The sequence below is a fragment of the Neofelis nebulosa genome, chromosome X (genome assembly GCF_028018385.1).
Source record: "Neofelis nebulosa isolate mNeoNeb1 chromosome X, mNeoNeb1.pri, whole genome shotgun sequence".
NCBI classification, from domain to species: domain Eukaryota; kingdom Metazoa; phylum Chordata; class Mammalia; order Carnivora; family Felidae; genus Neofelis; species Neofelis nebulosa.
The window spans coordinates 94,504,161-94,648,339 of record NC_080800.1 but is presented as its reverse complement, the minus strand read 5'-3'; the positions used below and the strand labels follow the sequence as shown (position 1 = coordinate 94,648,339).

General features: G+C 39.3%; 2 protein-coding genes and 1 non-coding gene across 5 annotated transcripts; 2 read left to right on the top strand and 1 right to left on the bottom strand.

Annotated features, from left to right (window-relative positions):
• Positions 1–42,015: 42,015 nt before the first annotated feature.
• LRCH2 (leucine rich repeats and calponin homology domain containing 2) lies at positions 42,016–143,366 on the top strand. Of its 3 annotated transcripts, XM_058712500.1 has the most exons (21): positions 42,019–42,425; positions 74,080–74,224; positions 77,945–78,071; positions 82,907–83,012; positions 83,096–83,232; positions 87,645–87,778; positions 95,301–95,388; positions 95,697–95,808; positions 96,254–96,351; positions 96,449–96,507; positions 98,322–98,429; positions 104,352–104,417; positions 111,971–112,019; positions 112,098–112,214; positions 119,936–119,980; positions 122,243–122,293; positions 124,710–124,767; positions 125,531–125,643; positions 125,828–125,965; positions 126,112–126,189; positions 140,585–143,366. In XM_058712500.1, the coding sequence occupies exons 1-21, from the start codon at positions 42,074–42,076 to the stop codon at positions 140,702–140,704; spliced, it is 2,301 nt and encodes a 766-aa protein (XP_058568483.1). In that variant the 5' UTR covers positions 42,019–42,073; the 3' UTR covers positions 140,705–143,366. The 3 variants fall into 3 exon arrangements, with proteins under 3 accessions (XP_058568486.1, XP_058568483.1, XP_058568485.1); XM_058712503.1 differs by lacking the exon at positions 98,322–98,429 and having other exon boundaries at positions 42,016–42,425; XM_058712502.1 differs by lacking the exon at positions 122,243–122,293 and having other exon boundaries at positions 42,021–42,425.
• LOC131501955 (protein SET-like) lies at positions 92,012–94,267 on the bottom strand. Its single transcript, XM_058712504.1, has 2 exons — positions 93,189–94,267; positions 92,012–92,988 (listed from the first exon to the last, which is right to left on the bottom strand). The coding sequence occupies exons 1-2, from the start codon at positions 94,078–94,080 to the stop codon at positions 92,960–92,962; spliced, it is 921 nt and encodes a 306-aa protein (XP_058568487.1). The 5' UTR covers positions 94,081–94,267; the 3' UTR covers positions 92,012–92,959.
• LOC131503335 (small nucleolar RNA SNORA35) lies at positions 122,619–122,747 on the top strand. Its single transcript, XR_009257425.1, has one exon. It is a non-coding gene; the product is annotated as a small nucleolar RNA SNORA35 (small nucleolar RNA).
• Positions 143,367–144,179: the final 813 nt, after the last annotated feature.

Here is a 144,179-nt window from a genome sequence, read left to right as displayed (position 1 = left end):
TGACTCCTGGGTGGCCTCCACACATGATATGTCAGAGCTTCCTGGTGTCAAAGCAACTGGAGGTGTCCCCCAAACAAAATTGCTATGATCACTGACCAGCCACTGAGGGCCCCCGAGAAGGCATGCTAGAGACCCGCCGCTTCCCCATTGCATCCTGGGCTACAAATGGGTGCCTGGCATGTGGTCCGAAATACCGTGCCTTGAAAGCCATGCCATAAAAGTGCTGTAAAAGTCCATACCTTAGTTTACTTTGTCTTGAGGAGCATGCCATGAAGGTCATGCCTTAGTTTCCTTGAAGGCTGTGCCATTTTTACCCATGGAAAGCACTAGAAAACTTTTATAAAGGGTATTCCCCAATTCTGTAGTTTCAGTAGTAGGAAGAGGACATTGACAGAAAACAGTAAAGATAGAAATTCATCATGATCTAAGTGACATTCTAACACATGTAGTCTTCACAGCCAACTTCCATAGGAAATGGTCCCCAGCTGAGTTTTAATTCAATCAGGTACTGGTTTTGGCCTGCTCCCAGTGGAAATTTCTCCGCCAGAGGTGGCTAGACTAGGGATGTGGAGGGGATCACATTAGACCAACGAGGAGGAAACTGCACACAGGAGTCTTAAGATTGGCAGCTTTCGTGGTGATTTAGGTGGCTGTCCGGTGCCCAAGACAGACAACTTGGTATAGGGACAGGAATAAAGAGAAGGCATTGAGTTTCTGGGTCTTACTACCATTCCCACGAGGGTACTAACTTCCAGCCAAAAGGCCGGCTTTCTCCTCCCCGTCGAGTAGCCACGGGGGAGAGGACTGCAGTCTGAGCAATTGACATGAAAGTGTTCCGATAGGACCATCCTCCTCGTAAAGCCCCTGAAATGAGAGTGAAGGAAGAAAAGAGAAAGTACTCACCAGGTTTGCATTGGCTCAGAGTCCACACGAAAAGACTCAAAGCCCCACCTAAGGGCACCAAAATGATGCGGTTCTTGAGCAAACAGCTAAGAAAGAATTCTTGAGACGTCTTTGGTACAAAAAGGTGATTTGATCAAAGCACGGGAACAGGACCCCTGGGCAGAAAGAGCTGCCCTGGGGTTGTGAGGAGTGACTGATTATATACTTTTAAGTTAGTTGGGGTGAGGGAGAGCGGAAGTCTCTAAGGAATTTGAAAACAAGGCTTTAAGGACCTTGAGGTGCTCGCTACTGTTAAGATAAGGTTACTTTTTGTCTTTAATAAAACAAAAACATTGAGGAAGTAAGGCAGCCATGAGTTCCTTGAGCAAGGTCACACTGCATGTTTCAGGGTGTCCGTCAGTGGGCTGCAAGCTGAAAGGAAATTTAATTTCAGTCGCATTTCTCTTGCCTTTGTTTCCCTCATCAGCGTTGACACCGGCAACCTCTCGCGTGTCAAATATCCTGCGCGTGGGACACTGCCCAGGAGTCGGGGGGATTTTTGGTAATGGAACTTCTGTCTTCAGTTCCCAAGGACTCTCCCAAGGACTTGGCCTTTGGGATGCCTTTTGACCCACTGGAAACAGTTCGGATTGCAAAATTTGACAGGACTGATCTTCTGTAACACTGCATGGCCGTCGTAGGGTCGTCAGTTGGAACTCTCCTGAAGGAAACCGGGCAAATGGACGGAGGTACCCTAGGTTCAGGTCTCCATGGCTCTAAATCACGACCCGGACCTAAGGGCTTCTTGCAGAATGTGTTTGGCCAGTAAACCTCCTCCTGATCTATTGGCTGATAATGGTCTAAATAGGCCTCCTCCAAAGAAACCCAGGTTGCTGGAGGAAACAAAGGCCATCCCTGACGAAGGGGACGAGATCTCTGACTCCCGCTGTTCTCCCACTCGGGCCCAGGTTACTCTAGTCGTATGTGGGGGCTTCTCCCTTATCCATTTCCCGGGCCAATGGCTATAATTGGAGCCAACTGTGGTTAGTCTACCTTGGGACAGAGCCTTTAAGGAGTAATGCCAAGCAGCCGCCAAAACTCCTTTTGTTTGGCGGAAACGCCCCGTCCTCTCTGGCCTGATATGGACAGCATATTTCCACGTTGGTAAGGAAAAAACCCAAACATGGCATCTGCTCATCTGTCTGAACTGACAAAGCTTAGAACCAGGAGCTCTCTTTCTCTGCCATCTGGTGGCACCTCACCCCTTCTGCCTCCTCCTGTGTCTGCATCATCTTGGGTGCAGCCTGTTTAACTGGTTCCTATGCCACCCCAGGTGCCTCTGGCACCATTGGCTCCTCCTCCTCCCCTTGCTGTGGAGGAGTGAAGAGCACCCCCCACCTTGGACGATCCATTTCAGATTTCCCTAGCAGTGTCCCAGGTAAAAACTGACAATGGACAACAAATGGATTGACTTTTAAGTGGATGCAGGTGGAATATATTCAGCGTTAAAATTAATTTAAGCTTTTGGCTTAATTAAAAAATAGAGTCATCAGGGCACCTGGGTGGTTCAGTCAGTTGAGCATCCAACTTCAGCTCAGGTCACGATCTCATGGTTCACGCGTTCGAGCCCCCATATCGGGCTCTCTGCTGTCAGTGTGGAGCCCACTTTGGATCCTTTGTCTCCCTCTCTCTCTGCCCCTCCCCTGCTCTTGCATGGTCTCTCTCTCTCTCAAAAATAAATAAGCATTTAAAAGCTAGAGTTATCAGCATTAAATATGAAACTTTTTATTCTCTCTAGGTTTACTGAAGGTCAAATAAGCTCATGTTATTTCTGTTGCTATGTGTCAGCAAAAAGATGACTTAAAATTGTTAAGTCTGTCTCAAAGTTTTCATGGGTAATTTTTAAGGTAGTCTTCAAAGTCTCTGATAACTTGAAACTTTAAAGTTTTGCTTAGATGATAAATTGGATTGAATTCATTGGACATCTAGGACTTTTGCAAGTGAGATAAAATACCAAAATGTTGATTGCTAAACATAAGGTTTATCTGCTTTTGACTTCTTACTGAAAGAAACTAATGATATTTGGGTCTGTGGGAAAGCATGCTTTGTGCTTAAATATATCCATTAATTTGCCATCCAAAGAATTCTGGTGTCACCATTCACAATTGGTTACTACTTAGTTTTCACTGGAGACTGATGTTCCTAAGAGTTCAAAATGCTGCTAAATGTAACTAAGACCGATGGAAATAAGGGAAGCAACTTTATTTATTTATTTATTTATTTATTTATTTATTTTTTAACGTTTATTTATTTTTGAGACAGAGAGAGACAGAGCATGAACAGGGGAGGAGCAGAGAGAGAGGGAGACACAGAACCCTAAACAGGCTCCAGGCTCTGAGCTGTCAGCACAGAGCCCGACGCGGGGCTCGAACCCACGGACCGTGAGATCATGACCTGAGCCGAAGTCGGACGCTTAACCAACCAAGCCACCCAGCGCCCCAAGGGAAGCAACTTTAAATTAAAAAGCTGTACGAGGTTGATAAAGGGAAATCTTTGGAAAGGAATTTCATGTGTGGCCAGGACAGACTAAGGTTAAAATAAATGAATTTTAAAAGTATACTGATATAAGATTGAAATTCTGCTTTCTGTTCAGAAGACAAAAATTTTTTTGTTGGTTTATACTTGATAAGAAATTATAAACAACGTTTTTTTTTTTTTCTTTTGTCTGCCCAGAACATCAAAGTTTCTAGTTTCATCTTTATCACGTCTTTGATTACTTGGTTAAAACTTCTCAATGTTAAAGGAGCTAAGTTTTGTTAGCAGCTATATAAACCCTACATATTTGCCTTGGGAATCTCTTATTGCCACCTTGGTTCAATAAATAATTAGGTTTTGTAATGATCTGTAATCTTATTTAGGCAGGTGCTTTATAACTTTCTGAGGCTTTTCAACAAACTTCCCAAGATTTAAATTGTAAATGAAGTCTTTTTTGACCAATTAGGCTTTTTTATTTGGTATGTTTGCTCTGAAAGCACTGTCAAACAAATAACGATAAACCTTAGGTTGTATTGCTTGGGTAAATGTTATAACTGTTCAAATATAAATATGCAATTCCTGAAGTTTCAATACGTTTTGGTAAATAAGGTCATCACTTAACATTCTGATTATTAAAGTATTACGTGTGACAGAAATAATCGAATTTCTTTGTCAATTGCATCATAATGAAATCTCCCATCAGATTGTTAACAATGTCCATCTCTGAGATTTTTGTCATGTATAGTTAATTGTTCTGATGCTCTTACAAAACGTGTTTCATCTTCAAGGAGATTTATCAAAAGGACTTTTAGAACAAATACAGGTACTTGACTTCTTTAAGATCATAAAATTAGAATGCATAAAAATTTCTACAACTAACTACAAGCTGCATTCAAACTGAACAAGAACTAGTAATATGGGACTAAGTAAATTAAGGAAGAAGATCATAGTGTTTGTGACTTTTGTTTGAAACATTGCTGGTTCTCTAATGTTTACTCTTCCAGATTTTTTTTTTACGTTTATTTCTTATTTATTTTTGAAAAAGATACAGAGAGCAAGTTGGGGGGGGGGGCAGAGAGAGAAGGAAACAGAATCCCAAACAAGCTCCATACTGTCAACGCAGAGCCCAATGTGGGGCTCAAACTCACAAACCTGAGATCATGACGTTTGATCTCTGGCCGAAATCAAGAGCCAGAGGCTTAACCAACTGAGCCACCCAGGGGCCCCTCTTCTTCCAGATTAAGGAAATTTTCTCTTAAGATACCTATGACTTACAGAAATAAGATAAAGTATTCCTCTGTGAAGAAATTGAAGTGTTTAACTTTTCTCTCTACCTGAACCCTCTGAAATTCACTACCTCTTGTTGAGTGTTCTTTCTTTTGTGGCAATCATGGGCATTTGCATAAATTCATTAAGAATCTGTTCTCCTTGTAACAGGACACCATTGGAAATACTGGTTATTTTACCAAGGCTTTGACTGGAATGTCCTATTTGAGAGACACGCATCGACAGATATGACTAGACAGCTTTAAGGAACTAAGATTGACTTCAGGAAACATGGAGCCATAAAGCCCCTTGGAAATGGTTGGCCTGTTACCTTGATTACAGAGTTCCTAGTAGCTTTACCAGATTAGTAAAGAATGTCACTTCCTGGCAGGTGCAGGAACCTTAGGATGTTTGGGGACCTCAAGAAGAGGAATACACCCAAATCTACAGGTATTACAGGCATGTTGGATGGTAAGTATTATAAAAGTTCCAGCAAAGCAAATTTTAGGAGACTTCTAAAATTAATCACAATTATTGCTAAGCTTATGTAAATAATTAGGCTAAGTTTGTTAAAATCGTTTTACAAATGAATTAGTCTTTGGCTATCTCTGGAAATGAGGCTTATTACAGAGAGGAAAATCATGTTTCAATAATGCATCTTTGTAGATAAAGACAATAGTGCTTTGTTAAATTATTCACTTGCGGCCGGGTTAATTCATAAATCTCTAAATGAATATGCAAACCATATCCTCCCTAAACCCGATCTGGCAGTTACTAAAAACCTACCCCATATAAACCCAGGAGACCTGGTTTATTTAAAGAATTGAAAGCCTAACACAGGGCGCCTGGATGGTTCAGTCGGTTAAGCGTCCTACTTCAGCTCAGGTTGGGATCTCACGGTTCGTGGGCTGGAGCCCCGCTTCGGGCTCTGTGCTGGCAGCTCAGAGCCTGGAGCCCACTTCGGATTCTGTGTCTCCCTCTCTCCCTCTGCCCCCTCGCTGCTTGTGTTCTGTCTCTCTTTGTGTCAAAAATAGAATAAAACATTTTTTTAAAAATTAAAAAAAATAAAAAGAAGGAAAGTCTAATACAGTAGGGGACTTATCTCCAAAATGGAAAGGCCCCTACCGCATCATACCGTGTACTCCCACTGCAGTAAAATTAGAACGACGTTCCTCATGGACTCATATATCAAGAATCAAACCTGTACCTTCCTCGCAGGAATCTAACATGCCAGCTGACGTGCCGTATTATTCCTGTGAACCTGTGGAAGATCTCAAGTTTCTCTTCAAACGGCAATAAAGGGCTGGAGGAAAGTTTTAGTTAAGTATCAAAGGTCTTTGTCCTCGGGCTTCTTTTCCTTCGTCTTTTCTTGTATGTCTCCCTGCCTGGTGCCAATAGTCCTTCCCTGCCATAACTTCTGGCTGATAGATGATCTTTTCTACTCAAGGAGGTTCATATATGTTGGGTTGGCTGTCTCTGCCTTTGATAGCTCCTATATATGTATGGTTTGCCAACTGACCAACGTTGACCCATTCATAGGTAGGGACATCTCCACGCCCCTGCAAACTGAAAGATTTAAGGGTCAAAACTGCTCAGGGGGAAATTATGTGGGTAACAAATGCAGAGGGAAATGGTAGATCAAATTAAGTTTCTTTACAACGTGCAGCCCATTGATAAATACTTGAGGCTGGCAGACTAGAACATTCCTCCAGGACCTCCCCACCGTCTAAATGTTAATGCTCTGCTGGAGGGAAACACAACTTTAGCTTGACAATAGCTAGGCCTCCGGTATCCTGGGACTCTTCTTTAACTTATGAAAATCTCACTGGAAACTTCCCCTGGACTTTACCTTATGTAATCAGTATCTCCTCACAAGCCCAGGGCAGCTCTTCCTGCCCATGGGTCCTGTCCCTGTGCTTTAATAAAACCACCTTTGTGCACTGAAGGTGTCTCAAGAATTCTTCCTTGGCCATTGGCTCCCAACCCCAACATTTCCACATCAGTAACCATCACATTTGCCATTTTAGTATTTTTAATGGTGTTTTGTGTTTGTAAAAGAAGTGACATTTTGGTAAAAAAAAAAAAAAAAAAAAAAAAGTTTAAATTAATCTTCCACAAAATGGAGCCATTCTGAATATTATTAATTGCATTACAAAATAATGTAATTACGCACTACAAAGTGAAGGCAAGTTTAAGAAATTATGTCTTTTAGGTGCGTTTGGATAATGCGAGTCTGCAATTCTTTCCTGGCCTAAATCGTTGTTTTTTATTTTCAACGTTTTTTATTTATTTTTGGGACAGAGAGAGACAAAGCATGAACGGGGCAGGGGCAGAGAGAGAGGGAGACACAGAATCTGAAACAGGCTCCAGGCTCCGAGCCATCAGCCCAGAGCCTGACGCGGGGCTCGAACTCACGGACCGCGAGATCGTGACCTGGCTGAAGTCGGACGCTTAACCGACTGCGCCACCCAGGCGCCCCAAATCGTTGTTTTTTAAACTCATTTTCTTCTGGATCTTTCTTTTGCTCTATACCAAGTAGGCCCAGCTCCAAAATAGAAATAATAATTCTTAAAAAGGATAGAATTTTAGGGGCGCCTGGGTGGCTCAGTTGGTTACGCTTCCGACTTCGGCTCGGGTCAAGATCTCGAGGTTCATGAGTTCGAGCCCCACATTGGAATCTCTGCTCTCAGTGTATAAACCACTACGGGGGCGCCTGGGTGGCGCAGTCGGTTAAGCGTCCGACTTCAGCCAGGTCACGATCTCGCGGTCCGTGAGTTCGAGCCCCGCGTCAGGCTCTGGGCCGATGGCTCGGAGCCTGGAGCCTGTTTCCGATTCTGTGTCTCCCTCTCTCTCTGCCCCTCCCCCGTTCATGCTGTGTCTCTCTCTGTCCAAAAATAAAAAACGTTGAAAAAAAAAAAAATTAAAAAATTAAAAATAAAAAAAAATAAACCACTACGGATCCTGTCTCCCTTTCTCTCTGTCCCTCCTCCTCTCTCTCTCTCTCTCTCAGAAACAAATAAACATTTACCAAAAAAAAAAAAAAAAAAAAAAAAAAAAAAAAAAGGATAGAAGTGGAGAAGAGCCCTGAGTAGAGTCCAGTCCAACCATGTGAGTTTAGAGGTAAAGACACTTAACTCCAGCGAGGTTAGCTTTTTGTCTCACACAACACAGGTAGGAATTGGCAGAGGAAAACTTAAAGAATTAGTTTTCTGAGTCACATTACCTATCAGGGAAACCATGGCAGAGGAAGGCGGTGGGATATTTTATTGTCATTTTTTTGGTTGTCAGAACACACCTAGAGCATCTTAAAATGTAGAAACTTAAGCAGTTTACATTTGCGATGAGAATTTTGCTACCTTTTTGAAATAGCTACCCTCGGGGAAATGGGAGGTGAAAACAAATGTATCCAAAAAATGCAACTGGGCAAATAATCAACTGAGCTTGTTGTTTTTCTGGCCCCTTGCATTTTATCCTGCGGCCTTAAAAATCTACTTTTCATAACTGTATTGGCTACATCGATTCACGGTCATGATAAGGCTTTTCATGAACACCATGCTTCACATGTTCTCATCTGTTTAAAGCTATTGTCGTTGCTTCTTTTCTCTTTCCACTACAGTGGACACAGCGCCTCTCCTCCCCCACCCGCAGCCTTTTTTTTTTTTTTTCTCATCAGGATCGCACGTTCGTGTGTTTCATTATTGAAGCCCAGACAGAGAGAAGAGATGTAATTGAGGTCCGTCCTAGAGAAGAGCTCAGAAAAATATGCATCTCCTTTTTTTTCTTTTTTTCTTTTTTTGGTCCCTCATCTTTCCCCTGCAAGGAATGGGGATAGTTTGTGGCACACAGTCTGATACACAGCTGGTGAATTGTTTAGCCCTCCGCGTGTAGCCTGACCTGTACCGACAACCGGAGCTGGGGCCGGGGCACAGAGCTCCTGTCGTAGCTGCGCGCAGGAAATGCACAAAGCTGAGAAAAAGGATAAAAATGTCCAAGTATCGAATATTGAAATTCTTTTCTGTCAATCGGCTTCATATATGGGAAATCTTACATTTTCTTTATCTACTTAACGACCACTTCCAATTGATTCGTCGGGGGTGTTTGCTGTCTTCCACTTGGAATAAAAAATGGAGCACTGGGTGTTATATATAAGTGATGCGTCACTGGAATCTACTCCTGGGGCCGAGACGACACGGTGTGTTAACGAACTTGAGAATAAAAAAAAAAAAAAAAAAAAAAAAAGACAGCTGCTAAAACAGCCTTGACATTAAAAAAAAAAAGACAAGCCCAATATGATAAAGTTCAGATTTATAAAATCTGAAACAATCAACCAAAAATGAAGCATCACAATAAACCTGTTATCAGAGATTTTTACTTCTCCTTGTTAACAACACAGCAAACGAACACACAAATTCACCTTCTATTTCTAGGCCGCTGGAGAGTGATCATTGTTCAAAATGATAATCCAAAAATGTACCACATGGTCAAGCATGAAAAAAGCTCTTTTGGATTTTTATTAATCTAATTCAGTTGAATTTGGTTTTATTAATTCAGCCACGAGAAACAATATTCTTTAGAATATTTTTATCAAGCAAAAATGTGAACAAAAATAAATTTACCTACATTTCATCAGAAAATTGATTCAGTCCTGACATCCTATTTCCTGGGCATTTCTGTTCAGGCTTCATAATTTAGTATCTATCCCCAAAGCCACCTTTGAGACATGGCATTTTAAAAATCTCATTCCTGGGGCGCCTGGGTGTCTCAGTCGGTTGGGCGTCCGACTTCGGCTCAGGTCATGATCTCACAGTTCGTGGGTTCGAGCCCCGCGTGGGGCTCTGTGCTGACAGCTCAGAGCCTGGAGCCTGTTTCAGATTCTGTCTCTCTCTCTGCCCCTCCCCAGTTCATGCTCTGCCTCTGTCTCCAGAGTAAATAAACATCAAAGAAAAAAATTTTTTTACATTGCATTCCTAAAAATTTCAAAGAAACATATTTTTCTTAGTAGGAAAAACATTTCCAATTCTTCCCTATTTTTCGACTGTGATATCAAATACCGACGTTTTTGGATAAAATAATGCATTCAGTAAGAGATCTACACCCCTCATTAATGACTGCTTCATTTTCTGGCCTGAATCTTGTTTGTTGCTCTCCTGTATTCAGATGCTTCGATAAATTATCTACTTTCACTGCGGCATTGCTAGCTATATACTCAAGCATTTTCAAAAAATCTTCAGTTTTCTTAGGAATATATGAGCTCTTTGTTAAGAACCTTCTGCAAATGAATAGCAGGGAACATTTTGTAGTCTCTCTACTATTATACAAAATGCCCCGTAATAATAATCACAATTATCTTCCTCCTTTCATTAAACATTCCACTAAGTCTATTCAGGCTCAAGTACTTTTGTTAAGTAACATTCACCATTTGTTCTCATTTTTAATACAAAAAGGGTTTGCCATAATTGCAGCCTTGCGTACCAAACCGATGTTTTATAAGAGACGCACCATCTTTGGGTTTTCGGGTTTCCGGGTTTCCGATCGTGGAAACCAGTGAAAAATAAAGGAACTGCACCACATTTAAAAAAATCAATACCTTCACGGAGACTTCCTTTATAAATGTAAATTGCCCTTACAAAAGGGTAACTTCTACTCTGTTTGTAGAGCTTCTGCTGTGTCTGCTCTTTCTCAAAATAATCAGCTCAAAATAATCCTTATGTCAAAGAGGCACCTTTTGGGGCGATGTATTCTGCTACACTTCACTACCTTGGTTCAGTTTGTTTTGTTTTTGTGACTAAGATGGGAAGCCATTTGTAGGGTTTTGAACCCAGGAGAGAGGTAGTGATTTGACTTCTATTTTAAATATGAATCACCCTGGGGCGCCTGGGTGGCTCAGTGGTTTAAGCATCGGACACTAGGTTTTGGGTCAGGTTTGTGAGTTCGAGCCCAGCGTCGGGCTCGGTAGTGTGTCAGTGCAGAGCCTGCTTGGGATTCTCTCTCTCTGTGCTCCTTGTTCTCTCTCTCTCTCTCTCTCAAAATAAATGAATAAACTTAAAAAATATTTTAAATATGAATCACTCTGGCTGCTGTGTTGAGAAAAGATTTTAGGGGACAGGAATGAAGGCAGAAAGTAAGGAGAAGTGGTCTGCGATTGCAATAATCCAGGTGAGAGATGATGGTGATTTGGAACAGTGCAAAGTGGTTGGATTTGGAGTATATTTTGAAGAAGCAAAACTGGCTGTAGAATGTAAGAGAAATAAATATGTCAAAGATTACCAAACGCTCGACATATTTTGAAGTTGTTCCTCACTTGAAATATTAGAAACATTTCCAAAAAGTTATGTCTATAGCTCACTGACATTTGAAGTCTGTAAGAGTTATTTATTATTTACAAGAAACACACAGTGAATCTGTAAGAAAAAGACTTTAATGTATTCACTCCCTGATTTCTGTTTCTGGTGTTATTTGTTTACGTGAGAAGTGAGGGAGATGATTCATTTCCAGAAACACCTATTAAAAGCTGTGCTATCTAGGGGTGCCTGGGTGGCTCAGTTCGTTAAGTGCCCGACTTTGGCTTAGGTCATGATCTAACAGTTTGTGAGTTCGAGCCCTGCATCGGGCTCTGTGCAGACAGCTCAGAGCCTGGATCCTGCTTCAGATTCCCTGTCTCCCTGTCTCTGCCCTCCCTCCCTTGCTCACACTCCGTTTCTATCTCTCTCTCTCAAAGAGAAACACTGAGTTATTGTTTTTTTTTTTTAAGCTGTGCTATCTAGTTAACAGTAGGTTTACAACCTAATGGAAATATATATGAATCCCCCCACCCCCATAATGGAGTCCCAAACCCTTGGACACTTCTCTTCCTGATTCCTCCCTTCTCAGTTTTGCGGGCTTATTTTCCCAGGCTTTGCCATGAGCATGTGCCAAAGAACAAAGGAGGGACTGAAAGTCTCTGCATCACCTTAGGGAATGCACATTTGTTCCAATCAGACTACTTTTTGCCTTACATGGGCAAATGCAATATCTGGGTAAGGCTGTAAACTCTGTGGTACTCAGCCAATGAGCAATCAGGGGAGGGACTTCTTGCTAGGAGATAAATTGCCTGCTGTAAGTGCCCCGGGTGTGCCTGTCCATCAGACATCTGCTCTTGCAAGAACGTTCATTAAAGCCTTGCTTCACTGTGCTCCCAGTCTCCGCGTCCCTCCTTTGATTGGGTCAGTGGACTTATTTCTCAGAGTTTATATATGTCTTTGAAGGGGCACCTGGCTGGCTCAGTCTGTGGAGGATGTGACTCTTGGTCTCAGGGTCGTGAGTTCGAGCCCCATATTGGGAGTAGAGATTACTATATATATACGTATACACACGTACACGTATATACGTGTACGTATGTATGTATACATATATGTATATATGTATACGTATATATGCACATACATATGTACATACATACGTATGTATATGTATACATACATATACATACGTATGTATATATACATACATATACATATATACGTATACATATATACGTATACATATATACGTATACATGTATACGTATATATGTATACGTATATATGTACATACATATGTACGTACATATGTATGTATACGTATGTATACGTATGTATATATATGTATACATACATATATATACGTATACATATATACGTATATATATGTATACATACGTATGTATACATATATATACGTACACGTATATATGTATACGTGTACGTATATATATGTATACATACGTATGTATACACGTATATATACATATACGTGTATACATACGTATGTATACGTATACACGTATACATATATACGTGTACGTGTATATGTATATATACGTATATATATGTGTATATGTATATATACATATATATATATGTCATTGAGTTTTCTCAAATCAGGATATACCCCATTTTTCATCAAATGCAAGATCCAGTTATTTTTCTCTAGCTTTACTGAGGTATGATGGACCAAAATTGTATATATTTAGGTTGTACAATGTGGTTTTTAAAAAGATAATACAACACGATGATTTAATATACATATACATTGTGAAGTGGTTACCACAATGATGTTAACTGATACATCCATCACTTTATAGAGTTATCATTTTTTTTGTCTGTGTGGCGAGAATACTTAATTAAGATCTGTTTACTTATCAAATTTCTGGTATACAGTGTGGTATTGTTAACTAGAGTCAGCATACTGTACATTAGATCTTGAAACCATTCATCGTGTAAGTGGACATTTGTAGCCTTTGACTCACATCTTCCTATATCCCCCACTCCCCAGACTCTGGCATCCACCGTTCTACTGTCTGGTTCCACGAGTTCAACTTTTTAAAGTTCCACATATAAGTAAGATCGTACGATATTTGTCTTTGTGTGTCAGACTTAACTTTACTTCGCATAATGCCCTCCAGCTTCACCCATGCAGTAGCATACGTCAGAATTTCCTTCTTTTTGTATCGTTGAATAATATTCCATTTTTTACATATATTACACTTTCATGATCTCTTCCTCCATTGACAAACATTTAGGTTCTTTTCAGGTCTTGGCTCTTGTGAATAATTCTTTAGTGAATGTGGGTGTGTGGATATCTCTTAGAGATTTTTTAAAAAAATTTTTAAAGGGGGCGCCTGGGTGGCTCAGTCAGTTAAACGGCTGACTTCGGCTCAGGTCATGATCTCGAGGTCCGGGAGTTCGAGCCCCGTGTCGGGCTCTGTGCTGACAGCTCAGAGCCCGGAGCCTGTTTCAGATTCTGTGTCTCCCTCTCTCTCTGACCCTCCCCCGTTCATGCTCTGTCTCTCCCTGTCTCTAAAATAAATAAACGTTAAAAAAAAATTTTTTTTTTTTAACGTTTATGAAAAAAACATTTTTTTCTAATGTTTCTTTAGTTTTGAGACAGAGAAAGACAGAGCATGAACGGGGGAGGGGCAGAGAGAGAGGGAGACACAGAATCTGAAACAGGCTCCAGGCTCCGAGCTGTCTGCACAGAGCCCGGCGGGGCTCGAACTCACGGACTGTGAGATCGTGACCCGAGCCGCTTAACTTATTGAGCCACCCAGGCACCCTGTTGTTTATTTATTTTTGAGAGAGAGACAGAGAGATAGACAGAGCATGAGTGGGGGAGGGGCAGAGAGACAGGGACACAGAATCCTAAGCAGGCTCCAGGCCCTGAGCTGTCAGCACAGAGCCTGACGCAGGGCTTGAACTCCTTGTGAGATCATGACCTGAGCCAAAGTCGGACATAACCGACTGAGCCACCCACACACCCCATCTTTCAGATGGTGATTTTACTTCCTTTGGATATTAACCCAGATGGGGGATTGCTAGATCATATGGTAGTTTTCTTGTTAAGTTTTTGAGGAACTTCCTTACTGCTTTCATAATGGCTGTACCAATGTAAGGTGCCTTTTCTTTTTTTTTTTTTGGAAGTTTATTTATTTTTTTACAGACAGAGACAGCATGAGTGGGGGGAGGGGCAGAGGGTGAAGGGGAGACAGAGAGAATCCCAAACAGGCTCCATACTGTCAGCGCAGAGCCCAATGCGGGACTTGAACTCACAAACCATGATCGTGACCCAAGCTGAAATCAAAAGTTGGAGGCTTAACCCACTGAGCCACCCAGGTGCCGCAGCGTAAGGTACTAATTTCTTCAATACGTTTTGAAAATAAGGAATATTTTTCTTTTTTTAAATTAAAAAAAAAAATTTTTTTTACTGTTTATTTATTTTTGAAAGAGAGACAGAGCTTGAGCAGGGGAGGGGCAGAGAGAGAGGGAGGCACAGAATCCGAGGCAGGCTCCGGGCTCTGACCTGTCAGCACAGAGCTCGATGTGGGGCTGGAACGCACGAACTGTGAGATCATGACCTGAGCCGAAGTCGGACCCTTAACCGACTGAGCCACCCAGGCGCCCCAAGAATATTTTTCTCGAATGGAGTTATAGAAGTCTGTTCCCAACAGCAGAGCATCAATTCAAGCATATCCACGTTTTCCGTAAGATGGCACAGAGGGAGTCTAGCTGGCTGCTTCGCACGTCTATTCATGGTGGGGGGAGGAGGGAGAACCACAATGCATTACAGCGTCTACTTATTGGGGGCTTGAGGGGTAATGTTCACAGTGAAATATGTGGTAGATAAAAGTCTCTTTTGGTATAAAGGAAGCATAAAGGATTGAATTATCTTAATGGCTAGGGTAATCCAGTTATAAAATCAGATGCATCCCCTGCTTTTATAGGGATAGGGCTGTAAAGAAAAACTGCGATGAATCACAGGAATCTACCCCCGAGACCAAGAGCACACTCTTATACACCGTATGCTAGCCAACTTGACAATAAATTATATTAAAATAAAGAAAAATAAATAAGAGAAAAATAAAGAAAAACTGAATGGCACCAGAGAAATGGACATACGGCTACACACTGAATCTCTTACTTTATTATATCTCTTTATCAATTATCACAACTTTCGTCCATTTTAATTTTTCCTCATGAGAGACATGTTGTACATGGCCTTGATTATAGCTCATTGTTACATTTTAACTTGACACCGTCTTTTAAATGGGGTGTTTCCGACTTAAGAATCCCCTGGTCCAATTATAAACATACTCAAATCACCTCTTACGTGGGTTATTTTCCTGAAAATATTTTCCCAAACGATTAATTTTATCCATTTGGTTTTGATTCTTTTATGTTTATTTTTTTTTAATGTTTATTTTTTTTTAGAGAGAGAGAGACAGAGCGTGAGCAGAGGAGGGGCAGAGAAAGAGGGAGACACAGAATCTGAAACAGGCTCCAGGCTCTGAGCTGTCAGCACAGAGAGCCTGATGCGGGGCTCAAACTCACGAACTGCGAGATCATGACCTGAGCCGAAGTCAGAGGCTTCACCGACTGAGCCACCCAGGCACCCCAAGGAGATATCTATTTTTAAAAAATATAGAATGCAGGGAGGCCCAGTGGCTCAGTCGGTGAAGCCTCTGAGTTTTGATCTAGGCTCAGGTCATGATCTAAAGATTTGTGAGATCGATCCCCGCATCTGGTTGTGTGCTGATAGCTCGGAGCCTGCTTGGGATTTTGTCTCTCTTTCTCTCTGCAACTCCCCCGCTTGTGCTCTCTCTCTCTCTCTCTCAAAGTAAATAAATAAACTTAAAAAAAAAAAGAAATATATATATATATATATATATACACTAAATATAAAATACTTATATAATAAGTACTATACTATATACACTATATATAAATATATACTAAATATATAAAAAGCATATATACTTTTTTTAAGTTTATATGTACATATATATATATATATATATATATAGAGAGAGAGAGAGAGAGAGAGAGAATGCATTTCAAACCACTAAAAGATTAACATTTTATATTCTTAATTTCAATTTCAGCTAAATACATCCCGAGTTCCTGCCAGGTTTTACTCACACTAAGGTATATTCAAAAGCTGTTTCTCTGGGATTAGTCACATCTCACTGACTTCACTCACTGATTAACAGTCTGGGTAAAGGTCAGTTGCTTTCAAGCAGACCAATGAAGTATTTCCATGCATTTAACCAATTTCTCAAATTGTAATATGAAACCTGTCAAGGAAGGGTTATAGGTGGGAACCAAGACAGATTTCTTTAGTTTCAACCCACTACATTAAATTTTGCCTTACTTCAATTTAGTTAGCTTCTTAATGCTGAAAGAATAACCAAAAAATGTTAGAAGTTTTGGAGTTGGAAATAATCACTTTAGGGGTGACTGGCTGGCTCAGTCGGTAGAGCATGAAACTCTTGGTATCGGGGTTGTGAGTTTGAGCCCCACGTTGGGTGTAGAGATCACTTAAAAAAAATAAAAAATTAAAGGGGTGCCTGGGTGGCTCAGTCAGTGAAGTATACTACTTCAGCTCAGGTCATGATCTCACAGTCCGTGAGTTCGAGCCCCACGTCGGGCTCTGTGCTGACAGCTCAGAGCCTGGAGCCTGCTTCCGATTCGGTGTCTCCCTCTCTGTCTGCCCCTCCCTTGCTCTCTCTCTCTCTCTCAAGATAAATAAACATTAAATAAAAAAATATAAAATAAAATGAAATAAAGAACACAAACAAAAAAGCCAGTTGAGGACATTAATAGAAGTTCTCCTATTCCTTCATTAACGTTTCTATGATTACAGCTTCTATATACATTTTGTATTTTGTGAGTCTATTTTTTAAGACAATGTTTCTGAAGCCTTTATTTTTATATTAAGAAAACATTTCTGAAGGCTTTATTTTTATTTATTTTTTTTAAGGAAACAGGAGACTAGATTTCCAAACACGCTCCTATTTTTACCCTTTCTATATTACAAAGCTATATACTTTGTAATACTTGAAAAATCATTTTGCTGTGGACTTTAAAAATTGGCTAGTTTTTATATACGGATTCGGCTGATCATATGTTCCTAAAGGTATAGAATGGTTTAAATTTGTTTTGAAGTTCAGAAACTGAACATTACCTAAGGACTGTGGCTGACCCATTATATTTTAATGTGCAAGCCTTTTAATGATAAATTTCCAAACCACTCTAGGGGAGTTACCATGGACACTAAGAGGCACTCCACTGCCAAATCAGATGGATAGGAAAATGGTTCTTTTAATACATTTCAGGTATCTGTAGACTTCCAGAACTGGTTCTGTCACAAATAAATGGGACTTGGCTTGAATTTATCAGAGATTTTCTGACAGCGTTTCAGCTACACATTTTTGTCTTTCTCTCTTCTGCGCTCTACCTCAGTCTATATTTTATCTTTGTGAAAGACCTTAGAGTGAAGACACAAGATCATTTCCTGAATGTTAGTTAGCTCTGACAACAAGGCCTGTGTTCAGGATTGGACCGGCAGATGAGGGAAGGAGAGATTTGCTTAGTCGGTCTCCTCTACAGGGAGGGCTACCAAATCTTGGGGAGACATCTTTCCGCCTATAACCTTTCATTTGGTAAGTGTAATCCTGCATGCGTTCTTGTTGTTGTGTTTTTGTGATTGTTGCTGTACCTACTCTAAAATAATGAATTTACAATCTATTTATGCTCTTGGGAGGATCTTCTTTGATAGGAATTACAATGTCATCCAGTTGGTAGACTTATGAAGCCGGTTCTACTCTGAAAAGGTTTGACATGTTGAGGGAATATCATTATGCCATGTATTTTGCTTTCTAAAATCTCTTTTAATAAAATGTTATCAAATGAGTTTGGGGCAAAATAGGGTTGGCTCTCTCCCGATTACACAACAATTAGATATTTTTATGTATCATCAACTACGCCGGAAATATAATTAGATAAATTTACATTCACGTATTACAATGTTGCTTCCGTAAGAGTGTTCTAAACCTGATCTCTGGTGTTGACCTAACGAACGGACAGTCAAAAATGTCTATGTTTTCCTCATTCTAGTCATTTACTTTTACCTTCAGACAATTTAATTTTTTTCCCCAAACTTTTATTGCTATTAGGCCTACACAAATTCACATCCATTTCTATCAACCACCCCGTGGTCTCTTCTTAGAGGTTAAGCCATTAAATATACATAATCCAGGGAAGTGTTATATAACATTATTCTTTGTCTCACCACACCAATTACCTTTATTTAGGTCACTTGTTCAGAATTTCACCTATATCGGCAAGACTTTTGTTTGTTTTCCTCTCTACAGCAAATGCCCGACAGATACATTAGGAAAATAGGCAGACAGCTGGTAAACAGAACCATTCCCTGCCTCAGGGCTGAGAAAGCAATTCGCCAAATCCATCTTTCCCTAGTTTGATTCACGTCATCACTATTTCCAAATCTTCTGCTTTTGTTCTTTACGGATTTGAGCATCCCTAGTGTATACAAGTAGCTGAAACCAAACTTGCACTTCACCAGTTTCGATATTAGTTGAAAAGGTTCTCTTTTACTAATGTCTAAGGCATGGTTTCTTGGTTTGGATTGATTCATCTTCCTTTTATTTTTATTTTGTTTTTATAAAGTTTAAAAAAAAATGTTTGTTTTTGAGAGAGAGAGAGAGAGAGAGAGGGGAGGAGGGGCAGAGAGAGGGGGACAAAGGATCCTAAGCGGACACTCACAGCAGGGGGCCATGAGGGGCTCAGACTCAGGAAATGGAGGTCATGACCTGAACCGATGTCCTATGCTCAACGGACTGAGCCACACAGACGCCCCTTTTCCTTTTATTTTTAATTACATCATATAACTCCAATTTAAAAGATTATTATGGGGCGCCTGGCTGGCTCCTGACCTCAGGGTTGTGAGTTTGAGCCCCATGTTGGATGTAGAGATTATTTAAAAATAAAATCTTTTAAAAAATAGATAAAGAAAAAGAAAAGATTATTATTATAAAGACTGTAAACAATGTATTTCCTAATATGCTGAATCATGAATTTTCAGCATCAGTCTTAATATAATATTAGACTTTTCAAAATAAAATTGCTATTAATTTTTTTGGTTTCGATGAAGTCAGAATCGCAGTTATGGAAATACAATACCCAGTTATGGAAATCTTTACCAGGTGTTGAGGAAACTGGCAATCTCATGCAAAAGGGGAGAAAAGCCAGGGTCAGCCGTGTCCAGCCATGATGGTAAATTACATTAGACTAGGGTGATAAGGTGATGTTCCAGAGTCAAGAGCAGCAAGACATCATGATGGCAGTGACAACCATTATTCCTGGACCCTCACTATGTTTCGGGCTTTATATTTGTAACGTAGTTCTCCCTTTCAATACTAATGACAACAATGGGATAGGTATGTGCCTAAATCCACATTTTATGGATTTGTTATTCAATCAACAAATATTAACAGAGTAATAATAATGTACCAGGCCCTGGGGCTGTCATAGTAAACAAGATTCTTGTCTTCATGGAGCTTATGATCTGGTGGTCATGAGCCACTTACCTGAGTCTTAGAGAGGTTGCATAAGTACTCAAGATCAGTCTGTGTGGCTGCGTATCCACACATTTACCTTCTACTTTATATGAATGATGGCGGTGAGGTAGTAATCAGAAAGTAGGTAATAGTCATAGGAAACATTGTGCCAGAGATCAAAGCCAGCTGGGCACTAGGTAAGCAAGTAGGGTTCCAGAACATTATTGCTGAAAGTCAGAGCAAGAGACTGTTCTGTGTACTAAGGAAATGATCAGAAAACCAAGTAGTCAAATGGGACAATGAGTGCATTTAAAAAAAAAAAAAAAGTTTTTAATCTTTATTTATTTTTGAGAGAGAGAGAGAGAGAGTCAAAGTGCAAGCAGGGGAGGAACAGAGAGAGAAGGAGACACAGAATCTGAAGCAGGCTCCAGGCTCCGAGCTATCAGCACAGAGCCTGAGGTGGGGCTTAAACTCGCAAACTGCAAGTTCATGGCCTGAGCTGAAGTCGGACACTTAACCGACTGAGCCACCTGGCTCCCCGATAGAGAGTGCATCTTAACGTATACCAAACCATTATTAGAGTTCAGTGGTTCACAACTGGAGATAAAAAACAATACAAATGCATGAATAAAAAATCTGGATATTCTCAGTGCTCCTTGTAGGCTGTTTTCTCTCTCTCTTTTTTAATGTTTATTTCTGAGAGAGAGAGAGAGAGAGAGACAGAGTGTGAGCGGGGGAGGGGCAGAGACAGAGGGAGACACAGAATCCGAAGCAGGCTCCAGGCTCTGAACCGTCCGCACAGGGCCTGGAGGCGGAGCTCCAACTCACCAACTGTGAGATCATGACTTGAGCTGAAGTCGAGCGCTTAACCAACTAAGCCACCCAGGCACTCTCTCTCTCTCTCTCTCTTTTAATCTTTATTTTAAGTAGGCTCCACACCCAGCATGGGGCTTGAACTCACAACCCTGAGATCGGGCTCTACCAACTGAGCCAGCCAGGTGTCCTGGCTCTTTGTTCTCTCATCTGTAGCTTAATTGTTAGTTTTCATAGGGATTTCTCCTAGATCTTCTCACTTACTATACTCCCCCTGGGTGATTCTGTCTATTTCATGTGGTTTCAAAAGCTGATGACTTTCAAACCTAATCTCTGGCTCAGATCCCTCTCCTTCTTCAACATATCCAATTGCCTGTTTTCTATCTTTATGTGGATACCTTATAGGCTGCTCAAATTCTCCATGTTCCAAACTGACCTCATCGTGTCCACCTTCTCTGCATAGAACCTATGGCCCTTATTTCTCTGTCTCACTGAGCAATGCTACCATCCATTCAGCTGCTCAAGCCATAAACCTAAGAACTGTCCTTGGTTCCTGCTTCTCCAGTCATCAACTCCTATCAAAGATAACTTACAGGGGCGCCTGGGTGGCTCAGTCAGTTAAGCGGCCGACTTCGGCTCCGGTCACGATCTCGCGGTCCGTGAGTTCGAACCCCGCGTCGGGCTCTGGGCTGACGGCTCGGAGCCTGGAACCTGTTTCGGATTCTGTGTCTCCCTCTCCCTGACCCTCCCCCGTTCATGCTCTGTCTCTCTCTGTCTCAAAAATAAATAAACGTGAAAAAAATAAAAAGATAACTTATAATCTTTCTCAAATAGTTCACATCTCTTCATCTCCAATATCTTCTCACTGGTCTAAGCAATGTTGTCTTTCTTCCAAACTACTGAAGAAAGCCTTTTGTAACTGGTGTCCAGGCCTTTAGTCTTGCCTGCTCTCCAATATTTTCTGGGCACTAAAAAATATTTTTTGGTAAACTAAAAATTTGATCCTATTATTTTCTTTCTTAAAACCCTTCAGTGGTTCCACATTGCCTTTTGGGATAAAATCCAAAGTCTTTATTATGATCTACATGGCCCAGAGAGATTTGGACCCCCTAGACTATTTTAGTCTCATTCAGATTTGGACCCCATATACCGTTTCAGTGCCAGTGCCCCCTGGCACTTTTATTCTAGCCATTCTGAATTGCCTTCATTTCCCTGAGTGGGTTTGCTATCTTCTGCCTCCTGCCCTTTGCATAGGCTCTTCTGTCTCTGTGCCTCGTTGACGCCTGCCGATTGTTGAGCTCTTAGCTTAGATATTATGTCCTCCAGAGAGCATTCCCGGACTCCCAAATCCAGTGAGGTGCACCTTTGTTATGTTCCCTTAACACTTTGTATTTCCTCCATCACAGCACTTACTGCTCTGTAATTGTACCTTTACCCTGTTTTCTGACTACACTGTACATTCCATGAAGACAGGAACATTGCTGCCTGTTGACCATCGTATCTCTACAAACTAACACAGTGTTCAATTCATACCAGTTGCTCACAAGCAAATGCTAAATAAAGGAAAGATCAAAGAGGCGCACGCGGGTGGCTCAGTCAGTTAAGCTTCTGTATCCAGCTCTTGATTTCAGCTCAGGTCGTGATCTCATGGTTCATGGGATCTAGCCCAGCATCAGGCTCTGCACTGACAGCAAGGAACCTGCTTGGGAGTCTCTATCTCTCCCTCTCTCTCTGCCCCTCCCCTGCTCACTCTCTCTTCCTCAAAATAAGTAAATAAACTTAAAAAAAAAAAAAAAAAAAGGAGGGGCGCCTGGGTGGCTCAGCTGGCAGAGCGTCCAGCTTCCGCTCAGGTCATGGGTTCGAGCCCCGCGTCGGGCTCTGTGCTGACAGCTCGGAGCCTGGATCCTGCTTCGGATTCTGTGTCTCCCTCTCTCTCTGCCCTTCCCCCATTCACACGCTGTCTCTGTGTCTCTCAAAAATGAATAAACGTTAAAAAAATTTTTTTAAAAATTAAAATTAAAAAAAATTAAAAAATAAAAAAAGGAAAGATCAAAGAAATCAGCATTATCAATTTTGGAGGCCATGGCATAATCTCACTAGTTTGAAGCTTTTTGCATAAATTTATCAAGTGCATGAGTTAGAAGGGGTTCAAGAAATCACTTTGTTCAACTTCCCACTCAATGTAAAAACCCTACGACATCGTGCCTTAAAGACAGCCCTTTATCCCCTCTATATGAACACTTCTAGAGGTGAAGAACACACTGATTTTCAAGAAAGTTACCCCTATTGATGACTAATTGTTTTTTTTTTTAATTTTCCTCATTGTAAGCACTTCCCTATTACAGCTTCCATCCATAGTTTAAGTTCTGCCTTCTTGAGCAGCACAAAACTAATCTTTTCCTTTCTTGAGCAACTCAAAATTAATCTTTTCCTTTTTCCATATAAGAACCCTTCCAAGTAGGTGAAGGTCATCATTATGTACTTTCTAAACCATTAATTTTCAAGATTTAATGTACAACAGAATTGCCTGGGGAACATGCAAAAAATGTAGATCTCCTGGTCCCATCCCCAGAGACTCTGATTCAATAGGTCTGGGATTGAGCTCAGGAACCTGAAATTTTAACAAGTATCCCAGAGAATTCTGATACGGATAGTCCATAGACTACTTGTCAAGAGACACTGCCTAGGAAAATGTATTTTTAAAAATTTCCAATAAATGGTGTTTATAAGACTTGGTCTTCAAAGTCACTAGATATTTGTGTCTATTCTCTTCAAGTGTAGCCCCCATGCTAGAACCAAATATTCAGGTATATTTTTTAATTTTTTTTTTACACTTATTTATTTTTGAGAGAGAGAGAGAGAGAGGGGGGGGGGAGGGGCAGAGAGAGAGGGAGCCACAGAATCCGAAGCAGGCTCCAGGCTCCGAACTCTCAGCACAGAGCCCCACGCGGGGTTCGAACCCACGAACTGTGAGATCACGACCTGAGCAGAAGTCGGACGCCCAACCGACTGAGCCACCCAGGCGCCCCGGGTGTATTTTGATTAATTAGAAGTGGAGGGAAGATATTATCTCCATTAACCTGCTTTATGTACCTTCTGAAACTCTACACGTGTCACATTATTGACTGTGGTTTTGTTGTTAGCTAAAACCCGTTAGGGCAGGAATGGATTACAGGGAATGGATAACCTGAAGGTCACAAATGAGAAAGAAAGAGAAAGGGGCACCTGGATGGCTCAGCCGGTCAAGCGTCTGCATCTGGCTCTCGATTTCAGCTCAGGTCATGATCTTAAGGTTTGTGGGATCGAGCCCCGCGTTGGGCTCCACGTTGACAGTGAGGCGCTGGCTTGGGATTCGCTCTCCCTCTCTCTCTGCACCTCCTCTGCTCACTCTCTTTCCCTCAAAAACAAACACGTGAACGTTAACAAAAAATGAAAGAGGGAATGGGGTGAGATGACAGTAGATAAAGGCATATCCTGAAGAGGGGCAGCCATGTATAGTATCCCGATAAAGGTGGCACACTGACTTCTCAGTAAGTCCACTTCCCCTGAGCCCCTGAGATTTCCCCCTGCCAGCCTTTTGCGGGAACTGCTGCCCCCGGTCACCTCCTGATCCTCTCTCTGGAGTCTCAGCAGATTAACAATCTGCTTTACGTCTTATGAGAAAGCTGTCCTTCTTGTCCGGCTGCCCAACCTCTTAACCCACAATAAGGATCACTATTCTGTAAGCAGCCCTGCCACATCAGAAGGAACTGGAACCTTGGCACACTTCTTCGGAAACATTTTTGATATCTCACAGACTACCGAGGGTACCTTGGCATATTTGTAAAAGATGATCTAAAACTCTAAATATAGCTATGAGCACAATTCTCCCACATGCATACAATTTGAATAGGTCTGGCAAGATGCTTTTAAGCTCATAAAAGTGTCATAGAATGTTATGAATTGGCTTTACATGCTTCAGTACACCCGGTGTACAGATTAGCACTTTCTGTTATGACACCCAGGCTCTGTGCTCTCTACTCCAAACAGCAGGAAAAATTTATGAGCCAGAAAACCTTTCTCGGATTTGGCCTTAGGGCAGTAAGCAGTGGAATTTAGCTGCTCACAAGGCTGGAGTCTGAGGCTCCCAGAAATCCAGGGGGGAACAGTCACATTGGGTGAAATTAGTTGTTAGCGTCTTCAGATAGAACTGGAAGGCTGAAAGGGACTTGGGGTTGCAAGCAACAAAACTTTGAAACATGATAGCTTTGTGGAGAATGCAAGGATGGGGACATGATCTCAACTATGATGTGAAGAGAGGCGAGTTTAGAATGTGAGTCTGAGGGGGGCGCCTGGGTGGCGCAGTCGGTTAAGCGTCCGACTTCAGCCAGGTCACGATCTCGCGGTCCGTGAGTTCGAGCCCCGCGTCAGGCTCTGGGCTGATGGCTCGGAGCCTGGAGCCTGTTTCCGATTCTGTGTCTCCCTCTCTCTCTCTGTCCCTCCCCCGTTCATGCTCTGTCTCTCTCTGTCCCAAAAATAAATAAATAAACGTTGAAAAAAAAAAAATTAGAATGTGAGTCTGAGAAAAAAAAGATCTTTCTTTCTTTCTTTTTTTTTTTTTTTTTTTACATTTATTTATTTTTGAGCTACAGAGAGAGACAAAGCGCGAGCGGGAGCAGAGAGAGAGGGAGACACAGAATCCGAAGCAGGCTCCAGGCTCCGAGCTCTCAGCACAGAGCCTGAGGCGGGGCTCGAACCCACGAATCGTGAGATCATGACCTGAGCTGAAGTCGGAAGCCCAACCGACTGAGCCACCCAGGTGCCCCCAAAAGATCTTTCTACTGCAGATGTTAGGATGAAGTGATTTCAATTCTCACATGCATATATGCATACCTCAAAAAGAGTTGGGACGGGGCGCCTGGGTGGCTCAGTCGGTTAAGCGGCCAACTTCGGCTCAGGTCATGATCTCGCAGTCCGTGAGTTCGAACCCCGCGTCGGGCTCTGTGCTGACAGCTCGGAGCCTGGAACCTGTTTCAGATTCTGTGTCTCCCTCTCTCTGACCCTCCCCCGTTCATGCTCTGTCTCTCTCTGTCTCAAAAATAAATAAACGTTAAAAAAAAAAAATTAAAAAAAACAAAAAAGAGTTGGGACCAGACTCTTTTAATTTTTGAAAATTTGTTTTGAGAGAGAGAGCAAGGGCTAGTGGGGAAGACAGGCAGAGGGAGAGAGAGAATCTCCAACAGGCTCCAGGCTCAGCATGGAGCCCACCCTGGGGCTCGATCTTATGACCCTGGGATCACGACCCGAGCTGACATCAAGAGTTGGATGCTCAACCGACTGAGCCACCCAGGTGCCCCTGGACCAGAACTCGGTAATAACCAATTAGAGAAAAGTCCAGAACATATTGAGAACAAAGTGAGCTGGAGGGAAGGCAGCTGATGAGAAGTTGAATAAAGGCTTTTTGGAAAAGCGATGCCTCAACTGAATCCTGAAAGATGAGTAGGCGTTACCCAGAGGAAAGAGTTCGGGGAGTTCAACTCAGTCAAGGGGAGCGGCATGGTATGCGGCAGGAAATTTAGGTAACCGAGGAGGACTAGACCAGAGCATGAAGTACAAAGCCAGTGAGTGGTGAGAGATGAAGCTGGAAAGATAGGCAGGAGCCAAATCATGAAAGGCCCTGTATGCTACGCTAAGGCCGCTGGACTTTCTTCTGTACGCCGTAGGGGAGCTGGTAAGTGACCATTTTGATAAGATGCTCTGGCTTCAGTGTAGAGAATGGAAAGGACCAGAGAGAGGCAAGACCAGAAGGAGGGTGACTAGTTAGGAGGCTGCTGTAATAGCTCAGGATGTTGTGACTAGGGTCTGAACGAAGAGGAAGCACTGGGGATGGCAGGAAGGGAATGCATTTGAGTCTGAGAGAGACTGTTCAGACAGAGTTGTGTTGTCCTCGTTTTGTGCTGATCCACACCTTAGTTTGACCCTGAGGCCAAAGTGGTGGATGTGGTGGCAGCAGAGAGAGGGTATGAAAATCATTCTGAAAACGTCCTTTTCAAAAGAAAAATATTCTCTTCTCTGCTCAGCTTGCAAGGGTAATCATTTGCCGACGATTGGTCGCTTAGCCTATCGTGGAGGGTTAATAACTAATGTGGTTCAGCCTGCTCTGGGCAATTGTGCAATGGGAATAAAGCAAGCTAGGGTCAGAGCAGGGGAGAAAGGTTCTGCCAGCTGTCTTTTCCTCTCTCCAAGTGCCCAAATACCCTCTGTGCAATCCCACAAAAAAAGAAACTTTCTGGGCCAGAAATCTGTTTATTTTACAAAGGAAGAGTCCGGAAGATGTATGGAATGCATTTGACAATGATATTGACTTCAGTACATACAGGAACAGTCAGAAGAAATAACTAGAATAAATGTTAAATTATTAGGACAGTTATCACAGAAATTAAGTTTAAAACACCAGAGGAAGTTTTAGGGGCACCTGGCTAGCTCAGTCGACAGAGCATGCAACTCTTGATCTCAGGGTTGTGAGTTCAAGCCCCAAGTTGGGTGTGGGGCCTACTTTAAAAAAAAATACTAGAGTAAGTTTTAAAAATTATAGTCCAAAAGTTTAAAAAATTATAGTTCAATATATCCATTTAAAAATGAATCTTGTGGGGTGCCTGGCTGGCTCAGCCCTTGGAGCATGCGACGCTTTTTTTTTTTTTTTAATGTTTATTTATGTTGAGAGAGAGAGAGAAAGAGAGAGAGAGAGATTGAGAGAATGGGGGAGGGGTAGAGACAGAGGGAGCAGAGAATCCGAGGCAGGCTCCACACTGCCCCTCAGAGCCAGATTTGGGGCTTCAACCCACCAACCTTGAGATCACAACCTGAGCCAAAGTTGGACGTTTTACCAACCGAGCCACTCAGGAGCCCTAAGTATGGGACTCTTGATCTCAGTGTTATGAGTTCAAGCCCCGTGCTGGACACAGGGCTTACTTACAAAATAAATGAAAAAAATAAAAATGAATCTTGTTGTAAAAAAAAAAAAAACAGAATAAACAGAATAAACAGTATATCAGATTATGAAGTGAGGTTACAATAAAACCATCATATAAAGCATGTTAATAAAACTGAACTCAGAATGCTTAATACTGAATAAATTAATCAGGAAGAGTTAGATGATAGATTATGCTTGAACAAGAATAGAAAAGATCCCAGGCTTAGATTATATACATGTGACTATGTAATTATTCTTAACTATGGATGTGAAAGGAGACTTAAATATTAGATCAACACTAGATATCAATCAAATATCAAGGAAACAAGGACTAGAACGAATGATGTGATGGAAATAAATGTCTAATATGTCTCCAAGTCTTGTTGAGTCCTCCTATAAAATCTCTCTTACATTTGTCTCCTAAACATTTCTGACTACCTTAGTCTTCCAGAATAGTTAAATCTCTCTATACCAATTTTTTCCTGTTTAAACTCATCCAGTGTAATGATATCATATCCTCTTTGAGAAAGTTGTCTAATAAATCCAACCAAAACATCTCTTTCTGACCTGAAGATCTTTTATAATCTAGTTCCATGCTACCTATGCAAGCTTATCTTTCATTCATTCCAACGTGCCCCCTATGGTCAGGCCACGCTGCGGCCTGTTCCTAAAACACGACATGCTCTTTTCTGTCTCTGTCCCTTCCTGAGGTGTAATACTCTGTCTGCTCTGTCTGCCCCACCCACTGTCCTTCATGGCTCAGATCAAATTCCAACCCTGCCATGAAGATTTCCTTAGCTTTCTTAGTTCTTTGATTTCCCATTACGATTATAAATGGAAACATATACCCTATGGATAATTTAACTATTATTTAACAGTGTATTATATGCAAGTCTTACTTCTTCAGCTACATTGTAAACTCATCAAGGGGATATAATTCAATATTACTTCAATTATCCCAATTGGGTCCAGGCCATTTTCATTCTAACATTTTCACCGATTTTGCTACAGTACATATTCGAACTCTAAGAACATGTTGATTTCTTTTTTTCCTTTCCTTTCCTTTCCTTTCCTTTCCTTTCCTTTCCTTTCCTTTCCTTTCCTTTCCTTTCTTTCCTCCCTCCCTCCCTCCCTCCCTCCCTCCCTCCCTCCCTCCCTCCCTCTCTTTCTTTCTTTCTTTCTTTCTTTCTTTCTTTCTTTCTTTCTTTCTTTCTTTCTAGTAGGCTCCAGGCGCAACATGGGGCTTGAACTCACAACCTTGAGATCAAGAGTCACTCTCTCCATTGGACTGAGCCAGCCAGGCACCCCCAAACATGTTGATTTCTTCCTTGTATGTACAAACATTTGATTCAGAATTACATTTCACTGACTGTTTTTGTTGAGAAAGCATATTAAGAGTGAATTCAATGAACCCGGTTTAAATCTTTGATCAATTTTCTATTAAATGCTATTAAAACATTTTAGTATTTTTTATTTTTTATTTTACTGAAATTTTAATCTTAAGCACTTTTTTCCATGTTCATTTTACAATGAATATTTATCAATTTTCACATTTTTATAGAGACATAATTGACATACAGTGAAGTACACATAATGAAAGTGTGCAACTTGATAAGTTTGGACATATGTACACACCCATGCAGCCATCACCATGATGAACTTGGTGAACATACCATTCTCTCATTCTGTGCTTCCTCTTTTCATTCCCTCAACAAGAATCTTTGTCTTTCAAAGAGCAGAGATTTATAATCTAGATAAGGTCAAATTCGTTAATTTTTTAATGGATTGTGTTATTGGTGTCACGTTTAAGAAATCTTTCCCTAAAATCAAGGCCACAAATATTTCCTCCTATGTTTTATTTCAAGTTTTAGGTTTTACATTTAGGTCTGTGATTCACTGTTGGTTAGCGTTTATATGGGATGTGAGGTGTGGATCTATGTTTGTCTTTTTTGCATATGAATATTTTTTATTTATTTATTTTTTTAAGTTTATTTTTGAGAGAGGGAGAGAGACAGATGCGAGTGGGGGAGGGGCAGAGAGGGAGGGACAGAGAGAATCCCAAGCAGGCTCCGCACTGTCAGCACAGAGCCTGATGTGGGGCTCAAACCCAGGAACTTCGATATTATGACCTGAGTGAAGTCAGATGCTTATCTGAATGAGCCACCCACGTGCCCCCGCATATGAATATTTAATTGTGCTAGCATCATTTGTTGGAACTGTCTTGTTTTCCACTTATTTGCCTTTATACCATTGTCAAACGTCATTTGTCCGTATATATGAGTTTATTTCTGGACTTTCTATTCTGTGCCATTAATCTATTTCTCTGTTTTTAAACGAGTACCACACTGCCTTGATTAGTGTAGCTTTGTCTTGAATTTTGTTCTTCTTTTTCCAAATTGTGATTACTATTCTAGATCCTTTGCATCTTCGTATGAATTCGAGAATTGGCTTGCCAATTTCTACAAAAATGCCTTCTGAGGCTTTGGGGAGAATTGACATCATAGCAGTATTGTCTTCCAACCCTTGGAGTTGATATGTATCCATTTATGACGTATTTAATTTGTTTTAGCAGTAGTTTGTAGTTTTCTGTGTACAGGTCTTTCACATCTTTGTCAGATTTTCTATTCTGCAACTGTGTCAAACTCATGTATTTGTTCTTGTAGCTGTTTTGTAGACTCCATTGGATTTTCTGCATTGATGATCATATCATCTACGAATAAAGACTCCTTTCCAATCCAGATGCTTATCTGCCTCAAACTCTCCCTCTCTCTCTCCCTCCCTTCCTCCCTCTCTTCCTCCTTTCTTCCCTTCCAGCTTGTCTCCCACCCTTCTACCTTCCTGTCCTCTTTTCTCTCTCTCCTTCTCTTCTTTCTTCCTTCCTTTCTTTCTTTCTCTCTCTCTTCTTTCTTTCTTTCTTTCTTTCTTTCTTTCTTTCTTTCTTTGTTTGTTTCTTTCTTTCTTTCTTTCTTTTTTTTGAGAAAGAGAGAGAGTGCCCATGAGGAGGGGAGGGACAGAAGGAGAGGGAGAGAGAGAATCTCAAGTAGGCTCCGTGCCCAGTGCTGAGCCAGACGTGGGACTAGGGGCTCCATCTCACCACTGAGATCATGACCTGAGTCAAAATCAAGAATCAGGCTCAACTGACTGAGCCCCCCAGGCGTGCCTCTTTCCTTTCCTTTCCTTTCCTTTCCTTTCCTTTCCTTTCCTTTCCTTTCCTTTCCTTTCTTTTCTTTTCTCTTTTCTTTTCTTCTCTTTTCTCTTCTCTTCTCTTCTTTCTCCTTTCCTCTCTTTTCCTCTCCTCTCCTCTCTTCTCTTCTTTTCTTTTCTTTCTTTCCTTTGCCGTCTTACTCTGTCTAGAAATTTCAGTACAATGTTCAATGAGTTGGTGAGAGTGGGCATCCTTTTCTTGTTCCTGATCTTAGAAACAAAGCCTTCTTTCACCATCAAGTTTATTGTTAGTTGTAGGTGTTTCATAGATTTTCTTTATTCCAGTCGAGGAAGTTTCTGGAAATTCTCTCAAAGCAATAAAATTGAGCATTTGCAGGTCTTACTTCATTTGTGTCTCATACCTCATGTATTACTTTTTTTTGTTGACTGATATTCAGTGTCTTGAAAACCGTAGTTTCATATACTTTGTTCAAGTTTTTGGCTATTTCAGGTAGGACAATAAATCTGGTGTCTTTAGGCTATGTTGGCTTTAAGCAGAAGAACTAAGACTCTTTTTTCTTTTTTGCCATATATAATATAGTAAAGATATTTAAAAAAACTGAACATTCCCAGTACTGGCAAAATAATCTTACTTATATTGTTTTGACAATGTAAATAGGTACAACCTTTTGGGAAGCAACTTGTCAATATTTATTAAGAGACTTAAAATACTTCTACCCTACGATTAAGTAACTGAGTTTCTTGGAATCTAGTGTAAGGAAAAAATACATAAGAAAAGCACTTTATTAGTAATAATCTTAATAGCAAGGTTATGCATAATAAAGGAATATTGGTAAGAACTTAACATGCAATAACAGATGTACAGATCAAGCAGTATATGGTTATATAATATAGAGAAATATATAATATGCAGTATATAGTTATATCTGTAAAGAGGGGTGCCTGGCTGGATCAGTCAGAAAAGCATGCAACTCTTGATCTGGGGGCTGTGAGTTCAAGCCCCACATCGGATGTGGAGATTACTTAAATAAATAAATTAACATTTAAAATAATATCTGTAAAGAGTATATAATAATAAAAATGCTTATATCAATTTATAAAATAAATAAATACTATAGATATTTATATGTATCATAACTAATAAATAAAATAAAAATTTATGCCTACAGGAAAACCTGGAATCAAATGTATAAAAATATTATCACCAAATACATACCTTTGGTTGTCTCTGTGAACCAGGGCTAGGGGTAAATTTTCTTAATAATAATAATAATAATAATAAAACCTTTAACAAATCTGTTGTGATAATCTTGGGTTTATAGGATTTCAAAAGAGAAGACAGTCAATATAAGTCCATATAAGAAAGTTGGTTGATTTGAAAATTGACGGAAATTGTTAATGAGTAAACTTAATGATTTTATATAAATTAACCAGGCAGTACTTAGCAACTGGTAGTAACTGTTACATGGAGATAACTTTGAAGGACTTAAGTAGCCAAAATTTTTTGGACTGAGAAGAGACACTAATGCAGATATTTTTCTGCCAGAAGTTACAGTGGTTAAGAACTTAGGGTTAGGGGCACCTAGTGGCTCAGTTGGTTAAGCGTCCGACTTCAGCTCAGGTCACGATCTCACAGTCTTTGGGTTCGAGCCCCGTGTCTGGCTCTGTGCTGACAGCTCAGAGCCTGGAGCCTGTTTCAGATTCTGTGTCTCCCTCTCTCTCTGCCCCTCCCTGACTCATGCTCTGTCTCTCTCAAAAATAAAATAAAACATTTAAAAAAATTTTTAAAAAAGTGAACCTAGGGTTAGGAGTCAATCATATTCCTGTTCAAATTTTTGCTTTGCCACTTTTCAACTGAAACCTTGAACAAGTTACTTAATTTCTCTGAACCAGTTTCCTCACTTATAAAATGGGGATAATTTGGGCGCCTGGGTGGCTCAGTCCTTTAAATGTCAGACTTCAGCTCGGGTCAAGATCTCACAGTTCGTGAGCTTGAACCCCATGTCAGGCTTGCTGCTGTTAGTGCAGACCCCACTCCGGAGTCTGCTTCAGAGCTTGCTGTCTCCCTCTCTCTGCCCCACCCCTTCTCTCTGCCCCTCCCCCTGCTCATGTGCTCTCTCTCTCTCTCTCTCTCTCAACAATAAATAAGTAAGTAAGTAAGTAAATAAATACAATGGGTTTAATAAGAATGCCTACTCCACAGGACCCTTGTGCAATTAAGAGAGATCATTTACTAGGTATTACTAGCAAGCAGAGTATGTTAATGATAATGGCAATTATACTAGCAAATGTTCTTTGAGGACTTACTATGTGCTAGATACTCTTCTCGATGCTCTTCATGTATTAACTAATTCTAATCCTCACAGTATCCCTGTAAAGTAGGTGGGATTATCATACCTGTTTTTCAGATAAGAAAAAGGGGACACAAAGAAGCTAAGGTACTTGCCCAAGACCACATAATTATTATTAATTAAAAAATTTTTTGTTAACATTTATTTATTTCCAAGAGACAGAGAGAGACACGGTGTGAGGGGGGAGGTGCAGAGAGAACCAACTGAGCCACCCAGCTGAGCCACCCAGGCGCCCTTACGTAATTACTAAGTTGTAGAGGAGTAGAAGCAGAAAGGCCAGTGTGAGGAGACTACTGTAGAGAAAGTAATGACTTGAACGAGGTTTATGGCGGTAGAGACGATGTTAGTATTCACGTAGTATGGTGCATTTATGGTTTTGCCAACCTATCAGAAGGCTATTGTTTATGACCGGTAGGAGAAGCCATTGCCAGCTCAGAAAATCTTATTTTATTATTTTATTATTATTATTATTATTTAGCTAAGAAAATTTTGAAGACCTCTGGAACTGTATGTCTGTATCCTAAAAAAAAAAAAGGTTTTAATCTAAGTAGAAGTATTTAAGGTGAAGAATTTATTAAGGAGTGTTCAACTTGCACAAAATAGAGAAGTCAATGAAGCCATCAAGGATAACCTAGTTGTCTATTCAGTAGTACCTTAGAATTATCTACTCCGTTATTGAATGACTATGGCTAGCTGTTTCGATAAAGAGACCTTTACAACCACAAAAGAGTGGGAAAGTGTGTTAGTTTTCTACATTAACTACTCGTGTTAAAGACAGGAAGTGTAAAACATGAGGTCATCGCAACCAATATATTTTCTCCTACTTTGTGGAATCATACCATAATTGTAGACAAAGTACTTAAGCAGAAATAAATAGCTCTTGAGGGTTAGCATTGCCAACCTAAACCTATAATGTTAGTGAAGACTGAAATTCCTGACTGCCTCACCAAAACGAGACACGTCTAAGATAACTTGCAATATTTGATCATACCCTCTCTTGTTCCGGGAACACAGCTTTGACGCTTCCTTCCGACAACTGACAAGTAGGCTAACTGGGGTCATGATTATGGCAGTGGCCAAGAAGAAAGAGTCTTGGTGCCACATGGAGAGGAAAAACTGGAGTTTAGGGTCATTTGTGACCCAGTTCTCACTTTAGAGGTTTAGGTTTATCAGATTTTAATTAATCTTTTAAGTAATCTCTACACCCAATGTGGAGCTCGAACTCATAACCCTGACTGAAGTCAAGAGTCACATTCTCTACCAACCAAGCCAGCCAGGCAACCCTAGAAATTTAGGTTTGTAGACTTAGTCTTTAAGAGGAATTTTGGGGTGCCTGGGTGGCTCAGTCGATTAAGCGTCCAACTCTTGATATCAGCTCAAGTCATGATTTCACGGTCATGAGATTGAGCCCTGCATTGGGCTACACACTGAGCATGGAGTCTGCTTGGGATTCTCTCTCCCTTTCTCTGTGCCCCTCCCCTACTCTCTCATGCACACACATGTGCTCTCTCTCGCTCTCTCTCAAAATAAATAAACTCAAAAAAAAAAAAAAAAGGAATTTCATCATCAAACCAAACCCCCCGCCCCCAACAAAAAAGCAAAAAACCCATGTAGTTTGGGTATACCGTCACCAGGTGATACCTCAGTCCCAGTCCCAGAGAGATTTATGTCCTACATTTACATGATCGAGAGAGAGGGAACCAAAAAACATAAACCCGTAAACCAGCCACTCTTCACATGAAATAAATGCTATGTATAATAATGAAGATTTGAACCCCCTCCCCCCCAATTTTTTTTAATGTTTATTTATTGTTGAGAGAGAGACAGAGCATGAGTTGGGGAGGGGCAGAAAGAGAGGGAGACATAGAATCTGAAGCAGGCTCCAGGCTCTGAGCTGTCAGCAAAGAGCCTGACATGGGGCTGGAACCCATGAACTATGGGATAATGTCCTGAGCCGAAGTCGGACGCTCAACCGACTGAGCCACCCAGGCATTCTTGAACCAAAAAATTTTTTGAGCCAAATTTTAAGGTAAACAAATATAATTAGACTTTCGTAGATGTGTAGATGTCCAACTTGATTCTTCATCATTTCATCACAACCTTTTTTTTTTTTTTTTTTTTAAGTAATCTCCATGCCCATCGTGGGGCTCAAACTCATGATCTGGAAATCCCCACCTAATGCTGCACCGACTGAGACAGCAACCCAGCCAGGCGCCCCACAAGCTTCATTTAATACACAGATTTTGGGCCAAATGTTTCTATCTTATTCTATTTAAGGACATAAAGAATCTAAACCGTGCTGGCATTTATATTTTCTCCTGGGGTTTTAATCTAGCTTGATATCATAATTCCTTTAATATGCTTTACTGACATGCCACTAATGTCTGTTTTTCTCTATCACAGGTATAGCCTGCTTATAGGTAGCATGATTGTTGCCTAGGTTTTCCTATTAGGAATTTGGATTTTGCTCAAAAAGGCCCTACTTCATCATTCTCTTTCACATAGTGCAAGAAGAAGAAAATTATACAAGACAAGATTACCCAAAAGGCATATGGCATGTTTCCATGTTTATATATAAAGAAGAGACTTTCCAATGTAATACTAAAGAAGACTAAAAAAAAAAAAATCTTCCTCAACCTTATGTTTTCTTCTTTTTTTTTTTAATTTTTTTTTAATGTTTATTTTTTTTTTTGCCAGAGAGAGAGAGACAGGGCATAAGTGGGGGAGGGGCAGAGAGAGAGAGGGAGACACAGAATCCGAAACAGGCTCCAGGCTCTGAGCTGTCAGCTCAGAGCCCGATGCGGGGCTCGAACTCACGGACCGCGAGATCATGACCTGAGCCGAAGTCGGACGCTCAACCGACCGAGCCACCCAGGCGCCCCCCTTATGTTTTCTAATTACAGTTTTAATAATCTAGTGTGATGCTTTATATACTTTCTTTCGGCCAAGCTAAAGTAGCAAAATTCTGTGCTCTATGCTCTGTATCTTTTACATGCTCCTCTAATAAGAAAGCTCTTCAGGATGTTTAACAGACTTGTGTCGCTTACACAAAACAAAATAAAACAAAACAAACAAATATATATATATATATATACATATATACAAAAAATATATATATATATTTATATAGGCTTTTTATTTTTATTTATTTATTTTTTAATTTTTTTGTAATCTTATTATTTTTTAAAATAATGTATTGTCAGATTGGCTTTCATAAAACACCCAGTGCTCATCCCATCAAGTGCCCTCCTCAATGCCCATCGCCCATTTTCCCCTCTCCCCACCCACCCCACATCCACCTTCAGTTTGTTCTCTGTATTTAAGAGTCTCTTGTGGTTTGCCTCCCTCCCTCTCTGTTTGTGTTGGTTTTTTATTTTTGAGTAAACTCTACCCCCAATGTGGGGCTCGAACTCACAATTCCAAGATCAAGATCAAGAGTCACATGCTCTATTCACTGAGCTGCATTTTAAGGTATATTTTTGAGAAGGATTTGGAACAGATATTTAAACTTTTTTTTTTTTTTTTTTTTTTCTTTTTTTTAAGAGGGAGAGAACGCGAGGGGCACCTGGGTGGCTCAGTCAGTTAAGTGTCTGGCTTTTGGTTTCAGCTCAGGTCATGAACTCAGTTTTGTGGGTTTGAGTCCCACATCCAGCTCTGTGCTGGCCTCGTGGAGCCTGCTTGGGATTCTTCCTCTCTCTCTGCCTCTCCCCTGCTCAGGCTCTCTCTGTCTCTCTCAAAATAAATAAATAAACTTAAAAAAAAAAATAAGAGAGAATGAGTGGGTGGGGGAGAGGAGCAGAGGGAGAGAGAAAGACTCTGAACCAGGCTCCATGCTTAGCACAGAAGTCGATGTGGGGCTCGATCTCACGACCCTGGGATCATGACCTGAGGTGAAATCAAGAGTTGGGCCACCCAGGCACCCCTGGGACAGATATTTAAATGGATTTCATGATATCAGGTTAACATACTAGAAACCTAGAGGTCAAAATCTGGAATTGCATTAGAGACATTAAACAGGAATTGGAATCAGGTTAAGGGATCATAGTGGTGACACAAAAGTTAGGAGAGGCAGAAATTTGGAGTGAGTTAACAAGGATATAACTTCAACAGCAGCACAGAGGAAAATGTCTGTTAGTGCTGGTGGCACAATAATACAGAAGAATTTAAGAATTGCCATGCTGGTAATTCATGGTTCACTCAATTCAGTGTTCTATTGGCAAAGTGAACCTAGAAAAAAGATAATAATAACCTTTATAATATGGTAGGTGTTTTATGTAATTTTCTCATGTAATCCTCACTACAATCCTATGAAACAGCTAATAATGTTATGATTTCTGGTCCTTAGATGAGGAGTCTGAAGCTTGAGAGGTAAGACTTGACTATCTCATACCTTGTAAGTGTCATAGCAGGGATTCTGACCACGACAGAATAAAATAGTGCTTGTTGATGTCGACACTGAAGATCAGGTATGCAATACCTTCTTTTAAGTAATAATGATCACGGATACATTTGTCAAAATCTCTTTTGAGTTAATAAATATTAACTTTGGGATTAGAGAGTTTGTCAAGATCGGCTAAAGCAGTGCGAAGGGTTAGCTGCAAGGGTAGAAGCAGGGACAGAGAGGCAAAGGAGGATCAAGGATGTTGTAAATAGTGTGCTATAAATTATGCTGAAATAAGTTAACGTATAGTCTTCCGAAAGTCCCATACCAGAACAGGGATTTTGGAAGGGACTAAAGATCAAGTTACTAGAGAGAGGAGGACCAAGTGAGTTTCCCCTTTCCCCATGGCAGCAATCATTTTAAGTGCACTTCTCAGGGCTTTCTCTAATTCAAGAGTTGTGCTGAGATTGGAGTGAGCAGAACTGCACATCTCGTTCTAGCTACAGCTGTGAAGTAGTTCAGTACAGAGTATATTAATGGCTTTTCCAGGGGTGCCTGGCTGGCTCAGTCGGTAGAGCACGTGACCCTTGATCTTGGGGCTATAAGTTTGAGCCCCGTGTTGGGTGTAGAGATTACTTAAAAGTAAAACCTTAAAAAATATATCTTTGTTGATTTAAAAAATAGGTTGTTTTAAAAAAAAACTTTTTTAAACGTTTATTTATTTTTGAGAGAGAGAGAGACAGAGTGTGAGCGGGGGAGGGCCAGCAAAAGGGAGACACAGAATCCGAAGCAGGCTCCAGGCTCTGAGCTCTCAGCACAGAGCCCAACGCGGGGCTCGAACCACGAACAGTGAGAACATGACCTGAGCTAAAGCCGGACGCCTAACCGACTGAGCCACCCAGGCACCCCAAAAATGGGTTTTTTTAGGGCTTCTGGTATATATCTTGAGGATACCCGCCATTTCTTATTTTCCCTGAATTTGTTTATTTATTTATTTTAAGTAAGCCTTATGCCCCATGCAGGCTTGAATTCACAACCCCGGGGATCAAGAGTCACATGCTCTCCCAATAGAGCCAGCTAGCCCCCTGCACCCCCTTCCCCCGAAATTAGCATGTAATTGACCTGATGTTTTCAGGGAACAAACTGCAGAGACTCACAGGGCTTTTTCTTGGCTTCTGATCAAGATTAAAAAAAAATTCATACTATAGTTTGGTCCATTTAATCCCCAGGTTCGTTGACTTGCTCTAGATCCTGAGATAAAACATATCTCACTTTTGATTCATTTACAGACTGGTTAAGAACACCCTGTAGTCTATCGCAATAATCTTGTTCTCTAATAGAAGAATTTGGAGTTTTGGACTGTGCCTTTCCTCCTCCATATTGTTTGGAGATGTTGAGTAACTACCAATTTGTTTGGAATAGCAGTGACTCTAAACGGGCCTGGAATTTCAGAAGGTCCCTTTAGACTTCTCTTGAATACAATCACATTTGTCATTTGCCAGTGCTTTATTTGATAGAGGCTGCATATTTTGTTCAAAATCCCTTGTTTTCCTTCTGTAATCTTTGATATGTGTCATCTAGTCCTGGTGATTTATCAACATTTGTTTTCTTTTTTTTTTTTTTTTTTTAAGTTTATTTATTTGTTTTGAGAGAGACAGAGCTCAAGCTGGGAAGGGGCAGAGAGAGAGAGAGAGACAGAGAGAGAGAGAAAGAGAGAGAATCCCAAGCCGACTCTGCAGTCGGTGCGGAGCCGGATGTGGGGCTCGAACTCAGGAATCCCTGAGGACCACGACCTGAGCAGAAATCAAGAGTCAGACGTTAACTGACTGAGCCGCCCACGTGTCCTTATCAACATTTGTTTTCTCAGTTTGGCTTGGATAATGCTGACCATCGACTGCAATTTAACCAATGGCTAACATGTCCATATCAGAAATAACACTGAAGTGGTAATCATTGTAAAATATTCTCTAGTGTAGACTGATACAAAAAAAAAAAAAAAAAAAAATCATGCAACATGTCAAGTATCTCTTTGCCCACAATTATCAACAAATTAACTGATTTCTCCCTTGGCTCCTGTATTTGTATATTCCTTGTTATCTAGTTTTCTTTTTTGAGAGGGGCAAGGATATAATAAAGAGATTAACAGTTATTGAGTACCTAATGCTATACTATTACTTGCAGAGAAGAGTTGCTGGAACAGCGTAATAGCTCATAAGTAACCTTACTTATTCCTAGAACAATCCTATGTAAAGCACAGACTGTTTTATCTCATCCATAAAATGGAAGAATAATAGGGCTTATTTTACAGGATCGTTATGAGGGCTGAAGGGCTTTGTATATGTAAAGGAATGAGACCAGTTCCTGGTAAATAGTAAGCACTACTTTAAATTTCCTCCTCCTTGTTCTTCTTGTTGTCATTTTTTAGTGTCATTTTGCGGAAACTGAAGTACAGAGATTTTAAGTCACTTTTCTGAGTATTCCAGAGGCAGCTAAGTGGTTGGAACGAATTTCTAAATTTCATATTCTTTCCTCTAAACCTTCTCTCTCCTGTTAAATTAATGAAACAAGGAGGCCATCAGACTGAGGTGGCTCTAGTGTTAAGGCGACTTACTTAAGCCAGAATTTAAGCCTATAAATGCCTCAAGGTTATGAAATCAAAATGCTAAGGACAACCAATCACAAACAGCCAAGGAAGTTTTAAGTCATAGGCAATCAGATAATTTCCCTTCTCTGTTTCCGCATTTTTTCTACTTGTCTTTCCCCTGGCTCCTGTTGGCCAAGCTACTTCTGGTTTGGTACTCTGCCTAATTTAAGTCGATGAGTGCTCAGATCAACTCTTAACATTTTAAAGTATGCCTCAGTTTACCTTTTAACACTCCTTATGGCCTTGATATTTGTGTGAAAGAGCTCTGGAATGTGTTATTTTGTCCGATTGTCTTGTATATCTAGCCAACTTTGCAGGCTTCCTGCTTTTTGTACTTAGACTCTCTTTTAATTCTTTGAAAGATAGTTCTTTTTTAAGAATTAATTTTTATTTATTTTTGAGAGAGAGAGAGAGAGAGAATGAGCGAGCACGAGTGGGGGAGGGGCAGAGAGCGAGGGAGACACAGAATCCAAAGTAGGCTCCAGGCTCTGAGCTGTCACAGCATAGAGCCTGATGCAGATCTTGAGCCCATGAACCGTGAGATCATGACTTGAGCCGAAGTCAGAGGCTTAAGTGACTGAACCACCCAGGCGCCCCAAAAGATTATTTTACTTCTAAATTTGGTTGTACATGGCCATTTTCACTTGATGGGTATCCTGATCCTGAAGACCTATTTTTCCTGGAGTCCAATACATTGTTTTAAATAATGTCAAAATTCTTATTGGCTAATTATTAAAACAGTTCCTTTCCTAATCTTTTCTCTGACTAATGACTTTAGTTTCTCCTCCTACCCTTCTTGATTCTGGAAGTTCTCAATTAATACTTGATTTGAAGTGTGATATAAAGATGAGATATAAGGTACAGCATCCCTTTCGGACACCAGTGGGTTTAAATAATTTGATTTCACTTGCTAATTCATCGTAGGGTCTGATTCTCAGTTCTCTTCCTTCTGTGGGTCATGCATATGGCAAATGTAATTTCTGACAACATAATTTTAATTAGCCTGTATGGCCACAAAGCAATTTAGACAAGTTGTTCATTTCTCCTGCATTTTTCCCCAAAGTAGAGCCAATGGCAGATAAACTTTTGTGGAGATAGCTCTAAGAAAATGAGATTGTTAGCAGATTGCTCAAATTGAAATGGATGTAAAAGAGATGCATTGGATATTCAAATTAATGATAACCGAATATGTCCAAACATTCTGATAGGTTTCTTTTTTTTCTTTTTTTTTTTTTGGTAACTTTACTGACTATTCATGAGAAAGACTTGAATACTCTGAGTGCAGGTAGAGAGGTAACAGTGGCCTGAATGGTTGGGTTCAGGTTCTAAGAATGACCTCCTAAAATCCAAGATTGATTAGCTTGTTATCTTCAGTGTTAAACCTACAGAATTCCACCTAAAACCAAAACCTTCATTTCAAAAATAAACTTTAAGGTTGTTTAACGATCAAAGAGTTTTCCATCAGCCATACTGACATGATGAGAAGAAACCTGAGATATTTTGGAGATCTTGGCACAACTTCAAAGAGTGATAGAACAGCATGCAGAGAACTTTTCCAAGTTTTGGAAGGCAGCAGTTTGGCTGGGACCCACACATACTTGAAAACATTTAAAAAGCCGTTTCCTATTTTGGAAGTCTAAATTATATGGCAAAATTCATATATGCTTAAAACTCAATTCTGCACCAGTTTTCCTCCCCAAATGCCCCTCCGCCGTTTCTCTCCGTGTCAACACTGGTAAACAATTCCTGAGGCATGTACGGTAAGCGTTTCAATAAGGTGGCTGAGAGCCCTTCTGAATGCTGTTTCAATATATTCTGAAACGAATCCCTTTCACCCCGATCTGATATATTTGCCTTTGTTTTGCAGAGGGAGAAAGGTGAAGCAATTTCCAGATTTGGAGACCTACTGCTAACTGACCTGTGTTTAAGCTGGTGTTGCTTCGCAAGATTTTGGTACCCAAAGCAGCGGAACCGAGATTTAGCATCCTTCCTCTGAGCACACATTTCTTAAAGCAAGCGTTCTGCACGTTTGAACACCGTCTCTTCTCTACCCAACACCTCCTCCCAGCCCGCCCCCTGGTTCCTTCCCACCCTCAACCTCGCCCCCCCCCCCAGCCGCCACCCCCCCAGCCTGCGCATGCGTCCTAAGAATCCCCTACACTCGCGGCACAAGCTGAGAGTATTGTCGGGGGCTATTCTCTCTCCCAGGAACATGGCGGCGAGTCAGGGAGGTGGTGTTAACAGTGGGGGCGGCGGTTGTGGTGGAGGTGGAAGTAGCGGTGGCGGTGGCGCAGCCGGAGGGGGAGGTGGCGGAGCCGGAGGGGGGGGAGGCGGCGGCGGCGGCGGGACCCTGGTGGTGCCCATCCCGGTACCGACTCTTTTCGGTCAGCCGTTCCCCAACGGGCCGCAGTGGAACCCGGGGAGCCTGCAGCCTCAACACACGGTGAGGAGCCTGGACCGGGCCCTGGAGGAGGCGGGCAACTCCGGCATCCTGAGCCTCAGCGGTAGGAAACTCCGAGACTTCCCCGGCAGCGGCTACGACCTGACGGACACCACCCAAGCAGGTGACAGGACGGGGTGGGGGGCGGGGAGGGGAAGCTGGGCTCGGATGGAGGAGGTGGGGGGAGTAGGTGGCTGCGTGGCTGCGTTGTTGGACTCTGCTGGTCTGGGCGGGTTCGCGGGGGCGGCGAGACTGACAAAGTCGGAGCAGACTGTTCTCCTGAATGTGAGGGGGAGAGGAGGGAAATGGTGGCGGGTGTGTGTGTGTGTGTGTGTGTGTGTGTGTGCGCGCGCGCGCGCGTGCGTGTGTGCTGATTGAAGGATGTATGGAAACCGGGCGGGATGTGAGGGGTGAAAGAGCATTATTGTTAAAGCGACTTTGTCCAGTAAGGAGTAGGGAGGGAGGTATTGACACCTTCCTTAATGCACTTCTTCCAACTCTCCTGGATGTTCCCATCTTTCCCCGGACGGGTTAAAAAAAAAAAAAAAAAAGACAATACATAAAATCACAATTGCTACATATTCTTTAAAGGCATACGTGCCTGTAAGAATGGCATATTCCTTTTCGTAGTACAGCGACAGCAGCATTGCCACGGTTTTCTTGTGTTCTTATTTTGTGTGTGTGTGTGTGTGTGTGTTAATCATCCGAGAATATTCTTGCCTTCTTGTCACGTATGCCTGTAAAGACTGAGATTTTTCATTTTCCTGGTGTTGAGAAGGTAGTGGTGGTTAAATTAGTATTTGCTGCAGTGGCAAATGAAATCATCAATCACTAACGTGTCTGGTTACTAGGGGAAAGGATCCTTCTTTTGAGTTATGTTAAGAGTCCTAATTTTTATAGCAGAAATAGCCAAAACATTGAAGGGCATTTTTGAGAGACAGAATGAACTCTGTTCTTCAGGGAGTTGTGGGCTAATGGCTTATCATTTTGGTTGAGAAATTGGCTATTGTAATGTTCTTCACACACTCTCTGGTACTCTTTGTTGTGGATGGCATTTTTTGTTATGAACATACTCTCTCTCCCCTCTGTCTTATAAATCAGTGCTGATTATTTTAAATGTGTTTTGGTTTGATGAAGGGTTTTTTGCTTTTCATAACCTTTACATTTGTTAGCTATTTTTGCTTTGCCGAAAGAGATCATGGATAAAATTATTTTAATAGATGTAATTTTGAAACAGTACAGCAAGTAAATTCGCCCATAATGAGAGGTAATAAAAGGCCTCTTATTTTCGGAGTAACACTATTTCAGTGTGTTCAGTTTCTGGATATTAAATTTAGATATGTGTTTGGAGGAGGGTGCAGAGAGGAGGAAAACCTAAAATTGAAGCCTTCCGCCCAGTGTTCTCTTAGGAATTACCCTAAGAACTATGAATGCGTAATCGATCGCTGATTCTGTATTTTGGAAAGCATGTTTGAGTATTTACTCCTTCACTCTGAACACATTTCATAAACAATATGTTCACATATTCATGAATATATTGGCAAACTATTATAGTACTTGGTATGTTCTTCAAAGGCTTCAAGAAAAATGGTTTCAGACTGCATCATTATGAGGCTACACTGTTTTGCTTATTGTGCTTTATAACCTGTAAAGGATCTATCTGTAGGACAAAGTTGGAGCATCCTGGCTTGGCGTTCAGGGCTTTCACTGTCTGCTCCAGTTTATTGTTGCAACCTTATTACCCCAAACACTCCTACATAGAACCCTCTGTTCCGACCAAGTCAACTCCCTGTTCCTCAAATGTATTTAATGAATTTTCTGCCTCACGTTTGTTGAAGGTCACCCACATGCTTGGGATTTCTTCCTTTACTCCACCTATTTAGTTTTGTTCAAGCCCCAGCTTTTCCAAGAAGCTGTCTGTGACTCCCTGAGTCCATAGCAGTCTCCCTGTTTTTGAGTCTTTATGGTACTTACTATCTTTACCACATACTTGCTAGTGCTGGCCTTAGTTTCTTTTTATGTTTGTGTCATGTGGTCCCTGAGAAGATGGGGAGCTACTTAAAGGCAGGGGATAGGTCATTTCCTTGTTTCGTCTTCTCTTTATATATTGCTTATATCGTACTTGATAATATTTTTCATACGCATCAGTATCATCTTGTGTGCTTATAATCTTTAGCTTTTAAGCCTTCAGTTGGTTTTCTTGAGGCGAGCTTTTAACACAAAGCAGAACCGTATTTGTCGTTGGCAAGCATTCATTTGTCATAAACTTTATTGGTGTCTACTGTAACACAGAGGGTTTGAGATAATTCCACCTCATTGTACTTTTTTTTTCAGTCGAATGCGTGTTCCTTGTGGGAACCCTTCCAGATTTAAATGAGAAATTTGTGAGTGACTCATTTGCCATTCATTTTTGACAAAATTCAGTCATGAACTATTTAGGGGCAATATTTTTGTATGTTAGGGGACTAGTATTCATTATGTATAAATGAAGGTGGGTACACTGAAACTGAAGAAGAATAGAGCACGTTTGAGATGATACATACACACGCTCATACATACACATATGTATACATACAGTATCCTCCGTTTGATGAGAACAGTTCTGTTTGTTGGTATTGTTACACTTGAAATGACTCTCAGTGGGATAATGTTTCAGAACCAAACTCATTAGTTAGGCAAGCATATTAGTTAGGCGAGACTGGAGGAAGGGAAAATAGGTAGGAAGGTATTCTGTTAATCTAGGTGTGAGGTGGTGAGAATCTGGGGGTAAAACTAAGTTGGATAAGAAGGGAAAATTGATAAATTTCAAAGGAAGCAGGGAAGGCTTTTTGTATCATTTTGCTGTTTCTCACATATACATCCACAAGACAAGATAGACCTGTGGTTCTTCACCTGGGCTGCACGTTAAAATCACAAGAGAGTGTTTTTTAAAAACCCTGGGCCCCACCCCAGACCAATTAAATCAGAATCTCAGGGGCCAAGAGGCTCGTTGTTTGTTTTGTTTTTAAAGTCTTCCCAGATGATCCTAAAGTGTAGTCAGGGTCCCGAGAAACCCTAAAATAGCTCATTTTTAAGGTACTCAAGAAATTCTGTTTAAGTGAATGAGAACATGGATAAGAATGTAGTGACTAAACCAAAGTCACTTGTCAAGAGGGTCAAAATCAAAACTAGGAGCTATGTATTCAAGATCTAGTTCAGTATTCTTTGCATTTTATTTTATTAGTTTTTAAATACCTAGGAATAAACTTTTCTTAATGTTTATTTATTTACTTGGGGGGCGGAGAGTGCGAGGGAATGAGTGGGGGAGGGACAGAGAGAGAGAGAGAGAGAGAGAGAGAGACAGAGAGAGACAGAGAGAGAGAGAGAGAGAGAATCTCAAACAGGCTCCATCCCTGCTGTCAGCGCCGAGCTGCCTCAGGGCTTCATCTCACCTTGAGATCAGGACCAGAGCCGAAATCCTGAGCCGAAATCAAGAGTCTGATGCTTATCTATGACTGAGCCACCCAGGCGCCCCTCAGTATTATTTTTATTAGACTTGGTGAAGCAGAAAGACATTTTTTTCCCATTATATCATGCCTCTAATGAGTAGAAACTTACAAGAAGCTATAGTTTCTTCAGTTTATATTTGCACTGGTTTATATTTAATACTGTTCAATAACTTTGCGTTAAGAAAATAGTGCCCCCAAAACACGTAGTGGCAAAATCTTGTTTTCTCTATTAATAGTCTTGCTGTGAGGGAAGATGGATAGTTGGTAGCCATTGACCAAGTTTGTTTTTGATGTTTCATTACCTTTTTTGCATTTCTGGTGTGTGTTCTTCACCTGGCCCTGCCCGCCTGCTCTCCTTGTTTCTTTTCCCCTCTTTAGCTCACTCCCCTTCTTCTACTCTGATGTAGCCCAAAGCTAACTAATTATGCAGCCTTTTCAGGAGATGAATATTTAAAAGGGAGAGTTTGCTAATTTACTTGAATCTTCAATTGGTGGTTTGTGCTCCTGACCTTTTTGAATATGTCTGCCTTTGAGATTCTTCTTGGTTAAAGTCCTCGTCTATATAAAGACATTAAAAACAGGGATGAGAAAGCTGGTAATCCATTTCAGGAAAGTAGCTGACTCTTGTTGTAATGTCTTGTCTTCCACGGTCTATAGGTAGACTTGGCAAGGCACAGGGAAATTACCTAGAACTTTTTCGTCTCTGTGGATAGATACTGTGATAATTTGTTGACCTTAAGACAGCTTGAAAATTATTTAATAGCCACCCAAACAAATCTTGAAGCTTTTCATCTTTGACTTTGTCACCAGTGCTACAAATAAGTCTCAGCCTACTTGCAGCTGCTCCCTCTGCTTCTTCCTACCCCTTTATGTCCATAAACAATAGGTCTGTGAAACAGAGTTAGGAATTCTTACACGCATCAGATCGTGCTGTGTCCTGGTTGATCACATGTTTTCCTGTAAACCTGGAGTCAACTGTACTATTTCCTACATGTGCTGGTTCACCCCTTCAACTGCAGGGCATGTGGTGCATTGTATCAGGTTGTACCATGGAGCCAGATAAACTCTGCAGCATCTGATTGTAGATGAAGGTCCTCTCAGTGCATCCAGTGGAATGGACCTGCGATGGTGATTTTGTGGACTGATTCAGATATCTACTTCGCTTTATGTAATACGTGTCTTCCTGGAAAATTGGACATGAAGCACATTTTTGACAGTTAACTCATCGTTTACTTGCTCTAGATTGAATTTGAGTTGCTGGACCTTGCAGCGATTTATTTTATTCAGTGATGAATTCTTCTACAGCATAAATAGGTGCCCCTAATTGCTCTCTTTTGTAAGTTCACATTTTAAAATAAAATGTCATCTTAAATTGGAGGGTACGTTCATCATTAAAATATTACCATTTATATAGTTCTTTATAAATTTCTAGGCGCTTTCATGTACATTATACTATTGTATCCTAATAATAACCCTGTGAGCTCGGCAGACTATACATAGTAATTACTCCTTGTTGTAGTGAGAGGTTAAGTGATTTGCCCAAAGCGAAATGGCCAGCGTATGACAAAGTGTGGGTCAGAGCCTAGGTTTTCCGCCGGTAGCACTCACCATTCCAGTGTTATTTCCGTTGTGACACATTCTGCCTTTATAATAAAGCTCTCGTTCAACTAAACACTCTACTAATAGAGTATTTATTCTGGAGAATGCTTACCTAACTTCATAGGTTATATAATTTTCGCTCGTGGAGCAGTGTGTTTTGGTCTGTGTCGCGTGATAGTTGCTTAGCTTGTCGCCATGCTTCTCTTTCTGACGGTTTTAGAAGAGATTCATTAAGAAAGCCTTTATTGAACTCCAACTTTGGAAACATGACTAGCCAGTACAAAAGAAAAAGACATGGTTCTTGTCCTTGAAGGGTTTGTAACATAGTAGTTGAATGTGTACAGGAATATGTGTGACAATTATAAAAGAATAGGTGTGCCTGGCTGGCTCAGCTGGAGCTCCATGTTAGGTGTGGAGATTACTAAAAAATAAATAAATAAATAAATAAATAAATAAATAAACAAACAAATAAATAAACAAACTTAAAAAAGAAACTTACTAAAATATTCATAAAAAGGAAAAGAATTATATGAGAATATTCAAAATTGTATGCTTTTATAAAATCTACAAATAAGTGATGTGAAACTGTGTCATAAGGCTTCCTTTTAGTGGGGGTGAAGTTAGTTTGAGAAAGCTTCCTTTAAAGTTAGATGTATGCTGGATCTTGCGATAAACAATCAGCATGGGATCAAGTTATGGTTAGGTAGGAAGGGCAGTTGCAGAATTTCAGGGGAAAAACTGTTATGAACACAGAGTTGAGAATAGACACTGCGTGTTAAGGGCAGATGTTAACCGAAGGTTTACTCTGTATTTTCACAAACATACTAAGAGGCTGAGAGGAGGAAACTGGTGGAGAGTTCGGTGTTAAAATGCAAGAGGAGGAGGAGAGAGGACCTTTATTTGAGGGCGAGGGAAGCAAGAACAGGCTGGGGAGCTGTTAGCCATGGATCGGAGAAGTAGCCTGACTAAGGTGCAAGTGAAGTTAGATGTCTGGGGACGCTAATGTCTTAACTTTTAATCGTAAAGAATTGAGGCAGTGTCATCAGGGAAAAGGTTGATGAGCGTAGGAAAAGGTGTTCAGTAGAGCATAGTGCTTTAAGGAATCAATTTGGAGAAGAAGCCACAGTTTAGAATTAGGACTGTGTGGTAAGCAGCTAAATTAGTAGCTTTTGGAAAATATGAGCTTATCATATTTTATGAAAAAATATATATACTCTGTGGCAGGTAAAAGAACAGAGGTGGTTGATCGGGATATTTCGGAATTGGATTTATAGGGACACTTTGCTTAAAGTTTAAAATTTAATACTTGGATTTAGATTATCTGTAATACAAACTCTGAAGCATTTATTTGTCATCAAAGCATAAAGTGGGACAAGATCCGGAAGTGTACGGACAAAATAAAAGATGATGCTAGGAATACTTTTCACAAATAAAATATATTTCACCAATGGAAATAATTGAAGACTTGCAGCTTATTGATTCCCTGGTACGTAGTATTTGTTTAATTTCCAAGGCACTGTGAAACTGTGCAGAAGGGCATATCATTCTCCTAGACCATCCCAACAGCTCACTCTAAGGGATGCTTAAACTGTGTGATACCCACCCTTTATTCTACAAGGTTTTTATTTTTTTAATTTTAATTTTTTTGATGTTTTATTTATTTTTGAGAGAGAGACAGAACGCGAGTGGGTTGGGGCAGAGAGAGAGGGAGGCACAGAATCCGAAGCAGGCCGCAGGCTCTGAGCTGTCAGCACAGAGCCCGACGCGGGGCTCAAACTCACGAGCTGTGAGATCATGACCTGAGCCGAAGTCGGACGCTCAACCGACCGAGTCACCCAGGCGACCCCAAAGTTTTTCATCATGACCTAGAGGGGAAATCTTTTAGTTCTCTCTGTTTTGTTACACTCTGGTATATTTGGGTACTTCTTGAATCATTTTAATACTGTGGAAAGTTTCAGAAAGTTTTGTCTGCTTCCCTTTATAGAAAGGAACACCTTACATTCCAGGGAACCATTTAATATAATAAAAGCTGTACCAGTCAGTTTTATTTTATTTTTTAAAAATGTTTATTTATTTATTTTGAGAGAGAAATAGAGGGAGTATGAGCAGGGGAAGGGCAGAGAAGGAGAGAGAGAGAGAGAGACAGACAGAGAGAGAGAGAGAGAGAGAGAGAGAGTGTGAGTGTATCCCAGGCAGGCTCTGTGCTGTCAGTGCAGAGCTGGACACAGAGCTCGAACTCATGAACTGTGAGATCATGGCCTGAGCTGAAATCAAGAGCCGGATGCTTTAACTGACTGAGCCACTTAGATGCCCCTGTACAAGACAGTTTTATAATTGTAATTTAAGTTTATGTTTAGTCTCACTTAAAAACTAGTGCACTCAAGTCTTCTAAAGGTCAAGTTTTAAATTTTAATCTTTACATTTCTCCTGTTTCAAATAAATTGTAAGTTGACAGCATTCCACTTACAGAATATCAGTGTCCTGTAAAGGGTAAACAATGGCTGTTTTCTAATGTATCTTTTGATACGAAAAATTTTAAAAGTTGTTTTTTTCCAAGTAAGGACGTAAATCTAATTTTATGTACTCTTGTATGATTTTTGACAGAGATTTTTGTCACTTTACCTTTAAATTGATCACTTCAGTCTTTTTCAGTAGAATTTTATGCATAATGTTAGGGATTCAAGATGACAAAAGACAGAAATAAAATAACTGCAGCATAAACTTTTATTTGAACTCTACGGAGACTAACCAGTTCTAGAACATTTGTGAATTTGGATTGCATTCAAAAATCACTTCATTAGATGGTTATGCCCCAAAGAGGCTCTAGAATGCACAGCCTAGAATTCTTCCTTTCTCTTTTTTTTTTTAATCTTTATTTTTGAGAGACAGAGAGAGACAGAGCATGAGCGGGGGAAGGGCAGAGGGAGAGGGAGACACAGAATCTGAAGCAGGCTCCAGGCACAGAGCCCGACGTGGGGCTCGAACTCACGAAACGTGAGATCATGACCTGAGCTGAAGTCGGACACTTAACCGACTGAGCCACCCAGGCACCCCTAGAATTCTTCCTCTCTTAAAAAAGTAATTACAATATGTAAATCCTTAATACTTTGAGCTATTTGGTTGGGGATGTCTGTGTCAGTGGGAAATCAATTGCTTTTAGGGGTACCTGCCTGGCTCACTCACAAGAGCATGTGACTTTTCATTTTGGGGTCAGAGTTCGATCCCCATGTTTGGTGTAGTTAAATAAATAAAATAAATAAATAAAAACTTAAAAAGAAATCAATTACTTTTAAAGATATTTATAAATTAAAAATAGTAAATTGGACATAGATAACTTTTTTTTAAAGTTTATTTATTTATTTTGAGAGAGAGAGAGAGCTCAAGCCGGGGTGAGGCAGAGAGAGAGGGAGAGAGAGAATCTCAAGCAGGCTCTGTGCTGTCAACGTAGAGCCTGATGCAGGACTTGAACTCACAAACTGTGAGATGACCTGAACTGAAATCAAGAGCCAGATGCTCAATCAACTGAGCTACCCAGGCACCCTGTGAACATAGATAACTTAACCTGCCTTAATATGTAAGAATGGATTTGTCATGGGGTACCTGGGTGGCTCAGTCAGTTAAGTGCAGACTTTGGCTCAGCTCATGATCTTGTGATTTGTGAGTTCGTGCCCCGCGTCGGGCTCTGTGCTGACGGCTCGGAGCCTGGAGCCTGCTTCCGATTCTGTGTCTCCCTCTCTCTCTTCCCATCCCCTGCTTGCACTCTGTATCTCTCTCTCTCAAAAATAAATAAACTTAAGGGGCGCCTGGGTGGCGCAGTCGGTTAAGCGTCCGACTTCAGCCAGGTCACGATCTTGCGGTCCGTGAGTTCGAGCCCCGCGTCAGGCTCTGGGCTGATGGCTCGGAGACTGGAGCCTGTTTCCGATTCTGTGTCTCCCTCTCTCTCTACCCCTCCCCCGTTCATGCTCTGTCTGTCTCTGTCCCAAAAATAAATTAAAAACGTTGAAAAAAAAAATTTAAAAAAAAAATAAATAAATAAACTTAAAAAAATAACATTTTTTTTTTTAATTAAAAATTTTTTTTTTAAGTTTATTTTTTGAGAAAGAGAGCACACAAGTGAGGGAGGGGGCAGAGAGAGGGAGAGAGGGAATTCAAAGCAGGCTCTCAGCACAGAGCCCAATGTGGGGCTCGAACCCAAACTGAGACATCATGACCTGAGCCAAAACCAAGAGTTGGACACCCAACCGAGCCACCCAGGTGCCCCAAAGGAACATTTGTTTAAGAAAAAAAAGAATGGGGTTTTCATATCTATTTTACCTGTATGGACAAGATTGTAAAGTTGCTGCCTTAAAGGAATTTATGATTTCATAGTGCTATGAAATAAATACTTATTTGTACTCACGTATCTATTGTATAGGCTAGATCAATTGTTTTCAACCAGGGAAGATTTGCCCTAGAGTATATTTAGTAATATCTGGAGATGTTTTGATTGCCACAACTTTGGAATGCTACTGACATCTAGTGGGTAGAGGCCCGGAATCCCCTAAGGATCCTGTAGTGTATAGAGAGGACTGCCACAGTGCAGGTTCAAAGAGGGAGAGGTGACATCTGATTGCATTGGTAGAACATCCGAGAGGGCTTTATAGAGGATATTGGAGGTAGGGGAAAGGATCAGGTTCTATAGTTACTCATGAAGAGGGAAACTACATAAATATTGACATCTTAGAGTCTCTTCAAACTCAAAATATATTTAAAAAATCAGCTCCTGGGGTGCCTGCGTGGCTCAGTTGGTTAGGCCTCTGACTCTTGATTTCAGCTCAGGTCAGGATCTCCTGGTTCGTGAGATCAAGCCCTGCTATTGGCACAGATCCCTCTTGGGATTCTCCCTCTCCCTCTTTTTTGCCTCTGCCTCCCTCGTGTGCACGTTCTCTCTCCAAATAAATAAATAAACTTAAAAAAATAAGTTAAAATACCAGCTCTTGCTATTGACCTTAGGCCCCCTGGTCAGCCAGACCATAAACTTGGGAATGATTTTCGACTCTTCCCTTTCCCTTCTATATCTAGTTAGGAACTAAGGCCTGTTGGGCATAGCCCTTTGAATAGCTTTCAGATCTCTTTCCTTCCTGTCTATTTTCGCCGCTATTGTTGTAATTCAGGTCCTCCTCCCCTCACCTTTAACTGGACTTACCAGCAGTTTTCCTGAATGATCTCTCTCTGCCTCCTATATGCTTCAAATCCAATTCTTCACACTGTAGCCACAGCACTCTTTCTAATATGCAGATCTGATTGTCACTCGTAGCTGCTAACACACCTTGGAGCCAGTAAGCTGGCTCCGTAACAATACCTTGCTTATTCCTTGTCTTGAATATTTAAAAAAACGTTTAAAAAAGCTAACGCATACACTGTGCTCTATACGACTGGTAATTTTTGTATTCCTTAATATTTATCTTTCATTGTGTGACTATACTATACTTTATTCGCTTTCTCTCTGATGGCCATTTGGGTTGTTGCCACGTTTTTGCTCTTGCGAACAGTGCTGCTGTAAGTATTATTATGTCTCCTGTGGCTCACGTGCAAGAATTTCTCTTGCGTATACACTTGGTAGTGGAATTTCGGGGTTATGTGGCATGCCAGCGTTCGACTTGAGAGACTGCCAGATTGGTGTAAAATTTACATTTCTCTTGGGGCTCCTGGGTTGCTCAGTTGGTTGAGCACCCAGACTCATGATTCAGCTCAGGTCATGATGCCAGGGGCTTGGGATCGAGCACTGTGTCGGTCTCCACGCTGAACGAGGAACCTGCTTAGCATTCCCTATTCTCTCCCTCGCTCCCTCTGCCCCTCTCCCCTGTGCATGCGGTCTCTCTCTCTCTGAAATGAAAAAAAATTACATTTCCTTCATCATGTATGAGAGAGCCTACGAATCCAGATCTCCAACACATAGTATTGTCAGATCTACACATTTTGGCCAAATGAGTTTAAAATGGTGTTTCAGTGAAGTGTTTCTTGGTATACATTTTTCTGATCACGAGTGATGTTAACATACCTTCAAATGTCTTTTTGGCCATAGGTGTTTCCTGTACTGTGAAATAACTTTTTGTGTATTTTGCCCCATTTCTATTGGTTGTTTGTCCTTTTCTTACAGAATTCTATGAGTTAAAAAGAGTATTCCTTACACTACTCATTTGTCAACTTTGCATATTGTGAATATTTTCTCCTAGTTTATCACTTGTCTTTTTGCTATTTTTTTAAATTGTTTTTTAAAATTTTTAAAAAACATTTGCTTATTTATTTATTTTGAGAGACAGAGAGAAACAGAACACAAGCTGGAGAGGGGCAGAGAGAGAGGGAGACACAGAATCCAAAGCAGGCTGCAGGCTCTGGGCTGTCAGCACAGAGCCCGACGCCGGGCTTCAACTCACGGACCGCGAGATCATGACCTGAGCTGAAGTCGGACGCTTAACCGACTGAGCCATCCAGGCGCCCCTCTTTTTGCTTTTTAAGAAGTCTTTTCATGAGCAAATGTTCAAAATTTTAATACAGTCAACTTTGTCAGTGCTTTATAGTTATTGCTTTTTGTGTCTTGTTTTAAGAATGTGTGAAATATATTCATCTACCTTTTTTACTAAGAGTTTTAAAGTGTTGTTTTGGATGTTTTAAGTTCCTAATCAATATGGAATTGATTTTTATATAATAGAATGAGGTCCAGTTTCATATTTTTTTTTTTTTAATTTTTTTTTCAACGTTTTTTAAATTTATTTTTGGGACAGAGAGAGACAGAGAATGAACGGGGGAGGGGCAGAGAGAGAGGGAGACACAGAATCGGAAACAAGCTCCAGGCTCCGAGCCATCAGCCCAGAGCCCGACGCGGGGCTCGAACTCACGGACCGCGAGATCGTGACCTGGCTGAAGTCGGACGCTTAACCGACTGCGCCACCCAGGCGCCCCAGTTTCATATTTTAAGACACAGATCTTTTTTTCCAGATCTATCTCTGCTTACTCCTTTTCTTTTTAACATTTTCTTGAGTTATAAGTCACATAACAAAAATTCACCCATTTAAAGTATATAGATAGTATAAGGGCACCTGGATGGCTCAGTAGGTTGAGGGTCTCTTTTTTTGTTTGTTTGTTTTTTAGTTTATTTATTCTTAGAGAGAGAGAGAGAGAGAGAGAGAGAGAGAGAGCACAGCAGGGGACAAGAAGAGAGAGGGAGACACAGAATCTGAAGCAGGCTCCAGGCTCTGAGCTGTGGGGCTCAAACCCAGGAACTGTGAGATCATGACCTGAGCCGAAGTCTGACACTTAACCAACTCAGCCACCCAGGCACCCTGAGCGTCCGACTCTTGATTTCAGCTCAGGTCATGATCCCCGGGTCATGGGGTTGAGCCCCACATCGGGCTCTATGCTGAGCAAGGAGCCTGCTTAAGATTCTCTCCCTCTCCCTCCACCCCTCCACCACCCCTGCATGCACGTGTGTGTGCCTGCAAGCTCTCTTAAATTAAAAAAAAAAACAAAATAAAAAAAATTACAGTGTATAGTTTATTGATTATTAGTTCTGCACCCATCACTACAGTGTAATTTTCGAATATTTCCATTGTGTTCCCCCAAAGCCCCATAACTATAAGCAGTCCCTCCCCATTACCCTCTCATTCCCCTCATCCAGACTTAGTTAACCGCCTATCTCTTTTCTGTCTCTATAGAATTAGCCCATTCTGGACATTTCATATAGATTGATTCATAAAGATCTGGCCTTTTGTGACAGATTTATTTACCATAATGTTTTCAAAGTTCGTTTATGTTGTAGCATGTATCAGTACTTCATTCCTTTTTAAATCTGAATAATATTCCATTGTACATTTTATTTATCCATTCATCAGTAGATAGACAATTGGATTGTTTCCACTTTGGCTGTTTATTATAAATAATACTGCTGTGAACACTGATGTACACGTTTTTGTGTAGATGTCTGTTGTCACTTTCTCGTGTATATAGGTAGGAGTGGAATTCCTGAATCCCATGGTAATTCTATGTTTAACAATCTGAGGAACTGTTAAATTATTTCCAAAGTGCTAGCGCCACCATTTTACATCGTGAGGATTCTAATTCCTCCACCTCCTGGACAACACTTGTTATTACCTGTATTTTTGTTGACAGCCATCGTAGGGTGTGAAGTATAATCTCCTCATGGTTTCGATTTGCATTTCCCTAATAACTAATGCTGTTAAGCATCTTCTCATGTGTATATCTTCCTAATGGAAATATCTATTCAGACTTTTTGCCCGTTTTCTAATTGGGCTGTCTTATCTTTACTGAGTTATAAGAGTTTTTATTTTTTTAATTCTGTACATAAATCCCTTAACAGATACATGGTTTGCAAATATTTTTTTCCTATTCTGTGGGATCTCTACTTTGAAACACAAAATTTTGAAATTTTGACAAAGCACATTTTATCTATTTTTAGTTATGTTACTTGTGCTTTTGGTGCCATACCTGAGAAACCATTGCCTAACCCAGGGTTATGAAGATTTACCCTTAGGTTTTTGTTTGAATTTCATAGCTTTAGCTTTTACATTTAGGTGTATTGTCCATTTTTAGTTTTTTGGGTATGGTGTGAGATCAGGGTCCACCTTTATCCTTTTGCATGTGGATATTTGGTTGTCCTAGCACCATTTCTCGATAATAAATTTCTTTCCTCATCCACTTGCCTTGTCACCTTTGTTGAAAATCAGTTGATTGTAAATGTAAATGTTTATTTCTGGACTCTCAATTCTACTCCATTGATCTTTATTTCTGTTATATATATATATATATATATATATATATATATATATATATATATATTCTGTCCTTATCCCAGTACCACGCTCTCTTGATTTCTGTAGCTGTGTAGTAAGCTGTGTCTGAAGTTTTATAACCAGGAGGTGTGAGTCTTCCGGCATTGTTCTTTTCCAAGATTGCTTTGGCCGTTCTGAGACCCTTGCCTTCTTGTATAAATTTTAGGATCAGCCTGTCCATTTCTTTAGAAAATGCAAGTTGGGATTTTGATAGGAATTGTGTTGAATTTCTAGACCACTTTGGGGGAGTTTTCCTGTCAATATTAGATCGTCCAACCTGTGAATATCCATGTCTGTAAAAAATTAAAAAAAATTTTTTTTCCTAAAACGTTCATTTGTTTTTGAGAGAAAGACACACGGCATGAGTAGGGGAGGGGCCGAGAGAGAGGGAGACACAGAATCCCAAGTGAGCTCCAGGCTCTGAGCTGTCAGTACAGCTTGAACTCACAAACCACAAGATCATGACCTGAGCTGAATTCGGACCCTTAACCGACTGAGCCACCCGGGTGTCTCAAATGTTCATGTCTTTTGACTTATTTATAGTTTTCATTTCTTTCAACATTTTATAATTTTCCTAAGTTTTAATTTTTTTTGGATTTTACTGTAAATAGAATTTTTCTTTTTTAAAGTGTACTTGTCATAGAATATTAGATTAGTTTCAATTCTACAGTGTACTGATTTGACATTAATAAACATTACAGAATGATTACCATGATGTGTAGTTATCATCTGTCACCCTACAAAGTTATTACAGTACTATTGACTATATTCCCTATGCCACACTTTACATTCCCGTGACTTATTTATTTCATAACTGGAAATTTGTTCCTCTTAATCCCCATCACCTATTCTGCCCATCCCTCCTCCCACCACCAGTTTGTTCTCTGTGTTTATGTTTGTTTTATTTGTTTTGTTTTTTAGATTCCAAATATAAGTGAAATCACAAGGTATTTATCTTTTTCTGCTGACTTATTTCACTTACCATAATACCATCTGGTTTCATCCAAATTGTTTCATATGGCAAGATTTTTTTTTATGGCTGAGTAAATATGGAAATTTTTTCTTAATTTTGTTGTGGGGATACTCATTGCTAGTGCATAGAAATATAATTGGTTTTTATATACTGACCTTTTTATCTTGCAACCTTGCTGAACTACTGTCTTCATTCTAATAGTTTTTTAATGGTTCAGTAGGTTTTTCTGTATACAAGATCATGTCATCTGCAAATAGAAATGTTTTACTTCCTTTTTTTTTTTTTTTTTTTTTAATCTGGATGCTTTTTACTTGTTTCTGACTTAATTGTCCTGGCTAGAACTTCTGGTAGTACAATGTTGAGTAGAAATGGTGAGAGTGGAAATTCTTGCCTTGTTCCTGAATTTAAGAGGAATGCAGTCAGTCTTTCACCATTGAATATGGTGTTAGCTCTGTTTTTTTCATAGATGCCCTTTATTAAGTTGAAGAAAGTGCCTTTTATACCAAAGTTTTTGAAAAATTTTTAAAATCACAGTAGGGTGTTGGATTTTTCAGATGCTTTTTCTATGTCTGTTGAGATGATCACATGGGTTTTGTCTTTTACTGCATTAATATGGTATACTTACATTGATTGTTTTTTTGTCTATTATATCCCCCTTGCATTCCTGGCTTACTGCTCTTCAAGTTAGTCTTTTTTTTTTTTAATATTTATTTATTTTTGAAAGAGAGAGAGACAGAGTGTGAATGGGGGAGGGGCAGAGAGAGAGGGAGACACAGAACCGGAAGCTGGCTCTGATCTGTCGGCACAGAGCCCAACATGGGGCTTGAACTCACAAACCGTGAGGTCATGACCTGAGGTGAAGTCAGTCGCTTAACCGACCGAGCCACCCAAGTGCCCCTCAAGTTAGTCTTATACTGCCCCCAGACTCCACAGTGCAGTCTCCCAAACTACATGCTGTTCCCTGATGGTATCATGCACTTCTTCTTTTTTTTTTCTTTTTAAGTTTCTTTTGAGAAAGACAGAGCACGAGCGGGGGAGGGGAAGAGAAAGAGGGAGAGAGAGAATCCCAAGCAGGCTCCACGCTGCCAGCACGTTAGCCCGGTGTGGGGCTCAAAGTCACAAAACTGAGATCGTGACCTGAGCTGAAACCAAGAGCTGGACACTAAACTGACTGAGCCACCCTGGTGCCCCATATCACGAGCTTCTAGGTTTCCATGTTTTTACCACATACTGGTAAATGTCCTTCTCCTTCTTTTCTACCTTGTGAATTCCTATTGATCTTTTGTATCCCAGATCAGGTCTTTATTTGTTTCCTGTCCTCTCATCTTCCACATATAGTGATTAATCTATACTTCTGCTATAACAGGTGTGATCCTTTATTGCAATTAATATATTTCCTTTGTTGTAGCATTCACCATCAATTTAATAACTTTTCTGGAAAGAAAACTTCCACAATAAGCACACACGTGGATTTCAGAAATGTTAACATTAGAACAAAACGGGCATTATAAAATCAAAGAAATACGGCATTTGTTTACATTTCCTTTTACTGATTTTGGAGTTATTTGAATGTAGTTACTTTGCTGCCACTCCGGCACTAAAGTAGAGTGGGTGGTGCATAGTAGGTGTTTAACACATTTGTTCAATTAAGCATACTTCTTACCCTGGATGCCTTTTCAGTTCTCCCATAATTTGTCTCTTTCTTTTTCCTCTATATTTCCCACTACTCATCTGTGTACCCTGTTCTCCAGTCAGATTGGACTTCTCATTGTCTCCCTGATGTTGTTTTAATTATTTTGTTATTGAGGTACCTGGGTAGCTCAGTTGGTTAAGTGTCCGACTTCGGCTCGGGTCATGATCTCGAAGTTCGTGAGTTCAAGCCCCGTGTCAGGCTCTGTGCTGACAGCTCAGAGCCTGGAGCCTGCTTCAGATTCTGTGTCTCCCTCTCTCTCTGCCCCTCCTCCAGTCACGCTCTCTCTAAAAAAATAATTGCTTTGTTATTATTTAAAAAAATGAAAAACTATTAGAAGAAAAGAAACATGTTTGTTTTTTATTTTAGTTTTTGAAAGTAGGCTCCATGCCCAGCGTTGGGCTTGAACTCACCACCCTAAGATCATGAGTTGTGTGCTCTGCCGGCTGAGCCAGGCAGTCACTACAAAAATAAGTTTATTATTGCTTCATACGCAGAAATATGATTATTTAATTTTGAACTATTGAATATTAGCTATGGTTTTTTTAAAGTTTATTTCTTTATGTTTTTAATAACCTCTAGACCCAGTGTGGAGCTTGAACTCATGATCCTGAGATCAAGAGTCATGCTCTTCCTAAAAAAAAAAAAGTGTATTTATTTTATCTATAGTTTTTGTATATTGTTATACTGTAGCATGGGATATGTTTTTATTTTATAATAATTGACTGCTTTTATTTGTTTGTTTGTTTGTTTGTTTGTTTGTTTATAGACTGTATGACCAACATAGGGCTTGAACCCACGATCCCGAGATCAAGAGTTGCATGTTCTACCAAATGAGCCAGCCAGGTGCTCCACAGAATAGTTGACTACTTTTAAATATTTAGGTTAACTAATAAAATTGATTTCTGAAAACTGTGGTAGACTCTAAGTCTAAAGTTCTCTTTTGGTCAGCAAAAGAGCGGGATGCAGGATTCAAGTGAGAGATGGCTAATGTCTGGAAAAAGACAAGAGCCCCAAATAAGGGTCCTTGCCCTGTATTTATTCAGATCAGAAGGCTTACAAACGTGATGGGCGTGCACAAAGAGACAAAGGAACAGTGAACATTAACTTGGGGACATGAGGGAAAAGGGGGGTTTTGAAGATACACGGTGTTTGGGGTTTGGGTCAGTTACAAAACAAAATCCTGGTGCCTGGCAGATGGGCAGATGGTTGTTGAGGGCAGACAGGTGGTGCTGTGCTTGTTTATCTTAGCTAGCCTAGGGGATGAGACAGATAGGGGGAATAACCTCAGGGTTAACAAGGCACCTTTTCTTTTGTTAACCATCTCTTCTCTTTGGGATGCTTCGCCTGCAGCACAGCGGTCCATAGTCCAGTTCATCAGTTTACCTAACTTGGCCCTTCCCTCCTGTGAAAGCAGTAGTACTAAATTGCTATAGTACTAAATTGGGGGGCATTTTGGCCCCGCATGCCTGATCTGGTTTATGTCATATACCTTTGTATTGGGAACCTTTGCGCCCGTTCCTATTTTGGGTTTTTGCCCCTCTCTCTATTCTGGGGGCTCTGCATCCCCTCTCTATTTTGGGGTGCCTTTACACCTCCCTGTTCTTAGCGTGCCAATCCGGTTTACCCAAACTCGGGTGTGAGCATCCTATGGCTTTGTATTTCTTTGTGCCTTGTTAACCCATTGGTGTTAGCCCGGGGGATTCCTAAGCCCAGCCCCCACAGAAAATATTGAATTATAAAATGTTTTGAGGATTATTATGTTGGTTTAACAAATTCTGTTTTGGAAATTATATTGGTAGATGAAGTCCCGTAAAAATTGGGAGATAAATGCACATTTTATGATTGGATTTAGCAGTTTTCTTGGTAGTATAGCTCTAAATTGTTTAAAACTATATTTTTTGCATGTCGTGGTCTAGTACTCTGTTCTTACATGATTCGTCTGTCGTCCTCCATTGGCCTTAGGCAAAGCTAAGGTCTACACTTACGAGTTGCAAAGTTTATCATCCTCAGTAGGATCAGAGCTTAAAGGCCCTCATAAACAAGTCTTTATATGTTCAGTGCTTCTCTTGTAAAAAGCCTCATCACCTCATCGTTGAATTTTCTCAACATTTATCTGTGTGATGTTGCCATAAAAGTCTTCCCATTATAGTCTATTGTACAGTCTTCTTCCAAATTGTTCTTCCTGAGTCTTCCTTATGCCAGTGTTCATTGAAGAAAAAATTTTATAACATTTTTTATGACGGCCTAATAGTCTATTGTATGAATGTACCGTATTTTATTTAACCATCTTCTACTGTTAGAATTTTAAGTGACTATTTAATGTGAGTAGACAGCCAGGTGCAATTGTATTTTTGGCTTTAAATTGCTTGCCCCGAGAGGAATTTAAATGCTTTGAGGGCAGATACAAAAATTCCCTATAGTGTTTGGTTCGGTGTTGTGCTTCTCTGCAATGGTTGTCAGATTTCTGGATTTAAAATCATGGGGAGGAGCGCGTCATGGTATATTCTTTTATGTACGGACTAACTGTTCTTTTTTACTAAAAACTAGTGGAATGGCTCTGCCACGGTACCTTGGTGATCTTGCACGTTTCCTCATAGTCCACATAGGCCGGGCTCAACCACGGTCTGACCCATATCTTGGGGGAAGACTCCTCCCCGGTACAGGGCACAGAGACAGATGACGTGAGGTCATTTCTTATCCACCTCCCTATCTCGTGGGAGTTTATTATCTTCTTCTCTCATTTTGGGACGTTGGACATCCAGGTATAGCTGTGAGCATAAAAGTGCAGAGCTGCAATCCAGTCTAGAATAGACGTCTCGAGAACGGGCGGCCCACTGTGCCTGTGGTCTGTCACTTGGTCCCTCCCTCCAGTTTGGTTGTGTCCTGTAGGACTTGAGACGTGGGGGACTGATAGCGTTCCTACGATGCTTTCTCTGTTAGCAATAAACTGCCTGTGAATTCACTCGGTCTTACTGGTAGCTGCCAGTGTGCTGCTCTGTAGGCGTTGCTTGACCACTTACCACGAACGGATGGAGTCTTCTTTGGCCTGGTTTGTGGAATTTGTCATTACTTTGTAATTAATGTGCTGTAACTTCCTTTTAATTTCCGCATCCAGGGGCGCCTGGGTGGCTCAGTCGGTTGAGCGTCCAACTTCGGCTCAGGTCATGATCTCACAGTCTGTGAGTTCGAGCCCCACGTCAGGCTCTGTGCTGACAGCTCAGAGCCTGGAGCCTGCTTCTGATTCTGCATCTCCCTCTCTCTCTCTGACCCTCCCCTGTTCATGCTCTGTCTCTCTCTGTCTCAAAAATAAATAAAAAAAAAAAATTAAAAAAAAATTTCAGCATCTGATATTTTAGTGTTTTGTTGTGAAACAGCTCAAGTAAGCATGATCTTTGCTCTCTAAATACAGTACTTTTTCTTAAAGAGCACAGTATACTGCCTGTAAAATTCCTCATAATCTGGATTCATCAAAGATGAAGCAGTTAGTTTTATTTAGGATGGTTTTGTATCTATTTAGCTTGCTCTTGGATTTGTTGTTGTTGTTGTTGTTTTTAACCCTCCTCAAAGACTACTTTTTTTAAAAAAGATAATTCATTAGCCATTCTTTTGACACTTGATCTTAATCAAAAGGCTGAGAAGCGGTCATTAGCCTCTTTTTTTTAAGTTTATTTATTTATTTTGAGAGAGACAGAGTGTGAACAGGGGAAGGGCAGAGAGAGGGAAAGAGGGAGAATCCCAAGTAGGCCCCGCGTGGTCAGTGAGCAGCGCCCGACATGGGGCTCGAACCGGTGAAACCGTGAGATCATGACCTGAGCTGAAATCAGGAGTTGGTCCACTTATGGGGCACATGGGTGGCTCGGTCAGTTGAGCCTCTGCCTCTTGATTTTGGCTCAAGTCATGGTCTCATGGTTCATGAGTTTGAGCCCTGCATCTGGTTGCATGTTGGCGGTGTGGAGTCTGCTTGGGATTCTCTCTCTCCCTTTCTCTCTCTCTGTCCCCACCCCTGATCTCTCTTTCTCTCAAAATAAAAAGATTAAAAAAAATTAACAAAGAGTCAGATGCCTAACTGACTGAGCCACCCAGGTGCCCTTAGGACTACTTTTTTTTAAGTTCATTTATTTATTTTGAGAGAGAAAGTGCAAGTCAGGGAGGGGCAGAGAGAGAGAGAATCCCAAGCTGGCTCTGCATTGTCAGCACGCAGCCTGTTGCCAGGCTTGAACCCATGAACCGTGAGATCACAACCTGGGCCGAAGTCAGACGCTTAACCAGCTAAGCCACCCAGGTGTCCCCCCCACCACCGCCCCAGGACTGCTTTTTGAAAGTAAGCTCTACTTTATGAGTACTTTTTGAGCCCAATGTGTGGCTCAAACTCATGACCCTTTTTAGATCAAGAGTCACATGCTCTACCTACTGAGCCAGCCAGGTGACCTCCCCGCCTCTTTTTTTAAAGAACTACTTTTGTTTTGGAATCCAAAGCCTACTCTTCTGGGGAGTCCATTTGATGCAGACTGTTCTCTTATTACATTAGATTTTTCTTTTCTCATGCAGTAGGAAGCTACTAAAGTGTCTAAATTAAGACAAATAAAAAGTATACTGTATAAACATATCCTATCTCTCTGTCTCTCAAAAATAAATACACTTAGGGGTGCCTGGGTGGCTCAGTCGGTTGAGCACCGACTTCGGCTCAGGTCACGATCTCGAGGTCCGTGAGTTCGAGCCCCGCATCGGGCCCCTGTGCTGACAGCTCAGAGCCCGGAGCCTGTTTCAGATTCTGTGTCTCCCTCTCACTGACCCTCCCCTGTTCATGCTCTGTCTCTCTCTGTCTCAAAAATAAATAAACGTTAGAAAAAAATTTTTTTTTAAATAAATACACTTAAAAAAAAAAGAAAAGAATTGACATGAAAGCGTGATTTTGCCATTAAAAGTTGCATACTTCCCTGGTAATTTAATAAATTATGATGTTTAGTAGAGTGTCAGTATAACATGACTCAGCGTCATGTTATAGATGATAATGTGTGATAGATGCTTTGTAGGAGGTTGTGGTAGCAGGACCAAGTTGTGTCCCATCAAAAGAGAAGATTATATATAATACCAGCTTACCAAGCCTGTAACTGTCTGCACATACCATTTTAATGAGTGGGATGTATATGGTTAGAATTCAGTTTACCTTGTGTAGTCAGTCGAATACCTTTAAAATAGTATAATGTTGTGTTTTTCTTATAACAGAAACGTTTATTTATTGTAGAAAACCTGGAAAATAAAAGCATAGGGAAGAAAATACAAAATACTCCGCATTCCACCAACCTTGAATAAATATTAACATTTTGGTATATTTACTTCATACTCCCACACTCCCTACCTTTATATGTGTATGAAGGAGCGTATAAAAGGTACTTTCTAAAAATGTACCTTTTTAAAGGAAACGGTTCATACTGTGTATACAGTTTGATATTTAAAATGCTCTAGTTATTTTGTGAGTATTCTTATTTTCGTATTAAGGAATTAAATTAAATTAAATTAATTAAATTAAATTAAATTAATTGAATTAAATTTAATGAAGATTAAATTAATTCAATTAAATTTAATTAAAATTAAATTAAATTTTTAAAGGCTGCAAGATCTTCTACTTTAAGGATATACCATATTTTACTTAGCCTTTACCTACTGTTGGACATTTAAGTTGTTTCTAATTTTCTACTGTTTTAAATAATCCTTAAATGTACATAATTTCCTTTTTTTAATTAAAAAGTTTTTTCAAGTTTATTTATTTTGAGAGAGTGCGGGGAGGGGCAGAGAGAGAGGGGGACGGAGGATCCAAAGCGGGCTCTGTGCTGACCGCAGACGGCCCCATGCAGGCTCGAACTCAAGAAATGTGAGATCATGACCTGATCCGAAGTTGGACGCTTAACCGACTGAGCCACTCAGGTGCTGCCAATGTACATAATTTCTTATGTATCTTTATTTGGTTTCAAAAATTGCTAGAGGTTGATTTCTTGGATCAACGGGTATGAACATTTTTCGGGACCTTGATTCGTATTGTCAAATTGCCTTCTAGACAGGTTATCTCATTTTGAAATCCCATCAGTGGTGTATGGAAATGCCTTGCCAATACTGAGCAATACCTTTAAAAACCTTTAAATTTGATGAGTGAGTTATGGTATCTTATTCTTTGCATTTCTTTTGATTGACAGTGAGGTTGAATATATTTTCATGGGCATCTTGGTCATTGATAATTTTTCATTTTTGATTCTGTTTATATCTTTGGTCCAGGTTTTACCTATGAGCTATTGGAATGTGTGTATACATATATATATACACACACACATATACATATATGTGTGTGTGTATATATCTATATTTATATATATATATATATATATATATATATATACATTGCTTTTTTTTTATTTCAGTTTTCCTTTCTTGTTATGTCACTAAATCTAGAAATCTTTTCATTTTTGAATTATTCCCTTATTTAATGCTTTGAAAGTCCTTCCCCATTCTAATAGTGACTATTCACTACAGTGTTTTTCTGGTTTTTTTTCTGGTTCATTTTTATCTTTTTCCTCCATCTGGAATTTATTTTAGTAAAAGTTATATGATGAGGCTATAACATTTGTCTTTTGAAAATAAAGGTTTTCCAAGAACCATTTAATAAATAATACTGCATAGATTCATAATGCCAAATTTACAGTAGAATAAGTCTTCATAAGGTTTGAAGTATAGTGTCATTTTTAAACATTACTTTGATGTTGGAGTGTCATTGCCCGGTTAATTAGTCGTTATTTCTTGCCGAAACTAAAACACTTCGCAGGATTTCCTACAGATAACTGCATGGAGCTGCCCCCTCCCTTTTTTTTTTTTTTTTTAAATAAAGTCTCATACTTCCACGTGGCCTAATAGTTGTATGACTCACAGTCCTTTTCTCACTGAGCATGCATGTAATCTACCCTCTGGTTAGCATCTGTTTTTGTTTGCACCCTTACTTCTCAAAGTGCCTGTGCTCAAAAAGAGCTTTCCAGTGTTGGTTGCTGTAGGCCAGTGAGGTCTGCCTGTTATTGTTTCTCATAATTGTTGGCTTTAAAGCATTTTTCCTTCGTTTTTTTTCACATATCTACTTGACCCCTTTTTTTTTTTTCTCTCCGCTGTACTTACGGTTAGCAATTTAACTCACCACGGAGCTTAGAAATTCTGTTACCCATACGTCTTACTCATTCAACAAGGCTTCAGAGTTTTAGATGGACTTTCCATTATCTTGTCCCGAATGACAGCCCAACACCCTTCTAGGGAATACTGAATCACGAAATCACCTGTCTTTGCAGAGGGCATCTGTTGAAAGCAGATGCCAGAGCCACGGGGTTGTCATTTCCCATCAGGCTCCAACATCAGAGTCTCTGATACTTCAAAGACACCCTCCATTCTTGCATCAACAGACAGCTGTGATGCCTCCTGGTTTCTTGTTGGTTTTGTTTTTAGTCCTGACATTTCTTCTAGATGGAAAAAATAGGTAAGGAAGCATTCATATTTGAGAGCATATTAATGAGATTTTACATACTGTAACTGCTTACATTTGAGTAGTATCAGTTACCAAAGGGCACAGAAAATTTCATTTTAAAATTTTCATATTAGGATACATGCTTTTGGGTTGGTTGATTTTTATCCACACCCTAAAGACATAGAATTCTGGTACATATTTTCCATGTCATAAGAACTGAATATAATGATCAATTTCTATCATTTTATTTTGTATCTTTATTAGCATATATATATATATATATATATATATATATATATCACTAAGCGCAAGTTGGTAATTTTCCCTTCATTTCTATTGTTTCTTGGGATTTTAGGTTTTTCATAGAAGATTCACTCCTTTCCAATATCTCTGAGTGAGTGAGGAATAGTAAATAAGTGACTTTGGCGATGTTTTATAGGTAGTAATCAGTAGAATCAGAACATTCAGATCCAGTTTAGTGCTCAGCTGCTAAATAGTGGCTACCTTTCCCTTTTCATGCTGTCAGTCTTTGTGTGAACTTTGAGATACACTCCACGAATGATATAGTACTGGTCTCACCACAACAGCTTTATAAAAATTACAATTTTAGTAGAACTAAGTGGGTGTGATTCTTTTTGCATAGCTTCTTTCAGTGAGTTGTTATTATCTAAGTAGATTATATTTGGTGCTAGAGTGAAACAGTAATTGGGATTACTTAGGGTTGGTGTCTGACTGGGCTTTTTACCTACCTTAACACCTAGTGCCTAATTCATAGTGCTTAAGGGAATTTTGTTTGAATAAATGAGTCCAGTCAGAATGCTGCCCAGGAAATAAAGAGAATGGGGCTTAGAAGGTGAGGATCAGGATTTGCCTGCCTCTATCACAGGCAGTAAGTGCAGGACGACCGACCGCGAACTCGAGAATGAAGGTAATTGTTTTACCTTGTATAGTCTCTGTGGTGAGGCTGCAACTTCAAATCCCTGCTTGATAAGGAATGTACATGGTACTATTGGGAGATAATTTTCCATGGGCTTCATGTTTCTGCACAGCTTGTGAATGAGGCACTAACTGCTCTTTGTTCAGAACTGTCTTTTGGAAAAATGAGGTAGTTTCTCTCTGCAGAGCAAAGGACAGTTGTGCTTAATGTCTAGTATGAAGATAATGCCTCCCTTTGAACAAAGTGCATGCATGCTTACTGTCTATTATAAAAGATTTGGGTTCTCCCAGCTCAGAGTTCCTCTCCTATAACACGATATACTATGTGGGTAAGCATTCATCTGTACTTATCTGTGTTGCCCTGGTCGGATTTGGGAGGCAAGGAGAACTGATAAAAATATGCTGCTTCTGCCACCTGTGAGTAATAAAGTCCTTTGTCTCACAGGAACCTCCTACCTTCATCCAGCATCCATACAACTATGTTAGGCTAACTCGTTGACTTGCAAGTAGGATAAAGCCTCAGATTCTTCAGAGTTTTTGACAGGTACTCAGCCGACTGGTTTTGCCTATAAGACGTTACTTACCTTTTGAAGAAACTTGTTTCATTTTCTTTAATCCTTGTTCATTGGATTGGTTAAAAATACTGAAAAATTAGTAGAGTCCACTCTTCAAGGAGCCAAGAAAGCTATGTGTTGGCTCAGACCAAACACTTCTGAATTGGTAAATTAGGAACAGCCGAGAGCTTTATAAAGGTGTTCATTATTTTCTTAATTAAAAATTGGACTTGAACTAAGATTTACATACTGCTTCTTATTGCAAGAAGTAACCTAACCTATGAATGTGGCTAGGAGATTGAGAATTTCTCTGACCCTGCTTTCTGATTCCAGTGGAACAGAATATTTGAAATCTGGGACATGAGGTCGTAATAGTGTGTTGAAGGAGTGGAAATCCACACATAGAATGTGGGCTTTGAAGTCCCATCTGAGTTTGGAACCCTGGTGCTGTCGGTTATTACTAGTTTTTTAACATTGGGCATGCCATTCAATCTGTTTTTGATTCATACATATAATGTGGAATGATAGCTACCTCACAAGGCTGTTATGAGGATTAAACATAATTATGCAAGGCCTCTAGTATTCTCATCTAGCATATGCAGGGTGTGTGTGTGTGTGTGTCAGAGAGAGAGAGACAGAGACAGAGAGAGACAGAGAGAGACAGAGAGAGAGAGAAATAGTCACCCCAGTTCCACTTGGGTTATTGTTGGTGTCAATTTTGAGTTCTCATTTCAAATTATTTCTCCACTTAATCCTCATGTTTCTTTAAAAAAATTTTTTTTATTAAGTAAACTCTGCCCCCAACGTGGGGCTCAAACCTATGACTCCCGAGATCAAGAGTCACATGCTCTGCTGACCGAGCCAGCCAGGTGCCCTCCTCATGTTTCTTTAAGCAGAAAATTCTATGATGATATCTCTGTTAATGATGAGGGTGTGTTCCAACAACATGCTTCATTATTAGATTATTTTTCCCAGAGGTAGAAATGTGTCAGATTTTCAGATATTATCTAGGATTCTTTTAATAAGAGGGGCTATAGTAATCTATATTATTAAATATCACCTAAGGAAGACTCATGCATCTTCGTTTAAATTTCAACAATTTGGGACAAAAACCGTACACTCTTTTGTACATGGAATAAGATTAAACTATAATTAGTATAATTACTATGGTATAATAGTATAATTTCTGAAAGCCGTTTTCTATACCTTGGCAGAAATGCCAGCCGGTGGGCCAGGAATGGCACTGGCTGGCATATGGACCCATCTGTGGCTCTTGTGGCTACAGCTTGGGGGACAGCAAACAGATTTCCATTCCATCTGACTCCTTTCCTTCCTTCCCCTGGCTTCCTTGACCTCTGAAGCCCAAGAGTGATACAGGACATAATTTAGATCAGATTATGTAAGATGACCTATCAACATCTCTAAAAGGCTCCTCGCAGTTTTACTGGGAGAGGTTTGAAGGAAGGCAGGAAACAGTACACAGCAGTCTGTCTGCTGTTGAGTTGTTGCCAATACTGCTTGGTAATGATTTATGATTAAAACCAAGACAAAAGAAAAATAATTCAGTGGTTATAAAGGTGCTTATCTCCAAGGACACTAATTAACTGAGATATCACCTTCCTGCTTAAGGAAGAAAAAATGTGCAGCTATTTCATTTAAAAAAGAAAAATTGCAGGCATTCTCTCATTACTTCTGATAAACTATTTTGATGAGGAGTGTGTTAGTTTCCTGTGTGTGCTGTAACAAATTACCACGAACTTGGTGGTTTAAAAACGGCAGAAGCTTATTTTTTTTTTTTTTACAGTTCTGGAGGCCAGAATAGGAAATGAGTCTTATGGGGCTAAAATCAAGATTTCAGCAGTGCTGTTCGCCCTCCAGAGGCTCTACAGGAGAATTCTTTCCTTGCCTCTTGCAGCTTCTGGCGGCTGCTGGCATTCTTTGGCTGCATCGCTCCAGTGTCTCTCTCCATCTTCCCACGGCTTTCTCCTCTTACGTGTGTGTCCAACCTCCCCGTGCCTTCCTCCTATCAGGATGCCTGTGGGAGAAGTTAGGGCCCACCTGGACAATCCAGGTTAGTCTCCTCAGTGCAAGACTCTTAATTATATCTGCACAATGTTACCGCGTAAGCGTTCACAGCAGTTAGGGCCTGCTGTCTTGGAGGGCCACCATTCAACTCACTTCAGGAAGATACGGAACGAATTTTAGTTTTCTTTTGTGTGTGGGGGGTGGGGGGGAAAGCACGAACATCTTTATAATTATCTTTTCCCAAGTCCCGTTTACCCCCAAAGAAGGCAGGCTTTAAGGCTGTTGTGAGATGAACGTCCCCATAAGGAATAAATTAACAGTTTGTTTTCTCGTCTTTGGATGGAGCCGTATTAAATACGATACCAATTCTGCATGTGTTTCTTTTTTTTTTTTTTTTTCAATGTTTTTTATTTATTTTTGGGACAGAGAGAGACAGAGCATGAACGGGGGAGGGGCAGAGAGAGAGGGAGACACAGAATCGGAAACAGGCTCCAGGCTCCGAGCCATCGGCCCAGAGCCTGACGCGGGGCTCGAACTCACGGACCGCGAGATCGTGACCTGGCTGAAGTCGGACGCTTAACCGACGGCGCCACCCATGCGCCCCTCTGCATGTGTTTCTTGAGTATGTTCGTTACCAGTCATGTTAGTCTAGGTGCCCAACTGTACGTGTTAATTAAATGATTTTGAATGTTGTAAAAATTCCTTTATGTTTTCATTGTAAGTTGTAAGATGAAAAATTTAGAAGTTAGAATTTTATCCATTGTATCTATCTAAAAGTCCATTTGTACTTTTTTGAAGGAAAATGTGAGCTGCTGTTAGTGTGTGATATTTCAAGAAATTGAGATACAGATTGTTTTGTGTTATTCCCTATCTTTCTTTCCTTGGTTGTATTTTTTTCTTTTGACATTGTTATTCTGTTTACCGAATTCCTAGAAAGGATGTTTATAGAGATTTAAAATCTGAAAAACCCTAGAACAAGATATTCTTAATTAAGGGCTTGATAATGGCTTGAGTTTTAATTTTGAGTTTATTATGCTTTATTTGATTTCACTCAATTAAATTAGAATAATTAATTGTAATTTTAAGTGGTGTTTACTAAGCAAGTATATTAGCTCATCCAGAAAATAGGTTATTATTGCAAATTTAATTAAATTCCCTAAGGGAACTCTCAATATTACTTGGTAATTTAACTAAATAATCTTTTTTTTTTAGAGGGGAAAGAACATAAAGCCTCACACAATAATATGTAACTTATTAAAATAATGTGTTCATAGTATTTAAATTATTTTATTAAAATTATTGTTTTTATTAATACTGATATTTTGGCTTTTTTATATTGTCAGGAAATAAATGTACACTCATTTTATTTCTCTTATGTTTGGGGCTACAGTTACGCATCAGACCAACGGTTAGCTTGTCTTCTGATAAAACAAATCAAGAATAGGATTATGATTGCTTTTACCTTGTAGCTGAACAAATAGTAATTTTGATATTTTTTTCCTGGCACTTTTTAGAGCACTCTTTTTCTTGACCATTATTTTTAGTCTTCTCTGCTTGCTTTCCCCCCCTCTACTCAGCCTGTAAATATTGGCTATCCTGATGGCCCATTCTTGAGCTTTTTCCAACTCAATACTCTGATGTTTGGTGATGTCTTCCATTTCTATGATTTTATAGTACTGACCACGTTCCCACCACTTTCAGTTTTATATATCCATCCCAGACCTCATTTCTGAGATCTATAATCATCTGACTAACTCCTCCATTGGATCTCTTTCAGATATCTCACAGTATACAAATATGAAATATTTGTATTCTGTGATTCTAACCTCTGCATCAAAAAACAAAATAAAATTCCACCAGCAGAAAACCAAAAATCCTGTTCTACCCCCCCCGTCTTTTATTAAGTAGCATCATTTTTAGTTGCTTAGGCCAGAGTCCTGGATATGCCATCCTTGATTCTTGCCTCTTATGTATCCCACATAGACAATCACTTGCCCAATCCCTGTTAAGTACTAATGCCAAGATATATTTCAAATTCTACCTAATTTTCTTATCCTTATTCTTGCAATCTTAATTGAAGCTTCCATCATCTATCTCTAGGACCACTGTATTACTTATGGGTATATAATACTTACACAGAATAATGAACTAGGCAAAGTTTGTTTTTAGGATTTAAAATTAATTGTAAACAATAATTTTCAACTCCTGGGATTCTGAAGTTACAAGAGCAAGAGGTAGAACCCTAAATGTAAAAGAAACATCCTAAACTAAAGAAATAATGAATTCATTTGTCCTCCATGATGCTTGGGTATCCAGAGGAAGTAAGCCAGGATATTGAGAAACTTCTGTTTCAAGTTCAGATTTTGGTTTCTAGTAATTCTGTCTATCCTTTTATTTAGTCATTCAGAATCTTACGGTTGTAGGAAGAAGTTTCCAAATTAATCCTCAAATAATCACAACTAATGTTTTCTTTTGCCTATTGTAAAATTTTACATTAGGTGAGTACGTGTTTATACACACACAAACATATATTAATACATGTATATTAATATTCCAAATAGGAATCTACTGTATTGCTAAGTAAATGGGTCTCATTCTTCAGAGTGAGGAAGTTGAGCATTGATAGGAGGCTGTTCTTCTCATGAGGGCAGATCACATGCTAGATGATACATGGTGGGTGAAGGTACACTATCGATGTTCTCCCTGACACAGATAAATAATATTCTTATGTTTTTAACCAAATAAGTATAATGAATTAATGTAAGCAAAGTGAACTTCTCTGGTGAGGTAGCAGTGGTTCTCAACACGTGTAGGGGGGTTTGAACCCCAGGGGACATTTTTTGGCTGCCATGATTAGATGGTATTAATGGCACCTTATGGACAGATGCCAGGGATGCTGCTAAATATCCTATAACACCCAGGATAGCCTCACACAACAAATCGTCATGCCCCCTAAAAGGTCAGTAGTGCTTCACTTAAGAGACGCTTTTAGGGTATTTTTTTCAACCTGCCACATGATGTCCTAAGTTTTTTTCAAAATGCCATTTAACAAACCTTTAAAGGAGGTGTAATGGTTATAATAATTCCATGATTTTATTTTTGTGAAAATTGAAATGAATGGAAGTATATTTGTGTGTATGTGGAATAATTTAGGAGAGGAAGGAATCAAGAATGAACACCAGGTGTCTGGCTTGTGCAACTCAACAGGAGGATGTTGGTGACATTACCTGAGATAAGAGAAACAGATGTGAGGAAGAAGATCTTCAGTTCGGATTTTTACAGAATCTGTACAGATTTTGTAGAATTTGAGGTGTTTGAGAGTTATCAAGAGAAGTTCTGACGATCAGAACATAGGTGTTGAGACAGAGCTTTAATTTGACCCTTGTCGGTATATAAAGATTATTTTGGCCCTGGGACTGGGTGGAATCATCCGCTAAAGTGTATATCTTAAGATGGAGAGAATATCTTGTCACAGCTCTTAGGAACATCGACGTTTACAATACAGACAGGGGAAAATCTAGCAAGAGACTAATAAGTAGCCAGAGAGATGATAAGAAGTGATGCAGACATGTAGGCTTCTTAAGCCAAGAGAAGGGAAATGTTTCCAGGTGGATGAGTCATTAGTGATATGGAGGCTGTTGGTGACCTTGATGAGCATGAAAGTGGAATAGCAACAAAATTACAGTGGGTTGAGAAATGCATGGTAAGTAAGAAATTTAGATGTGTTGTAGATTCATGTAAGTTTGGCTGTGAAGGAGGAAGAGGTGGAGGAGGATGTGGGATCAGCGGAGGACGTTTTGTGTTTTTGAAAGGATCGGAGAGAATTCTTCATTGGTATTTTAAAATATAAATTTTAAAGCTATCAAAGCATATCAAGTACAATTTGTTAATCAATAAGCTTTAAATGAGTATGTTTCCACATGGCTTTTTTGGATAATATTTTATAATATTGTATGTATGTACGTATGTATGTATGTGAGCTCTACACCCAACTGGGGCTTGAACTCACAATCTTGAGATCAAGAGTCGCATGCTGTACCGACTGAGCCAGCCAAAAGCCCCATATTTTATGATATTTTAAATAGTTGCTTAGATTCTAAGTGATTCAGCAAGTATGAAAATAATTCTGTTAATCGTTAATAGATACAGGTTTATGTTTGATACTCAAATATTACTTTTTTTTCCAGATCTTTCGAGAAATCGTTTTACAGAAATTCCTTCTGATGTTTGGTTATTTGCACCTCTTGAAACATTAAATTTATATCATAATTGCATCAAAACCATTCCTGAAGCTATTAAAAACCTGCAGATGTTAACATACCTTAACATTAGGTAAGGAAACCTTTTTTTTTTTTTTTGTAGATTTTGTTTTTTATTATGGTTCTAATCCTTTCCAGTAACAAAGGATTGTGTTTGGTTTGGCTGTGTAACCCATATTTATTTCAGCAGTGTCTTACTTATATTTGTTACGTGTTCACATTACTTTATAGGTTTTTGGTCTTGTTCTTGAGAGTAGTGCTTCTCAACCTTTAACCTGCACAGGAGCCACCTGGGGATTAAAACATCTGATTGGGGCGCCTGGGTGGCTCGGTCGGTTGGGTGTCCGACTTCGGCTCAGGTCATGATCTCACGGTTCGTGGGTTCGTGCCCCGCATCGGGCTCTGTGCTGACAGCTCAGAGCCTGGAGCCTGCTTCAGATTCTGTGTCTCCGTCTCTCTCTGACCCTCCCCCGTTCATGCTCTGTCTCTCTCTGTCTCAAAAATAAAAAATAAACGTTAAAAAAAAAATTAAAAAAAAAACATCTGATTATCTGCATATTTAGCGAGCCCCCTGGTAATGCCAATGCCTGCTGGTCCTTATCACTTTGGGTAGCAAGGCTTTAGAGCAGAAGTATTTTTCTGAAACCATAGCACCACACTACAGATTTATTCATATGCATCCTCAGAGTGAAACGTTATTATTATTATTATTTTTAAGTTTATTCTTTATTTTGAGAGAGAGAGAGCAAGCACGAGCAGGGGACACACACACACACACACACACACACACACACACAGCAAGTGGTAGAGCCAAGATTCAGATCAAAGCAGTATGACTGTAGAACTCTCTTTCTTAGCTGTTACCCTCTATTTATACCAGTCACCATTCGATAAGTATAAGAAAAAGATTGTCCTGTCAAATGAGTGACATTGAATGGAAACTGGTATATTGTGTCTTATGCTTAAGATCATTTTCGGGGCGCCTTTGTGACATGTGTGACTCTTGATCTCGGGGCTGTGGGCTTGAGCCCCATGTTGGGTGTAGACATTATTAAAAAAAATCAAACCTTCAAAAAAAGTAGAATCATTTTCTTGCGTTCCTTTTTTTTTAGTTGTAAGGGTCATTTCTTCCCCCTCCTTAACAAAATGACCTGTCTAAATTCCCATATAGGGAAGTGGGAAATACTAATACATATAAATAATAATGCTCCTTCCTTGCTGCGATGTACTAATCCTTCTGTATGTCTCCCTCAGTGACGTCATCTAGCAGTACTTACTATTTTAGCTGAAACTTTATACTTGAAAATGTGTGAGAGGAAATTCCTTTCATAGATGTAGTCATTGGGTTGCTCTTTTCTAATTCTCTAATATCTCCTTGGCCTGGCTTGGGGGAGAGGTTTGAGGCAAGTAAGGCCTTAGTTTAAGTTTTGTCTCTGTTTTGTTTCAGTTTGCTCTTTTATGGAAAAAAGTAACTTGTCAAAAATTGAATTTCTATTTGAATAGAAATGTATGGCAATCTTAAAATAGTTTCACTAAAACTTTCTCTGATTCTTTGCTGTTTTGATCTCTAAAAGTCACCTCCCGATTTTTATGTGTAGTCACAAACAGTTTTGAACAAACTTGATTGAAATAACATTAGTCCTTGTTTCTGATTTCTTTTGTCTCTAAAACATGGCAAAAAAGTGAAGATTAATGACTTATTAGCTGTGTATAAAGAAATTCGACTCTGGAGAAAGCTGACTGCTAACTCAATGAACCTTCTTAAAGGAGGAAAATAGGCTTTTTTTTTTAAATAAGCTCTAGGCCCAGTGTGGGGCTTGAACTCACAACCCTGAGATCAAGAATCGCATGCTCTACCCACTGAGCCAGCCAGGTGCTCCCCCCCCCAAAAAAAAATAGACCAATTTTTAACTTTTTTTGGTCTGGGGAAGGTTAGAATGAGTTTGTATGTGCTGTTATTTTCCTCACTTACTTTGTTTTTTATTTTGGTGAAAATGCCTTGAGAAACTTGTAAGATGCTTTTTCAGCTCTCTCTTCCTGTGTGCTCTTCCCTTTTTTAGAAGAATTCTGTAGGAAGATCCTTGTGTGCTCCACAAGGGCACCTTCCCAAGGATTCTATTTGATCCTGAAAGTGTCAAGAATTGTAACAAGCTCCTGGCATATTTGACATTCCAGCAGCCTGGCCAGGATTGCTGGTCTAGGGGCATTGTCTATTTTTTTAAGTCTGTTCCCTGTGATTAAAGCCAATCTAGTATTTCTGGATGTCCTCTGCAGGCGTAACATGGGGAGGGAGAGGTCCTGATGTTCTTCCTTGGGCTGCCACTGGGTTTTTGTTGCTGTGTATGTTCCGCACAATGCTAGGTACAGGTCTATCACTGCCACTTTGAAAAACAGGAAAAATAATAGCTTATTTTTATGAATACTTGTTAGTGTGTAAATGTAATGGTATACTTTATATTTTTTTAGTAGGGGGATTGTCTTAGTCTGTTTGGGCTGCTATGACGGGATACCATGTACTGGGTGCCTTGTAAACAACAGAAACTTATTTTTCACATTTCTGGAGGCGGGAAGTCCAAGGTCAAGGCACCGGCAGATTTGGTGTCTGGTGAGGACCTGCTTCCTGATTTCATAAACGGCCGTCTTCTAGCTGTCCCCACTTGGCAGAGGGAGCAAGGGAGCTCTCTGAGGTGTTTTTTTTATAAGGGCACTAAACCCGTTCATGGGGGCTCCACCCGTATGACCCGATCACCTCCCAAAGGCCCTACTTCCAGAGACCATTACATGAGGGATTAGGTTTCAACATTATAATTTTGTGGGGAACACAAACATTGAATCTATAGCAGGGATCATTTGGGTCTGCATTGGTATGTGAATTTGACCCACCGTACGTACGTTGAGGGGAAGGACCCCAGAGCCTTACTGCCCAGATTTGAATTCTGGCTCTCCTATTTACCAGCTGTGTGACGTGGAGCAGTTTGCTTAATCTCTTTTTGACTGATTCTTCATCTGTAAAATGGGCATCGTGATATTCTCTCTCTTCCTAAAGCAGGTTGTTGTGAGGGTTAGCAAAGTTAACTCATGGGAGGTACTCCGACCGTGGCCCGGCACGTAGTATGTACTCAATAAATGCGAGTTGTTGCTATATTTAGGTTAGTTGTTGCTAATGTTAGTTGTGCTATATCCACAGAGATAGGAATGTTCTGTCAGCTTTGATCCGAGATAAAGGTGTGGGTGGGCCCTTATACCATAAACTCATAAGAAAAGGGAATGGATTAGGGTTACTACATGTTTTTGAACATGTAGCCCCAGTCATTCTTTTATAAACGTTTTAACGTGGTGGCAGGTGCAAACTTATCCTTGGGACTTTTCCTTAGATAAAGGTATGGAGGTATTGAATGCAGTGAAATGAGACCAGAGAACAAGGTTCTGGCATTTTCTAGCGCAGAAGAATGATTCTGGGTTTTGAGACCTGATGGCATGTAAGACAGTATCATAGGTGACAACACAGGCTTTGCAGTCTCTTGTGACTGGGCAGGTCACTTAACACAGTTGTAACCTTTGTTTTCTTATTTGTATAATAGAGACAGTACTGCTAACCTGCCTTACGGGGTTGATGTGAGTATTAAAGGAGATACTACATTTAAGGCTTTTAGTATGATACAGAGTAAGCACTCATTAAATGATAGTTATTATTTGGTGAAACTTTTTATTTACTTTTGAGGTGATTTGTTCTTTTTCAACAGAGCAGAAATTTCAGACATATCTCATAATGAGACTCTCTTATTCTTTTCAGTCGAAATCTTTTGTCAACATTGCCAAAATACCTATTTGACCTTCCCCTTAAAGTTTTGGTCGTCAGTAATAATAAACTGGTATCCATTCCAGAAGAAATTGGGAAGTTAAAAGACTTAATGGAATTGGTGAGTAAAACCGTTGTATTGATCGTGTATAATAATATATTGTGTGTAATACGCATAACATGTATTTTGGAAGATTGCTCTTTATGGAATTTCAGTGTAATTTTTTAAAAAAAGAATAACTTGGTATGTGTCTGTGTTCACCGTAGTAAAATTTTGAGATCCTGTTGCTTATGTCTGATTTTAGCTCACAGCCACATTAAGAGCCTGGCTGTTTCTCAGTCCTAGTGAGGTCAGAAGGTTTGCTTATAAGCTTTGAGAAATGCTTTTCAAACCAGTAAGCATTTGTCTGTGCATTTTGGGGGCAGTAAAGGTCTTCGACCGGGGCTGCTATGAAAGCCTCAGAGAAAGGGAATAAAGGAAGAGAGTGTAATGCCTGCAAAGTAGAATGAACAAAATAACTCTCGCGTTTCTATATTCTCTTGTGATTTTACAACACTTTTGGGGCCAAGATAGAAAGAGGCCATTGTGTACAACTGATTGTAGAAATAAAGGAATAAAGTAATTACCTTGTACAGGACATTTTAGGTATTAAAGGACATTGAACTTTGACAGAAACATAATTATCTCCTCAAAACATTGGCCCCTTTTCTCATCTTTCTGTTACTTTCCAGAGGGGCCAAGGGCAGGCCAGGATGGGCACTTTGGCATAATTATTTTGAGTTAAAAGCAATCCATCCAACAGATTTAGGAAAAGTTCTTTAGTCCCCCACCTCAACTGTCTAAATTTACAGTGGAAAGGAGAGCCTGTACCAGAATAGGCACTATTAACAGAGGTTCCTCTTTGCCTAAGAAAGTTATTTGAATAATCCAGCACACTTTGTTTTCCAAACATGTCCTCTCACCTTCCTGCTAATAATGCTCTTCCTCCTTTGTATCCCCAGACTCTTACCCCTCTCCTTAGCTCAGGATGTCACATAAGCCTCTTCTTGCCTGTCTTGGGAATTTCATGTTGGTATGGATTCTCCGTACTTAAGAAACGGGATTTCATTTTCTCCTGTTAATTTGTCTCATGTCAGTTTGATTCTTAGTCCGTCTAGAAGGACTTTGAAAGGCATTTCTTTCTCGCCAATGCTTCCACCTCACACAGTACAGCTTGCTGTTTATTTCTATTTTTTGTTCTGTCTGGAGTAATGCTTTCCTGATATACGGACATTTTAAAAGTATTCTTAAGTATTGGGGTGCCTTGGTGGCTCAGCTGGTTAAGCGTCTGACTCCTGATTTTGGCTCGGGTCATGATCTCACCGTTTGTGGGGTTGAGCCCCACTTCAGGCTCTGCGCTGACAGCACGGAGACTGCTTGGGATTCTCTCTCTCCCTCTCTCTCTCTCTGGCCCTCCCCCCCTCGTACTCTGTCTCGCCCTCTCTCTTTCTCTCTCTCAAAATAAATAAACGTTAAAAAAAACGAAAGTATTCTTAAGTATGACTTTATTATGTGTGGAGGGCCAAAAGTTTTTTTGAGGAACTTATCCATGATTCTTCAGCGGCAAATTAATGTGCAAATAGAATGTTATGAACAGACGTTTCAGGAACATCATCCTTTTATTTCTTTTATCCAGTAATGAATACCTGCATGTGCAATTATAACACAAGGAGACTGCCTTGAACTTAGTCCTGTTATGTTTTAGAACCATAGAATTTTAACCACTTGCTAGCATAGGAATCCCCAACACATCTAGTTGTACGTTTTCAGTGGTGGATAAATCTTGTGTGTGTGTGTCACCGAGGCATCCTTTATTCTCTTTTGCAAAACTCCTATTTGTTATCTTTATTATTTTGAACTAAAATACACGCCCCCTATCACTTTTATCCATTGGTCCTGGGACTACCATGTGAAAAAGTATAGATAATGACAACTTTTCTTCCCTTCAAGTATTTGTAATCTGTCATGTGTTTACTCTCCCATTTCACCAAACTCTAAGGCCTATTTTTCTGTAGTTTAAACATCTTTATTACTTTTACTCCTTTCTGTATTTTCTGTATTTCTGTTCTTCATTACTTTTTATTTTTAGCTATTTAAAATTTTTTTTTGGTAACATTTATATATTGTTGAGAGACCGAGCATGAGCAAGGGAGGGGCAGAGAGAGAGGGAGACACAGAATCTGAAACAGGCTCCAGTCTCTGAGCTGTCAGCACGGAGCCCGATGTGGGGCTTGAACCCACTAACCGTGAGATCGTGACCTGAGCCGAAGTGGGACACTTAACCGACTGAGCCACCCAGGTGCCTCACTATTTTTAGCTATTTTTATCCTGAAAATGTTTCCCTTTATTAAGGTCCCTTTTAACATTATACTCACAAATGAACAGAAGATTCTAGATGTGATTGAACAAATTCATAGTAAAAAGTGGACCAATATTTAGCTTGACCCAGACACTGTTAATATTTCTTTTAAGTGTATTTATTTTGAGGGAGAGAGAAAGAGAGAGTGTAGTGAGTGAGGGAGGGGCAGAGAGAGAGGGAGACAGAGAGAATCCCAGACAGGCTCCATGCTGTCAGCGCAGAGCCTGAGGTGAGGCTCGAACTCATGGACCTTGAGATCATGACCTGAGCTGAAGTCAAGAATTGGACGGTTAACTGACTGAGCCACCCAGGTGCCCCTAGGTATTTAATATTTCTAAAGATTTTATAAATATTATACTTTGAGATTCTGTGGCTGTGTAATTTCTTTTTCTTTTTTTGTCATTTAGTTTTGGCCCTATGTTCTAAATTATATTACATGAGATGGTTTGGGGACAGATAAAATTTTAAGAATATTTAGGATTTTTAGAATTATTCTAGTATTTTTAGTTATTAAATAGAATATTTTAAAGTTACTACAGATTGTATTTTACTAGACACTATAAAAATATCATGCTTTTATTTAAATTCTTGAAATCAGTAACAGTGGATAGATAGCATTAAGATGGCTAATTGATAATGGTAAATCACGTAATGAATTTGTGGGTATTACCTGTCATTGGAGTATATCCCGTGACACCGTTCCGCAAGAATGTGGTGGCCAACTATAGTGCGATTCTATAATTAAAAACCTGGGAAATCTTCTCAGGTCTCCAATCCCCGCAGAGTATTTTGTAGAGTACCTATTGGTGAGTGGGTCAGTTTTTTGTGTTTGGGTTTATTTCTTCTGGGCGGCTATCAAATTTCAATGGATTTTTTTATATAGAACTCTCCAGTATTGGATACTTTTTGCAGGAAGCAATAGTATTAATTTAAAGGACGTTTTCTCCAAATTTGATTATCTTTCATTTGGATAATAGCCTATTCTCACCGTAGCAGCAAAGGTCCTGTCAAAATAGAAGTCAGATCATGTCATACCTCTGTTTATAAGTTTTTGGTTCCTGCCCACACCTCTCCGAGTAAAGGCCTAAGTTGTACCCCTCCCCCCAGTTTAGTCTCCTGCTTGCCCGCTTTCTTCTAGTGACACTGAATTTCTTACTGTTCTTTAGTACAAGTCAGGCATGTTTTGCTTACGAGCCTTTTTACATTTATTGTTCCTTCTTTTTTTCCTTAAGTTCCTTCTTTTTTGCCTTTCTTATATATTGGCATGGCCCATACTTTCAGCTCTGACAACACTGCTCAAATACCAGCTTCTCCATGAGACAATCTAAATTCAGCACTTAGAACCTGGTTTAGCAAATAGTATTTGATGAATAGATATTGTTGAATGAAGGTGCCTTAGGTATAGTTTGAAAGAAGTATGTAGGGTACATTTTTTCTTTTTTTTAAGTTTATTTATTTATTTTGAAATACAGCGAGAGCACGAGCGTGTGAGCAGGGGAGGGGCAGAGAGAGAGAATGCCAGGCAGGCTCGGGTGCTGTCAGCACGGAGCCCGACTTGGGGCTTGATCTCACGAATCGTAAGATCATGACTTGAGCCGAAATCAGGAGTCAGGCACTTGACCAACTGAGCCATCCAGGTGTTCCGGGATACATTTTTCCAATCGTCTTAGCTCTGTTGGATTTTTCCCTGCGTGGCTTCAGTATTCTGAATTTACCCTCTTGCCTTTTTAATTTTTGATAAAACTGAATATATGTGCCACTCTGTTCCCTTCAAGCTAATATCATTTCCAGTGAACGCTGGAAATTGGAAGAAGCTGCAGAAGAATGTGAATTTCATCTGCCGTGTGTCTGGAATGATTGCTGTATGAGCTCACGCTGCAGATTTTTCTTTGAGGGGAGGAAGAGGAGAGCACAGTTACTTTCAGCTGTCTCCTGTTATGGGAAAGTGGTGTCATTTACCTTTAAATCAGGAACTTGCATTTTAATTTAACCCTGAGACATTTCTGATTCAGATCTCCTGGAAAGTCTTTGCGTTATGATGTGAGCCACAAGATTTTGAGCTTGTAACCCTTCATATTTTGTGTCCCGTTGAGAAAGAGGTTTAAATTGGTTCTGACCATAGCCTTTGGTTCTCCAGCTCACGTCTGTAAATCCTTGACTTTCTCAGCTTCTGTCCAACAGAGTAATTCAAAACTACCATAATTGACAGATTATCAAAGCGATTGATGGTTGTTTTTTTATTTTACCTCTGAATGAGGAGTGCCTGGATTATCCTTCCTTCTGGTTTTGGCTGGTGAGAGTAGTCTTCAGCTGCGGTTTTCAAAAGGCTGAATTATGTAGTCCTAAGTTATTATTCGCAGTTTTGCACGGAAAAATTTAACTGTGCTTCCTTGACTTTATGATGAAACATTAATAGAAATCTGCCAGATAATCCATTTTCAGAGAAACAACATTTGAGGTAGCTTTTGCTATTGGCCATGTGCTTTAATTTGAAAATGGAAATATGTCTGTATTTCTCAGTTAGTTTGTTATCATTTTATTTTCTTATTTTCCTTAGGATATCAGCTGCAATGAGATTCAGGTCCTTCCCCAACAAATGGGAAAATTACATTCACTTAGAGAGCTAAATATCAGGAGAAATAATCTTCACGTGTTGCCAGATGGTAAGATGCTCATTCTTTTTACTGAAATGAACAAGAGAGCAGCTATATGCAATTTAATTTAATTATTTTTCATTTCTGAACAGAATTAGGAGATCTTCCCTTAGTCAAGCTGGATTTCTCCTGTAATAAAGTGACCGAAATTCCAGTTTGTTACAGGAAGCTGCATCATTTGCAAGTAATGATTTTGGATAACAATCCGTTGCAAGTACCACCAGCACAGGTTTGTAATAAAAATACAGTACGTGTTCCTTCTATTTTTCTTCATAATTATCAATCAGATTGCTAAATCAGAAAGCATCAGAATTAGGAGTCAATTCGTTGTTGAGGCCTTATTGGCCAAAGGAGTTTTTCTGCGAAGTGACTTTTTCACTTGGGTAGGAGTTTTAGTTTCGCTTCTGGAGCACAGAATTTAAAATGCTCGGATACGTAATTCTGTTTGTCAGCGTTCCTTTAAAAACATAGACTGTGGAGGGTCTCTACCTCTATCCTACTCGGGTATGTATCTACTTGACTTTTTGTTGTATGATTGATTGGAACGCATTCTCAACACTGATAGATGGAATCCTAACAGAAAGAACAAGATACAAGTGGAAAAGCATTAATTCAGCCTTTTAGTTTGAGGATTCAATCCATATGGAATCTACTAAAATGACAGTAGAGGAATGTACCAAGATATAAACCCATAATAAGGCCAGAGAATGAGAGGGAAGAGGGCAGCAGGGGAGGGATGGCAACAGAATTTTGGAACATGGAAGATAGGTGAAATAGTGGGAACTGGGGTCTTTACTTACACTGGCACGAGAGGATCTGGCTGAGGAGGCACATGGCCGTGAGATGCCAGCAGGCGCTCTGCTCCAGAAGAAGGGCTGCCTTTTTCTTTCTACAAAGGTACATTCCGCTCATTCCAAAGAGGATGCTTTTTCTAATTCACAGGAAGGCTGCCTGGTGTCCTGGTAGTGGCTGCCTTAGCAGCGCAGGGGAAAGCTGGAACTTGGGTCTGCTGTGGGAGAGGGCAACACGAAGAAGGTTGATTTACTTGCCGTGTTAGGCCTGGGAATGGCTTGGTACTGGAGGAGAGCTGTAACTGAATAGAAGGATGAAAGACTGGAACTGTGAAAGTCTGTAGAATGTCCGAGGCAGTGCTGTCCAGCAGAACTTTGTCAGCTACAGGAATGTTCTGTGATTTGTGCTGTCCCGAATTGTTTTTAATGTTTATTTATTTTTGAGAGAGAGTGAGAGAGAGAGGGAGAGAGAGAGAGAGAGAGAGCTAGCAGGGAAGGGGCAGAGAGAGAGGGAGACAGAATCCAGAGAAGGCTCCAGGCTCTGAGCTGTCAGCACAGAGCCTGAAGTGGGGCTCAAACTCATGAACCGTGAGATCATGACCTGAGCCGAAGTCAGACTCTTAACCGACTGAGCCACCCAGGCGCCCCCTAAGGAGCCTAAATTTAAATTTAATCTTAACTTGATTAATTTTAGATGAAATAGCTTCATGTGACTAGTGTGACTGCCATATTGGACACTACAGGTCTTAAGATTTACACCCTCAGATTCTTGCCCTTAGCTCTGTAGCCGCATGCCTAGCCCTCACTTGCCTCAGCAACAGCCTGGGGTTTATTCTACGGTGTAGGTAGATTCTCTCCCATAACTCAGCAGCCAAATGTGTATCACTGTTGGCCTCGGCAGAATATTTTCTTGTCATAATACTGTATTTTGATTTAATGAGAGATTGTGACATAGGTGTAATAATAGCAGAGCTATTTCTAGTGCTTACTGTGTTCCAGGCACTATTGAAATGCTTTACATGCATTAAATTATTTGATTCTTATAGTAACCCTGTAAAACAGGTACTATTATATCTCATTTTATATATGAGGAAACAGAAGCGTAGAAGTTACGGGACCTACTTATTCAATGCCACATAGCTAGCGTGGGTACAGCTGGTTCCAAAGCAAGGCAGTCTGACTGCAGGGTCTGTGCTCTAACCATGAGGCTGTACTTCTGAAGGAGGAAATAAATTGATGGGGATTGAAGATGGGAGGATGGTATGGTGGCGGTGATGATATGTGACAGTGGTGGGCAGTGGTAATGTGAGAAATCTGAGTCCTCGTTTTCCTTAGTAAGACCTCAATAAATAACATCTATAGCTAAGAAGTAAAGCAGAACCGTATTACTGATATATATGAAGGCAAATAGCAGAAAACCGCTCCAAAGAGTTGGTATGTGGGGACTAAGTCTTGGAGATTGAAAGGAGTGAAATGGGGGATTAATTTTTTGTTACCACTTTTGTAATTCTCTTTGATTTTGAATTATGTATGTGAATTACTGCAATAAAAATTTACAGAAGAAAAGAATTCACCGGTATTTAATTTGGTAATGAAAGATGATTGTTTTTTGGTTTATACAGATAATGGGATATATTTTAATTGGTAATTATTTATATTCTAATAGCTCAGAAGTTTTTCCTTTTAAATGAAGTTTTTCAGTGGTCAGGTCTTGTATCTGTTAACAATTATCTAAGAAACATTCTTTATGCCTGGAATGATAATTACTGTTTCATGTACTTTTCTTACTGGTTTTGTTTTGTTTGTTTCTTACCGTTTTCTTTGTTGATTATTTTTTGCATGTTTGTAGGTTATGTAAGACCATCCATAAAACAAAGCATTGTTTTTAAGATTTCACTTTCTAAGTAATCTCTACACCCGATGTGGGGCTTGATCTCACAACCCTGAGATCAAGAGTCCCATGCTCCACCGACTGAGCCAGCCAGTCCTTCCAAAACATTTTTGAATCAGTTATAAAAAACTGTTTGTAGGGGCGCCTGGGTGGCGCCGTCGGTTAAGCGTCCGACTTCAGCCAGGTCACGATCTCGCGGTCCGTGAGTTCGAGCCCCGCGTCAGGCTCTGGGCTGATGGCTCGGAGCCTGGAGCCTGTTTCCGGTTCTGTGTCTCCCTCTCTCTCTCTGCCCCTCCCCCGTTCATGCTCTGTCTCTCTCTGTCCCAAAAATAAATAAAAAAACGTTGGAAAAAAAAATTAAAAAAAAAACAAAAAAAAACCCTGTATTTTTTATTTGTCTTTATTTTTTAAAATGTGTGTGGTGTGTGTGTGTGTGTGTGTGTGTGTGTGTGTGAGAGAGAGAGAGAGAGAGAGAGAGAGAGAGAGAGAGAGAGAGACAACGCACAGGAGAGGAGGAGGGGCAGAGCGAGAGAATCCCAAACAGGCTCCACGCCAACAGCACAGATCCAAATGTGGGGCTTGTACTCATAAACCATGGGATCATGACCTGAGCGGAAACGAAGGGTTGGAGGCTTAACTGACTGAGCCACCCAGGCTCCCCTAAAAATTTTTTTAAAGTAAGCTCTCTACACAATGTGGGGCTTGAACTCAGGACCCCGAGATCAAGAGTGGCACGCTTTACTGACTGACCAGCCAGGCACCCCATGATTACAGTTTTTGAGAAATATTTATTTGATATTATTCATGGTGACTGAAGTTAACTTACCGTTTTCTTACTGCTCATTGTCTTTTTTATGTAAAATTCTTTCACATAGTATTTTAGCCCTCATTATTCCTCTTCTCCACCACCAATGAAAGTAACTTTTCAGGACAATATTTTAGTTGAATTGACCATTTGAAAAATTATTTTATCCTAACTGGCCTGCTGTCACACCTTTCAACAAATTCATTTTTCCTATGTTTATATTATTTTGATTAACTTTATTCCAGTGTTTGGACCAAACAACTTTGTGGTTCTGATAAGATTACTTTAAAGAATTACATGGGTTATTATTATTTTTTTTCTGTTCTCATCACTACAGTGAATATATTTCTTCTCACTTTTTTCTAATAAAAACAACTTTTGTGAGGGGCGCCTGGGTGGCTCAGTCGGTGAAGCATCCAACTTCGGCTTGGGTCATGATCTCAAGGTTTGAGTTTGAGTCCTGCATCGGCTCTGTGCTGACAGCTTGGAGCCTAGAGCCTGCTTTGGATTCTGTGTCTCTGTCTCTCTCTGCCCCTTCCCCGCTCTCTCTCTCTCTCTCTCTCTCTCAAAATAAACATTAATAAAATAAAATAAGCAACTTTTGTGAATTATAGATTTTATATTATTTAGTGGTTTGTTGTACTTTCAGCAAGAAAACTTTAGTCACGTACAGAAAAATTAACTTATAAATGGCAGTAGACTTTTAGTTGGTATTGTCAGATTTTTTCATAAACTGTCAGAAGTACAAATGATTCAGATATGTAAAGTTTCTATTGTGATTGTGATGTTTCAGCGTAATTTAAGATCATTAAAATACATAAATAGGGGCACCTGGGTGGCTCAGTTGGTTAAATGTCCAACTCTTGATTTCAGCTCAGGTCATGATCTCTCAGTTTGGTTAGTTCGAGCCCCACGTCAGGCTCTGTGCTGACCCTGTGGAGCCAGCTAGGGATTATCTGTCTTCCCACTTTGTCTCTCTCTCTGTGCCACCTCCTCTCGTATTCTGTCTCTCTCAAAGTAAATAAACTTAAATATATATATATATATATATATATATATATGTGTATATATACATACATATAAATAAATTGGTAGGTGACATTAATACTTGGGCCTATATAACTAAATCTACTTTCTCAATTATTTATTGACAGATATGTTTGAAGGGTAAAGTACACATATTTAAATACTTAAATATCCAAGCATGTTGCAGAATGGATAAGAAACCAGATTCTCTGGATCTTCCATCGCTGAGTAAAAGGATGCCCTCCCAGCCTCTCACAGACAGGTAATGTAATATTCGTAATATTCATACAGTCTCATTTCATGATTGCTGTCTTCTCTGTAGGTAAAAGATACGGACTCATCTCGAGTGTACTGAATATATTTAGGTTGATTGGCCCAGGATTAAAATCAACAGTTGACTGAAGTGAAATAGCACCATCATAGAATTCTGTGATACTAGAATAAATTTGGGATTTTCTCAAAAAAACTAAGTATTACTAGTATTTTGGTAGCAAAATGTAAATGTTTGACTTCATATTACAGAAACACTAATTTCTCAGCCCTTGGCAACTGTTAATTTATTATGATAATCCCTCTATTGTACTAACTAGTATTGTAATAACTAGTAGAATTTGATTTGGGGGTGAGACATTTTAGTCTCTTTTAGTACCTTTCTTCTTTTCTTCATATTCTTTATGTCTGGATTAAGGATGACTTATCACTGATATTCTGTACGATATTGGTGTTTATCTCCTCGTGAGATTTTGAAATGGTAGATTTGACTATCTGTTTTTGATTCATCCTTTCGGGATGTCTGAAAGATTCTATGAAAATACAGTTCCACCAAGTAGTATGGAAAATAATGTGGAATGGGGTGAGACTGCAGAAAGGGAGACTACACTCCTGCCTGAAATGTTTAAAGGTTTGTCATTTTATTTGTGACAAAGTTTAGATTAATTGGAATGGCAGTATATTAAGTAGTGTTTTTGAATCGCCAAATGGGATGTTTTCTAGACTATTTCTGTTGCCTCAGTAGAATTAAATATTTACACATTATATTTAATTCCTAAAGATTATTCTGTTTAATATTATGAGTGATAATAAACCGGACAGTTCTATAAAAATTAGGCTTTATTCGTATTGTGATCTCTATTAGTTTGCTTTACGTTTGTGTAAAAATGCATTTTCTTTAGTAGTGACATTGATTATATTAATCATTTGTTTATTGTACCAATATCAGTTGTGAAACAAACACCAAATAGCAGTCAGATGCCTGCTGGCAGGTTCAGGGTATGTTTTGTTGAATGGCCTGTACCTTGGTGTCGGCCCTCATGGAGCCCACAGTCTAGTGGAGAAGGAGCCAGCCAGCAAATGAAGCAAAGAAACCTAATACACATGCACTCATACGACTTCAAATTGTGGCAAGGGCTACAAAGGAGAGGAACATGTTTCAGGAGTGTGGTCAGGGAATGTCGCTTTGGGAAGGTGAGGTTTTAAGTCAAGACTTGAAAGGAGAAAAGCTAGCTGCGTAAAGACTAAGGGAGGAGCATTTCAGGCAGAAAGAACGACAGGCGCTAAGACCCGAAGTTAGGAAGAAACTCGGTGTGTTACAGAAACTGAAAGGCCAGCACGGTCGGAGCAGAGTGGCTGACGAAAAAGACGTCCAAGTTGATTTTGGAGAAGTAGTCAGGCCTCAAGTCACGTGGGGCCTTTGGGGGCTGTGGTGTGCAGAGTTTGAATTTTACTTACGGTGCAGTGGGAAGTCAGCAGACAGTTATGAGCCGCGGAATAACATGATCTGGTTTATATTTAAACAGCTGTTTTGGCTTTTGAAAGGAGCATAGATTGGAAGTAAACAAACGTAGAAGCACAGGGACTAGTTAGGTTGTTGAAGTACTGCCAAGAGATCAAGGGGTCTGGAATAGGGTGGGTGCAGTGGAGATGAAAAGGAGTGGAAAGAACGGAGATATATTTTAGAGATGGTCTCTAGCACTGGTGTCCAATAGAAGTGGAATATAAGCCACATGTGTAATTTTACATTTTCTTGTAATCCATTAAAAAAAAAAAAAAGCAAAAATGGGGCGCCTGGGTAGGCTCAGTCAGTTAAGCGTCCAACTCTTGATTTCGGCTCAGGTCATGATCTCACGGTTTGTGAGATCCAGCCCCTCTTGGGATTCTCTCTCCCCCTCTGTCTCTCTCTGTCTGACTCTCTCTCTCTCTCTCTCTCTCAAGATAAATACACATTAAAAAAAAAAAAAAAGTAAAACTGAAACAGGTGAAATTAATTTTAATGTTACTGAACCCAGGATATCCAAAACCTGTAATTACATGTTTCAACATGTAATCCCTATAAAAAATGTAAGGTTTTTCATTCTTTTTCTGTTACATCATTGAAATCTGGTGTGTGTTTTTCATTTATACCACGTTTGAGTTTAGACTAGCCATATGTCCAGTGCTCAACAGCCATATGATGGTTAGTGGCTACTATAGGATAGTACAAGTCAGTTGAATCTACTTATGAAGCGACTCTCAGGCGTGCTAATTTTCTACTCACAGCCTGTTTTGAACTACTTAGACAATTCCTGTGTGCACTTTCCACCTCTACGCTTATGCCTTTGTCTCTTTGATTCTTACTACCTAGAATAGCCTTCTGTGCCTTGGCGATTTTGTAAAGTATTTATTCTACATAGATAAGCATTACAGTGGTTAGGTATATCAACTTTTGCAGTCAGGCATCATATACCCACGAAGCCCTTCTCTGACTCTTGATAACTTCATGTCCTTGTGTCATAATGTCTGTAGTCCTCAGTGTTCTTACATTTGTAAAAAGGAAAATAATCATATGGATGCTGTCGGGATTAAATTAAATAATGTATATAGAGCACTTAACACGTCTTACCCATAACAGTTCCTCAACTAATAGCTTATTGTTATCATTGTCAACTATCACAGATACGCATAGATTTTAGTATAGTACACGGATGTATTATTGTGCAGTGGCGTCAGGTGGATTTTGCTTCTAATCATGGTTTAACCTCTTAATTCTTCTTTTGCCTGCATAAGTTGTTTACTCTCTCTGAGCCTATTTCTTTATTTAAAATGTTAACAATACCCACTTGAAAAGCTTGTTGTGAGAATTAAACGCGTACTCGGCAACTAGTTCAAGACATGATATTCAGTAAGGGTTCTGTTTTTCCCCCCTGGGAGGGTAACTTTTAGAAGTTCTGTTCTCATTTATGAAAAGAAATGATGCATGAATTGCAGAATGTAAGGATTATAAATAAAATATGATGTGTACCTGGCACAGTAGCTAATAAGGACACTCCATAAATGCTAGCAATTATTGCCTCTCTTCATCCTTCTAGACTAAGCTCCAAAGCCACTTTCTTGGGTGAGGCCCTTCCTAACCTTACCAAGGAGAATTAATTGATCACTCTTTTCTCATGTTACTTGATATATTTACCTTTGTCATAGTCTTCAAAATATATAAACACACTTCCCCTCTGGGCTGAGAGCCCTTTGAGGCCAAACATTTGTTTAATTCATCTCCTATCTTTTCAGGCATTCAGCATAGTGTCTGACACTTGGCAATCGCTCACCTGAGTTTATTTAATTTTTTATGCATATATAGTTTTAAATCTTTATGTTCCTTTATTGGAGCAAGATTCCTGACCCGTATACACTGATGTAGTACTTACTAAACATGACCTGTGCAGAAATTATACGTGCTATCCATCTAGACAGGTTTTCATTGCCCTTTGCCTGTCGATGGAATCGTTCCATTTATAAAGTTTCATGCATCAGAAAACTTTGAATTTGACCTGGCTATCCACGAATTCCTCTCTGAAAAAGTTAAGTGGCATTTAATTTTAGCTATCATCCTTTACAGCATGAAAAAGCTTATGCATTAGGTAGCTTCCCAAAACGTTAGCCTGTGCACAATGGCATTTAGCGGAGCCGAGCCGGTCATTCTCACCCAGATTCACACAGACGGGCCTCGCTTGAGAGCTATGCGTGAAATAGCTAGTACTTTGAGACGAAAGTACTCCTGAGTTCACCACCAGCACAGACTTCTCTTGAGAGTCTGTCTTCTCGGCCACATCTCATAGTGCCAATGAAGACAGGCCAGCAACCGCCCTTCGTGTAATTCGGCATTAGAGCACCAGGTCTGTCTGACCGCGGTGGCAGGCACTGTGATTATATCCAGGTAAATAAAGGCCCATTTTTAAAAACGCCAATTTGGGATACAAATCAAGGGCACAGCATAATCAGAACTGACTTCTGAGCAATCTGGTACCCCAACTGAGGTGGAAGATTTCAGAAGCTGATGGCAAATCGTACCCATTAATTCAAATCCCTTTCTCAGTCCACACAAGCCCTGAGGTCACCCGGCAAAGTGCATGTCAAAAAATACGGAGTCAGGGTGACCAAGTTTGACAATACATTATATGACTCAAACTTGGAAAGTCATAATGAAATACATCTGTTCTGAGAGAAAAGCATCAAATCCTTTTTGTAGAAGTTTAGTTTTATTGTAACAAAGCAACTTGTACACGTTTAACGTTTAAAACTGAGCATCATCTTTCCAATGAAAGAAAAAGATATTTAAAAATAAACAAGAACAAAATTCCAAGAGAATGTCAATTCTAAATAAGATCCTACAGGTTCTGCCGACTCTCCTGGCAAGTGGCAGGGCTCAAGTCATCATCAGGAGAGAATTTTGTTGTAAGAGTGTCATCTTCAGCTGCTAGGATGTCTGTTAAACATCACAATTATACACCTGCCAGAGCAGAAGCCATGTGGTCAAAATGCCCGCTCAACCCACCCAAACATCTCACCCTTTGCTGACCTTCTCTAATCCTATTTTTTAAAGGTTTCTTTTTTTTTTTTAAACAAGAGAAAGTAGACAGATAATGGTGGTAAATGCTAACTGTCCATATTCACAGAGACACAGTGTACTACTCTTTGAGCCCAGTATACAGAGAAAGGAGGGAAAAAGCTCGAATTCTATGTACTACTACACAGGGGCCTAAACACCCTCCAGCTTCCAGCAGAGCTAAGGGAGCAGAAGGGTTGTCTTTTTTTTCCCCTTTTTTCCCCACAGAACATGGCAGTACCGATTCCATAGAGTTTTTGTTGAGACGAAATTTTTAAAGGGATAAAAATGAATTTGGAACAGAAAGGGGTAGAGATTCTTTTCCCAGTGTATTCTGCTCAATGTATTCCCCCTCCCCCCCCCCAAAATAAGTAGAGAACCATGGCATAAAGGGAGAGAAAAGAGACTTGAAAACATAAGGCAAACGAGGGGCGCCTGTGTGGCTCAGTCGGTTAAGTGTCCAACTCGGGCTCGGGTCATGATCTCACGGTTCGTGGGTTGGAGCCCCGCATCCAGCTCTGCGCGGACAGCTTGGAGACTGGAGCCTGCTTCGGGTTCTGCGTCTCCCCCTCTCTCCGCCTGTGGCTCTCACACTGCGTGTGTCTCTGGCTCTCTCTCTGAAAAACAAACAAACAAACAAACATTTAAAAAAAAATGAAGAACACAAAAAACAGGGCAAATGAGCACAAGAGGAGGAGAAGGGCGGGGGTGGGGGTGGGGTGGGGGGGGGTGGGGTGGGGGAGACTGCAAGTTGCTCCCAGAGACTGGAGAAAACTGAAAAAGGAAGGTTGGCATCCATCCGCGTTCCATTAGTTACCTTCATCGTCATCCGGCTCGCCTTCCTCCCCCTTATCGTCACCTTCTTCTTCCTCTTCCTTCTCCTCTTCTTCTCCTCCTCCTTCCCCTTCTTCTTCTTCTTCCTCCTCTTCTTCTTCCTCCTCCTCTTCTTCTTCCTCTTCTTCTTCTTCCTCTTCTTCTTCTTCTTCTTCTTCTTCTTCTTCTTCATCTTCATCTTCTAATTCATCATCATCATCATCCGTATCAGGAAGCAGGTAGTACTGCAGTGGATTTGGCCAGATATCATCTTTGATGAGCTCGCCTAACTCATCCACGTCTGCATCAGGATGCTCAGTGAACCAGGCGAAAAAGCTCTCAGGTTCCTCATACTTTCTCTTCCTGCTGCCCGTGTTCGGTGCCTGACTTGAACGTTTCGTCAGATCCTTTCCAGATTTCCATATGATTTCGGTGGACTTCAAAGATGCATCACCACTCTCATTCACGTGAAATTCCTTGGAGAGAACTTTATTTTCGAAGTAAGGGTTTTCATCAAAATATAAATCTATTTTGTAACCTGACTGGATATCTTCAAATTCTGCCACTTCAACTCTTGTCAGATAATGCAGCGCCTCTTCATCCTCCTCCCCAAGCAGCGCAGACACTTGTGGATGGTTGACGAATGTTGTTACCCAAAACTTTGGGATTTTGGCGATCGCTTCCGACCTCTTCTGAAAAAACGGCTGGCGGAGTTTGTTGTATTTCTCTTCGATTTTCAGGATCTCCTCGCTGGCTTGTTCATTAAGTATGTCGATTTCACTCTGTATTTCATCTATATGTTCAATCGCTTCTTGCTGTTCTTTTTCTGCGGTCTCGCTGGACCCGTCGTGGTTGGAGTTGAGCTTTTTACCGACTTCGGCCGCCGGCTCCCACATGGTGCTGCTCCGCGGTCGCGGTCGCGGTCGCAGGGAACAGGAGAGAAGGGAAGGCGAAGGGGGCAGGCAGCGGCTTCCCCTCACGCCACAAGGGCCACACGCACGGGCGCTCGCTCGTTCGCTCTATGCGACCTCCCGGCGTTCAGCCGCCTCCTCCCGGCGCGCGGTCGCTCGCTCTGCCTCGTGGCTCGCGCGCGCGCTTCCTGACGACGTCACGGCCTGATGACGGGGGCGGGGGGGGGGGAGGGAGGGGGGGGGGAGGGAGGGGGCGGGGCGTCGCGCGGGCCCCGCCCGGCCTTCTGCGTATGGAGGGGAGAGGGGGGTACACCTATATTGATACATTCCTGGAAAGTGTACGGATCGGCATTTGGGGAAGAAATAAGAGCATCGTGACTAAGATCAGAGACTTCAGTGTTAGATAATCTTGGGATCACATTTAAGCCACCATTTGCAAATTGCGTGTCATGGAAAAGTTGTTCAATCCCTCCTGGCCTCAGTTTTCTCATCTGCAGAGTGAGACTGCACCACCAACCTGCTAGAGTTTTCACAAGGCGTGTGTGAGGTATTGTCTTTAAAGCACTTAGCTTAATTCCTGGCACATAATAATTGGTCCGTATGGAGTGTATGCAAGGTTGCACGTATGTAAATTTGCAAATTAAAGCGAAAAATACCTTGCAACCTGGGTGGCATACTGTTGTGTTGTGTAATTCCGAAATTTTCAAGGACAGCTCTGCCAAAACAATTGTTTATTCAGTGCTTTGCATACTTTTTTTTTTTTTTTTGCATTTTCTCTTAATTATCGGATGGGCATTATTTATAAAGCGAACGCATATTTTTACAGCTAATGAAGAAGAAACTATGAAGTTAAAAACATATTTCAGTGTTCTATGGTAAAATTTGTTAAAGCAATGAGAAAAATAGAAAGGGCTTTCATTAAGAGTATTTTTTAGCAGGACTCTGCTTTTCTGAATCTCTCAGGAGAAGTAATAGTTTATTGTTAACAATTGACACTTTACAACAGAGCACATGAAGGGAAAATATTACATGAGGGATATGAATAAAATATTTTATCAGATGGTTTCTGATACTTTCCCTTCATGTCCTTAAGGATCTTAAACATCAAGAGTATATATTCTGTATTATCTAGGGACATTTTAGGTCAAGTCTGTATTGATTTAAGAAGAAAACCCTAATTGTCCTTAGAATTTCTATTTCCATAGTATGGAAGATTTTTATCCAAATAAAAATCATGGCCCTGACTCTGGGATTGGAAGTGATAATGGAGAGAAACGATTATCTACAACCGAAGTGAGTCTTTTCTATTGCTAATCTATTTTATTTATAAATTTTGTTAGAGTTTTGAAATACATAGACACTTGTGCACACTTGATTTATTTTGCTTAAAAATACAATCATTATTGCATTTAATGACTTAGATGAAAAAAGGACACGCACATTTTTAGAAGCAGAACAGGAAAGCTTAACATATTAATTTTTGGTTTGAGAACTGGAGGTGTAAAGCAGATACTCTACACGTCTTATGTGAAATTAAAATAACCTAATCCTTATTCTATGTTTCAAGTGCCTCATTTGTACTTTGTGCTTATTCCTTTCAGCCATCAGATGACGACACAATCAGCCTTCACTCTCAAGTCTCCGAGTCAAATAGAGAACAGACATCAAGAAATGACAGTCACTCAATTGGAAGCAAACCTGATTCTCAGAAAGGTAATTCATATGGGTGCCTGCTATTTTATTTTAATTGTTTTTAATGTTTATTTGTTTTTGAGAGAGAGAGAGGGAGAGAGAGAGCATGTGCACGTAAGTGGGGGAGGGGCAGAGAGAGAGAGACACACACACACACACACACACACAGAATGTGAAGCAGGCTCCAGGCTCTGAGCTATCAGCACAGAGCCTGACGTGGGGCTCAAACTCACGGACCTCAAGATCATGACCCAAACTGAAGTCGGATGTTCAACTGACTGAGCCACCCAGGCACCCCTATTTTTATTTCATGTATATTGCCCTTAATCAAAAATGCATTTTGAAAAATTACAATGTCTTTGGCCACCTCTTTTATTGAAAAAATATACTTTTATTCTAAACACTACAGTATGAGAGCATACTGCTTACTACTTATATTTTCTAATAATTACTAATCTATACTTAGACCAGGAGGTGTATGATTTTATTGATCCCAACACAGAAGATGTAGCAGTTCCTGAACAAGGAGATGCACATATTGGATCATATGTCTCTTTCCTTAAGGTAAAGAAATCTTTGAACAAATATTAATAACATATTCTCCTTTATCTCACAAAAGTACACCACACAGATTTAAAATGGTAACTTTCTTTTATGTAAGGGAAAAGAAAAAGGTCCTGAGAAATCTCAGAAAAATGAAGAATTGGGAGATGAAAAAAGGTAAGCATACACGAATCCTCCAATTGAAATGTAACTTATACACGAAACGTTTGTCTGCATTCCTCAATTAAACTGAAGATGATAGTAAGCATTTAAGCTGAGTGTAGTATACACATCCCCCCCCCCACCCTGGCTAAGAAGTGTAATAATTCTATTATTACCGAGGACGACTGTACCTTCACATTCATTGCTTCATTTGAGCTATTAAGCAACTCTTGAAAATAAATGATTTTTTTTTTTTTTTTTTTGCATCATTTGGCCAATAAGGATATAGACCTGGAGTTTCAAATGTCTGGAACTGAGATGTTTCAACTCTTTGTCTACTACACTTTCCATTTCATCAGACTGGTTATAGTAATTTTAAGGGTATCTACTTCTGTTTTATGAAAATAATGCACTTGAGATCTTTTCTGTATCATCTTAGGAAATGATGGAGTGTGACCTGCCACATTCAGTCACTCCTTAAAGTTGCTTCACAGCTGTAGGAAGGAAGGAAGGAAGGAAGGAAGGAAGGAAGGAAGGAAGGAAGGAACATTTGTCGTATACCTACCATGTACCAGGATCTGTGCTGTGTGCTTTCCCGTGTTTCTTATTTATTTATTTTTAAAGATTTTTATTTTGTTTTAGTAATCTCTATACCCAGTGTGGGCCTCGAACTCATGACCCTGAGATCAAGAGTTGCGTGCTCTTGCAACTGAGCCGGCCAGGTGTCCCAAAGATTATTGCATAGTTTTTTAAGTTTTATTTATTTAACCCAACATGGGACTCAAGCTCATGGCCCTGAGATCAAGAGTCTCGTGTTCTCCCAGCTAAGCCAGCCAGGTGCCCCTCATGTTTCTTACTTAATCTTCACTAAATCTTGCAGGGTTAATGCTATCCCCATTTTTACAGATGAGGAAGATGAAGCTTGGGAGACTCTAAAGTTTCTTGCCTAGAACCACTTAGATGGTGTCCACTAGAACCTACGGTGTGACCCTAGCTGTTTCTGATCTCCAAGCTTTTCTCTTTTCTGTCCATTGTGCTTCCTCCAAATGACCTCGTTGGTAACTTTTTAAGCAATCTTGAATTAATCATCTCTGGTACCCCATAAGGAGGTACGTTGCTTTGTCTTACACTCTTTATATGTCATTCTTCTCTTACTTTCTCGCTTTATCTCCTGGAGATCTTTGCCTAAACTTGAGGGTCACAGTGGCATACAAGATATGGTGAAGATACAGAGGCTTAGGGTTTGATACTGCGTTGTAAATGAAATACCTTTGGGATAAAATCACTGGAGTTTGGAGAACAACTTATTTAAAAATTCCTTTGTTCTCTTTGATTAAAAATTATGTATTTTAATGAGCATTTTCCTGCAAATTCGCCAGTCTTACTTGGACCTGTTTTGCATTTCCTCTACTTAAACATCTTACATAGAGACTTTTAACGTCACGATGAATAAACTGATAAACTGGTAACATTTGATATTTATAAAGACAGGCATATAGGGCTCTGGAGTTCTTATTACACTCAAGACTGGGGAGTATGCGTTGTTAAATTATACATTTCAGAAATTACAAAACGGTAATACAGTTTACGTTGTTAGCCATTTATTAATATCACCAGTATGACACATTTCCTACTGACTAGAGGTTAGGTATGTTTTTATATTCCTTAAGTATTCCTTACTTCTTGTTTTAATGTTTCAAGTACAAGGACATTAGGATTTTAGCTTTCAGTTGATATTAAAAACGAACAAATGGTTTCTGCTTCTGGAAGCTGGCATAAAATGTCATCTGCCTTACTTTCTGGATAACCATGTTTGTGTCACCTTTCAGACTTGGGAAAGAACAGTTACTTGCAGAGGAAGAGGATGATGATTTGAAGGAAGTAACTGATTTGAGGAAAATAGCCGCTCAGTTATTGCAGCAAGAGCAGAAGAACAGGTATTTTTTTCAGTAATGAGATTCAAATAGGCAGACGTTATAATCACCAAATGATTATTCAAAGATTATCAAATGAAGTTTCCAGTAAACAATAGGACCATTTAAGATCTGTGTCAAGGGGCTATTAAAAGACACTAGGAAATACTTAGGAGAGAAGCGTCCAGTTACACCCACAATTAACAAATGGTTTATACCCACATAGTCATTTTATTTAACTACTGTGTAGGTGTCTCTTTTTTAGTCCTGTGTGCTAAATAATAGTAACTGATTTATTTGTTGATATTCATTTTAGCTCACAATAGCCTTAGATACGTTATAAGCATTTTTCCCCGTGTCATGTGTGTGTAGTATGCTTTTTATGAGATTCCAGATTACTTGGGATATGCGTAAACTCCTTAGAATTGAATGGACTTACATAATTGTTGATTAAATCGGCATTATGGTTTGAAGGTCCCAGGTTCACTTTGGTCTGCTTCTTGGTCAGGGAGGGTTTCTCCCTCTGGCTGGACTTTCTCCAGATACACGTGCCGTTGGCCATAAGAAAGACATTATATGAAGGAGTATGAAATGAGTGCGAGTCCCTTTTTAATCACAGAAGTTCTGCGTGCTGCTCAGGGTCAGCTCTTCATGCATCTGCATGATTTAGTTTAGTTTTGAAATGATAAAGAAGATCTGAGTGGTTTTTTGCTTTGAGAAAATTAAGAGGATAATTTTGGTACATTTGTGGGTAACTAATGAGTATTTTGTTTTTCTTAATCAAAACAATAAATGTTTGTGGCTCACGTGACCGTGTTTTAGGATGTTTAACACTTAAGTATACTGGCATTTGCTTAGATAGGCTTTGAAGAATAATGGCTGTTAAGACTTAGCAAATTGCAGATGTGTGGTTTTAAGGGCCACTATGTTTTTTAAAATAATTACTAAATATTTTTTGGGCGTGTGTGCAGCTACTGCATTTATAGAATTAAAAACCATACTAGAAAATATCACTCATCCTTATTCCTTCTATATCTAACGTATCCTCATTCCCAGTTCACGTTTTTCTTTTACCATAACTTTCTATCACCCTTTTCTGTGACATTTATTTTCTAATCTCTTCCTATGATTCATTTCTAATGGGCCTCTTTTTATACTGGCTACTTGTGAGTGCTAGTGTATGTTTTTCCCCTTCCAGTATAATCCGAGTATTGATCTCCCCCATGGTTTAAGAGGTTTGTTGAAGCAAGCCATCACCTGCTCTGTGTAGCTTAAGAAATAGTTGGGTTTCTATCTTTTGTACCTGGCGGGTGAAATAATTGTATGTATCATTATGAGCAGATAATATTGATTTTGAAAGAACCCACGACAGTATTTCTCTGATTGTGTGAAGAATAGCACCAGAGTACATAATTTTAGATTCTAACATCGTCCTATATATCATTTCTATATTTTCCAGTTTTCTACTACTGTATTAGTTTTTAATCTATTCCTATGACTTGAATTATTCTTTTTAGCATAGAAACAACATCAAATGATGTTTCCTAGGGTTTTTTTGTGTGATAGTTTTGTAATCTGTACAAAATAGCACCTAGCACTGTGCCTTGTACATGGTAGGTACTCAGTAATATTATTAGTTAACTGATTGCTGGAAGATGAGGTAAACAAATGTAAAGCTAATAGGAACTATTAATTTAGTGATGTTCTTTCTAAATAACTTATTTTTTTAGATGTGTGCAAAAGCAATTTATGTCTGATGTTTCTCTTCATCTCCCTTTTCAGATGTTAGCACGTAGGAGTACAGATTTTTTAAACATAAACGTTAATATGCAGTGACATTAATGTAATAATTATGTCTAGCTTTGGAAGGCATTAAAATATTTATCATATCTGGTCATAATGTAAGGAGCACATTTTACTTTTGAAATGTATAATTTATAAACAATTTTAATTAGATCCTTGGCCAGTTCTGTTAAATTGATCTCAGAATTTTTTTATGCTAACTCTAGCATTTTCTCCACTAAATAATCTCTTCCCTTTTTCTAAAGTATGTTGCCATTGCTCACATCTCTTGGTATAGATAATTAAAATTTTTGTTTACTATTACAATACTTGAATTGGAGTGAGTCCAAGAAAATCAGAAGTAATCTTCTATAAGGATATATCCATCCCTTAGAGGATTTGATGTTATTTACACCTTCTCTGGTTGTAGATTTCTCTTCCATACTGCATTGTAGATTCCAACTTTATTAATAAAGAATCTGAAATGCTATTTAAAATTGCAGATCAACCAGGAATTATAACCTGTCTCTTTAAGTTGTAACACAGTCGTTGCAATGTTTTTGTTTGTTGTTTGTCACGATTTAAAATAATTTATTTAGAGTAAGGTTACCCTCGCATATCAGGAAGTACCACCTCGGACTCCTGTTTTGACTGTATACTACTTAGATGCTCTTTAGTTAGCTACTAGTTGAAGGTAAATGCAGTGGTAGCTCTGGGCTGAAAGAAGCCATGTGCGCACTCCCAAACTAGAGGCTATTAAAAAGCTGCTTAGGTTGGGTTCAGCGATGATTTTCTTAAAGCAGCTTTGCCAGTTGTTTAGTTCCTGCTACTTTTAAAAATGTCTTTTATTCATTACGCATGTTTATACTAGTACTAGGTGGATGAAGCTACCCTAGGAAAATAACAAGAGGGTATTGCACAGAATTAACAGTCAAAAAGAGTGGGAAAGGAGATCGAATAGACTATCAAGTAGATAACTGGTACGTGTTCAAAGTCTGAAGCCTAGTTTTTAGAAGACAGTTTCCTCTCTGAATTGCATAGGTTAAGCTACTTTGTATTGGCAGTTTACTGTTGAGTTTTTAGAAGCTCATCTTTATCCCCCTTATCAAAATACTGGATTATTTCTACTTGTATTTGAGTGTATTGAAGTCCCTCTGAATCAGTGAAGCTGTCCATATTAAAATAGCTATTCTGCAAGTGTTTAAAAAATGTTTTAATTTATTTTTGAGAGAGAGAGAGAGAGAGAGAGAGAGAGAGAGACAGAGTGTGAGCAGGGGAGGGGCAGAGGGCGAAGGAGACACAGAATCTGAAGCAGGCTCCAGGCTCTGAGCTGTGAGCACAGAGCCTGATGCAGGGCTCAAACTCACAAACCATTAGATCATGACCTGAGCTGACGTCGGACGCTTAATCTACTGAGGCTTCCAGGCGCCCCTATTCTGCAAGTTTTCAACATTCGCTGTAATTTGGGAAATTAAAAAAAAATACTATTGTCTTAAAAATTATCTTAATGTTCTACCCTAAATTATTTAGCTAATTCTTCAAATTTCCACCAATCCTTCTTATCTATCTTATTATTAGAGAGGTGGCTGCTGTTATTTTTCTTATACAGATTTGCTTATTATGTGGCTCTATAATAAGTTGACGTTTAGCTGGTTCCTTAGAATTTGCTTGGTTATCATCATAGAGAAAGGATTACAATATATGTGGGTCTTTTGCAATGAATAGCTTCAGTTGACCGGTTCCCATTGCGTGTTCATTCCTTTTAACTTGTATGCTATTTTCTACTATATCTTTCTTTTTAATAATTATGTTATTTGCCGTGAAGTGTGTCCTGAGAGTTTTCACTTATTGTGGAAAGATGTACTTCTGAGTACTATGTGATATGGCTGAATAAAAAAAAAAAAAAAGCAATTTTGAAACGTTCTATTGATGTATAACTAAGGATCATGGAAAGGAAAATCAGATTTTGAGAAGTTCATTACTTTGGTTTGGAATTTTGAAATTATGTACATAACCAATTTCATGGGATTTTTTTTTTCTGACCATACAAGTAGTCCAGTGTTAACCTCTAGCTTGTTACAACTAATTAAGTAGTTCTCTCAACCCTTGAAATCCATCCATTCTTTCTTTTCTGTTTGCTTTACTAATGACTTCCCCTGTCCTCTCCCCCTAATCTTACCCCTTCCGTCTTTTGGTTTGGGTGATGTACGGGAGATGTGAATACAGGCGGAGGCCTTTACGTTCTAGAGCATCGTTCAGTGAAAACCTCTTCCAGAGGACCAGAGCAGCAGGGCATGCATCAGGGTGTCTATAGAGTTTGTGGAAGCCTTAAGTGTTAAGGGGCCAGGTGGGTACAGCTGAATTTTAGTCTTTTACTTAAAACATAGTACTGGTAACTGGATTAGGGAAATGTGTTAATAATCTAGAATAGATATTTAGATAAAGCAGATGTTTATTATTATTATTATTTTTCAATGTTTACTTATTTTTGAGAGAGAGAGAGAGAGAGAGAGACAGAACATGAGCAGGGGAGGGGCAGAGAGAGGGAGACACAGAATCCGAAGCAGGCTCCAGGCTCTGAGCTGTCAGCACAGAGCCCGACGCGGGACTCGAACTTGTGAACCGGGAGGTCACGACGTGAGCTGAAGTTGGACAGCTTAACTGACTGAGCTACCCAGGCGCCCCAAGCAGAGGTTTATTTTGACCTTTAATATCACAGAGTAAAACATTAAATATCCACGTACAAACAAACATTTACATAGGAGAATTCTTAAGTGTATGAAACACATTTTATAGGTAAGTAGGTCTCAACTGTTTTTTTCTTTCTCCTCCAGTATGACTCATATGCATCAGTGATCACAATGCTAGTAAGTGTGGTTTGAGGAGAATCCAGAATTTACTGTAGTGAGGGCATAGTAATATGACCCCCCCCCCCCCGTTCTGCCCCCCCCCCCCCCCGCAATAATTCTGACACTCACCCCTCGGGATAGTTCTCACTGTTATATCTCTTTTTTAAAAATCACTCTTTAAAAAAGTATTTCTTCTTAATAGTCTTGGGTATTTTTTTACCCTGATTCTTCTGCATTTGGGGATTAAGTGCAATTTTAGTTACATGCCCATACTACGAAGAATAAAGATGGCATTAATCTCGAAATTCTTTGGTGCAAAGCTACACTCCTTTGCCTGTGTTCCTTGTCCTTTGCCTCTCATGTGACTTTCCCCAGGGGAGCTTTAATACATCCAAGCTAGTGAGGAACGCGGGGTCATAGAAATTGGCTTCTTTATGTCAACCATCTTTCTATAGTTACCAACTTATCTTTAGCTTATGATCTATTTTAGTAGTTCATATGTAGTTTTAATTTTTAAGGGTTTTCTCCTGTATATTTTGATAGTTGACCTCCAAAAAGTTTTGAATAAAAGATGTATTTTATTCTTTAGAAGACTAAACTTTAAAATTGAAAAGTTACATTTATATCTATGGTAACTAGATAAATATTAAGAACTATTAAATATGTTGGTGCCCTATGCTAAAGAAATATATTAATTCATTACTTTTGACTTTGAGAATAATATTCAGAATTCTATAAAATTATGGACAAATAGTTCTCTCATATAATGCTTTATCATTCTTTTTCTTTTTTGTTTTCTTCAAATACCATTTCATCTGGGTATTAAAAATGTAATAAACTTGTGTTTGTTTTTTTTTTTAAGAATGGAACTTCAGCATGGCTTTGCCTTTAGAATTAAGATGTATTTGGCTCTTAGCAAAATAGTCATCTGTTACATCAATATAACTCGTGTCATTTGCTGTGCTGGGAAAATGAAATCAATCATGATGGCACCTAAACAACCTGCATCTGTTTATCTTCTGTCTCGGCCAAAAGTTAGATACACAGGGCAATAGCATGGTTAGAAGATACCCAAACTTAAAGAAAGGGTTTATGAGAGAAGATGCATGGAACAGTCGGTGAGCTTCATTCCCTAGTAATACCCAGTGTGCTTATAGGCATTAGATCGAAATAATATTTAACGTTGTTTTTTAGCAGAGATCTTCATGGACCAGATGCAGTTTTTTAGGGAGATCTATTCTATCGTGTGCAAAAAAAAAAAAAAAAAGAATACTTTTCCATGTATTTTGAAATTAATGTATTGCTTTACTTCTAGGATTCTTAACCATTCAACTTCTGTCCCAAGAAACAAGCCAAAACAAACTGTGGAATGCGAAAAGAGGTATATAAATATCTTAGTCCTTATATTTAGTATTGTATAACGAAACTTGATTCTCTAACACTGATGTTCCCATGTGTGGGCTTTAATTGAATAAATGATATAGATTTAATATAACTAGATAATTTAATGGGGAAATGTGTTTACAGCACCAGATGAATTTACTTTTGATATAAACGAATCCAAAAATGCTAATTTGATCTCTTTTTGTGCTCATACCTGCATTCTGTCTTGGTGATAGAATCGTTTATTCATTTATTAATTCAGCAAACCATTTATTGGATTACTATTACTGCCAGGAATAATGTTTTTCTTCACCATTGTGTTTATTCTCTGTTACTGTTCACTTTTTCGTTTCATTTCAATTGGGTTTTACTAAATTCTTCTACATGAATACAGGGTCTAAGTTAATATATGTGAATTCCACAGAACTAGAAGACTTTGAAAGTTTCGATTTATTCTTTATGGCGGTTTGAAAATTTGCATCAGGCTCAACTCCTGGGTCATTCCCCCAGGAGTGTAGAGGTCCAAGACTAGGGGTAGGCTGAGTATTGAAATACAGAGAGAGCGAACATTTCTTGAATGCTTGTTATATGCAAACTGTTCTGATGTGTTAGATGTCTTCTCTCATTTAATCCTCTTTGTGAAGTTCGTTACTGTTGTTACCCCATTTTGTAGGGGAGAAAACTGAGGCTCAGAAATTACCATAATTTGCTCAAGGTCACACAGCTAGTAAGTGGTACAGTGAAGATTCAAGCCCAGGTTGTCTGGTTCCAGAACCCCACATCGTAAGATATGGTAACAACATTCAGCTTCCTCGAGGTTCACACATCCCACTGATAACTTTTCCTGGATACCTCACGGTCTAAAGTGAACTTACTTTTTCCCGACGTGACTGCTTCTCATAGGGTTAGCCTGAATGAATGTGTCACTACTTAGTCACCCCAGCCAGCAACTTTGAAATCATCGGAAACTTCTCTCTGTTAGGCACCCCTCCCAATCTAGTCCATCTTCTAGTCAATCACAGAAAATTCTAGCTCCTTAACATCACTTGCATCTATCCCAACCTCTCCATTCCTAGCACAGAGGTGTTGGTTTAGGCCCCATCCTTTTCCTCCTGGATTACTGCAGCAGTCACCAGTCATCTCCTTTCTTCACTTTTGCCTACCTTTAAATTTGTCTTCTGCACTGATGTAAAGAGTGATGGCTCTAAAACCGTCTAACTGTGTGCCTCCCATTTATTATTTTCTACTGGTTCTTTATAACTTTCAGGAGAAAGTTGAAAATGTTTGACTTAACCTGTAAGATTGAAGGGAGTTTCTGCCTACCTCAAGAACCTTATCATGCGCTTTCCCACTGGCACCTTTTGCCGTCTGGAAGGGTGCTTTTTCTTCTTTATTCTAGCATGGTTTCATATATCTGTGTTCTATATCCTGGTTTCTCTACTGGGATTGCCCTTCTTTTTTTTCACTTGGGCTTTCAGAATTCTGAGTTCAAGTGTGAGATGACTTTTTTTTAAGTTCGTTTATTGATTTATTTATTTAGAGAGCATGAGTGATCTGGGAAGGGGTAGAAAGGGAGGGAGAGAGAGAATCCCAAGCAGGCCCCATGCCCAGTGCCAGACCCACCGCGGGGCTTGATCTCACAACTGTGACATCATGACCTGAGCCAAAATCAAGAACTGGACGCTTAACTGACTGAGCCACCCGGGTGCCCCTAAGATGACTTTTTATACTCCAGTCTAGAAACATTCCTCTACTCAAATTTCACTAATTGGATTTAACCCACTCCCTCCCTTTTTGAAAACCGATTGTGTTTTCTTACACATGCTTGCTCTCGTAAAGTTTGTGTCATCACTCTCCCTGTCACTTCCTTTCATTCCCATCTTAAGCTTCCTCCCCAGGTTCCTAACATTCTCTTGAGAAAGCCCCAGTTACTCGGACCTCAAAATTGTGATGTGTAATCCTGGCCTCTCCTTCATAGAACTGTTACTTCTACTTTCCTCATCTTCAAAACACTCAATATTTTCTTTTAATTTTTTTTAACGTTTTATTTATTTTTGAGACAGAGAGAGACAGAGCATGAACGGGGGAGGGGCAGAGAGAGAGGGAGACACAGAATCGGAAGCAGGCTCCAGGCTCCGAGCCGTCGGCCCAGAGCCCGACGCGGGGCTCGAACTCACGGACCGCGAGATCGTGACCTGAGCTGAAGTCGGACGCTTAACCGACTGAGCCACCCAGGCGGCCCTCAGTATTTTTTTTTAAGAACAAAAAATAATTTAAATTTGTTCCTGATTATAAGATTAGTGTAGCTTTTCTGTTGAAAAATTATGAAATTTAGCAAACACATAAATAAACACCACCTATTGCCCATCTCTCTAGAGATGACAAGCTATAGTACTTTGGTATTTTTCCCTTGAGGCCCTTTTTTCATCTGTGTGTGCGTGTGTGCACACACCACAGAGTTGTATGACCCGGTGCCTATTGAGCACCTCTACTTAGATGTACCATAGGCATATGAAACTTAATTTTCCAAAACCACACTCTTAATCTCCCTCCTTGTACCTCTTAAACTTGGTTTTCCTGTATTTTTTTCCCATATCTGAAAATGTCAACTCATCCTTGTAGTTACTCAGCTCAAAAACCTCAGAGTCAACCTCGTCACTTTCTTTCACACACCATATCTAATCCACGAGCAAATCTTGTTGATGCTACCTTCAAAATATACCCTGAATCCGATCCCATCTTGTCACCTCCACACCTACCACCCTAGCCCTGGCCTTCTCTTACTTCATTTATTACAGTAGCTTCCTAACAGTTCTCCTGCCCTTGCTTTCCTTTAGCCTGTTTTTCAAAAAAGCATCAGATGGGTATTTTTTCAAATGTAAGTCACCCTTCAGAAGTCATTCTTTAATGACTTTCCATCTCATTGAGAATAAAAACCAGAGCCCTTTGAGGACTCGGAAACCTCTAACATCATCTGGCTCCCTGTTGTCTTCCTCTCTCGCCTCGGTCTTCCTAGTTAGTTAGTTCTTCTCTAGCTCTACTGGCCTCCTTGTTGAATCTCCGTATACCAGGCATTTTCCACTCCTTCAAGGCTTTTGCCTCTGCCTGGAATGATTCCCCCCCAGGTAACTGTATAAGCCATATGCTCTGCCGTCAGGTTTCTGCAGCAGCAGCAAGGGGTTCCCTGAACAACTTAAATAAAAGACCATGCCTCTCCCACTTCTGTCTCTTTATCCGTATCTCGGGTTTATTTTTCTCCACAGAACCCTCTGACGTTCTAAATTTATACTTTTTTACCATCTGGCCTCCTGAATGTGTATTGCTTTATTTGTTCATTGTTTGTCTTCACTACCCCACCGCCCCCTTGGCACACTACAGTGTCAGTCAGCTTTATCAGTTGTTAGAGAAGACTATTGAAATCTCCAGCACAAATCGGGGATTTGTCTTTGAAGTCCTATCATTTTTCCTTCATATGTTCTGAGGCTTTTATTAGCTGCATAGATGTTTAGGGTGAGTTTATACGTTGGTCATTATGAAATGGCATTTTTTATATCTCTGGTAATGTTCTTTGCTCTGAAGTCTACTTTTCTGATATTATATAGTCATCTCAGCACATGATACATCTTTCTCCATCCTTTTATTTTTTTGAATTTTTTAAAAATGTTTATTTATTTCTGAGACAGAGAGAGACAGAGCATGAGCGGGGGAGGGCCAGAGAGAGAGGGAGACACAGAATCCGAAGCAGGCTCCAGGCTCAGCTGTCAGCACAGAGCCCGACGCGGGGCTCGAACTCACAGACCTTGAGATCATGACCTGAGCCGGAGTCGGTCGCTCAACCGACTGAGCCACCCAGGCGCCCCTACCATCCTTTTATTTTTAACCTGTTTGTGTTTTTGTGAAGAAAGTGGGTTTCTTATAGTTGGCATATGGTGGCACCTTCCTTTTTTATCTAATCTGACAGTCTGAATTTTAATGGCAGCGTTAATATTGCTCATATTTAATGGAATTATTGGTATTAACGGATTTAAATCTATCATCTTGTAATGTGTTTAATTTTTGTCTTACCTGTTCTTTGTAGCCATCTTTCTTCTTTTTCTCTTGTCTTTTTTTTTTTTTTTAATTTTTTTTTTCAACGTTTTTTAATTTATTTTTGGGACAGAGAGACAGAGCATGAACGGGGGAGGGGCAGAGAGAGAGGGAGACACAGAATCGGAAACAGGCTCCGGGCTCCGAGCCATCAGCCCAGAGCCCGACGCGGGGCTCGAACTCACGGACCGCGAGATCGTGACCTGGCTGAAGTCGGACGCTTAACCGACTGCGCCACCCAGGCGCCCCTCTCTTGTCTTTTAAATTTTATTTGAAAATTCCTCTTTCTCTCCTTCATGGGCTTATTGGCTATAACTCTTTGTTATCATACGTTAGTTATTATTTTGGGGGTTACAGTATAGTATTTGAACATCTCACAGTCTATCTCCAAGTGCTATTATGCCATTTCATACATTGCATGACTTCACAACAGAATCCTATTTCTTCCCTTCTGGCCTCTGTGGTGTTGCGGCTACACATTTGACTTCTATACGTGTCATAAGCCCCATAATACATTGTTATACTTTTGCTTTAAATAGTCAGTTATTTCTTTAAAGAGATTTAAATAATCAGAGTAATGCCTTTTATCCTTACTCCCTTCGTCACCATCTCTTAGTGCCCCGTGTTCCTTTGTGTTTCCATGTAGTGTCATTTTCTTTGTACTTGAAAGAGATGTTGTACTTGTCATCTCTTGAACTTTGATTTTTTATCTATTTTATGTCCATCACGTCTGTACTTAACATGGTTAGTCTTTTCCTCGAGCTTCCTGAACATGACCTGATTGAATTTTTGGTTGAACCGTGAACTTCACCTTCTTGGGTGCTGGATCTTAACAGCATTGCTGTAAATATTCTGGAACTTTGTTCTCGGATGTGGTTAAATTACCTGACAACAATTCGATATTTTGGGGACTTGGTTTTTATGACTTGTTACGTGGAATCAGTGTGACATTTAGTCTAGGGCCAGATTTGGCCCCCTAGTGGGGCAAGACTTTCTTAGTACTCTGGCTGATGCTCCATCAACTATATGCTTTTCCGGTCTGGCTTGTGGGAACCCGTATCGCTTGTAGTCCCCTGTGAGTCTGAGAACTATTCTGTCGAATCTTTCTGGTGATTCATTCTTTTGCCTAGTATAAGATCAGTGATCAGTACTCAGTTGAAAATTTGAAGATTTTGAAATTTGAAAATTTGAAGAAAATTTGTGAGAGTTCATAAGTTCTTTCTCTGCGTGTTGCTCTTTTCTTTATTACTTTGTCCTGTTAATTCCATCTACCTCTTTCACTCTGGGTCCCAGCTCGGTTTCCTTAATTCACGGATACCCTTGGGCCATGCTTTGGTTCCTCGTCTGTGGGCTGAAGCCTGAAGCCTGGAAGCTCTCTTTCTGCAGCAACCTGGCACAGTTGTGGGGTTTGACTTGTTTGTTAGCCGTCTGTCCAGGAAAAAAAAAAAAAAAGACATGTCTTTTTTTTTTTTTTTTTTGGCCTTGCCTGATATTCAGGATCTTGGAAGGTAGAATTTTATATATCTTGTCTGTTCTTTTAGTGTTTTTAGTCAGGGAATAAATCTGATCACTGTTACTTCTGTCTTGGCCAGACACAAAGTATAATTCCTACATTTTGTGTGTTTTGTCAATATTTAGTTTGCTTCTTCATATACCTTGTCTGTCCCAATGTTTAAAAACTTCTACTGCCCATATTTTTCATATGCTTGTGATGTTATCTTTATTTATATTTAAATCTTTTAGTCATTAATTTGGTATTTGATAAAAAGTAAGGTATCTAGTGGTTTTTTTTTTCCTCTCTTGCTCCCTCTCTCCTTTTTTCATGCCCTCTCCTCCTCCCCTTCTGTTTTTCTTTCTTTCTGTGTGTATTTTATAATTGGTTAACCAGTTGTCTCAACACTATTTGCTACGTAACTTATCATTTCTACGGTGATTGTAAATTTCATATTTTTAAATGAAAAGTTGTTATATTTGTGGTCCTGTACTTGTCTTCCCCTGGAAAATCTGGACCTAGTAGTATTTAATTACTCTAATTTAATAGGATTTATGTAATTTCCGAGTAGGGAAGTCCCTTTTATTATATAACTTTTCTCTTCCTGATCATCTGTTCTTCCAAATTAACTTGGAAATTCTTTTATCACATTTCTTTATTTAAAAAAAATTTAATGTTTACTTTTGAGAGAGAGACAGAGACAGAGCACAAGTGGGAGAGAGACAGAGAGAGAAAGGGAGAGGGAGACACAGAATCCGAAGCAAGCTCCAGGCTCTGAGCTGTCAGCACAAAGCCTGTCGCGGGGCTCGAACTTGTGAACCACGAGATCATGACTTGAGCCAAAGTCAGACCCTTAAACCACCGAGCCACCTAAGCGTCCCTATTGCATTTCTAATACAAGCTCCAAAATACTTTCTGGTTTTTTATTATAGTTCATTTCAGGTGTCCATTAATTTGAAGTAAAAGTTACACCTATAATACTTAGTCTTTCTGTCTAAGAACTTTCCAATTATTCAAGTTCCTTACTAGACATTGGTAGTTTTTTTTTTTTTTTCCATGTAGGTCTTATGCATGTTTAAGTTCAGTTTCTTCCATATTTGCTTTTCCTTCCTTTTATGAATGAGTTTTTTCCTAATATATTTTGTAGCTTGTTATAATTGATATATGAGAAGGCTATTAACTTTTGTATATTTTTTATAACTGGTAACATTCTCTTAGTAAGAATAGATTTTACCTCCTTTGGATAATTATGTTTTCTATAAATTTTGAAAATTGATTTCTTTCTCTCTAATTTTTACATGTTTCTTTTCTAACTGTACTATAGAGAAGTTCTATAACAGTGTTGAATAATAATAGCTCTTGTGGGAATTTTGTTTGTGTATTTTTTCCAAAGGAACTTCTTGTTCAGAGTGGCTATCTAACAACAGCATGTGTGGTTTACTGTTCCCCACAAAAATAGATGAAAAGAATTACTACCATAGCCCCTGTGTGTCAGAATGAAGGGTTAGAGGTTCATAATCAGTAATTCAATAGTCAAAAAAGAATTGCTCCCCTATTCTCTTTGGCATTTAAACAAAAGACATTTGTATAAAGAAATTACTCCGTTTCTGTTTGTTTGTTTGTTTGTTTGTTTTTGGTAATGGTTTAATACAATAAACATTCTGTGTTTTCATTGTTTGTCTAGGTGTCTCACGTTTCTTTTGGCCTCTAGAAAGTCCTTAGAGGAGTTCTGTGCGTAGGATGATATTAAGTAAACTCGTTTTAATGTTTTTTAAAGGAATATAAGTGATTGGGAACTTAAGTATGTTTTTGTCAGCTAAGTTTTATCTTATTAGTTCAAACCATAGACATGGGTAAATTCTTTAGATTTCTGCTACAAAAAGAGAGAGAGAGACAACTTTATGATGCTCATAATAAATACTTAAGGGTAATTCTAAAGATTTTAATATATTAAGGCATCTTTAATTTTGTAGTGTCTCAGCAGATGAAGTTAATTCACCGTTATCACCTCTCACATGGCAGGTAAGAGGAAAATGAATTACTGTTATATCTAATATTTTGTTCTCATTTATTTAGTTAAAAGAAATTGTCTCATTACAGCCTTTAGAAAATCAGAAGGATCAAATAGATGAACAGCAGTGGCCAGAATCTCAACCTATAATCTGGCAGAGTGAAGAAAGGAGGCGGAGCAAACAGATTAGAAAAGAATATTTCAAGGTACTTTATTGAATTGCAAAATTTACTTCGTAATTATTAGTTTTGATTTTATCAGTTTTGTGTTAATAAGGTAGAATAGAACTCTAGTTACATATAGTAAATATGTTATTTTGTCTTGATTTCCCCCATGCAAGAGTATAGATACTATGATCCAGTTAAATAGGTAAAATTTCAATAATTCAGAATAACTAAGGATGAGTAGATCAGTCTGAATTGTGATTTACCAAATACTTGACAAGAAAGATGAATGGTTGCTATCCTGCTAATTGTAGCAGTATGTAGCCATGTTTTAGAAGAATTACTTAGAAAAGGTCTTTAATTAGATTTGTTTCAGTATGTAGTTCACACATATTTGCAATTAGCATTTAACTGTTTCGGTCTAAATAAGTGCTATGTACATGGCTCTTAAAAATGCCTGAAAGTGTTTGTCCCTCATTTTTTCTTCTTGCTACCTTAGTAGATTTCTTAAGATGATCTTTTATCATAGATAAATTTGGAAAGCTTAGACTATCTGAATTCTCTCAGATTTCTAGTTTAGGAGTGTTTTAATGAAATTTTACTGGGTATACCTTTGTAAGTATTATAGTATTACTCGTTTGTGGTTAAAGTCCGCTATGTTTGTAGATGCCTGTGGAATTGGCATAATATTCAGTACTAATCAGAATCCATTATTGGAATTTCTGACTCAAATGAACAGTGCAGGGAAGCTTCCTGCCCCATGAATAGCGAATTCTGTTGTCTTTGTGTACCTTTCTGTTTCCTGAAGCCTAATTTTTATCTAATAATAATCATTTTATGTAAATGACATTGCTCTCTGCTAATTGGTAGGTAATTTGAAGTTTATATCACTAATGGGTAGGATTATATTTCATGTTTTTCTTTGGTAGAAGTGGTTATCTATACACATTGATCTGTTTCCTTATATGGGAGTATAACGTATATGGAAGTAGTATTATATGACCAAAACAGAAACGTCACATGTCATAGCAAGTTTCATCTTTCAACAAGTAATTACTGAATCTTTTTATTGCGCTTCATGTTACCTGGTCAGTGTGAGAGGTAATGAAGTAATAAAAGACATAGGGAAAAAAGGAAAAACACTCTAAAGTAGAACCCTGATCAGTAATGGTGTAAGTGTGTTTATCCCATGTCTCTACAGATCTGCAGTTATATGTACATTCTGACATTGATTTTAAAGTCTCCTCTTTTAGTTTATAGGATCTCGAACAAAGGCACTCAATACAATTTGTTAGTAGAGAAAACCTGATGAATGAGTGATGATGTGGGGGAAATTTTGGTATTTCTGGCTAAAGAATGAGATTTTGATATTTATTTGATCTACGAGTAAAGTAAAAGCATATAAATTCTGACAATTTATCAGAACTCTTGCACACCATGTACTAAGTGCTTTGCACTGTTCTGAGTACTTTACAAATATCAACTCATTTAATATTCATAACAATCCTGTGAAGTAAGTACATTATCGTTCCTATTTTACAAATGGAGAAATTAAGGCACAGAGAGGCTAAGTAATATGCTCCACGTCACTTAGCTAATAAGTAGCTGAGTCAGGATTTGAACCCAGAGCCTATGCTATGCTGTCTGTTTATCTACTGTGGATAGCCTAATATCAAATTAAACTTGCAAATCAATACAGTTTCATTGTTTTAAAAAATATTTTATGGTAACCCAACTGAACTTTTTAAAAAAAATTTTAATGTTTATTTATTTTTGAGAGAGAGAGAGACAGAGTACGAGCGGAGGAGGGGCAGAGAGAGAGGGAGACAGAGAATCTGAAGCAGGCTCCAGGCTCTAAGCTGTCAGCACAGAGCCTGACGTGGGGCTCAAACCCACAAACCATGAGATGATGACCTGAGCAGAAAGAAGTCAGACATTTAAAACTTACTGAGCCACCCAGGCGCCCCCAACTGAACTTCTCAATAAAGTCTTTTTTTTTTTTTTAAATTTTTTTTTTCAACGTTTTTTATTTATTTTTGGGACAGAGAGAGACAGAGCATGAACGGGGGAGGGGCAGAGAGAGAGGGAGACACAGAATTGGAAACAGGCTCCAGGCTCCGAGCCGTCAGCCCAGAGCCCGACGCGGGGCTCGAACTCACGGACCGCGAGATCGTGACCTGGCTGAAGGCGGACGCTTAACCGACTGCGCCACCCAGGCGCCCCAATAAAGTCTTAATAAAAGCCTCAGTGAGCTCCTAAAAAAGTTGTTTGAGTTAATAGCATCATTTGTTGATAAGGATTTTATTTTTTATGGCTTAAATTATCTCCTGTAATATTTCTCTTTTATAAGTTGCTAAGAGATCAAATGAGATAATATTTGAAATGCCCATTACATTATTATCTTTCAACAAATGTTAATGTCTTCCACTTTAAAATAAAGTGGGCGCAAAGGTAAGTTTTAGTGACTGGGAAATTTTAAGGAGATATGTAGTTCTCCTCAACAGTCAGAAGATGTCAGTGTTAGGACACTGCAAAAAATGGAATGTCAACAGTTTTTTTCCTAAGATGTAAAAAAAAATATATAAACCCTGAGATAGTTTCTAAGTCAAAACCATTATTCAGAATTGCCAGGATTTTCTTGATTCAAACATCATTGATAGCTATGAGGTGTCTTTATTTAAAAAAACAAAATTTCTTTTAATCACCCATCTCCCAGGAATCAAAAGGGTTATTCATAGGATACAGCACTGAACTTAATCTGGGTTTATAGTTCATTCAACATTAAAATGCACTACTCTGGAGATTCACAGCAAAATATCGCCAGGCTCACTCAGTGATGGCCCCTTTAGCTTTTCTGTGTTAAGAAACATACAGAGCTTTTGTTGCCACTTTATCCTAAGACACATAAATGGCTGAGCCACAAGGTTTCTTTATGTTCCATGGTAAATTATTAATGGTGTTGTTATTCAGTATATTTATTGAAAGCGTTTGTGTGAATGTTTGTTGTATGTGGATCTCTCCAGTTACTGCTTCCTAGTTGCCAAGACTGAATTTGGGTAGTAAGGTTTTTCAGGTAAGCCCCTGAAAGTAAGTAAAAAATGTTTCAACATATTAGCCAGATTATGTGAACAAGAAGATAAATTGGGTCAGATTATATGAGTAAGTAAATCACTACAGCAGAGAGATACTGACTAACCCTTCTAGGCTCCCAGGCCATTCTTGTGTAGATTACTAGTCTACTAAATCAAATTTAGTGTCCTTATTGCCAAAATAAAGTCACTGCATTTTTCAAAGTAAAGGTATTTCAGGAAATATATTACCTTATTAAAAATCATTTCCAGGGGCGCCTGGGTGGCTCAGTCGGTTAAGCGTCCGACTTCGGCTCAGGTCATGATCTCACGGTTCGTGGGTTCGAGCCCCGCGTCGGGCTCTGTGCTGACAGCTCAGAGCCTGGAGCCTGTTTCAGATTCTGTGTCTCCTTCTCTCTGTGACCCTCCCCCGTTCATGCTCTGTCTCTCTCTGTCTCAAAAATAAATAAACATTAAAAAAAAATTAAAAAAAAAAATCATTTCCAAAAAGGCAAATGTATTTTACACTTTACAGAAACGTGTTAATCTTTTTAATGAGATATACAACAAAATATGAACATCTGATTTTTTGATAAATTACATTAATATAAATTAGTAGCTTTAATTTCTTCTAAGAATGATAACACATGAATTTCTAAATGCATTTGATGATTGATTTCTAAACAAAGAAGTTATAATGCATTACAGTAACTGTAACATATCAGTTTTAAGGATGATTTGATTTATCGAAATGCCATACATATTTGTCTTCAAAGGTATCTTACTACTGTTGCGATAAAACATTACAGTGACCCTTAAAATACCTATCTGATTGCATAAATATAGTATAATGTTTGAATTTAAAGGCTAACGCCAAGGAAAATATTTTTGTATATTTTCTATGATCATGGTTAATTTTATACCGGGATGGGGAAGCCAGTTGGGTTTGTGAAATAACCTGATTTGTTCCGAGTTCGAGTTCGTGCACTAGTTACTGTCTCTCCTGTGAAATTAACTTAAATTTCAAAAGTGAATCGACCTTTTTGTTTCTCTGGTTTGTAAACAGGTCTTTATTACATTATTTGAATTTAGATATAGTAAGCTTCAGTTATTCAGACTAATTGAGGGCAGCTGCGTTGATTCAGTACAAGTTGGACTTCTAGAATATTTTCAAATCTGTATATATATTAGGTTTGGGGTTTTAGGACCTTCAGATCTGTGCAGTAATGCAAACTAAGTAGTACCTTTCTGTGTTTTCATTTGTAATGAAAGGTTTTCATTAGAAGTATAGTTGAGTAGTAGGTGATATTATTACTATCTGTGTTCTTGACTTCATCATCCTCTGTTTCTTTCCTTTATCAATTATTCACTTCTCTACATCCTTTCTATCTCTTTACTTTCCATCTTATAAATGTGCTTAGACCTCTACAGTTATCCCTAATTCCCCTTGCAGCTGTTGCCTTATCTTTTTTATTTTAGGGCCAGACTTTCTTGACTCTCTAGTATCAATAACAGAAAGCTTGGACATTTTAAGAATTTTTTTATTTAAACTAATTTTTTAATGTTTACTTATTTATTTTGAGGGGGAGAGAGAGAGAGAGAGAGAGAGAGAGAGAGAGAGAGAATCCCAAGCAGGCTCTGTGCTGTCAGTGCAGAGCCTGACATGGGGCTCGATCTCATGAACCATGAGATCACGACCTGAGTCGAAATCAAGAGTCAGACACTTAACCGACTGAGCTACCCAGACACCCCAAGTTTGGACTTTTAAAAAATGTCAGGCGCCAGGCTTCCCTACTTCTCTAAGTCTTACTACCTTCCACAATTCACTCTTCTCAAGTAGCCATACTGCTACTCTTTGTTTTCTGCACAGACTGAGCTTTTTTATTCCTCTGTGCTTTCCTTCTTCTGAGAATGCCCACTAGCCCTTTTTATTCCTGGCAAACCTTTGCTAATCACTCAGGATTTAGAGATGGAAGTATAGCATAGGGGTTAATATCCTTGGCTTGTCAAATCAAACCACTTTAGTTCCAGTATTTAACTTGGAGATCAGCTAACCGTGTGACTTTGACAAATTACCTAACCTTGCTAAGCTTAATTTTTTTCTATCCTCAAATGACTCGAATAGTGTCTTCCTTTACAGGATTATTTTCACTAATGAATTACTTAATAATATAAAGTGCTTATTAGAAAAGCACTTGCCACAGAGTATACAGTTAATAAAAACTAGCTTATTATTCACTCAAATGTCATTCTTTTGTTTTAGTTTTTGTTTTTGCAGGAGTCATCTTCTATCGGGTGTTCATTCTCAATTAAAATATGAAAGGTTGCAGCAAATTATCAGGGGTGCCTGGCAAAGAAGGTCGTGGTCAGTCAGGAAGGCAGGAATCCATACTGGGCCTTCTTCAGTGGTACTTGTGTAGCTGCTTATGTTTGAGTGTCCTTGTATGAACGGCAGTAGTTGAAAAGCATGTAAGATGCCAGCGACATAGAAACCCCCACGATGCGCCCTTTCTTCGCATTGACATACTTGTGGTACTGGTAGTAACCTCTTTGAAACCCTCCCAACAGTGCCTTTAGGGGTGAGATCCTGCATCAGTATTCAGCTTGGCAGCGGCTCCGTTTTGACATCCATGCGTTTCTTCCCCGTCATTGCTATGACTGACACCATCTTCAGGTCCTGGGGTCTGCTGTGCAAATGTCACCCTTTTGTTAAAGTAGAATAGGACCAAGAATACATGCTGCCAGTGAGCATTGAGCCTAGAGATGGCAGATAGGTCTGTTCGCACATGCCGGCTGCCTTCAGGGGCCGTCTCTGGAACATCGGGTTGCAAACATATTGAGACTATGTCTGAGGTCAGCTTGAAAAAGCACCCTGGTAGGTTAGTGGTGGTTGTCATAAATCACTGGAGAGACAGTGGAGGAACTTGGGTCTCGTATTTGTAATCCGTAATAGTGCTCGTTCACCAATCTGTGGTTGAGCTATCAGGTAGGTTATCTCGTTTCCCAAGAGTTAGGGAATTAAAGCTGCGTAAGTAAGGGGTGCCATTAAATAAAACTTGGGAGTGCCAGGCAAAGAAATTTGCAAGTCGGTTTTCCAATAGGAGAGTCCTGGGTTGCAAGTGGTATTTCGAGTGTTTAAAAAAAAATTTTTTTTTAATGTTTATTTGAGAGAGAGAGAGAGAGAGTGAGTGAGAGAGTGTGAGCAGGGTCGGGGCAGGAAGAGAGGGAGGACACAGAATCCGAAGCAGGCTCCAGGCTCCAAGTTGTCAGCACAGAGCCGGACGCCGGGCTCAAACCCACAAACTGCGAGATCATGACCTGAGCCGAAGTCGGACACCTAACTGACTGAGCCACCCAGGCGCCCCAATATTTCACGTGTTGTAATCTGCCACCGATTTACGAGATTATTTGTGGTGAGGAGGACTTAGAAATAAGAACACTAGCGGTTGTCATACTGCATTTCTTCAATTCTTGATTGTAAAAACAAGCACCTTTTCACATAGCATTTTTTATTTTAAGCATATTACCTTTGCGCCTCAGTATAAGATGCAGATAATAGTATTTACTTGAGGGTGGTTACGATGATTAAATGGGATGATACATGTAAACACACTTCTTTCAGTACTTGGGCTATAGGAAGCAGTAATATTAGCATTAGCTATTATTGCTACTACTGTTATTGTATAGTCAATATAAACACCTAGTGTGGTATTTTTTCTTACCTGAAATCAGTAGGCTTCTTAGCAATAGGTTGCATTTTTGGTGAAATTACAGACAAAGTGTGAGATAATGGGGGCCCAGGATAAATTGGTAGTTGTAAGAATTCAAATGTTTATTTATTTTTGAGAGAGAGAGAGAGAGAGAGAGAGAACAAGTGGGGGAGGAGCAGAGAAAGAGGGAGACATGGAATCTGAAGCAGGCTCCAGGCTCTGAGCTGTTAACACAGAGCCCAACGTGGGGCTCAAACCCACAAACCGTGAGATCATGACCAGAACCAAAGTCGCACACTTGACTGCGACTTGACTTGACTTGACTTGACTTGACTGAGCCACCCAGGCACCCTGGTAGTTGCAAGAGTTCAGAAGAAGTAAGTCTGAGAGAGATTATGGAAAGAATTGACAATGATGTCTTGGATATGGTGGGTTAAGAAAAAGGGAGAACTGGGGCGCCTGGATGGCTCAGTCAGCTGAGTTTCTGACTTCGGCTCAGGTCATGATCTCACAGTTTGTGGATTCGAGCCCCGCGTCGGGCTCTGGCCTGATGGCTCAGAGCCTGGAGCCTGCTTCCGATTCTGTGTCTCCCTCTCTCTCTGCCCCTCCCCCGTTCATGCTCTGTCTCTCTCTGTCTCAAAAATAAATAAAAAAACGTTAAAAAAATTTAAAAAAAAAAAAGAAAAAGGGAGAACTTAAGACAACCATCAGATAGCAAACTGAATGGATGGGAAATGGATCGGCTCAGGAAAGAAACGTTACTAGATATATAGAACAATGCCTTGCACATAGAAAGCACTGTATGTTAGCTATTAGTAAGTGCCAAGGACTATTTAAGTGCTTGTATATCTAAACTTGGTATCAGATAATTTAACAAAAGTATCAGAGAATTCAATAAGATATGAATAAACCTCACATAGCATTTACTAGTAGAGAATTCGTATGTTCAAAGAAAAGTAAAGTATATGTTTTAAATTTTTTTCAGTATAAATCATCAAGGAAGAGTTCAAGTGGCAATGAAAACGATGAGGTGAGAAAAGAGGGTAAAGCAATTCTTTAAAATGTTTACTTTTCATATGTAGTTGGTTCAATGAAAGTAAAATGTAATACGTCTGTCAGTTTGTTAGTGATTTAATGCGTGGGTTTTTTCCAATAATACAAACAGAGCATCATCATGCAGTTATTGATTTAATTATGTAATTTCCATGTATCTTTTACCTCGAACGGAATTTCTGATAGTTCAGTTCTTTCTTTTTAATGTTTATTTATTTTTGAGAGCGAGACAAGTGTGAGAGCAGGGGAGGGGCAGAGAGAGAGAGAGGGAGACACAGAGTCAGAAGCAGGTTCCAGGCTCTGAGCCGTCAGCACAGAGCCCGACACAGAGCTCGAACCCATGAACCACAAGATCATGACCTGAGCTGAAGTCAGACGCTTAACTGACTGAGCCACCCAGGCGCCCCATCTAATAGTTCGGTTTTAGAATTTTATTAACATTTACCTTTTACATTTTCTCATCTTTTGTCTCCCTAAACCAACCTTGTGGTCAGTTGAGATTCTTTTGGAATTTGTTAATCTTTTTCTGCAAATTCTGTGTACTATTTTAACATTTGAAATTAGATTTCTATGGTTTGTGCCTTATTGTAAATTTTTCTACCTCACCATTTTAAGTTATGCAGCAACCTAGCATTTTTGGAATGACACAGTGTCATCTCCATAAATACTTCAGCTTTGGGTATTTTTGGTTGAAGGGATTGGTATTAATTTGGTGTTGAGTACTTGGCAGGGCTTCTGAATACTTCAATTTTAAGAAATGGGACCACACAGAAAATGTTTGCTGAACCCTGAGCTAGACGCTCAGCTTGGCTATTGTCCCTGTCCCTTTATATTTTATATCCACTCTGGTCCTGCCTACCTCAATACCTAATCACTTAGCAAGACCTACTTTTTCTTTTTGGTACTGAAATGTTTTGAATACATTCCCCACCTGCACTTCTGCTATTTCTGCCCTGGCCCAGGCCCTTAACAGTTTCTGCCTGTACCACCACAATAGCGTCCTTGCTCTCATCCCTTTCTCCAGTCCATTTTCCTCCCTGCGGCCACAGTGACTGCTCCAAAGAACACAGAAATGGGAGCAGGTTCTCTCCTTGCTTAGAAACCTTCAATGCGTCCCCGTCACTTAGAAGGTAAATTCTAGGGCCTTCCTGATCAAGCCCCTGTTTACCACACCAGCCTCTGCTCATGATGTGTCCTGCTTTCTCTCGCTTTCGTTGTGCCGTCCAGCAGTATGAACTGCTCACGGGTTTTCTGCCTCATCCTTTCATTTTTGCTCCCGTGCCTTCGTCCTTGTTCTCTCGTCTTGGAATGTTGTTCCCTTCCTTCTGTTTCTGGTAAACACCTACTCAGTTTTTTACTTTCCCAGGAAATTTGCCTTTCTCCACCACCCCTACCATTTCCCCAAGTGCCCCTCATCTGCGTCTCATCATATGCCGGGCCAGGGTGTCCTCGTACTGAGAAGGTTGTATTGCCTGTACAAATGAATCTATTTTCCCCCTAGACTGAGAGATCCTTGAGTGGATGATATTTTACTAAGTTTTAATATTCCCACTGTGTAGCACAGCGTCTGACATACAGTAGGTAGTCGGTAATCTTCTGTTGAAGGAAATGATGATGTCCTATGGTATGCATATTCAAGGTTAAATGTTAAGATTTTTCAATTTGGTTGCTAGTGGTCATTAAAAAAACATGGACCATTTAATATTAGTTTAGGCAGGTAAATCTTTTGTATTTATTTCTAAGCCTATAGTAGATACACGTAATTTTCCAGGTAAATGTTCTTATTTGAGGTGATGCAATTTTTGCTTGCCTCCACGTACTTCTCTCAGATTGTCGCGTATTGTTGGCATTTTGAATTAATCCTAATATATGGATCTCTTGTAAGAAATATAGAAAGATTTTCCTCATTTGTGTTACTTAAAGGACATAAATTCACAGGAATATTTGATATGACTAGATAGTGCTTCTGATACCTTAAAGTGCTTATGATTTTATTGATCTAGATTCTGGTTCAGTGGGTCTAGGGTTGGCCTGAGATTCTGCATATCTAACAGGCTCCCAGAGGGTGCTGATGCTGTTGGTTCACCGACCACACTTTGAGTGGCAAGGTGGTAGATGGTATTTTCTAGATTCTTCCTTTAGCAGTGGATCAGAAGCAATTTTCAGTTTTTCTTTTATATGTCTAAATCATCATTTGTATTTTAATTTCATCTTTCATCTTTTTATTTTTATATTTTAGCAAGACAGTGATAATGCTTATATGTCACCACAATCTCCAGTATCATCTGAGGTACAAGTTCTGTTTTTATATGTGTTTACATAGGTTTCTTCCTTGTCTCTTCTCTGTAACCTCATCTTTCTTTTTTTTTTTTTTTTGAAACAATACAATTTATTCACTCATATTAAAAAATCCACAGTAGGTTAATTTGTACAAACCTAGTCTGTAAAAAAATTCTGAGGACACCATCTTTTGTACAAATGTTCATAATAATAATTGGAAAATGCCTGTAGAGCACAGAAAAGACTTCCCTTTATAAAATTCTGTGTTTTAGAATTCGTCTATATTTTGAAATGAGAAGAGCAACTTTACAATTTTAAATTTGAAAGAAGTACTTCAGCATTGTGCAATGACCTTTGGTTTTTCTCATAACCACTTAGGTCTGAAAGCAATGCAACAGAAACTTCCTTTTTCCACGAGAAACATCCCTGCGGTGGGTTGTTCCTATCGACAGGAGGGTACACATTTCCTGGCATCTTAGACCTAAGGGCGAGCCTGGGGAAGGAGGGGTGGATGAAAGGTGGAGTTTGTGAGATCTTACCCAAATACTCTAGTGGTTTGAATGATGTAGTGACACCTATTGCTTTACAACAAGAGATAAACGAACAATTCTAAACAGTATCTTTGCCACTTCAGATGACCTTATTTAGTATTATAAAAGTGTGTTGGCATTGGTAAATAAATGATTATGTATTCATTTGGTGAATTCGGAACTCTGTCTAAATGTTTGGGTCATCCATATTCACCATATAACTTTGGTTAATTACAAAGGTAGTGTTTCATTTTATATAGGTGGTGTTAGTTTTTTTAAAAAGCCCGGATCATTTGTCTATTGTTTTGGGTGAGTTGCATTATAAAACTTTTAAATGGACTTGGATGTTAGTTTTATAAACACATCTCTAAATTATTTGTATGGCAGGTAAAATGGTTTGCGTTCTTTTATAAAGTAATTTAAGTTAGGGTATCGTAAAATTAGTCTTTGTCACATGCTTTTGTTAATCCTTTCTTTTACTTTCAGTTATAAAAATGTAAGCATATAAGTGACTAGTTGCCTGGTTGCTTTATGGTTTTATGATACGCTCATGGGGAGAGAGTATTAGTGCCAGTTTTCTCAGATAAATTATATTGCTTTTATAATACATTTTGCTTGCATTTGGATAAATGAAATTTGGGGGAATTCATAATACTTTTAACCAAAATAACGAACAAATTGTGAGGCCTGTGGATGGATAGGGTGATGAATACATGTGGTGGTGGCTCAGTTAACATTCAATGTGAACTGCATGTAACATACTAATCAGCAGAAGATTCAGAGAATCACCGAAATTCTGATAACTTCCATTTCATCTGTAAAACAAAATGGTAAAAACATTTAGTATATTGCTATACTATTTATTTTCATTTTCGTTTTTTAAAAAATGTTAAGGAGGCTCCATGCACAACGTAGGGCTTGAACTCATGACCCCGAGATCAAGAGTTGCATGCTCTTCCGACTGGGCCAGCCAGGCGCCCCTAGTTATAGTACTCTACTTTTAACAAAGTGCTTGCCTGTACACCTGAACCTAGAGCAGCCCCATGAGCTGAGTATTATCCTCATAATTTTATAGCTGAGGAGACTGGTAACCTTTGCCAAAGATCCCAGTCAGTAAATGGTAGGGAAGCGACTGAGGCCCTTGCAGTTGTTCCACGTGTCAGGTAAGCTACTGCTAAAATTGTTTTCTTACAGCTGTACAATTTCCAGAGTGCTTTCTTTTAGTTATCTCGGTTAATCTTCACAACAGTCTTCCATTTTAAATGTGAAGAAATAGTCACAGAGAAATTAAATGTTTTGCTAAGCTTTCTAACTCCAAGCTCAGACGTTAAAAACATGCCACAGTTCTTTCCATAGCATACCTCTGTGTGAAATGCACTTGGAAACAATGAACCTTAAAATAGAAGAGATGATAATTTGTCATCTGTTGGTATCACCTGCCACTCCCTATTACTGTGAACGTGTAGATTTGCCTCAGATTATCTATTCAAAGTCAAGTCCGTAGTAGACACTTAGTAAATGTTGCTAATTTCACTTATTTCTTCATTGAAGCTTACTTCATTTTTTTCGGAGGCTTTAATCTGGTTCTTCATTCAGAAAATACCTATTTATTTTATGTAATTCAATAATTTGTAATTTTCCTTAAACTACGAGAGAGAAGTATTTAAAAGCTTATGCAGGCAGATCAATTAGCAAATATTTGTAGGTCTTTTAAAAGTGAAATGTATCGATTTGAATTGAAATGCAGTTTACCTTTCTGTGCTCCACTAATCATGGAAAAAACCCAAATACTTCTAAAATTGAAACGGATACAAATAACTACCTTGGTTATTTGGAAAGAGAAGTGGTTTTATTTATTTATTTTCTTTCTTTCTTTCTTTTTTTTGTTTTTTTTAGGAGTATGATAGAACTGATGGTTTTTCACATGGTCCTTTTGGCTTGAAGCCTAGATCAGGTAAATATATGTTCTGCAAATAAAATTTGTTGGTTATGTATGAAACTAGAGCTTTCCTTCTTAAATGGGATTGATTCCGTAGTTTTAAGTACACATAGATTCTTTCCCCTCTCCTAAAAGTAATTTTCTCTTAACCTTATTTGTCTTTCCAATTCCCATCCCCCATTTCTTTCTTCCTCTCTACCTTCAAGCTCCTGAAACCTCAGCTTTTTGCCTTAGATATACTGCAGTCTTATTTCTACTCTACTGTGACTGCTCTTAGAATGACCACTCTGCCAGCAGACCAAACACTGTTTGAAATTCTAGCACTCCATTATATTGTGGTTTTAAAAAGGGATCTTTTCGCATTTGGCAAGCCCAAAAGAAAATGGATCCATGTTACTTGGCAAGGTATTGAATTATAGTTTTTATTCCTGAATAACTGTATTGACCTTCAAGAATAATTTCCTTTTTCTTTAAAGATAATAACGGCTGATGTATGTTCAATAACAATTTTTAACCTGGAGCATAAGTTTCTAATAACATGTGTTTAAGTAAGAACATGTATGGGTGGTAGAAATTGTTACACTTGTCTTCCCTGTTGCTTTCAGTTATGCACATGAGTAGATTTCGATGATATTCTACAAAAAGTATTTAGAAGGTATTGAGTGATGGTGTTTTTTGTAGTTTTGTACTGATTCTTTTTCATCATGCCTCTTTCCCCACTGCTGGTTGCTTCTTCCTGTTAGCCTTGTGATAAGCTAGGAAATGTCTGTTTTTATAGCTTTTAGCCGCTCATCTCGTCAGGAATATGGGGCAGCAGATCCAGGATTTACAATGAGAAGAAAGATGGAACATCTCCGGGAAGAACGAGAGCAAATACGACAACTTCGCAACGTAAGCGAGATTGACCTTACAGATTTGCTTTGCAGAAATGAGTTTAACTTGGAAAATGAGCAAGCTAGATGCATTTTATTTGCAAAGCTTTTTAAAATTTTGGATTCTATAATGGTTACTGATACAAATATATAGCATTTATATTTAGATAGAATATCTGTGATTTATACCCACTTCTTTATAGAATCTCGAATCCAGGTTAAAAGTCATTTTGCCTGATGACATTGGAGCCGCACTGATGGATGGGGTTGTTCTTTGCCATTTAGCCAATCATATAAGGCCACGCTCTGTAGCTAGTATTCACGTGCCGTCACCAGCAGTGGTAAGTTTCTTCAGTAATTCTCTAAAGGAAGATAGAGCTTCTCAAAACTGTCTTTAAATAATACACGTCAGTAAATGTAATTTTTAGTTTTGATTAATTTTTGTATAAATGTGCCTGAAAAATACCTTTTTCCCCTTACTTCACAGCCTAAACTGAGCATGGCAAAATGTCGAAGAAATGTAGAAAATTTTCTTGATGCATGTAAAAAGTTGGGTGTCTCACAGGTAACTGTTCTTTTTCTAACAAAATGATCATTTAAATATTAACTTATTATGTGCATACCAGGGTTCTTCTTCACAATAGGAACAAATAATGCTTTCTGGACATGAAAATGAATACGTTCTCTTGGTACCTTTTACCGAGTTCCAGCTTTAACTGTAGCAGCTGTCTAATGAATGTTTTAAAGCTGCTTTTAAAGTCATTTATAAAATAGCTACATATATGGAAAAATGCAGTAATCATACATATCATTGAGAAAACATAACTTAGTGGCTATATTAAAAGTTGATTGTGATGCAGTTGCTGCTTTCATTTCTCCTGCTGAAACACATTTGGACTGCTTTGTAAATCCATGGGTAGACTCTCATGAGAAGATTTGCATTCAGGGTGAACAGCGTTTTAAACTTCAGAATGTCGAATTCTACATATTAGTAACATATCATGACAATTTCTCATGGGACGAACTTTGTCTGAAATTTGTAGAATTTGGCTTATGTTTCAGGTGATAATTGCAGTACTATAAAATTAGCAGTTAAAGTAGTATTGTAAATGTATAATGAAAACAAATAATTAAAATATTACTTTTTTAGAAAACATCATAGGCCCAACATCAAGATGATCAGGTGTTGAAAGGACATGGTGTTGTTAGCAGATCACAGTATAGTTGTGATACTTTTCCCTTTTATTTTATTTATTTAGTTTTTTAAATATAATTTGTTGTCAAATTTGCTGACATCCTTTTATTTTTAAAAATTCATTTTTATCGAGATGTAATTGATCCATAACATTAAGTTTGGTGTGCAGGGTGTTGATTTGATACATTTATATATTGAGTTGTGCTCATTTAGCTCTTTTTACCAGTGTCCTAATAATCTGGTCTACAGATTCCACTTTAATCTCTTTCCTCAAGTGAATAAATATAATTTATATAGAGAGAATCAGTTGAATTACCCTGTAATTTCGAAACTACATGCTGCTGTTCTCTAATTACATCTTTATGCTTGACATGATGTCTTAAAATTTTAATTCTTAAACATTTTTATGTTCGTTCTTCTTTGTACTCTTAATCTCTTATTGAGAAAACAGAAAAATTAGGAAGTTTTGTTTTCTTTTTTTTTTTTAATTTTTTTTTTTTTTAACATTTACTTATTTTTGAGACAGAGAGAGACAGAGCATGAACGGGGGAGGGTCAGAGAGAGGGAGACACAGAATCTGAAACAGGCTCCAGGCTCTGAGCGGTCAGCACAGAGCCCAACGCGGGGCTCGAACCCATGGACTGTGAGATCATGACCTGAGCCGAAGTCGGCCGCTTAACCGACTGAGCCACCCAGGCGCCCCAGGAAGTTTTGTTTTCTAGTTAGGATTACATTATATATATTTTTCTGTTTTATCATTTTTAAGAGTTTTTGGGGGGAGCATTCTCAATAAACATTTATCGAATGAATGCACATTTTACAGATGAGTAAACTGAGGCACAGGGAGGTTAGAGAACTTGTCCAAGGTCTCATCTTTAGTGCACAGTGGGGCCAAGCTATGAACGCAGGTGATCTAACTTTAGAACATATCCTCAATCTTGGATACTCTCTATTTGTGTGCTTTTATATGAAAGAAAAGACATTGCAACATATTCCAGATACCTTCTTGGTACAGTAGGCAAGAAGCATCAATTAGGAAGGTCTTAACGGAAACTATTCTACTTAGCATAGTCTAATACTCTCTTTCTAGCTTGTTTTAGGAAAGGGTTAGTAACCCACCCATGCTACCACAAGAGGGACTTATGGAAGGACCAGTTATCAACTCCCATTTTCAAAACTTCCCAGCTACTGGTATTGGGGAAAGAGTTTTATCATTAGCTTCTTGTTTTCCCTTGACTTAGAAATTGTAATATAGAGTCCGTTTCTTCATTTAGTGTCTTTTATTTCATTTTAATGTACTTTTGTATTTTTTTTAGAGAGAGGGTGCAAGTGAGCTAGGGGCAGAGAGAGGGAGAGAGAATCCCATGAGGGGCAGAGAGAGAGAGGGAGAGAGAGAGAGAGAGAGAGAAGTGAGCCTCACCCAAAGTTGGGCTCAAGCTCATCCGATGTGAGACTCTAATTCACGAACCATGAGATCATGACCTGAGCCGAAGTCAGATGCCTAATTGACTAAGCCACCCAGGAGCCCCAAGAGATTTTTGTGTTGTAATAGCTTTTTTGAGGTATAATTGACATACAATAAAGTGCATATAGATAAGCTATACAGTTAAGTAAGTTTTGACATGCATACACCATGAAATCATCACCACAGTCAAGATAATGAGCATGTTCATGACCCCTAAAACTTTCCGTGTGTCCCTTGGCAATCCTTTTTTCCGTGGGTAACCACTAATCTGCTATCTGTTGTTACAGTTTAGTTTGCATTTTCTGGGGTGCCTGGGTGGCTCAGTCGGTTGAACGTCCAACTTCAGCTCAGGTCATGATCTCACGGTTCGTGGGTTCGAGCCCCGCGTCGGGCTCTGTGCTGGCAGCTCAGAGCCTGGAGCCTGCTTTGGAGTCTGTGTCTCCTTCTCTCTCTGCCCCTCCCCTGCTCATGCTTTGTCTCACTCTGTTTCTCAAAAATAAATAAAAGTAAAAAAAATAAAAATAACAAAAATAGTTTGCATTTTCTATCTAGAGTTGTATATAAATGGAATGATAGAATGTGTATGATTTTTTTCTGGCTTTTTTCACTCAGTGTAATTGTTTTAAGGCTCATCAGTGATGTTGCATATATAAATAGATCATTCCTTTTTATTGCTGAGTAGTATTTCATTGTGAACCACAATTTGTTGGTCTATTGACTTGTTGATGGTCATTTGGATTGTTTCCAGTTTTAGCGACCACTGAGACAAATAAGACTGCTATGAACATTTATACACAAGTCTTTGGATATATACATACATTCTTTAATTTGGGGTAGATACCCAGGAGTAACATGAATGAAACGTATGGTAGGTGTGTACTTAACCTTACAGGAAAGTAAAAAACTGTTTCCCAAAGTAGTTGTACCATTTTACATTCCTGTCAACAGTATATGAGAGTTCTAGTTCCTCCATATCCTCAACAGCATTTAATATAGTGGTTTTTTTTCTTTATTTTTTGCCATTCTGATAGGTATGTACCAGTTTGTCAATGTGGTTTTAATCTGCACTTCCCTGAAGGCTAATGATGTTGATCATCTTTTCAAGGGCTTATTTGCCATTGGTATGGCTTCTTTCATGGCGTATTCTATTCTAATCTTCTATTATTTTAGTCTCTTTTTTCAAAGTTTATTTATTTATTTAGAGAGAACGCATGCATGTGTGCACAGGAGAGGGGCAGAGAGAGAGAGAGGGAGAGAGAGAATCCCAAGCAAGCTCTGCACTATCAGTGACAGAGCCTGACGCGGGACTTCATCCCAGGAACCGTGAGATCAAGACTTGGGCCGAGATCGAGTCAGATGCTTACTCAACTGAGCCACCCAGGCACCCCTCTTTTGTCTGTTTTTTAATTGAGCTGTTTTCTTGTCACTGAGTTTGAGATTTCTCTATAAATTATGAACTAAGTTCTTTACCAGATATGTGATAAACAAGTATTGTATCACAAGTCTTTGGCTTATCTTTTCATTCTCATTAGAGTGTCTTTTTTTAAGTTTATTTATTTATTTTCATAGAGAGCACGAAGGGAAAGGGCAGAGAGGGAGGGACAGAGAGAGAAGCTCGAGCAGACGCCGCGCTGTCAGCATAGAGGTCAATATAGGGCTTGAACTCAAGAACCATGAGCTCATGACCTGAGCCAAAGTCGAGTCAGACGCTTAGCCAAATGAGCCACCCAGATGCCCCTCATTATAGTATCTTCCAAACAGCACAAGCTTTATATTTTTTGAAGTAAAATTTATCATGTTTAAAAATTGTGCTTTTGGATTTGTATGAAACCACAAAAGACCCCGAATAGCCAAAGAAACCCTGAAAAAGAAAAGCAAAGCTGGAGGGGGTCACAAATCCAGACTTCAAGCTGTATTACAAACCTGTAGGGACCAAGACAGTATGGTACTGGCACAAAAACAGACACATAGATCAGTGGAGCAGAATAAAAAACCCAGAGATGAATCCACAACTATATGGTCAACTCCTCTTTGACAAAGCAGGAAAGAATATCCATGGTATGTCTTTCGATTTCCTTGTGGTGTCTTCAGTTTCCTTCATCAATGTTTTATAGTTTTTGGAATACAGATCTCTTACCTCTTTGATTTGTTTATTCCTGAGTGTCTCGTGGTTTTCGGTAGAATCGTAAATGGGATTGATTCCTTGATTTCTCTTTCTGCTGCTTCATTATTTGTGTGTAGAAATGCAACAGATTTCTGTATGTTGATTTTGTATCCTGTGACTTCACTGAATTTGTGTGCCAACTCTAGCAGTCTTTTGGTGGAGTCTTTTGCGTTTTCTACATAGACATCATGTAATGTGCAAATAGTGAAAGTTTGACTTCTTCTTTGCCAATTTGGATGCCTTTTATTTCTTTTTGTTGTCTGATTGCTGAGGCTAGGACTTCCAGTACTATGTTAAATAACAGCCGTGAGAGTGGACAGCCTTGTCTTATTCCTGACTGTAGAGTCCGTTTTTCCCCAGCGAGGATGATACTAGCCATGGGTTTTTCATATATGACCTTTATGATGTTGAGGTACGTTCCCTGGATCCCTACTTTCTTGAGGGTTTTATCATGAATGGATGCTGTAGTTTGTCACATGCTTTTTTCTGCGTCTGTTGAGAGGATCATGTTGGTTCTTATCCTTTCCTTTATGAATGTGGTGTTTCACATTGATTGATTTGTGAATATTGACCAACCCTGGCAACCCAGGAAGAATTCCTACTTGATTGTGGAGAGTGGTTATTTTAATGTGCTGTTGGATTCGCTTTGCTAGTATTTTGTTGAGAATTTTTGCATCCATGTTCATCAGGGATGTTGGGCTGTAGTTCTGTTTCTAATGGGTTTGTCTGGTTTTAGAATCAAGGTAATGCTGTCCTCGTAGAATGAACGTGGCGGTTTTCCTTCCATTTCTATTTTTTGGAACAGTTTGAGAAGAATAGCTATTAACTCTTCTTTAAATGTTTGTTACATTTCTCCTCTGAAGCCATCCGATCCTGGACTTTGTTTGTTGGGAGAGTTTTGATTACTGATTCAGTTTCTTTGCTGGTTATTATTAGTCTGTTCAAGTTTTCTATTTCCTCATGTTTCAGTTTTGGTAGTTGATATATTTCCAGGAATTTATTCCAGATTGTATTCCAGAATGTCCAATTTGTTTACATATAATTTTTTATAATTTTCTCTTATAATTCTTTGTATTTCTGTGGTGTTGGTTGTGATTTCTCCCCACTCATTCATGATTTTATTTATTTGGGTCCTTTCTCTTTTCTTTTTGATAAGTCCAGGTAGGGGTTTATCAGTTTTATTAATTTTTTCAAGGAATCAGCTTCTGGTGTCTTTGATCTGTTCTACTGTGGTTTTTTGTTGTTCTTGTCCTTCCTTCTATATCATTTATTTCTGCTCTGATATTTATTATTTCCTATCTACTTGCTTTAGGCTTCATATGTTGTTCTTTTTCTAGCTCCTTTATGTGTAAGGTTAGGCTGTGTATTTGAGATTTTTCTTGCTTCTTGAGGTAGCCCTGTATTGCTGTATACTTCCCTCTTATGATCACTTTTGCTGCATCCCAAATCTTTTGGACCGTCTTGTTCATTTTCATTTGTTTCCATGTGTGTTTTTTATTTCTTCTTTAATTTCCTGCTTGACTTATTCATTCTTTAGAATGATATTCTTTATCCTCCCATGTATTTGTGGTATTTTCAAAATTTTTCTTGTGGTTCACTTTCAGTTTCATAGCGTTGGGATCTGAAAATATGCATGGTATGATCTCAATCTTTTTGTACTCGCTGAGCCCTGATTTGTGAACTAATACATGATCCATCCTGGAGAATGTCCCATGTGCGCTTGAGAAGAATGTATATTCTGTTGCTTTTGGATAAAATGTTCTGAATGTATCTGTTAAGTCCATCTGGTCCAGTGTGTCATTCAAAGGCATTGTTCCTTGTTGATTTTCTGTTCAGATGATCTGTCCATTGATATGAGTGGGGTTTTAAAGTCTACCGTTATTGTATTATTGTCAAAGAGTTCCTTTATGTTTGTTATTAATTGTTTTATATGTTTGGGGTTTCAAGTTGGGGACATAAATATTTACTTGTTAGATCTTGTTGGATAGACTCCTTTATTATGATATAGTGCCCTTCTTCATCTCTTGTACAATCTTTAGTTTAAAATCTAGTTTGTCTGATATAAGTATTGCTACTCTGGCTTTTTTGTTTTGATGTCCATTTGCATGGTAAATGTTTTTCCCTCTGCTTACTTTCAGTATGCAGCTGTCTATAGGTCCAAAATGGGTCTCTTCTAGGCAGCATAAAGATGGGTCTTTTTTTTTAATGTTTTATTTATTTTTGAGAGATAGAGACAGAGCACGAGTGGGGGAGGGGTAGAAAGAGAGGGAGACACAGAATCCGAAGCAAGCTCCAGGCTCTGAGCTGTCATCATGGAGCCCAACACAGGGTTTGAACCCACGAACTGTAAGATCATGACCTGAGCCAAAGTTGGACACTTAACTGACTGAGCCACCCAGGCGCCCCTCGATGGCTCTTGTTTTTTATGCATCCTGACACCCTGTGTCTTTTGAGTGGAGCATTTCGTCCATTTACATTCAGAGTAATGATAGATATGAATTTAGTGCCATCTTATTACTTGTTTTGTCATTGTTTCTGGAGATTTTCTCTGTTCCTTTCTAATCTTTGTTGCTTTTGGTCTTTCTTTCCCACTCAAAGAGTCCCCTTTAATATTTCTTGCAGGGCTACTTTAGTGGTCACAAACTCTTAATTTTTGTTTGTCTAGGAAACTCTTTTTCCTTCTTTTCTGATTGATTGCCTTGCTCGATAGAGTATTCTTGGCTGAAGATTTTTCCCATTCAGCACATTGAGTGTATCATTCCACTCCCTTCTAGCCTGCCAAGTTTCTGTAGAGAGATCTGCTGCTAACCTTATTTGTCATCTCTTGTAAGTTAGGGACTTCTTTTGTCTTCTGCTTTTAGGATTTTTTTCCTTACCTCTGTATTTTGCAAATTAATGATATATTTTGGTGTTGGCCTGTTTCTGTTGATGTTGATGGGAGTTTTCTGTGCCTCCTGGATTTGGAAGTCTATTTCCTTCCCTAGATTAGGGACGCTGTAATTTCCTCAAATAAATTTTCTGTCCCCTTTTCTCTCTCTTCTTCTGGGTGTCCTATGATATGAATGTTAACTACACTTCGTTAAGCCACCGAGTTCCCTAAGTCTACATTCATGGTCCAAGATTTTTCTTTCCTTCTTTTGATCAGATTCATTATTTCCATAATTTTGTCTTATATGTTGTTCATTCCTCTGCTTCTTCCATCCTTGTGGTCATTACTACCAGTTGGTTTCGAATCTTGGTTATTTCACTTTTCATTTTGGCCTCATCAGTTTTAAGCTCTTTTATCGCTGTGGTAAGTGTCTCCCTGATGTCTTCTATGCTTTTCCCAAGCCCAGCTAGTATCCTTATGATTGTTGTTTTAAATTCTGGATCAGGCGTATTACTTACATCTGTTTTGATTAGATCCCTGGCCATGACTTTTTCTTATTCTTTCTTTTGGGATGAATTCCTTTGTCTTGGCATTTTGTCTAGGTTTCTGTCTTCTTCTGTGTGTTAGGAAAGCCTGTTATGTTCCCTGCTTCTGAGGTTAATGGCTCTACGAATAAGAAATCATAGAACATCCAGGGCCTGACGCTTCAGGAAGTGTCTCTGGCGTATGCTGCATGTGCTCTGCTGCCGCGTTATGACTGCTGTATCCCATCCGTTAGTCCTCTGTAGAGTTGCTCCTTGCCTGCAGTGGGGGAGTGTTTGGACCTTGGCCAGAGCGTGGCGAGTTCTATCTACATGTGCTTCGGTCTGCTTGTTAACAGACCTGATGCTTTTTCCACTAGAGCTGAAGCCTTGCAGATCTTTATGGTCAGTAGATGTGGTTTGTGCAGGGTTTTGTGCTGGTCTTCTGGGGGAGGAGCCTGCTGCATCAGTTCTCAGGGATGTTTGCCTGGAAAAGCAGTACCAGCACAACGAAGGGTGGCGGGGCTTAGTGAAAGTAATTTCAGCAGCGGGTGTTGGCACTGTGCTGTTGACTGAAGTTAGTCTATGCTGAGGGATGGGAGAGGGAAATGGCACCAACCAGCTCCTTTGTCCCCAGAGAGGGGTTTATGCTCACTGCTGTCAGGGAAGCCCTCCCAGAGGAGCTAATAATTCCCCCTCATGTGTCCTAGGTGTTTTTCAGATTGCTGTTTTCACAATATGTCTGGATTGTTTGCTTGCCTGGAGCAGTGCAGTGCACTTTGGACTCTATCCCAGCCAGGCCCACTGAGTTTAAGACTCTGAACTTTAGGGACCCAGGTATGGGGCGGGGGGAACCTGTGCCGGTCTTCCTGGGGAGGGTCTTGCTGCACTGGGATTGATGCAGGTTTGACCCAGAAGGGCAGGGGCCAAGTGCGCTAAAGAACCATTGCCTAGGTTGGCTGCCCTCAGTGGGTGTCTCTGTGTCTATGCTCAGGGGGCAGGGGTGGGAAATGGCGTTCACTGGCTCCTTTGTCCCTGGAGAGGAAACTCCACCTCTCTCAGATGTGCTCCAAGAATGGAGAATTGTCTCTGCCAGTGCATCTCAGGCAATCCACGTGTCACATGTCTGCCCCCGGGTTACCTGCCTATCTCCTCTTACAGGAGCACTGCAGCGCTCTCAGGGCTCTAGACCAGCTGTGCCACAGACCTCTAATACTTCAGTCTTTGAGCCCCACTGGGTGCGAAAACTCATGAAAATCAGCCTCTCTCCGTTTCCCAGTCAGTAACTTTGGAGAAGTGTTTTCCTTATGCTACCCCCTGTTGTGCTTCTCTCTCTCTCTCTCTCTCTCTCTCTCTCTCTCTCTCTCTCTTTTCTCCACAACCAGGGCTCCCTCCCCTCTGCAGCCCTTTTCTTCCCCAGACCATAGCTCCGTGCCTCCTACCTTCCATGATGTGGCCCCTTCTCTCCCTTTAGTTGTGCAGTTTGTTCTGTCAGTCCTCAGATGGATTTTTTAGGTATTTGGAGTGATTTGATGGTTATCTAGGTATGTTCCAGTGATGAGGGAAGCCTAGGGTCCTCCTAGTACTCTACTATCTTAGCTCCTCCCCTAGAATGTTTTATCATCCCAGAAAGAAACCTCTTACCCATTAGTAGTCTCCCTGTCCATACTCCCCACCCCCAGCACCCCATTCTGTTTCTATGGATTTGCCTATTCTGGACATTACGTATAAATGAAGTCCTACAATATGGGAGCTTTTGTGTCTGCTTTTTTCATTTTGTATAATGTTTCCAAGGTTTATCCGTGTTGTGTGAAGTGGTACTTTATTTATTTTTATGGCTGAATATTTTATTGTATGTCTAGGTTACTGGGTCACTAGGTTCTTGGCCTGGATGCAGCAATGAATTAGGGACCTGAGACCAGAATAGGGAGATAGAGTTTATCAAGTAGATAAGTATAGTACACTTTTAAGAGTGAAAGCAGGCCCCTGCCGGAGTAAGAATGGCAATGGACCTGAGAAGCTCTAGCTACAGCCTTATAAGCCTGCTTTGTTTACATATAAATTTGGCTTTGATTGGCATTTTTGATTGTCGGCTGCTGATTGTGTAACATTTTGGCTTCTGTGCATTGTGCCTACTTATGATGCATTCTGTTATAATTGTATTTATTTATGTACTGCATATTCAAGAGTTTTAATGGGCTTTGCTGTGACTTTAAGGTAACCTAAGGTGACAGGGGATAGCACAAGGCAACCTTTTGTGTGCTTGCTCCGTTCTTAGAAGTCCCTTTGTGCCTTTTGAGCCAACTCTGTGGCTAAGCCTTTCCTGCTCTGTTAGCCCTTAGAGGTGGCTCTGAAGGTGTGGCTGTTAACCTTTGGGGGTGCCTCCGAGGGTGTGGCCAGCACCAGTTTATCCCTCCTGGCTGATACCTCCTAACTAACTGACTAACATTTATACCACATTTTGTTTACAGTTCATAAGTTGATGGACGTTTGGGCTGTTTCCACTCATTGTTTATTATGAATAATGCTGCTATGAACACTCATGAACAAATTTTTTTTTGAACACTTGTTTCAGCTTTCTTCATTCTATACCTAGGCCCCAAGGACACAGTTGAGGGTGGGAAAGAGGAGGGAGCAGGCAGAGATTCTCAGAGGAGCCGGGGAACATCACATCATTTACTGTGCTTGGGAGAGGTTCACAGCTGCTGCTTTCAGTTTCTTGTGGCTGATGCCTGTGTCGCCTCTCCTGCAGCATCCCTGTGCCTGGTCGGCTAGGGACCCAGTCCTGCCATTGCCTCGGGAGGGATTGGGCTCTGGGCTTGATGGGGGAGCCTGGGATGCAAAGGCTGGAGGATCCCATTGCCGCACCCCGCACCCAGAGTTCCTCCAGAGCTGAAATGTGGATCTGACCCATTTGCCACCCCTGACTGTTTCTGGACATCCAACACAATCCCCAGCATCCACAGCTGTGCAGCTGGATTGGGGGCCCTCACCCTCTAGGGGAAGTTGACGGTAAGCTAGCATAGCTCACTGGATGTGAGGCACCCACAGCCATTGTGGTTTTAATTAGCATTTCCCTAGTGGCTAATTATGTGGGACACATTTTCATGTGGTTATTGACTATTTGTATACATTCTTTGGAGAAGTGTCTTTTCAAATCCTGTGCCCCTTTATTAATTGGATTATTCACCTTTTTATTAATGAGTTGTGGGTGTTTTTTTTTCTATATTCCAGATAAAAGTACTCTATGAGATATATGCTTTGCAAATGTTAGCTGTTGTTTTTCTTTATAGATGAACTGTATCAGGATGAGCAAATTCCTTTCTATTCCTAGATTGTTGAGAGTTCTTATCAGGAACGGATGTTGAATTCTGTCAAATGCTTTTTCTACAACCACTGAGATGATAACATCCTTTTTCTTTCACAGTATTGTGACTTAATGGTGGTTGATTTTCAGATATTAACTCAAACCTAGATTTCTGGGATAAACCCTCTTGGTCATGTTAGATTTTGTTGTTGTTTTGATATTGTTGAACTCAGTTTGCTAAAATTTTGTTTAGACTTTTTACATCTATGTTCATGGGGATATTGGTCTTTAGTTTTCTTTTCTTTTAATATCTTTTGCCTGGCTTTCGTGTCATGGTAATATTGACCTTAAGAAATAGGTTAGGAAGTATTCCCTGTTCCTCACTTTTTGTGAAAATTTTGTGTAGAATTGATCCTATTTCCTTTTAAAACATTTGGTCAGATTCTTTAATGAAACCAGCTGGGCCAAAAGTTTTCTTTGTGGAAAGGATTTTAACTACAATTCTAATTTCTTTTTTTTTTTTTTTTTTTTTTAATTTTTTTTAATGTTTATTTATTTTTGAGACAGAGAGAGACAGAGCATGAATGGGGGAGGGGCAGAGAGAGAGGGAGACACAGAATCGGAAGCAGGCTCCAGGCTCCGAGCCATCAGCCCAGAGCCTGACGCGGGGCTCGAACTCACGAACCGTGAGATCGTGACCTGAGCTGAAGTCGGACGCTCATCCCACTGAGCCACCCAGGCGCCCCTACAATTCTAATTTCTTTAATAGATACAAGGCTATTCTGGTTTTCTGTTTCTTCTTGCATGAGCTTTTGGTATACTGTGTGTCAAGGAATTTGTCTATTTCATGTAGTTTGTCAAACTTATTATTATAAAGTTGTTTATAATGTCCCCTTATTATCAGTTTAGTATTTGTAATATCTCTTCTGATGTTACTTCTCTTATTCCTGATGTAGGTAATCTGTGTATTTTCTTTTTTCTGATTAACCTAGCTAGAAGCTTATGAATTTTTAAAAATTTTCTCAGTGAACTAACATTTGGTTTCACTGATTTTTTTTTTTTTGTCTATTATTTTCTGGTTTTTATTTTATTACTTTCCTCTCTCAACTTCATATGTTCTTTCTTTCTTCTTGCCATCGGCTTAATTTGTTTGTTCTTTTTCTAGTTCTAAGGTGGAAGCTGAGGTCATTGATTTGAAACCTTTTTTTCTTTTCTAACATTTCAGTGATTATTTGAATAAATAAACAAAACATTGGGAAGGCAGCAAATGCTATTGTGAAAATGGAGATAAGAAGATAGTTTTTGAGAATGCTTCTGATAAATGGGATTATTACCAGTAGTGTTTGGTGAATGGTTTATGGGAATAAGGAAGAAAGAAAAGACTATTAGGATTCCGAGGTTTATACTGAGAGAAATTGAATAGTGTATTACTGACGTAGGTACAGAACATAAAAGGACAGTTTAACTTAGTGATGATGTAATTCGGTTGTGGACAGATTGATTTTGATCTGCCTGTTAGACATCCATTTGGCTGTCTCATGTTCATATTTGTATCTGGAGCTCAATAGAGAGGTCATGGCAGGAAATAAAGATTTGAAAGTCATCAGGGTGGAGGATATAGTTATTACTGTTTGGGAATAGGAGCCTAGTCTTGCCAAGGCCCCCCATGTTTGAAGAAACAGTGGATTTAGAAAAAAATGTAATGTTTCTAGACTTGTAAGATACTGTGCTCACCAAGTGTATAGTTATGGACCAGATGGGTCCTGTCGATGGTCTGTTTGCCGCCCACGCTATCCATTACTAGCTTACTTTCCTGAGATGAATGTGTGTCCCAGCTGAAGCAGTGGACTGCCCTGTTTCTTCAGAAATAGCTACCAAATTTATTTAGTTAACCCTTGCAATTTTGATAAGGCTTTGAGAATACCAAAGAGAAGATATAGTACAAAAGAGAAGAGAGTGAAGACAGAACTCTTGAAAACATCAAGAATGCTAGAAGAGGGACACCCTGGCTGGCTGAGTTGGTAGAGCATGTGACTCTTGATCTTGGGGTGGTGAGTTTGAGCCCCACGTTGGGAGTAGAGGTTACTTACAAAAAGGAAAGAAGTTAGAAGAGGATCAGCCAAGGCTAATGAAACCTAATGCAAAGCTGCCTTAAGGTCAAATGACATGTGATGTGCTTACAAGAGGAGGCCGTTGCTACTTCTCAAATTCTAGACCACTGAACTAAGAAGCAACAAAGATCACTAGCAGCTGGAAAGAAGTAACAGTAAGACAAAAAAAAAAGTACTGAATCATTTCATATTTTAGAGACCGTGGAACCTCAGAACTGGTAGAATGAACGAGAGAGGCCAATTTTGTACAGGACTGAAGAGTTTACACTCTTCAGTTTGTTTCTTACACGGTCCTTTCTTCAGGTTGAAGAAACTGAGTCTCTGGGTAGTTTTGAGTACCTTTAGTACTTTGTATTGCTTGGCCCTTAGATTTCCTGACTGGAAATGGAGTGCTCTTTCTATTCCAGCACAGGAGCTTAGGGAACTTCTAGCATGACTGTCTCACTTTAAGATACTCGCTTATTTATGTGGATCAGATCAACCTCCGATCAAAACAGAGCCCGTAAAATAGAATCCCATACCCTAAAAGTCTGTCGAAGGAGCCATTTGAGAATTAGAATTTGTACAATGAGATGCCACCTGACCGCCGTTAGAATGGCTGTTGTCCAAAAGACAAAATGTTGATGAGGACGTGGAAAAAAGAGAACCCTTGCGTCAGGTTGATGGGAAGGTAAATTGGTGCAGCCACTGTGGCAAACAGTATGCAGGATCCTCAAAAATTAAAAATAGAAATACCATATGATCCAGCAATTCTACTTCTGAGTGTTTATCCAAAGAAAACAAACATACCAATTCAAGGGGATATTCACACCCCTGTGTCATTGTGGCATTATTTACGATAGCCAGGATATGGAAGCAACCGAAGAGACCGTTGGTGGATGAATGGACACAGATGTGGTATACATACAGTGGAATACTACTCAGCCATAAAAAAGAACGAAATCTTGCCATTTGTGACTTGGATGGACTTGGAGGGAATTATGCTAAACAAAATTAAGTCAGACAGAGAACGACAAATCCTGTATGTTTCCACTTACATGTAGACTCTAAAAAAAACCCAAGTGGACAAACAAAATAAAGTGTACATTATAGATACAGAGAAGAGAATGCTGTTCAAATCATTATGTTTTACACTTGAAACTAATATAATGTTACATGGCAATTACACCTCAAGAAGAGAATAAAAAGTTTAGAATTTAATTAAAATTGTGTACTTTCTACTTGAAGTCTTACAGGACACATGTTTTAAAAATCCAGTTCTGACTTGTTCAGGCTTTATTGCACTATTAAAAAACAGATGTTCTGATATCATTTATTTTGTTTTTCAGGAAAGACTCTGTTTGCCTCATCATATTCTGGAAGAGAGAGGTCTTGTGAAAGTTGGTGTCACAGTGCAGGCTCTTCTTGAATTACCTACAACCAAGGCATCTCAGCTTTCTACAGCTTGATGTAACATTTCAAAATTATAAGTGTATAGTTTCATTTATTTGAAGTGATTTAAAAAATCTCAAATTCATGATAAGAATGTCTAATCAAAATTAATAATTTTATTAGGTCAATCCATAGGTTAAAAAAAATCATGTTAAAACATCAAAGTTAAATTTCGAATTGCCCAAACTTCTTTTGGGGGAAAAACTGGATTAACTTAATAAGAGTTTTTGATAAATTCAAATTCTCTTTTTACTGAGTCAGTTGATAACCTTCATTATTTTTCAAAAACCAGATTGATACTAAATTTAAGATGTGGTTTCAATTTAATAATCACATTAGGTTTACTTTTTTATATCAGAGCATACTAGTAAACACCTGGATGAGGTAATCATTTTTTTACCGATTTAAGACTATTCTATATTTGAGTTATTTAATACACTTCTAATTCTAGTTTATACACAGTTTCTTCAATCTTTGGTCTTAGTTTTCTAGAAAAAAATGAGTAGAAAATGCAGAACTCTGGCTTTATATTAAATTCTTTTAGTATTATAGGTTAGTGCCAAAATATTTTCAGTTGTACTGTAGACTGTTTACATGTGAAGTGCCTGTGTAATTGATGACTCTTACATAGTCTTAAGCATTTTTGCAATTTCTTTTTATGTATTAATGGAATCAATGGAACTTTAAAATATTTTAGTAGATTTTGTAAGGTCAGTTATATGTGAGGATTTAAATGTGCCTCACACGGTGACATTTGTGGTTTTTTATTTAGTCCATTGCAGTTTTCCTTAAATTGGTTATGTCATGTTGTCAAAAAAAAAAAACAATGTTAATATGCTTAATTTATGCTATTTAATTTTGCAAAACTTAATCATCTTTTAATATGTATTATTTGAAGAGTATTTTATTTCTGTATTGAAAATGTTACACAAAGCAGTAAGGTTTTTGAGAAGTAGCCAAGTACTCATTATCAAGGACACTTGGATAAAACTGCCAAAGTTTGGATCTGTGTCTGGACTTGCAGTCGGCATGCTGCCATTAGTTGGGGTTTTTTGTTTTTTGGGTTTTTTTTTTTCAGATTCATAGAGCAGCAATTGAAGAATAGGTGTGTATTTGGAATCTGGCCATTTGTGGATCCTGTAAATCTTAGGATCCTCAGTGAACATGATGTTGAATTAAACACAGACCATTCTATAAATATTTTCCTAAGTATGCTATGTTACCTAAAGTCCTTGTTTAGTTTGGAGCTGGATAAATTTACGTTGGTAGGAGTGCAGGAATTTTTCAAAAACATTACTGTAATAACTCAGTTTGCTATAGAAAAACCTTAGTATAATTACTTTTGCAGTAGCCAAGCAAGTACCATATCTTAAATACGTGATTATTTGCACTTGTTACCTCTTAATATGGATGCAATTTATTAAAAGTGTTGGCCTGGGTATTTCAAAGGGTATATATAAAAGGTAAAAACTAGTGTGCCAAATGGTATAATAAGGGTTGGTTTCGAAACAACTCTACTTTTATTGATCAGTTGGCAATGAAGCCATATAATTACATTTTGGCATTAGAATACACATGTGTTCTTTACATTCCCCAAGTGTGAAATTGGAGCTTTTAAAGAACTAAAGCTTCTTATAACTGTAAGGTTTAAAATTAAATTATTAGTAATTTATTACTTTAAGTATTTCAGCTAATTAGTGCCTATTTTTCAGTTGGATCTAAAAAAAAACTTCATTGGCATAATCAATCTCCCTAGTGAAAACTTGGGTAATAAAGGTAAGAAATGGCAAATAAATATCTCAAGTTGTTAGTTTTTATTGTACAAATCTGACAATGTTACAAATCAAGTGACCATTAAGAGCTACAGCAATCATTCATACTGCTTTCATAGTTCCCATGCGGTAGGATTCCTCTTCTCAATCAGTCTAGATGTTAATTATTTTACAGGTATTTTCCTGTTTCTCATTGAAATTATAGGCCATTTCCTTATTGCATTTCACTTACTTGTCAGTTATTGCTTTAAAGGGAAAATACACCAGAACCTCACTTACAGCATTCTTCGCCGCAAAGCAAAATTCCATTTAAGATGGGTCCATCTGAGGTTCACATCATGTCAGTCTATTTAGTTTAGTGCCAAAAGGCAACACCACCTCTAAGTCAGTTTCTCAGCATAGTCCCCAAGGACACATTTTATCAAGGCTCTGATGTATTTCTTTTAGTAGTTTTTAAAATAAGTGTAAATTTTATTCTAAATGGTTTTTATGGTTATTTTATATTTACTTCATCACTTATTGAATTAAGAACGATTATAATTATTTGAATTGGATTTGTGATTTGAAGGGGTTAAATAAGTCAAGCAAATATTTTATTAGGCCCTAAAAAATGTAGTAGATAGCTACTTCTGCTAAATTTTATTACTGTATGGCACAAGAAAGAAGTGATGTTGGATATGTTAGAATTGAAATAAGGAGTAAAAATGCATTACCATTTGTTTAATAATTATCTTTACAGAATGCTAGTTTATCGACTTTTCTAAGTGAATTTTTTGAAGAATTCAGAAATCTTTGTATTGGTCACAGATCTATCATAATTGATTTTCTGATGCATTTAAAAATAAATGGAACACTAAATGTATATTACCGATGCAAACTGTGGATAAAGTTGAATGAAAAAATTAAAGTCTGAGATTTCTTTTCTCTCTCTTTACTTCTTCTCCCAACATCACAGCATCCATCTTTCCTAGGTATTTGATAGCTTGTGTCTATATTCTCTACTATGGAAAAATAGACTTCAAGAGGATATTTCATGTAAGTTGCTTAAGAGTCAGATTCTCTTTACAGTTCCTAAGATACCGTCACAAAATAAATCACCTTTATATAAGTTAGACTCTTTAGATACATAAATGTCAGATAAACTTTTACGCAAAATAAAAGATAGGATATGTGGTTATTTATATTGTAGAATTTAGTGTGAGGTATATGATTGAATTACCCTTAAGCAATTTGATAAAAAAAAAATCTTTCACTTTCAAGTAATTCCAGTTTTTAAAAACTCCACCTATTTCATTAAAATGACTGTCATTTATTCATAATTATTATTCATCCTACTAGTGGAAGCTTATTCAGGTAAATATTATTATTAAAGGTGATATTGCCCCTGTTTTATAGTTACCCTAAAGTCTGAGATTTAAAGATGTGCTTAAGAAGTAAGTAAACAGTGGGGTGCCTGAGTGGCTCAGTCGGTTAAATGTCCGACTTTGGCTCAGGTCATGAGCTCACAGTTTGTGAGTTCGAGCCCCTCGTCGGGCTCTGTGCTGACAGCTCAGAGCCTGAAGCCTGCTTTGGATTCTGTGTCTCCTCCTCTCTCTGCCCCTCCCCAACTTGTGCTTTGTCTCTCTCTATCAAAAATAAGTGTAAAAAAATTTTTTTTTGAAAAGAAGTAAACATTTAGCATAAGTTGTTAAAAAAGTATCCTAACTTTATCACAGAATTT

Excerpts from the sequence above, each read along its gene's own strand:
- LRCH2 (XM_058712500.1), top strand. The coding sequence starts at position 42,074 with ATGGCGGCGAGTCAGGGAGGTGGTGTTAACAGTGGGGGCGGCGGTTGT. Across the intron at positions 78,072-82,906 it reads TAAAAGACTTAATGGAATTG|GATATCAGCTGCAATGAGAT; the intron begins GTGAGTAAAACC and ends TATTTTCCTTAG. Across the intron at positions 126,190-140,584 it reads AAAAGTTGGGTGTCTCACAG|GAAAGACTCTGTTTGCCTCA; the intron begins GTAACTGTTCTT and ends TTTGTTTTTCAG.
- LOC131501955 (XM_058712504.1), bottom strand. The coding sequence starts at position 94,080 with ATGTGGGAGCCGGCGGCCGAAGTCGGTAAAAAGCTCAACTCCAACCAC. Across the intron at positions 92,989-93,188 it reads CGAGCCGGATGACGATGAAG|AGAGAGAGCCAGAGACACAC; the intron begins GTAACTAATGGA and ends TTTGTTTTTCAG.